The sequence below is a fragment of the Catharus ustulatus genome, chromosome 1 (assembly GCF_009819885.2).
Source record: "Catharus ustulatus isolate bCatUst1 chromosome 1, bCatUst1.pri.v2, whole genome shotgun sequence".
Lineage (NCBI taxonomy): Eukaryota > Metazoa > Chordata > Aves > Passeriformes > Turdidae > Catharus > Catharus ustulatus.
Genome location: NC_046221.1, coordinates 63,533,442 through 63,677,620, shown reverse-complemented (window position 1 = coordinate 63,677,620; position 144,179 = coordinate 63,533,442). Strand labels below are relative to the sequence as shown.

The following is a 144,179-nucleotide window of genomic DNA, read 5'->3' as shown; positions in this document are numbered from 1 at the left end:
TTATATGCATTTATATACATTTATATGTCAATGTAATTATACAGTGATCTACAGCTATACCTATAAATATTGATATCTATATTGGTACGTGTTTATATATGCATTGATATATACAAATATATCTATATATATATATAAATTGGCATATGTAGATGTATATTAAGAGCTCACAATAGGTATCACTACCAATGTGTATTCATAGATATTGATACCTATTGACACCAATATCTATTGTCAATATCAAGGCCTCAATACTTAACAATACCTGTATTAATGGGCACTGATATCTATCAGTATTTGTATCTATGATATTAATACCTATCATTAGTCACTGATAATATTAATGCCTCTCAATGGCACATTTTTCTGTCAGCAGCATTGATATCTACCAACATAGATCAATATGATAAGCCTCAATACCTATGGGTTTGGATCCTACTGGTGGGAATTGATATGAGTAGGTATTGACACAAATTGATATGTCCAGATATCCATACCTGTTGATAGGCATCAATACCTATTCAATTTGATATCCATCTATAGTGATGGGTATCTATGTCTATTGTTTTGGATATTGATTTGGATCTCAATATGCACTCTTAAATATCAAGAGCAATACCCTTTAATAATCTTTATCAGGAAGATTCAAAACAGTGATCAATTGAAGTTTATCAATATCAATAATGTCTATATTTGTAACCACTGGTACTCATTGATACCTTCTGGTATTGTAAACAATGATTAAGTATCAATATGCGAGTATTTGGATATCTATCAACAGGTAGCACCGTCAATGGGAAGGGCTACCTATTGACTTACTGTCAATATCAATAGTTGTTGATAGTTACCTATGCCAGCCATTATTGATAGTTTTTTCATCAATACCTACCTGTATTGGTAAGTATGATTTTCTAATACCTATAATTTTTGATATTGATTTTGATATCAATAAGCATCAATGCCTACCAATAATCAATATATTTTGATAACAATAGTCATCAACAGACAATCAACACCTATTAATTTTGATACCTGTCAATGATAGTTAGGGATAGATATCTACGGGTATTGACACCTATCCATAAAATGGGCATTGTTAGGCACCCATGCTTACTGGTTTTAATACTGATTTCAATATCTATATGTATCAGTAGCTATGAGTATTGATACCTATTGATTTTGGCATCTATTGGTAACCTAATGCATACATACCTATGAACAGGAGTAAAACTACTCTTCATTATACTGTAAAAGCTCCTTAAATTCTCTAAAATTCAAAATGTGTCTTTATTCATCCCATAGTAAGTTCTGTGCTCAATCAATTTTTCTGACAAAGAGAAACTCCACACTTAAAGAACTCCTTCTGAGAAGTTCTGTCTGGAAGGAAGCCCTAATTTGCACTAGGGTCAAAATATACTTTTTGGCAATGCTGTGCTGATAAGCCTTGGCACAACAAGGAGGCCAGGGAATAGTCTCAGTTGTCAACAAGAACAACTTCCATAGAGTATTTTGATAATGCAATAATGTGTTGGAATAAAATGGCCTGATGGCCTGGCTCATATAGTGAAGGATAAATTATTGATATGGACTACATTTCTAAGACATCTTCATATAAAGACTTACGTGACAAATGCCTCCATGGAGATAATCCATGCATAAGTAGCATGTATTTTCATTATTGATTTACTAAAAGGATATTATTGCTGCTGCAAATGCAGGAAAATCGTCTCTATGGGTCAAATTCCATTTTAATGTTACTGCAAAGAAGGTAACAAATACACCAGGGATTTTTTTAACCTTCTCATCCAGCCCATAAGAAGAGTTCTAGTTTAGGTGGTGGTTTAACTTTTCCAGAAGCATGCTGTAATATGTTGTGAGCTGCACTAAGTGTCTCAAGAAGAAAATAATAAACAGAAAAGAGCCTACTCCAAACAAATTAAGCCTTAACAAGCTGGTGAATCATGAATAATGTTAAACCTTTCTTTGCCAGTGAGAATTTTGATTAAAACAGAAGAGAAATACAGAAAGCAAACACCAGATGATGCATCACATGTAGGTGCTGAGCCGGTACTGCATGTGGAAAGTTAAATGCTCGTTGCAAATTTGGAAGCTCTCCAAATCTGATTGCAAGGGCCCAGGCCCACAGTCCTCCAGCAAAGGAGAGGGACAGACCCAGAAACAGCAGTCAGGTTCAACCAACAATCCAGGTCATGAGTTACCTCCCTGGAGATGGAGTGGCACATCAGCCCATGGCTGGGCCTCTGTCAATGGAACCTGTGGCCAGGCAAGGCTGTGGGGAGATGAAAACTGGTGTTGTTGCAGCACCATTTCGTCAGGGACTGATGGACCTAGAGGGCTGGCACAGGGTTCTGAGCCATGGACAGGGTGGGAACATTCTCAGAGGGCTGGGTAGAGACTGTCAACCCTGGGACCATGACAGCAAAGCAGCACTGCCAAAACTGCACTGGGCATATATCTGATATGTATCGCGCCAGGACTCCCCTACCAGACTGCAGCAGAGTGTTAATATATCACTTTGGAGAACACTTGAACACTTTTCTACCCATGCCTACAGAACCTAAGTAATACTAAAATAGTGTCAAAAGAAGACCTCTCCAGCATTTTGGATGCATGGTAAGACAAGTTAAGGGTGGGAATTCTGAAATCTTATCTGAGAAAGGATTATGTGCCAGCAGGAGCAGAGTCAGTGATGAGATTATACAAAATCCCCACAGTGGTACGCATGACACTGCTGGAAAGGAATCTGAGCTATACAGCTTGTTTCCTTTCAGATCATGAAGTTTTCCAGCCCTGGACAGGCTTGGTTTCTGAAATCCTAATTCTGGACCCATTGTGGTTAAAACAGAGTAGGATAATCCAAGATGATGCAAGATTTATAGAATGCATTCCAATTACAAAGTGACACAGACATGAAGGAAATTAATACCACCATATTTGAAATATATTTAAGCTCCCATCTGCAATATCTAAATCTAAACATATGATTTTGAAATCCAAACTATATAATCACATTTGAAAATTCTATGGTCAGTATAAAGTATTTATTAACTGCTCATTACCAAATAAAGCAAATCATTATTTTAAAGTGCTTAGCTATCTAAAATAATCCATCTAGATTTTGTTTCTGTTTTCATCCCAATGATAATATACTACAATATATTAAAAGGTTTAAGTAAAGCTTTAAGAAACATATTTTTCCATGTACCTAGACCAATAGTTTTCTACCTTTGGAGGGCCCACTTCTAAGGCTTAAGAAAAAGTAGCCAAGAAAAGACAACCTATTTCTAGAAGTTTTATATTTGCTATACAGAAGATGTACACTTTACAGAAATACAAAATCAGTAATATGGATGTTAGGGAGAGTGCTTGCCAATAAATTATACCACTATTCTCCAACTTTTCCATATAGGAACAGCTGCATTTTTCTCCTAGGAAAATTTCTGAGGAAATACAGGGACATTCTTGCTTCTGTTCAAGTGACCAGTTACTCTGTTCATGCTAGCTAACACTAGCATCACTCATCATCTCTCTCTTTGATTACCTTTATCAGATCTAAGCATTTCTGTGAGCAGATGCTCAGCACAACCAGTCTGAGTGTGTGCTGCTGTCGGTGAATCTGGATTTTGCACCAAGACCTCATGATCTGAGGCAAGCCAGGTGGAAGTGTAGGTCACCAAGGGGCAGGACTCCAGGGAGTCACAGGGCATTGGTATCGTGGTCTAGATGACACCTTCCTCTTCAAAGTCCATTTCTCTCTCTTTCTCATGGCAAGAGCAAGCGTGTTCTGCCAAAGCCAGGGCCACAGGGGATGTGAACTACCCAGAGCCGGGATGCCTTAACAGCAACATCTCTTGAGCAGCTGTGCCAATATCACTGAGAGTGCAGAGACAGACTTGAGTAGGTAATCCATACTTTCTCTACAAGGAAATGAGTACAGGCTAGTCAATAAATTGACTTTTTACTAGTAAGTGATTTACAACCATGGAGTGAAGGTTGGCACATTAACTCCTGCAGGAGTTTAAGCTACTACTACTACTGCTACTGCTACGAAAATTCTCCAGTCTAGGATTTTAAGGGATTTTTTCAGCAATTTTTGTATTAGAGAATGAAATAAAAATTAGAACTAATTATTATTAATAATAGTTCTAATTTTTATTTCATTCTCTAATTATTATTAATAATAATAATAATAATTTGTTATTATTTTATTAATTTGTGTAGCTGGCAGGTGCTCAATCCTTTGCTCTTGAAAATGCAAATGACTGAAGGGCAAATGATATTAGTGGAGGAAGAAGACAGCAGGCTATGCTGTCAAGGGGCAGACCCTCTGCTTCACTGAGGCAGGTTCAGGGGAATGCATGCCTTTCAACACACAGCTATAGCTGTGTGTTAGATATAGAAACACATATTCACACCTCATATGCTCTTGGGTTTTTCTCTTATTTTAAAATATTTTATTTCTAGTTGCCTTTTAAAATATTTTTTGTTGTTTTTTGTTGTTTTATTTGGGGTTTTTTTAGACAATAAATGAATATATTTCCTTGCCAACAATCAATACACTATGGAATAGAAAATTAAACTCTAAAGCCTCTTAGGTCTAGATTAATTCCAGCTAATTTTAGGTACATAAATGAGACACACTTTATGTACAATGTCAATATAGGTACCCTCTGTTGTCAAGACAGAGAGACAGGATACCTCCAGAGGACACTTAAGTATTAAAGTGGCTTGCGATCACCCTCAGAAAGTGTCTGTCTGTGTCAACTAGCAGTAGAAGGCAAGTGGACAAGCCATAATCTGAATTTAGGTGCCTTAATTAGATGCCTGGAGTTGGTTGAGTTGGCTGCAGATTTATTTCAGCAGGAAGATGAATAGAGAACTTGTGAATGAAAAGTACAGGGACAACAAATCAGTAGAACAGTCAGCTTTTCTTTCTAGTCTCCAAAGGTCAGTTCAAAGACACGGAGAGGCATAAATAAAAAAAAATATTTTAAAAGGTTGAAGAAAAATAATTTATAAAATTCCTTCAAACTTAGACATTTAACATAACAGAGAAAATCAGTTCTTGTTTCTTTGCTTCCTTGCTTTGTATGAATACTCAAAAGGACATCTGAAGTTTCAAAAATAATATTTTTTTTATATTAGGTGGATGATTAAAGACACTGCTAGTGGAATCAGAATTTTTCTCTTTCTAAAATAATGCAAATGTTTATTTTACAAGAATCACCTTTGACATGATGGAAATCTCACTGAAAGTAATGGTAATTGTTCAAGTTAGACCCTAATATTCCATGTATTTCCATAGCTTTTCATTTAATTATGCTTCTTTTGAAGCTCTGTTATTAAAGAAAATAAGTGCTACCTTTCAAACACAGCTGGAGTAGTGGCAAGGGACAGGGGTTCTCTGTAACATTAATTTTTAATGTATTTTCGCTCTTAAGATTGACCTTCCATTTATAAGATAAAAGTACATTTGAGACAAGGAGTCTCCCTGAGTTATTAATAGCTTATTTAATTATTCTTCTTTCCTTGGTAGTAATACTTCAGAAGGCATTCAGAGAAGCTGCATGAGCACACTGCACACTACTCAGAACATTCAGACTTTTGTTTTATTTGCCCGTTTCCCTTGATTTGCCAACCTGTTTTAAATGCAATTGCCAAACTCGATTGATGTCTTTCATTTTGTGGTATAGAGGTGAAAAGATTATCGTTATCCCCTGAGGCTGGCAGTGGCCCAGGGTCACATTTCCAAAGTGAAATTTAAAAGTAGCGGAGATCCTCTCTTGGAGCTACTTTCTCCTATTTGGGATGTTTTTGAGGCGCCCAGCACTTGTGCCAGAACAGCAGCACTCTGACTTCTCCTGCTGCCAAAGAAGGAGCTTGTGAGCACAGTCAGACCACAAGACCCAGCTTTCCAAGGATGTCTGGTCCAGTGCTGAGCAAGGCAGGGAGAAGGTGGTGGTGCCACCAGCAGAGCCCTGAGGCTGTTGTCAGCTCTGGGATAATAACAGCACATTCTCATGTTGCCAGTGATCATGAAAGCCAGTTGTACTGAACAGAGCCAGATCACTTCCTCCACAGCCTCAGGTAGAGGTTAGTTTGGTACAAAGAGAGGGGTGGACATAAAAAAAAGCTGTTCTGGGTACTGCTGTGGAAAGCAAATGCATTTGCCCTGTGATATTTTCATTTACCAAGAGAAACAGATGGGGGTGGGTGAACAAGCCAAAACCAGCTTTAATTATTACTCCTTTGAAAAGGAATGTGCTTAGGGACTCATGCTTCAGTAATTTGGAATCAAGCTGGCAGTAATACCTCTGTCTTTAAAAGATCCCCTAGTACTTGTTCCAACAGCGCAGTCTATTTTGCTTTTAAACTCCTTCACCTACAGCCCAACACAGTTCCATTTCACTCAGGCTCCTAAATCCATGGGAGGATTTTAGAGGCATACAGCTAAATATTTTGCAGACATTATCTGTGGGGACACTCAGGCAAAGAAGATTTAACACCGAAAATTGTTTTCAAGATTTCACAAAGACTTTGCTTGTATCTGGACAGACAGATGTGTTACCATTGTGGAAGGTCACTTTCAGAGCAGTGAAAAAGTTTCACAAGGATAGATCTGTGCATAACAGCAGATTATTATTTTCTCTAAATAAACTAGTTAAATCCAATGGAAAGAGAGGCCAAATTGGTTCAAATTAAACTTTGTCTGATAATGCTTCTACTTACTGTACAAACCTAATATTTTCTTGACTGCTGTTTAGGAGAGATATCACACTGTGGTACCTAATGAAGCTCAGATGCAAATTATTGAAATAACATAGAACAATCAGGTGGGAATTGAGAATTCAGATTCATTCTGTGTTTGCTGAGAAGTCATTATTAAAGAAAAAAAAAATCATTCATTTACACTGAGTTACTTGGAGACATTAAACACCACACGACAGAGATTATTCACATTTCACTAGCATCTAGAACAGCCAGCCTCTCTAGCAGGAAATAGCCTCCCTACGGATGTCTCTAAACAAAGGTGAACTTGAGGCACCTTGAGATGAGATGCCCTAACAAAGGACAAAAAAGCTGGAAAGTCATTAAACAAAAGCTGATTAACTCAAACTTTCTAAATTCCAGTCCAGTGCCCCAAATCACAAGATTGACTCTCCTCCATGCTATGACTAGAAACTCAGGCTGAATCACACAGATTATACAACCTTTCCTCTTAATGTCAAGCAGCAATTTCAACTTTCCTTATGTGTTTTTTTTTTTGTCCTTTGTAGTCTGTTGGGTGTGTGCATGGATTTGTTAGCCCTCTTCACCGAGGCTGCTTCCCCTTTCAGATGCTTAACTCCTGGCTGTTTTTTTAAAACATATGTTTTAACATTAACCTTGTGCTGGTTGCCTGCAGGCCTTGGTCCTAAGCACTGGGAAAGCCAGACTGGGAAGATCGCCCAAGGGAAGGCAGCATGGTCTCCTCTTCCAAGAAGCTGAGTAACATCTAGTTTCATAGCTTTCAGTGAAGGAGACCTTGCATATTCCCAAGCTGCTCCACCCCTGGCAGGATCAACCCATGTACAGTGTGCTGCTCCTGCTGCCTGAGGTCAAGGCTGGTAATCTATTATTTTGTTGAAATTTGAGCACAGGAGATGCAAGAAGCTAACAGTGGAGAGACTTGTAATTTATTTCCCACTCTCAACTCACTGCAATAAAAACAGGCCCACAGTGCAGAAGGGTTTTGAGACTTGAAAATGAAAACTGGGCACTGAGATTTATTTTTCTGTGGTGGTTTTAAGAGACAAAAAAGAGTCTGCAATAGGTGTAGGCCAAATACTGAGTCTGTATCTACTCAAGTTTTGATTGCAGTGAGAATGGGCTTGGATAAAAACCACAGGAGGACTTCAGGATCTGGCCCCATGTAGGGTGTTTAGGGGAGACTGGTTGTCAGCAATTGGGTCAAGCCAACAACTTCTGTCTACTTAAAATAAAGTCATTATTCTCAAACCCACAGCAGTGCCTGCTCCTGATGACTGCTGCAGTCACTGATTGAAACCAGAATTAGCCAAAGTCTTTCTTGGTCCCTGCTTCTAATTTAACTTCCCAGCCTTGTTATTTCTGGCTGTAAACGTTTTTTTTTTTTTACTCTAAGAGAGAGTTCAAAGTTTTTAACTGATTGTGCCTAAGTAAGTTTTCTAGCCAGGAGCCTGTACTGCTTCTTGAACTTGAAAATAATTGGTCCAGTCAGGGATTTTTTCATTATTGAGAAACACTGGATAAAATGCTCTGTAGGCATTTCAGGGGTAATCATAGGCTAACCTGTCCCAGGATACTTAATCTGTTAGATCATATTTAATATTTTTATCATGATAGCATCTGGAGGCCCCAGCAGGACCCCCAGTGAGATAGAAATTTTAGAAATGCAGATGTTTACATGGTCTCTTTCCTGAAAGCTAACAATTTAAAAGAAACCTATAAAAAGCATATTTAGAGAAAAACAATAAACCTGGTAAAGCCGTCACTGTAGTGAATAATCTTATTTGCTCGTATTAAACTTACTTTTCTCATCTGACCAGTAATACCCAGCTTGTGTCAAATCAACTAGCAAAGAATTGGATATTTCTGTGCACAACTCACAGGAAATCTTGCAACATCACTTTTTTGCTATACTTTTGGATAGCTGCAGTTATTCCCTGTTAAAATTATTAGTACTCTAAATGAATGAGATCACCTACTGAATAAAAGCACAGCCAAGCCACACTCATAACATGATCTCATGCAGGCTTGTCTTCAAGAATGCCCCCCTGAGAGTTTTCAACTATTGTTCATCCAATTGTTGTATGTAACCTCTGTTCAGAAAGGAAATGTGGCTGACAAAATCAACTAAAAAAAGAACTCACTGGTGCCAAAAAAAATATTAAAAAGTGTTTGTGCCTGGGTATTTTAATATATATTCTTTTCTCATCACCAAAAAATAATCCATTCATTTTAAACAAATCTACATAATGCTAATTTTTCACATACAAGGGCCATTCATTTATTTCAGAGGGGGCTCATGAGACTAGGTCTTAAACAAGTTATGCATGAGTGTCTCCATACCCTAGAGCCAAATATAGAAAAAAATTCTCTCGTCTTATGACATCCATATAGTGCAGCACTGTCTGCACAGCTCCAACACTATTAATGTTTTTGTCTCATCTACAAGGCAAGAAATCACTGTTTTTCAGAAAGAAATGGAGGCACCAGGAGAAGAAAACATCCACCAGTTGAAGAGCATTTTGGTTCTAAACAAGGCAGATGATTCCTTGTCAGATTTTTATAATTCATCATCCACTTGTGAAAAGTGTCCCATCTGCACACATGTTCTAAAATGCACAAGGTTATAAGGGACTTGTTGAGAGCAAGAATGTACTGGAGAGGGCACTTGAACCAGGTCACCAAATCCCCAGACTAGCCTCATAATCACGAGCTCATCCTTCTTCCCAAATCTCTGCCAAGGAGATCACCAGGAACTCAGACATTACACAACATTGACTTTCTGTCTCTTTGAAGAAGAACTTTGATCCTTGCAAGCAGACATTTTCTACCCAAGACAGCTCATTGCATTAGTCTGTCCCCTTGCCAGCTCTGTGCAGAGGCTAAAGAGAAACTTTGCTGCACAAGACAGAGTGAAACATGAAGACGTGGTTCAAATGGAAAGCATAAGTGGTCAGAAAAAAGAAAAGAAAATATGGGGAAAAGGGGAAAAGGAGAAAACAGAGGATGGATGAGAGCCAAGAAGAAAGAAACAGATACTGGTTTTGTGGCATGGATTTTGAAAGCTTTTCTTTGTGAGCTAAGTGTATGTATTACTGACATTTAGCACTGAGAAATGACACTACAGTTGGTAAGCACCTTTGGACAGCAGACAGACATGGTGCCATGCAAAATAACTCGTGGATTTTTAGCAAGTCTGCTGAATGATCTTTTATTGTCTGAGTCACAGATCCCACTGACAAACTGGTATGAACAGTCAGTACTAGTGTGAGCCACCAGCATGTTTGCACAAAATACCACCAAAGATACTGCACGTATCAAGCACAGAGATGAGTTTTTCATTCTGTTAGATGGTTTTCAAAAACAAAAACAAAAATAGTCTCCCTACACTCCCTCCAATTCGGATTTTCACGATATCACTGAAAAACAGGTTTTCTGTCACTGTCATTGGCATTTTGAAGATCATGTCAACCAAGTGTGCTCACACTTTTTTAATGTCTCTAGTTATAAGTTACCTGACAGCCATCCAGAGCATATGAACACCCCCAAAACTTAAGAACCATGTAAAGGGACAGGCACAAAACAGTGACACAGGAGGATCAAAGTGCTGCAAGTCTCCAGTGATGTTTGCTTGCCAGACACACATGGCAGAAGGGTAAATGGGTATGCTTGGTCTGCGAAACCAAGCAAGGTGATCTAACAGAGACAATGAACGAGGCCAGGTGCTTTTTATTCTCTGACAGATGGTATAAAAAACCTTCTTGTATGCAATTTCAGCATTTCTGTGCGTGCGAGAGAGAAGAGGTCTGAATTTATATTTAATGTCTCTTGAGCAGGACTGACTGCCATTTTCACTCCTTTTTCCTCACTGGAAAGCCTGGGCCTGATCCTCAGCTGATGTAATCTGGCACTGTGCCACCCAAAGCAATGAAAGTGCATGGGCACAGGGGAAAGACAACAGTTTGGCCAGGGACCCTTGTGAAAACTCTGCTTTTAAGTGCTACCACAGACTGACATCCATGCAAAGCAAACAGGATGTCCAATTTTAAATCTCAAACAAGCCACATCCTGTAAACTGCATTCTACTCAGCTGACCCAGGAGATAAAATGGTTGGGACTGATCCACAGCCATGATAAGGCTGGCTTGCTTAAAGTTACAGCTGAAAATCCCTCCTAAATGGAAATTTATTCTATTCCACCTGCCCCACACCCCACCTCAGGCGGGCAGCGAATGAAAACTGGAGATAAGAAGTGAGACTGTTGTCCCAGCACAGTTCAGATGTTCCTCGTGGTTGTATCCAAACATCACCAGCCCCAGAGTAATCATCACTCTTACCCTTCACTGAACCTGATCTTCAGACAGATAAAACATAAGTTTTCCTTCTGGGGTTTTCCTTCTGGGGAAAAAAAATTCGCTTAATTGCAAACGGATTTAAGAAGATCACAAAGACCTGCCAGCTCATAGCTGTTGAAAGAAGCAGTTTGTTGGTCTTTTACTGCTACTCCACTCTTCATTCACAGCACATCTGCTATTAAGAGACTTTTAAAACGCATCCGGGTTGTCTGAAGCAATCCTGGCTAACAAACACACCTAAAGCTATTTGGGAACATTTGTTGCTTTCAGGTTTATAAACCTGTATCAGTGATGCCATAGTACTCTGAGGACTGACTTTAGTCCTAATTTTCATTCGCCACAATATTCGCAAGTATGTCCATGTGAGAAGCTGCTAATCAGGGTTCACAAAGGCCAAATAATTTTGAGTCTATCCATGTGTGTGGCTGTGCCTTGTGGCCTAAAAGCCATATACTTTAATGCTATACGTTAATAGAAACTTTGCGTATTTTTTATATTAGGGGAAGAAAAGCTGGCATTATCCAAATGTGACTAAAACTGAACAAGATGCACTTCTTGGACTATTCTCCTAGTCTTAATTTTATCACAGCACTCTCAGCACATAATTTGTTGTTCATTTACTTGCAAGACTGGCAGTACAAGCTAAAGAGTTCTGCTGTATTCTAGTTTAGTCTGAAAGCCATCTACCCAGCAATGAGGAGGCTGGCAGAAAACTCCTGGTTTCTGACTGCCCTCCACTACTCCCATCAATGAAAGTACAGTCCTGCTGGAAATGATGGCAGAATAACCCAGCAGAGACTGCTGACATCTCATCCATGAGACAGGCATAAAAAGCAGGATAGGGAGGATGCAGGAACAGGTTGAATTTTGCTGAAGTCACATATTTGATCATAGTCAACCCAGGATCTCAGAGCAGATGCCAGTCCCCAAGACTGACTCCACAGCATTGCCTGTGAGTATATATTAATAGTACAGTGAATTGAGACTTATCTGGGGCAGGTAAAGCTGGCCTTAGACCAAAGTCCTGCTGCTGGATTGGTTCTGCACCAGTATGGATTTCAGCAGGTTGGCTGATGGTTCGTCATGCTGCATTACTTTGTGTACTGCTCTGTGAATTCATTTGTGGCAGACAGTGGGAGAAAATGCCTGTTCTTCCTAGGCCCTTGTGTGCAAGTGCTCTCAGTTTGCCAGCACAGTAAATTAAACTGCTGGTGGAAAGACACAGATCCTACTCTAGAAGATGAACTCTTCCAGCTGTTAATGTAAGTCAGATTTTGGGACAGGGAGCAAAAGGGAAAAAAAAAGAGGGAGATGAAGGGTATGAGACTTGGTGGAAGGAATTTTGGCAGTGGGTTTTGCCCTGACAAGCAGCAGGGTGCCTTGCTAAGGAGATCACGCAGGCTGCATACAGGCCTGGAGTCATGGAGACAGATGATGAGAATGTAGGCTTTGCCAGACAATAGCATTGTAGTGCACACACTGAGAAAAACCCATCAGATATGAGTAGAAAAGTAACTTTCTGGAGAATTCCCTCATGGAGTCATTACTGAGCCTTCCCACAGCATGCTAGCATACGTGCAGACACATGGACAGGGATTCCTCTTGCTATGAACAACGCCTCTGGGTAGCATATTCCAGAGTGTCCACCATAAAGTATCTCATGGACACCATAGCTCCTGAACTGCTCCAGCATTCCTACCTCTAAACTACTTGTTCAGTTATTCCCCAGGAACAGACTCTTAATCCTTAGTGAGGTTAATTACCATCGGAGCAATGGTACTCATGGGACGGTACTAGAAAAGGAGGAATAAGCAGAAGGCACAGGAGGAACTGAGCACAGCCCAGAGAGGGTGCCCAAATTCCATCAAAAAGCATTGATGAGAGGGGACTGTACATTACTCTCCATAGCTTTTAAGTACACACCATCAAAAGCAACCTAACCTGCTTTAGGAAAAGCTCAACATAGGTTGAGGGAGTAGATCCTTTCCCTCTGCCCAGCCCTGCTGAGATGTACTTGTGGTGCTAGTTCTAGTTCTAGGCTTGAGGAGAGGCCTGGTCATACTGGAGTGGGTCCAGCAAAAAATACAAAGATAATTAAGGGATTGAAGCATTTTACATAAACAAGAGGGGGCTGAGAGACCTGGAGAAAAGAAGGCTCAAGAGGGCATTTTACTGAAGTGTATAAATATCTGAAGGAGAGGTTAGCCAGTAAAGAAGATAGAACCAGACCCTCAGTAGTCCCCATTTATGGGACAAAGACAGTTGAACACTAGCTGAAATGCAAAGAAGTCCACCCAAATGTAAAATAAAACTTTATTTTCTGTAAGGATGGTCAAACACTGGAAGAGGTCCTGGAGAGTCTGGGGAGTCTTCATCCTTGGAGATATTCAAAGCCTGAGATGATGTGGCACTGAGCAACTTGCTGTATTTGACCTGCTGAGTGCAGAAAGGTCAGACTGGATGACATCCTGAGGTCTTTTTCTTCTGCAGCTATTCTGTGACATTCTGTCCTTTGAAATAAGGACAACGGTGCTAAGCCAGCTTGTCTTTCCACAAGACTATTGGAGTACAAGCAAAATTCCATAAGTGTATTTTTTCTTCATCACCTCTTGAAGTAGCAGTCAAAGGAAGTTGGTGTCCTATACTTGGATTTTAGCAAGACACATAACAGCTTGGCTATCTTTACCAACTATCCTTCAACGCTAAAGCCAGCATGCTTTATAGCCAATGATGTTAGCAAACCTATGCCTAGGAAAAAGAAACAATTGCAGAATATTTCCAGTCTCAGGCCAGAGGCAGGATGTCCAAGACCGAATCTGTCTGAAAAGTAATTTCCTTCTGATGTAAAAGACATTCTCTTTTTAATTCGTCCTCCTGCAAATACCATTGCTTTCTTATTTACTAAATGGGGCCAAATATCAACCAGCAGAAAGTGTCTAATGTGTCCCACAGTAAATATCAACTTCTATCCATTATGGAAAGCTTTAAGCAGGTCTATAGAAAATAAGTGGCTCTTGAATGAATGTTTTCTAGAAACAAAATAATTCTCTCAGCAATGTCTTAACATTTTCTATGGAGGGGAAAAACAAAAAAATCCATGTCTATAGTATCTCTGATGAAAGTGTGCAAAAGTCTCTGCTACAGTAGAGATTGCTCTCTCTCCTTGCTCCTTTCTTATATTTTCATATCTACCTATAGCATGGTAAGGCAGGTTGTTTATTTCTGCAAAGAAATTGCTGCTATATGATTGTGTAAAGTATCTGTTCCCTCATGTGGTGTCTTAGCTGACACTTTGATTAGGGGTGCCACTACCCTCACAGAACAGAAGAAGACTGGTTCAGGAGTATTTCTTACAGAAGGGGATCAGGCAAATCTGTCCCTTTATACTCTCTCTGCTCTCATAAATTGATGATCTATCCCAAAACATCCAACTGTGGATCTGCCAGCCAGACTGACTCGATAGAGTGCTTGGTACCTGGCCCTGTAATGGTTTCAGGTTGGCCTAAGTGCAGCCCAGCAATTCCTGGTTAAAATGCTTCTTCTTGAGCTATTTTGCTGTGTGAGCTGCTAGAATCACGCTTATGTCATGCCTGAGGATAGCACCACAGCCTAAAAATGAGGCAAAAATGAAGAGTCCTGTGCTCCTTGTGAGCCCTGAGTGCCCTTTTGGCTTCAAAATGATTTGACACAAGGGGCTCTGAGAAGCCTCCAGGCCTCCAGTAGGACTGGAAGTTGTGGTAATCACAGGGTCTGCACTTCTCTTTGTGCAGGCAGCGAAGAAGGAAGATACAAATGCAAATGAGGATGTCTTCTGTGACAAAGGAGAATAACAGCACCCAATGTCTGGTTTCTATAAGTAATTATTAGCACTTTTTTGTGCATTTCCAAATGCAGCATAGCTCCTGTTCATACAAATAAATGACAATAAGGTTTACTGCTTATTATTTATATCACTCATTTCAAATATTAACTATGGAATACAGGATATGGGGAAATACTATAAGAAATTTTGCAAGATTACCAGAAAAGCAGATGAATTTTTCTCATATAGGAATATAGAATAATAGCAACCCTAACGAGTTTGAAAAGCCCAGGTACTGTGCAAACAATAAAATGCTACAAAAGTAATAAATCCACAAGGTTATTAGTACGAGAACAATGATGCAAATGTTGTTAATTCTCATTTGGCTTTGAGCATTTTCTTCTAGGTCAGTGATTTGAATAAGAGGTAGGCAAACACTGCAGAAGATTTTGTGTAAATATTTGTTTAGTGTTTCTAATGAATTCACTTAGCTTGTGTTTATTTTCCACTAATATTGTAGTACAGTGGTTCCCAATCTGCTGCATATGGAAAGCCTGATGCCATAAAGGGGGAAGATGGATCAACCTCATCACCCTTGTCACAGTGAATGTCTTTTGTGGCAAATTCATGGATATGATTAATTTTAAACACATATTGACAAACTGGTCAAATAAATCCAATTCTGTATTTGTTCACACAAGAATTTGTACCACATGCTTTGGATACAGGGATAGGATGCATTTATTCTGTCCAGGAACAAGCTTGTACTGAATCATCACTAAGCCCGGGAATTAGTATTTCAACTTCAAAATAAGAATGTGATTCACAGATATCTGCTCTTACTGAAAATTAGTTGAAATAAATATAGGAACACTAATATTTTCACAAGCTATTAGTAAAAACAGAAATATGCAAAGTACATTTAACAACTGATGCACGATTGCTACCCAGACATTACATTACATTTTAGTTATTACTTTCAATACACTTGGTTCAAAAATGGGCCCTAATATGCAATGCCTGACAGCAATTCACAGGCATCTATGGAAAGAGCTTAGCTCAGCTTCAGCAGGAATAGGTTTGCAAAAACAGCACTGCAAACACAATCTGCACTGCCTGGCAATGATAGCAAAGAAGCCATGGGGAGGCAACAAATCTTGCTTAAATGTTTACTCCCCCCATTTCACGTGGCTGTTAGATTAGTGTTAAGTAGAACTTAGGAAGGCAGGGAGCATGAGTAGTGCAGTTGTAGCAGAGTGGCAATGCACCTCCTTTAAATATATTATGTTGCTCATAAGGCTGTTACCAGGCTAAGATATGATAAATTCTTCCCTTTTCCTAGGGCAGCACCATCCAATTCAGTTTGAGGTTTAGCAATGTCCAAGTTCATTATCCAGCTTCATCCCACCACCTGTCCCGTGGATTCTTGCCCAACAAATTTCCTTTTGGAATTCCATCTTTTCACCAACCAACATGGTTCAGCTTTTGCTGGAAAGTGGATGTTTCCAAGGCTGGAAATAAAATGGTAGTGAATGTCCTGCTAAAATAAATCTTGCTGAAGCCAAGGATACTGGAAAATGAACGACTAATGTCTAACCTACTATGTTGGCCACAATCCTGGGTAAAAGAGCTACAGGAATATCCAGAAAGCAATAACCTAGATGATACAATTCTAATCAGGATTTTGGATGCAGAAAGAGTAATAAAACTCACCCTTCCCATAATCACATGCAATTTATTAACCACAGTGGCAAAAGAAAGTCTTTTGTTTCTGTGTTGTTATAAGAACTGCTGTGGTATAAACATGTATTTTAAAAGGCCATTAGTTGCTGCTAAAACACTGATTTCTTTAATACAAGAATCCCTCTCTCAGTTTATGAAACTATAAGACTTTCCCAATTTTTAATAATATTTATACAGACTTATAAAAAATCTGATGATTGCCAAGAAAAGACAGTTCAGTCTATCTGGAGACTAGCGATTCAGAAACAGATGACAATATACGGAACTAAGTATAGTATCCATATAATGACAAACCCCCCGCTCTTTACAAAAAATCTTGTGTCCTGTAAATTATGTCCATCAAAAAAATTCCTGGACTTTACTTCATTCTGATGTAAATTCATGTAGAATTCCTACATGGATAAAAACCAGTATTATTTTGCTGAGGTATGGCACTGTGGAACTGATAAATGGCTTGAGGTGTATTTGGGCTGGTAACTAAGAACAAACACTTGTACACACATGTGCATACCTGCATAAAATCAACATTGAAGTACATCAGGCTGCAATTTGGGAAATGCCAGAGCCAAGCTGATCTTGGAAAATCTGGATTCAAATTTCCTGCCAGGTGAGCAGGTGAAACACCAGATGTCTACAGCATTTCAGATATTCTATTTTCTGGAAGGCAGTACATATATGTATACATACATACATTACCTCTCTCTGGGAAAAAAATAATGTAAGAAAGAAATGTTTGAAAGAAAAGGGTTGCATTTACTTCCAAACCTCAAGGGCTGTGAAGGAAAGAATGTTACAACATCACAGACCCTTCCAGACAGTCCTTTCCTCCTCTGGCTCCCAACAGTTCCTACCCAGATGTTAGAGTCCTACCCTCCCACAGGAGAGACCAGTCTTTCCTGCTCTCTCTCAGTCTTTGTAATGGTTTTCCCACACTCAGCTTTCTCTTCTCTGTTCCACTCCTCTGGACTTGGCCAAGACAATTGTCTGGTCTTCAGATATCCCAGTCTCATGGTCCTTGCTCACCAGATTGCTTTTCTTTCCTTTTAACCTCCCATTTTTGATACAATTTCTCAAGCCCTACAGGCTTATCCTTTTCAGTCCTAGGTCTACTCTTCTTCCTCTCAAAATTTATGCCTTTTTTGCCTTCTCCTCTCCCCAGTTTGCTTCTTTCAATACTTTTCATACCTCATATTGCAAGAGCCTTTCAGATCTTCTGCACTGCCTATCAGACACCTTTAGCCTCTGGATAACTGCCCATTTCTTCTCCCAGGAGACTGAAATCCCACAGATCCAAGCTGTAGTTGTTCTTGCTAGACCTTTCCCTTGCCACACCTCCCACCTTCTGCCCACTCCAGCATTTCTAGAACATTGTAACACTACGGTCATAAGATAAATGCCAGTCAGACACAGGTATTAATCACAGTAATTTCATGACTATAACGCGCACCCTTTTGACTAAAATTTTGGTCCATACCCGCAAGTGCGGCTTATAGTCCAATGCGCCTTATATAATGTACAAAGTTCGGAAATTTGCCAACCCGGAAGTGTGAGCCGTGAGCCGAACCACGAGGTGGGGCAGGACTGGGCAACCCCCGGCCAGCAGAAGCCACGTGGGGAGGGAGGGAGCGGGCGACTCTGCGCCGCCCCAAGCTGAGGGTGGCCCAAGCCGAGGGTGGCCCCGCCCCGCGCTGTCCCCAAGCTGAGGGCATCCCCGAACCGAGGGCGGCCCCATGCCGCGCTGCCCTAGAGCCGAGGGCAGCCCTGAGCTGAGGGTGGCCCTGCCCCACGCCACGGCCCCACGGGGCCGCAGTGCTGGGGCCAGCGGGGCCATAGCTGATAAGGGCAGGAGGGGCCACGGTGCTGGGGGCAGCGGGGCCGCAGCCGATAGGGGCAGGCGGGGCAGGCAGAACAAGAGGGGCCACGGCCAGCACGGGCAGGCGAGTCTGCGGCCGATAGGGGCAGGCGGGGCCGCGGTGCCCAGGCAGGCGGGGCCGCAGCCGATAGGGGCAGGCGGGGCTGCATTGCCACAGCTGGCAGGTGCAGGCAGGGCCTCGGCTCCAGGGCTGGCGGGGCCGCAGCCGATAGGGGCAGGTGGGGCTGCATTGCCACAGCTGGCAGGGGCAGGCGGGGCCATGGCCATCAACCATGTGGGGGGAGCCAGCAGTGGATCTTCACTGCAAAAAAAAAGTGTGCCTTATAGTCCAGCGCGCCTTATATGATGTACGAAGTTGTGAAATTTGCCGACTACTGGAAGTGCGATTTATAGTCCGGTGCGCTTTATGGTCGTGAAATTACTGTATTGGACTATAACTAATGTGGGGGGAAACTTCCACAGAATTAATTTACAGAAAGTACCCAGAAAAGCCTGTTTCACTTATAGCCACTGCATTTCTAAAGAGTTTCAGGATAGCCTTACATGGAGGTGTGGAAAGGCAGGTTAACTGAAATTTCTGCTCTATACCATAACAGTTGTTAAGAGGAGAACACAGGCAAAGCAGACAACACAATGGATTTTACCCTAGTCCTGTTCTAGGAAATGCCTTAGCATTCTGGTAGAACAAAAATCATAAGAAGTGATAATAATAGATTTTTGGATCCACTGAACATAGAACTTTTCAGGCCACAAAGTAAAAATTTGAAAATTAGTTACAATAAAATGACTGTTTTGCCATGAGGAGTGTTTGATATACCAGCTTGGACACTGATCATTGTTTGCAATGGAGTTTTAAAATTTATTTTTCCTACTTTACTTGATTTGTTGTGTTTCTTTTTATTATATATCACAGTGTTACTGGCAGCATGTTTAAAAGCTCCTCATATTCTAATGTTCTGACAAGGCTGTCATTCTTCAACTTGTAGGACATTGTCTGGGCCCCCTCAGACTCAATGAGGAACATGGGCACTTCCTGCTCTCAGTGAAGGCATCTTCTGCTGAGGCTCAAATAGAGCGGGAAACAGGTAGTCTTACTGGCATCAAAGAATGTGCTGCCTGCTACAGAGACTGAAGATTCTTCCTCCTGCATTAATTTGGTTTGCGTTGATGCTCTTCATGAGTCATTCTTGGATTCTAGAACATTCTACAACATATACACACTGCTGTGCACGGTACACGCACGGTCTGTAAACCCACAGATTACAGTAGTTTCACGAATACAAGCCGCACGGATTATAAGCCGCACTTCCGGTGCCTCGACAATGTTGCTGTCTTTGTCAATAGGTAAGCCGCACCCCGAATATTAGCCGCACTTTCGTTCGTCGCGAGAATCCGTGCGCAGCTTTCACAAATTGGCCAATTAGTAACAGGATCGCGGCATAGCGGGCTTTACTGGCTCGGGGCGGGGCCAGGAAGGCTCGGCCCGCTCATGGTTGCCGACGGGGCCGGGTAGCCCAGCTCAGCGCCACGGCTCGGCGGGGCTGGCCGGGTGGTGCTGCCGCCGCCGCCGGGCTCGCTGGCCCCCCTCTCCCGTCAGCACCGCCCCGCTGCCGCGTTCCCTAGCCCTGCCGGCGGGCCTGCCGCCGCCCGGCTCGCTGGCCCCCCTCTCCCGTCAGCACCGCCCCGCTGCCGCGTTCCCTAGCCCTGCCGGCGGCCTGCCGCCGCCCGGCTCGCTGGCCGCCGCCGCGTTCCCTAGCCCTGCCGGCGGCCTGCCGCCGCCCGGGTCGCTGGCCGCCGCCGCGTTCCCTAGCCCTGCCGGCCGCCCGCCGCCGCCGGGCTCGCTGGCCCCCCTCTCCCGTCAGCACCGCCCCGCTGCCGCGTTCCCTAGCCCTGCCGGCGGCCTGCCGCCGCCCGGCTCGCTGGCCCCCCTCTCCCGTCAGCACCGCCCCGCTGCCGCGTTCCCTAGCCCTGCCGGCGGCCTGCCGCCGCCCGGCTCGCTGGCCGCCGCCGCGTTCCCTAGCCCTGCCGGCGGCCTGCCGCCGCCCGGGTCGCTGGCCGCCGCCGCGTTCCCTAGCCCTGCCGGCCGCCTGCCGCCGCCCGGCTCGCTGGCCGCCGCCGCGTTCCCTAGCCCTGCCGGCGGCCTGCCGCCGCCCGGCTCGCTGGCCGCGCCGCGTTCCCTAGCCCTGCCGGCGGCCTGCCGCCGCCGCCGCTGGCAGGCATGCCGGCCGCCTCGCTGCTGCGTTCACGTACTCGCCCTGCCGGCGGGCCAGCCGCTGCCGCCCCTGCCAGGCTCGCTGGCCGCCCCCTCCCGTCTGCACCGCCGCCGCGTTTCCTCGCCCTGGCCGGCACTGCAGGCCCCCGCACCGCCGGGCTCCCCCACGCTGCTGGGCCCGATTCTGCTGGGCTTCCCCCGCTGCCAGGCAGCCCCACCCGCCAGCCTTCCTGCTTCTGCCATGCTCCCCTGCACTGCTAGCCCCAGTTCTCCCGGGCTCCCCCGCCCTGCTGGCCCGGGCTCTGCCGCCCCCCCTGCCCCGCCCTGCTGGCTCAGGCTCTGCCACCCGCCCCCACACTGCTGGCCCCGCCTCTGCCAGGCTTTCCCACCTCTGCCGGGTCCGGCCGGGCTCCAGCTTGGCTTGGGGCTGCCGCGGGCTCTCACTTCCGTGTTGGCAGCTTTTAGAATTTTGTTAATAGATTAGCCGCCCCGGAATATTAGCCGCACTTCCGGGTTTCCACCAAAATTTTGGTCAAATTGGTGCGGCTTGTATTCGTGAAATTACTGTACATTTCCTCTGCTCTGCCAAAGACCCACTTCCCCAACAAGATGATAAAACTGTAATTCTAGTGACTGATACAGAGAACTGTTTGAATTTTAGGCAAATCATGTGGATTTGTTGAGGGTCAACAACAATTTTGTGTAGACATGCTGTTTGATTAAGGAGCTGACTGTGATATCAATTATCAGCTATGACTGAGGCTCAATTCTACCATTTCAGATATAATGGCCAGCAGTCAGACCTGGCAGCTGTGGTGCATTCCTTTGCAGCAATATAGCTGTGTATAAAATAATGATATTTTGGATTGCCCAAGCAGCTGGACTACAACTCATAGCTGGAACTGAAGAACATAATATACATTTAATTTTGAGAAAATCTGGCATTTCAAAGTATACAAAGGCCTCAGCTTTATCAGAGGTAACCAACATTGTGTTCCAGCATCATTTCTTTTCCTCTTAAAGAAATAATTTCTGGGGTACTGAAGAATAGGTCATAACAACTTTATCAAATGTGTCTGGGACTTTGCAGCCAAAAGTCTTATTGAAAAAGCAACAAGGCTGATATTTGATCACCATAAGTGAAGCTTTCCTATGAGAAATTCTGTAAGTTTCCCAATCTCTATTTCTTCACAAACACAGCCAAATGATGTCTTCAATTTAAGAAACTTATAGATAGAATTGATTAGTCCCATGCTTGGCAGCTGTGGCTACATGGATCAATTTTCTTCTGCCTTTTTTTTCTTTTTCTTTTTCCTTTTTTTTGACATATGGAAATGTTAAGTATTGGAAATATTTTGGGCTACCCGCAACTGAAACATTAATTATGTTGAGGAATTCATTAGGTCATTTGAAAAGGATTTTTCTTTTTTATGGAATATTTGGCTTTCTAAAGAATATAATGATCTTAATAAAGCATGGTTGCAAAATGTTATTTCAGAATGTCATAATCAAATTAAATGATAAAGCCAAGTAGCTCCTGGAGATGTCTGCTTACATACATCAGTTGTATGTAACAGGCACAGTAACAGGGTCATTATAGAAAAAGGTCTCAAATCCATTTGCAGCTGCTTGGATTCAGCATTCCTGATGCAAAGCCAGTAGAGAGCCAGTTTTTCTCCAGTCATTTCACTGCAGTGCCTTTGGTAGGTGAGGAATGAAGCTATGCCACAGGCACAGCTGCTTCCTCTTGCCAGAGACCAAAGCATCTGCAGCCCCAGAGAAATAGAACCACAGGAGAGCAGATCCATCCCATCATTATTTAAGTCCCAGGAAGTATGGCAAAAGAGGCAAGAATAAAACATCCTAAAGAGAGAGAGAGAGAGAGAGAAAGAGCAACCTGCTTCATAACATTAGCTGAGTATTGGCAGGAAGCCATGCTGTCATGCCATGTGGAGAATTCCCATGGACGACGTGGGATGACAATTCTGTGTCTACAGCTCATTCATTCTGGCAGCACACAGGCATCTGTGCATTCCATGCACAGGAATTTTTGTAGTAGCAGTTGTAAGGAGGATTAAATAGGTGTCTGATTCGGAGGTACATAGGAAGGACATCAAACAATATAATGGTATAAAGTTAGGAGGGCAGCAATGAGAAAGGAATGAGAAAGGAATAGGGAAAATACCACATAGGTCTTCAGGTCCTCTTTCCCTCTGAACTTAAAAGAAATTGTTGTAAGCTGGAATCAGTGTCTGACAATGAAAATAAGAGAAACAAAAATTGCTTGGTCTGTGCAACGTCCATAGATACACAGATAAAAACTCAGCATTTCCACTTTCCCGTATGCTTCAGATGTTTTCACAGAGGTGAAATGCCATGATATCACAGAGGTGATATGTCATGTGTTTTCATCTGTGCTTTTCATATTGTATTTCAACATCATTAGAAACTGAATTAAGCTCAAATGGAATTAAAAGCAATAGAAATTCGTCTAGACAGGATTTAACTACATCTATTAACTCAATGGGACTTTCAGATAGCAAAATAACAGTTTGAAAGTTCCCACAAAGAAGCAGAAATGACACTTTTATTTGGGTTCAAAACTTTTCTGTTTCAATAAACACTGAACAGGCAGAACACCTTTGGAAATGAATATTTAGTCTAGTCAGAAAACATGAAGGTTGTCTTCTAATAATTAAAAAATTTATTCTAATTTACATATTTATATTTTTTGGCTGCAAATACCTACACATTTTATTTTCAGACAAGTGGAAGAACTTTCGAAAATGTCAACTGCTTCAGGCTCTGAAGGGAATGAAACAGCCACAAGAAGACAAGTGATTTTTCCTTTTTTCTCTAAAACAAGTTCGTGAAGTAGGTTTTCCCCTGGATTCAGCTAGAGCTGGACCTTGATATGACCTAATGGGATGAGTACACTCTCTACACCCAAGATTGAAAGCTTAGGTAGAATACATTTTCAATGTATCTCTGCACACCTCGTGGATTAGGGAAGACAAAGAGAAGCCACTGCCAAAATGCTTCTGGAAGCGCCAGTGCTTTGGAGCTTTCTGCTACAGTTGCAGGCAGAGGGGTTGCACTCACCTCTGTAAATCGGGATCACAGTCTGACTCCTCCAATCACTATCACTATCACTCATCAGCAGCACCTGATTGCTGGGCATGCTTTGTTCATATAGCTGTGATCACTTCCTTTTTTAAAACAGTGCTTCTAACTGAGTCTGCACACCTTTTATGAGTGACTCCACAGATTCATTTAGCATCTGCCCTTGACTTTCCTTCTCTCTGCTGCCCCAAGTAGCCCAAGTTGTGCTAAATCTTGTAAATCCTTTCTCTCTTTGTTATGCTTAATTACATAGTTGTCAATCTTAAAACACACAAAAGAAGGAAATTTGAAAACATTCTGGGATTTGTATTATACTGTTGAATGAACTGGTTTTTCTCCTATTGCATGGGAAAGACAGATTTAAATGAACTTTTCACAGACAAAAAGATGGGTGAGTCTTTAGCAAGAAAGAAAAGAACTGGCAGGTGTATAATTATTTTAATGCTTCTACTTTTGTTACTTTCCTTCTTTACTGTCAGTCTTCACCCTCTCCCCAGCCTGGTTAAAAATAATAGTAGTAGTAGTAGTAGTAATAATATTAATAATAATAATAATAATAATAATAATAATATTTCAACCTCCTTTTTTCTATGCTAACTTTGTGGGAAGAACTACAGCATCCACACATATATACAAAGAGATGCTTTCTCTGAACAAAGTTATCTGCTCCTAACCACACATCTCTGGACACTCGCACTGGAGTTGAGGACTCTGCCACGACTGAGCTATATCTCAGTTACAGCAGCTCAACAAAGTTTGATCAGCCAACAGACCTGGTAAAGTTCTCCAGCCCATACAGCTAATCTACCTCTGTTGCAAGGTAAAATGCATCAGCTTAAGTCATGATGACACAGGACCCATTACCATAGCACTGATGGCAAATGGTAACTGTTTATTCCACAGTAACTTGAGACATTTTCTCCAGTTAATCAAGGGGAAAGAACCTGTCAGGTATGCAACAACAGATCAGAAAAGAATAGCCTGCTGTTACTGCTGACGAAGAGACACACAACTGAAGAAAAAAAGAGAAAAATCTTATTTAGCCTGTGCTGCTGAAATCAGACCTGTGCAATATCTGGTTGCTTGGAGGCTTGGCTATGACCATGAAGAATACAGTCTGACAGGGAAAGAGCACATGAATAGAAATGTACACAGCAGGACCACAAAGAGACTAAACTAAAACCAGTCATGCCATCAGATCAACATTGCTGCTGCTCAGTGTGCAATGCCCACAACAAACAGTGTCATGTGGCGTTGAAAACAGAGGAAGTACCACAGGACAGAGGGACAGTATGGAGCCCTATGGCATCAGTGATTGTGGAGAAAACAGTAAAATGAGCAGGAACACAATTTCTAACATTTATGTTAGTATTGCCAATGTGGAAGATCTGACCCACGCAGAGACAAATATCGTATAAGAACATATTTCCCAAGTTCACTCAGGAAAGAATCAGTGGAAATAGTTTTAATCCCTTTATACACAAGTTTTCCTTTTCTGAATGTCAGTGATGTGAGGCACCTTAACATCGAATCATGTTCAAATGTACTGTCCTGTAGGCATCCTGAAGATACAGCACTTTGTGTTGAATTAATAAAATGTGCAGGAGGAAAGGTGCAAGTGGAAACCTCAACCTGTTGGATGAAAGCTACTGTCTTGTGGTCTTAGTTTGGACAGCTTTCCCTTCCCCCAAACTCATCTGCATGTGTGAAGGGAACTGAACATAAAACACAAGTGTTCAGGTCTTATGACCTTCACAATGATGTTGTGAGGTCTGAGAGTCCACAAAAACCAGGCCTTCATTTAGGAAAACATTTCATGTGATGATTTGGTGTTTCCCCTCAGCAAATCCTTTCTCTACTCATGGGACAGGCTTTAAGCTGCATCTTAACTTTCAAAAGGTTAAACTGCTTTCTGACAGCTGTTAATGTCTTCTTCAAGGAACTCCTTGAAAGCTTATTCTTAGGACATTGATTTGTTGCTTATGTTTGTTGTAGGGTAGGTAGTCTGTTTAAAACTATTCTCACTCTTGGGAGTGGTTGTAAATAAAACATAATTCTTGCAAGGGAGGTGTCATCCAGAAATCTTGCATTGAGCCTTTCCAGATGATAAAAAAAACATTTCTAAGACACGAAGGACAAAGATGACTTACAAGAAATACATACAGCCCTGAGAGTGACTCAGAGAAGGCAGAACCAGGGCCCAGACAGAGAGAGCACTGGCAGTATGTCGTACTTTGTGCCTCAGTCATGAAGAAACAACAGCTTTTCAGGCTTTATACCCCTCTTCTCCAGATATTCTGGCTTCTTTCAAGTAGACCAGAACTGACGTACAACCCCTCCTGGCCAAAGTGCCTAACCCAAACATTGGTCCTGGAAGTTATTCCATCCAATAATTGATAGCAGCAACATCATTATGGTTACCCGCTGCTTTCTGTTTGTAAGTTTACATCTGCAAAGATTTCTCAAGCTCGCTCTGAAGCCTATCCTCAGGCACCCTGAAACCACAGCTACCTAAGCAATAATAAAGCTCCCTTTTCTCCCCTTACAGGATGCTGTATTCACCACACCAGCAGTTTCATTAATCCACAAAACACCCCTTCTTAAATAAAACCCAGGCGATTTTGGAGCATAGTGCTCAACCACTCACCATGTGTCTGCTTTGGGAGAAAGACATGCCTCGCTCTCTCTTGCAGCACACTCAAATGGGTAGCTGTGATGGGACAACCGAACTCATTATCCAAGTCTGTCATGAGGTATTATTGTATCTCTCAGAGAGTTCCACAGGATTGTTCACATAAAGCAGTTTAGTTGAGGTTTATCTGATCTACCTTAGTACTTTTGTAAGGCACTGGGCCATGCATTGATGTCCTGTTATAGTTAACTTCTTGCAAGACAGAAACCACTCTAGAGTCCTGGCTTTGCTCAGTTGCCTCAATTAATACAGATACACATATACACATTTAATATAGCACAGTGTGTACATAAAGTATATATGCATACTATGTCTATATATCATCTTTCCTTACAGTTTACTGTTACAGACTCTTCGTTCTTCTGGTATCTCAGACAGATCAAGAGGGATTTTTTCCCCTTAAGAAAGGGGAATATCTGTGTATCTAATCATATTGCTGCTGCCCACTTCACTGAGTTATTACTTTTATCCTCTCAGCTCACAGAACTGCACTACCTAGCAAAAAACACAGCAAACACAGAATTGGGAAAAGAGGGGTGAGTAGTCCACTCATCTATATGGGAAATTAAAGTTCTGCCTACTAAATCATAGTGAATGTATGGACCAATTGCCAAAAGAGAGAAAAAATTCAGATATACAGTGCTTTGTGTTCTTCTAGTGGAAATACTGAGCTGATTGAACATGAGCTTCTTAAAATAAATTTGAGCAAATCTCACCAGTACTGTTACAGACAGACTCCAACTTCTGTAAAGAAACTGTTGGCTTTTCAGTCCCCCTATTTCATAATCTTTCTCCCAGTGGGTGGGAAAGTCTGTGCTTACAGTGATGCCTCCCGTGCTGTAGCAAAGCTGCCAGCTGTCTCAATGTATGCAAATGGAATTATGTGCTGAAGCTTACACTGCCCTTTCTGGGGGGGCTACTCTTTGGCTGTGAATGGCCTCTGACCTCTCCTGACACAGCAGGCAGAAAAACTTGCAAATTTGCCTGCAGCTCTACCCAGTCACTTTTAATCAGAGAATACACAGAGCTACCAAAACTTTACTCCTACCTGAAACCTGAAACATCTTTGCAGTGCACATAGGGCTACAATGTGGGAAACTCACCTTGCTTAAGGTAAATTCATCATTCAGCAGCACTTTGCCATGGAAATGAGGAGGTTTACTCTCATGTTAGTTACTGAGGTAGATTGGAGGCACAACTCTTGGACAGCACTAGCCAAGGGCCAACCTAAGTATGGCAAGGTGGCTGTCAAATGAAGTTATCCTGTACTTCTTATGCTAAGGCATACAGCCTAGGAAAGTTAAATGTACTTGTTTCTTTCCAAAGTCTTTCTTACTCTTTATCAATTCCATCCAGGAACACGGCATAAGTAGGTGTTCCCCGCATTTTATTTGTCCTCATGAATACTAGCCACAGCTCTGCCAAAAAAACAGCTTTATCTAAGTGAAAACCAGGTGTAATAGCAGAGAAACTTTTGAGAAGTTTTAAGAAGTATTACTGCCCAGATTAACAAGTCATCTTCAGTTTATAGATTTACCATTCTCATGTCCTTCTGCAAAAAATGGATTTGCTTGCTTATAAACAACACATTAGGCAGAATATTAATGTACTTACAAGATTAGGCATGCAGAAAATAGCTTCAAAATTAGATTTGTCAATAAATACTTGGAGAACAAGAATAGCATTTCGGCAATAAGTTGTTCTGGTGGATGTTGGTCACATTTCTATCCAGAGATGGAGGGTAATGAAGATCATTGTTGTAGACATTGATTCAAAATTAAGGACTTTTTCAAAGTCACAACCTGCAATGATACTGGAGGTGAGCCTTCAAGCAATCTCTCCTGCAGCCCAGTGGCACAGTTGTCACAAACCTGCTCTTGGTACCGCGAGCCCTTTTGAGGGCAGGCCAAGCTCTCGAGGAAAGACTCACCATGCTGCCATTCCTGGCTACATTTCAGAGTGTGCAGAAGCCCTTTTTCTAAACCCCAAGTGGAGAAAACACAAAAGAACCTCTCACCCGCAGCAGGTCTGGCAGGAGCTGAGGAAGGCTGTGCAAAGCCAGCTCCCCCAAAGCTGCCCACCAGGGCACCCTGGAGGGGGCCCAGGCTTGCTTTCATTTCAGTGCACCACCAAAGAGCACAGGCAAGGCAGCTGGTCAGCATTCACATTCAAGTCCCTCTCCTCCACACTGTCCAGAATGCTCTGCCACTGGTGATGCCGACTTCCACCTTTATGGCCCTAAACTAGATTCTGTGAGTTTTATGGTGCTCATTAAGTAGGATTGTGTCCCGGTGCTTTTGCACAGGCCCTCTAACAGCCACCGTGGATGTAAATCCAAGAGCACATATCCTATGACAAATCCATAGGCATACAATGCATGCATTAAAAACCAAACAAAACCCACTCAGACCTGAGAAACACACCTTTGAGAGCCTTTCTCCCTTGTACCTGTACCTCTTGATAAACATCCCTTTTTTTTCTTTCCCCCACCATTGACTAGCGATGACCTTCTCAATATTTGTCAGACCTTAGAATCAGATTTCAAATATATGCACTAAAATTGTCAGAAATGTTTGTGCTTGCTGCAGCATTGTCCATACACTGAGCATGGGTCTGATTAACAGATGGGATGGCTCTGCTCACACTAAGATGCCCTGCCTGTGCTTTTACCTCCTTCAGACTATAAAACTATGATCTTCACACCCCTGCTTTCTGTGCAAGTCTGAGGAGTTCCACTTTTCAAAATAGGCCTGTAATTTTAAATATTTGTTTTTGACTTAAAGCTAAATAAATCAAGTCATAAAGCAAGTAAAATGCAACAATTTGCCTCTCTTGTGTCAACAGAGTACATGGGAGCTAAAAGGCCTGTGCTCAAAGAGGAGGGTGGCATTTTAGTCCTTTTCCCCCAGTGACAGAGAAATGACTCTTTGTGTATTCTACCCTAGTAACACCTCATTTTAAATGATCTGGATTATGAAACTCAAATTGGCTGCCAAGGGAAGTGCAAAAGCTAGGATGATAAGTGAAGTCCTCAGACCTCCTGGGGAAAGCATCAAGTATTTGGAAAACAAAGTAAAAAAAAAGATACAGATTCACTCTAGACCCATGAGCAGGAATTACCACAGGCCTTTTATCCCACAGGATTTTTCCTTGGCATCAAACATGGAGACCTGATAGAAATTTTGCAAACCTTTCAGAAAACACTCAGAGGACTATGATGTTTGAAATGAGGGTTGCCCCACCCAATGCTTGGCCTCCTGTGCCATGATTTAGCACATGTACAGCCACAGCAATTGATGCCTGCAAGCAACAAAAATGCACATTTAACTCAGTGCAGGTCAGGTCCCCAGTAGTTAAATTTGGAGGGAAATGTCTGTCACTCATTGAGGCAATTATTTTAATGTAAGACAAAATCCTGAAGGGTTCACACGGTACTTTCTCAGATACATGTCTATCCTGAAATCACTAGAAATTTTAACCAAAATTATTTGACTTTTCAAATATGGCTGGCATGAAATCAAGCACCTCTTCAAGGCCTGATGAAGTACTTTTGCCTTCATTGAGTTCTGATTTTGTTTCCATCAAATCCACAAATCCTTATATTTTTCATACATTGCCTTTTAGAGTTCTAACAGATCTTGCCATTAGCAGGAAGGAGTTTAATTTAAAGCAATATAAACAGTGCTGCATATCTGAACTAAAAGAAGTGGCAATTAAATGCATCTGCTATGATGGAATGAACTTTAATAGAGATCTTAAGAATGATATTAGAAGTCATGCATGAAGTTTTATTTCTTATGCATGGAGTAACAGCAGAAATAATAAAAAAACCTTGGTGAAAATATGAAATATGGCATTTGTAAGCCTGATGGAACTATGGCATTGCAAAAATTTTATTGTAACAACAAGAAGAAAAATATCCCTCCTTGATAGCCTGTTTTTCACTTGAATCAATTTAGTTTAAATTTGCTTTTTCTTCTGTTGAAGGTCATTCTTTTGTAAAGTGATTTTTATAATTGTTGTCATTCTAGATCATTTATGTCAAATTTTGGCTAGATTAATCTTGAGAGGATCACTCTAATGGGTGATTAGCTAATAGATTCATATAACCATTCAGGCACAATACTCACTCAGGAGACTGTCTATAGCACAAAACAAAAAAATTAGGCAGAACTTCCTGCCTTTAGGTGTGCAGTTGTTTGTACTGATCTTTACTCCAAGGTCTTTGAATGAGTGCTGCCACCCTACTGAATTATTCTGTCCACAAATTATTCTCCACAGAGTTTTTACTTTGGCTGTGTGTATCAGAAACAAGGCATTCTTTGAATTGTTCTGGGAAGCAGGCAAGGACAAATGTTTCCACAAGGTTGAAATGGTCAGCCGGTCCTCTGAGTTGATTTCCTGTTTAAGTATTAAACCCACAACATAGCAAATAGGAGCTCCAGGAAGGAGCATCAAAAAGCCAAACAAAATTAAATCATTACACTCTGCCTGCCAGCTCTCTTCCTGACCTGTGTGTATTTGGCTGAGTCTACCAAGTACAGTAGCTGAGTGTTCAGTATGAGATGTGAAATTGTGGTATGACAAAATTCTCCCTGGATCTGAGAATGGCAGGTGCCACAATCCTATCCTCAGCTGTGCTACCAGCTCACTGGGATGGCCAGAAAGGCATTCAGACTTCCTGGGGCTCAATCTCTGATGCCATTTTTGACCGTGTGACCGTGCCTGGGCCTGGAGTTGTGTGTGCTAAGCCTTCAAAATCTCAGTTTCTGCAAGGTTTTGTATCCCCTCTGAAGATGAATCCCCTGCTCATAATTGGTCACCACCTGGCGACACTGCTTCAATTGCACTGCAGATGTGCATCCAAGGTGAATACAGTGGGAGGTATCTTAAAATTCTCTTTTGTATGTAAAACCTGAAAATTAAAACTACTCCACTTTAAACTGCACAGAGATGTTTTGCAACTTTTTACTTGATTTCAGAGACAAGCTCAGTGGAGCCAAGTAACTGGTATTTTTGTGGCAAGGTTTTGGTAGCGTGAGAGGTGCTACAGGGGTGGCTCCTTTAAGAAGCCACTGGAAGTTCCCCTTACCACCTTGTGGGGAAGTCACACTGGAGCCAGCTGTTCCAAAGGGATGGTGCCCTGTAGAAGGGACCCACACTGGAGAAGTTCATGAAAAACTGTAGCCTGAGGGACAGACTCATGATGGAGAAGTTTGTGGAGGACTGTTTCCTGTGGGAGGGACCCTATACTGGAGCAAGGGAGGAATGTGAGGAGTTCTGCCGTGAGAGTGAGCAGCAGAGACAACATGATGAACTGACTGCCAGAGGAGGTAGAAAATTTGAGGATGAAGTTGTGCTTGGTAAGAAGGAAGGGGTGTGGGAAAGGCATTTTCAGATTTGGTTTTAGTTACTTTAAGCCAACTCAGATTTGATTGGTAAGAAATTAAATTAATTTTCCCCAGGTCAAGTATGCTTTGCCTATGGTAGTAATTGGTGAGTGATCTCTCCCTGACCTTATTTTGACCCACAAGCTTTTAATTTTATTTTCTCTCTCCCCTGGCCAGTGAAGAGGGGAGTGACAATATGGTGATGCTGGGCACCTGCTGTCCAGCCAGGATCAACCCACCACAAATAGAAAGATTGAAATTAGGGTAGTAATTACTGGCATGTGGCGTCTTTGTGGTGGCCACGAATACAATACTTCTCACTGTACTCCATACCCTTACAGGGTGGATCAAGTGCTAGCTGAGGCAGTTTCATGCTCTAAAAAAACCAAAAACATTGTACAAGGACACTGATGACCCCATTTTGAGATTTTTACCATCAAACTGCATTGGGCACTGGATTAATCCTTAAGCAAGTTAAGAGCTCAGTTCAGCAATGACTTGAGCTGTAAATCAGCAAATAATCTCACTGAAGTGAACAACACTATTTTGTGCTCATGGCTACACACTAAGCCAGGCACTTAATTCCACCCCTATCAGAGCACACACTGACATGCCTGGCTTTATGTGCTGGGTCCAGGCTTCCCATCAGTAACACAGGATTGTCAATCAGTGCACCCTGATGGATGACTTCTTGCTAACCTTATGAGGTGACATTTTTATTTTTTCTACTTTAAATTCTGTTATTTTCTTCCACTCTGCCTTCTGGTTTTTGAACATTGTGAGAGCATTTTGCACATGTTTTTGACTTTGCCAGTAACCACAAGGGTTCAAATCATGCTATTTTTGGTTATAGTGGTGGTTAAGTGAAAGCTGGGGCTTCTATGCAGTTGCCCAGTTTCAAAGGCTGGGGTTTTTAAAAACAAAAAAACAAACAAACAAAAAAAATAAATGCCACAAAGCCTGTGTAGAGATAATGACATCTGACAATACAGAGTGTGATAGCTGTGAAAAAAGAGAATTATTCTCTGTCACACTGGTAGGAGATAAGATCCCAAAAATTTATTAGGGACAACATTTTTTTTTCTCAATATTTTGAACACAGCTACCACAAAATTTACCTCTATCAGGGGATGGGCTTTTTCTGACCCTTTGGGCAGCCATATTTTCTCATTTATTTTTCACTTCCCTTCCTTCCAGCACCTACTTAGTCTGTTTCCCACATTTACATTAAGAAGAGTGAAGAGTTATCAAAACTTCACTTTCCTGCCTGTCCATAACAGCATAAATTCATCTAACCCATAAATTCAAGGCAGCAGTGTGTACATCCTGTCTGAATGTAGAGAGCTTTCAGCTTTCTGGACATGTAGATTGAGTTCATTTTTTTTCCCCCCTGCTGGACTGAACGATGTTGAAATGCTGCCACCTTCTGATAGACACTTGAGCTGCCAGTGGGTTGCAGAAGCACATTCCCCCATTTCCTCCAGACTTGTAAGTTGATTTATACTGATCCTCAACTGCATTGCTGCAATATATAACATGACAAGTTAAACGCAGTGCCTGCCAAAAAATCTTGATAGGCTCAGCTTTTGTGCAGCGGCACTTGAAAAGACCATTACTGCTGCCATCCAACTAAAGTATGCTCAATATTTTTGACAGTGAATTATCTGAACAGCAGTTTATCTCAATGTTCACTTGGTGTTATAACAATTTAAAGATTAAAAAGATGGGAGATTTAAAAAAAAAAAAGAAATAAAAGGAAAACCTGCTTTTGTTCCAACTACAGAAAAGTGGAATTACTTTTGCTGTGAATTTTAGATCTATTCTGTACTTGCTCCCACATGCATTTTAGAGCACACAATATCAGGGGGATGATAATTAACATAGGTATAGATCACATTTAGTTTTTTTTATTTTCTGTCTAGATCTTAGATCTTTAAGAATCCACCTATGGCTGTATCTTCTCAGAGATAACTTGTGTGGGATCTTCGAGGCAGTGGCTTCAAAACTGAACCAGAATAGATCTGAGTTTCCCATCTGCCTCTCTGTAAGGCCTGTGTCCTGCTCTCTGAACCTCTTTAGAAGATATTAAATCAATAGCTGCATGACTACTGCAGTGCTACGATGCAGAGCCCCATCTCAAAAAAACATCATTCTCACTTACTCCTTGTTAGCAGCTTTATGCTCAGGAGAGCAGAATATATTTTCCACCACTCTATTTCTGTAGACCAGAAATCACCTTTGGTTACAATGCTAAGAACATTCTCAAATCTTAAAACCGACAAAAAGATCCTTCTGCTTATTTACGTGATCAATTACTTACAACTAAGTAAACTTTTCTAGCTGAAATGTATTATTTAGGAGAAAAGGATTTGAGATGTTTTGCAAACTCTTGTAAATTTCAGCAAATTAATCTGGCTTCATAATTAAAGTAATTGTTGAAATAATCGGAATATTTGGGGCATTTTCTAAACCTAAGGCTTTGATTTACCAATCCACAATTATTTCCTGAAATTAGTTTTCAAAGATTGTAAGAACCTCATAAAGTTGAAGGGTTTTTTTCAGTTAAACTGAAATCCCCATCTTATTTTTGTTTTCTGAAACCCCAGCTGGACCAAAAAACTGTATTGTTTCCTACTGAGCACTCAAAAGTACCTCAGCCAGGAGCTATCAGCAATTAGTGGCTTCAAGGTAAAACACCACCAAACCCAGAAAACTCCAAAGCAAGCAGCGTGATGGGAGCAACACCACAGTGTGCCCTCTCTGGCTGGTGTGACATGGCCAAGAATAAAGTCAGGAGCTGCCACGAGCAGCATGGTGCCTGAGAGCTGTGTGCTGTGGACAAGGGGCTGAACCAGAAACTGGTCTGTGGATTTGTAGTGCTCCTTAAGCAGCTGCTAAGAGGTTTGTCAAACCCAAAGAGGAGGGCAAGTCCCATGTTACTTGGCTTAAGTTACTTAGGCAGGATCTGCACCTCTATATTTAGGGACCCATAAATCAAAAGGAGTGGCAGATTGCTGGCCTGAGCTACCTATTATGATAGATGCCAATCACTTTGATATTTAAGACAAGAAAGTTCAGCTTCATTTCACGTTGGAAAGTGTTTCTGGTGGAGAAAAACATTTCATGTGAGTTAAACAAAGCTCACTACACCAAACTCTGCCAGAGTGTCTTTATGCATTCATACATGAATGCTTCACTCCTCCAGCAATCGAACACTTTCTTTCCTGTACCATAAACATTACTCAGTGATGTTATAATTCATTTCACTACTCTAGTGGATAAAACTGATCCTTTCTTCAAGCCACTTTTGGTTCATTTTCCTAAGTAGTGAGGTATTAATCATGAGCAAAATAAGACAACAAAATTTAATGTATTGGTTGTATTTCTGTGGCCACATTAAAAGTACATCAAAGTGACCAAAACGCCACACTTAATGGCAGTGCAACACAGAATGATTTTTCTATATCTGAATTATCTGAATCAGACTCCATATCCTAGCCTGGAGGAAAGCTTTCAGCAAGAACTGAGCAGGATACCTGACCGCAGCTACAGAGAAATAGAGAGGAAGAAAAATCCTCTGATGCATTCTAAGAGACATTGTGTCACTAGAAATGAAGGCACCTGTTTGAGTCCAAGAGAAAAAGATGAAAGAAAATAAGTAAGGCATATTTACTTGAACTTAAAAGAATTAGATCTTATCATGGTATGAGCACTGGAAAATGTAGGAACTTCTGTATCCTGATCCAAATCACTGTGTAATTATGTGTTCAAAATATAAGTCAGTGATTACTGTTTCACAGATATAAAAAACATCTTGACAGCAATGAGTAGGCATGATAAAGTAGGTCAAAATTTCTACTGCTTTCTGCAGGCTGTTGCAATTCCTTGGAGTCAGTGGAGAAGGGGAGACACTTTCTGTGTCAATACTAAGTAATTTCTGAACTACAATTCAATTGCACAAACTGCGCATTTTAGAAAAATGGTGGATATTCCACTGCAAATTGATTACATTTCAGAAATGTCATTTGACATGAGTCATTTTTTTTTAGAGCAAGTTCCTGCTTCTGCTAATGGCTGGGAGAATTTCCCACCCATGTCACTTAGTATTATCATATCAGGTCCACCTTCCAGACCCTTAGCCATCTTGAAACTTCTGGCAGTGATATATGCTGTTGTGACCTACAGAGCTGCTCCAAAACTAGTGTAAAAATTGTGCAAGAAATACCCCTGGGTTTTAGTGAAAAATTTTAATTAACTGCAGTCAAAAGGATCACAGTCTTTCTAAATCTAGCTGTGTTATAAATTAATCTCTACCTTACCAGTGATCAGTCTGAGTGAGTTAGAAACAGAGGTATCACCAGGATTTTATGATCATTTTGAGCTTGCATGCCAGCCTCTGACTGCCTCAGGGATGCTTTTTTGCCCATCACCCCTCAACAAGTCTCCACAGAAGAGTTCACATCCTTCAGGCAGTTCCTTTCTTCACAATGTGGACACACAAATATCTTCTCCTCTTCCCCTGGTAGTTCAGATCAATACCTTGTCAATTCATTATTCTGTTGCTACTTTAGCCTGTAGTGAATTTTCTGGGGTGGTTATGTTTTTTGTCCCTTTCTTTTTTATTTTTCTGGGCTTTTTTTAATTGGTATTTGTCGTTCATTCCTTCACCTTTCTTGCAGATCAGCCATTAGCTTCAGTATGGTGCTCCCCTAGCTCCATATATCACTTCATTAGCAGAGATTTCTTAGAAATCAACTTTAACACTCTGAATAAAAATACGGCCTGGCCTTTGATTTCTGGAAAGTGTTGTTCTATGGGATGTCAGAGTTCCACAACAATGAACTGCTGTGTGATCTGCAGCTGGCCTTTGCTCAGTGCCTTGAGCAATATTAGCTCTGTTTTCTGATTTCCCTTTTGGACCCACTTTGGGTGCTGCATTTCTCAAATGCTGGAACCTGTTGCTGGAGTGTAAGCATTATAATACCAAAATCAGCTGCTTCTCCATCTGTAACTATCATTTAAACATCCCATTCTCCCTATGCAAGACGAAGAAACACTGGCAGATTTGAGGGGCATCATTAGCAATGCACTGCTGATAAGAATGCCTTGCGTATTGCAGCCAGAGGTGGGGAAGCACTGCTCCGGTGAGAAGCCCCTTCCCACAACCATGGCTACTGCAGGTGTCAGCCCACAGAGTTATTTCAGCTCTGGTGTTTTGGGTTTTTTTTTTTTTTTTAGTTAGGATACACTGTGCTGAGAATTCATATCTAGGGAAAATGTAAATCAAAGTTACTGTGGCTTCTAGAAACTAGACGCATAGTGACCACCACTCTGCTTTGACCTCGATGGTTGCTGGACATGTGTGAACCTGGAGCTAGCATCACAGATTTGTGTGCAGGGGGACATGGTCTCATGAGCAAACTGTGAACCGGGTTGTTCCCAACCCTAACAGCCTCTTTTCAAAAATCAAGGTGATCAATAACCCCTTGCTCCGCAGTGCCTTTTCTGAACATGGAATGTATCAGTCCCCTACTACCCTCACTTTAGGACAGAAGTTGAAATCATTCAAATCACAGAAGCATGAGATGTTATGCTGAGAATAGCCATGAAGGTAGATGTTAACTTTCTAACAGAAAACAGATTAGAACTGCCAAAACCATACAAGCCAAAATGCTGTCCATATTGCCAGGAAAGAACTTTAGAAAAAAAAATGTTACAAAGAGTATTTTAAACATAATTTTTGTTTTAGGCATGTATGGGAAGAAAGATATTTTTCTTTCTCAGCTTGAAAAAATGTTGCATTAAAATATTATAAGAAGCTTTTACAGTATTTCCTGTCAAACCTTTTAACTCTTTGATTTGTGCAAATTTTACAAAATGGAAGACTATCCTGAAGCCTGTTCTGTGTTGTAAAACTTAGTATTACTTCTTTTTATTTACAAGTGGGTTATTAACTAAATACAACTGAGGAGGTTCTACCAAGTTTTATCTTGAACAAATAGAACTTTCACTAGAAAACTTGGGGAAAAAATACTTGAAAGAACATTTCATCTATGCCTTCACTCCATTCACACTAACAAGCAAGAGGATGCCAGTACAGAAACACAGGCACTTGGCTCTAATCTGAGTGAGACTAAGAGGACAAACAGTTTTTGTGAGGTGAAGACTGCCCATGAGATATTTTCATATTACTATGCATACCAGGATGAGCAGCAAGAATCTGGGCTGCTTATTTGAACAGTAGTAAGGTAAATACAAAAGCAATAAGACAAAATACTATTAGTTTTTCACTTCTTTGCCCCCTTCTCTTACTGAACTTCACTTTTCATTTTCTATTGAGGTCAACTGGGCAGGCTTTTCTGAAACTTCTATATGTTGAAATGTAAAAAAAATAAAACAAGCAGGAGGGACATGAAAAGAAATGACTGGTCTTAATGAGTGTAAGTTTATACTCTGTACTACAGACCCAACAGGAACATCCCACAGGCAGGGTCAGATACTGAGGGGGATGTTTACAGCTCCACAGACATCAGCTGAGGGCTCAGACTGGATGTTGAGCCTGGTTTCTAGCATGGTGCTGAACATCGGCACACTGCCTTTTGGCCGCTCTTTGGCATCTGCAGAGCAGAGATGCTACTGCACAGAGGTGGCTCCAAGGCTTTCCCTTCTCCACCCCTCCTGTGATGCAACACCCCAAAGGCTCAAGAGGAAAGGATGCCTGTGGCTGACCTCTCCCTGCATCAGGCAGGGAGAAGGAAGGGGGAGAAAGGAGGGGGAAAACCCTTCATCCCCATGCGTTTCTCTTTCTGCCAGCAGCTGATGGGGAGCTGCCACCAGCCTTCCCATTAGAAGTTTACAGAAAAGGTGAGCTCATCTCATTTGATTAGGACTGTCACCATCAGACAGTGTTTGCAATTAGTCCACGCCAACCTTATTCAGGCTTTGGATGCCTTTCAGCAGCGAAAAAGGGAACACTTGAGCTCCATTGAATTGGAGCGTGGCATCTGCCGCATGCTGGGGGGAGAGGTTGGGGGTCAGCGCTTGATTTTGATAAAGCGTGCCAGATTAATTGTCTTCAGTAATCCTGTTTGTCATGGTAGATGTGCAGAGAAGTCTTTGTGGCACAGCCTGACATATGGGCTGGCCGGCTGCTTGCCTATTCAGTCCCTCCCAGCACATGCTCTTCACAGTTGGCCTAGTTCCCAGCGCCTTGTTTTCCCGGGGAGCCAGCCTCCTGCGCCTATTCAGCTGGCCCCCCGCTCCACAAACAGGCTCCCTAATCTTCAGGCCTGTCTGGGCTATTCAAAGTGATTGCATTATTCAAAGAGATCAAGAAAGAGAACGGGGCGGGAGGGGTAGGAGAGAGAGGGGGAAAGAGAGCGGTGCAATTTGGAAAAGAAATAAGCAGCCATGTACTTCAGGCAGAGCTCTTCAGGAGGCTGATTATAGTCCCTCTCCAAATCTGAATCTATCGCAAAATTATACCCTGCCTCTTTTGTAAAATAAATGCTAATAAGAGGTAATTTGGACCCTGCTGATTATTAACTTCAATGGAGATAGTCTTTTTACCCCATGTTTTGTTATGAATTCTTGGATTTCTCCCCCCTGTTAGGATTCATGCTCCACAGCAAAAGAAGAAACAGGAGAGTTAAGGAGCAGGACAAATGTGGCGTAACAGAGAATAGGCAAGCATCTAGCTGGGCAGACCAGTCTGGAGTTACTGAGAGACCACAAGTGGATCAGTGTCCTGAGCATGGATCCAGCACACCTGTGTTCCCACAGCTTAAGTGCAGAGCCTATCCTGCAGCTGTACAGCCGCCTTACAACAACTTGCTTCTCCAGGGAAGGGGAGAAGGGTGATGGCTCTGTGTTGGAAAGAAGTAGCTGAAACTACCCTTAAGTTTCTTAAGTGCTAGTTGATTATACATTTAATTACACATTTATAAATTTTACTTTACAAGAGCTCCTAGGATACATAGTGTCTAGTTTTTAAAATGGCAGCAGCTTTGGGGAGATGCTGAGAATTCAGTTTGTCAGCCACGACATTGACTTCTACAGGCCCTAACCTAAGTTATTTCAAACCCCATCTTGACTTGACTAGAATCAAATTTTCTGCCAAAGAACAATCTTCTAAGTATATGTGTTGCACATAAATAGGATAAAGTTAAACCAAACCCAAATCCAACCAACCAACCCAGCAAAAAAAACCCCCAAACAACCCCATCCCTTTATTAAAAATAAAGCACACAATTTCCCTCACTACAATTTTTGCATTTTTATGATTTAGAGAAGAGGCAGAATGAAATGGATGCTGCTGAAATGTATGTCCTGTATGAACATGCAGAGAACATACTGTGCTCCATTCATACACTGCCCTGACCCAGAGTACACATGCACCAGTTATTTTCTGTACCAAGAATGTGGTGGCATTAGCCTGGTGTGATTTGCATGTGCTGTGTGGTCGTCTGACAGATCTTCAATGTCATCTGCTACATTTCAGCCAATGCTGAAGAATTCTCTAAACATTTGCCTGATGCACTATTAAAATTTGGCTCAAAATTTTTTTGCAAGAAAAAAACCAAACCATTGAAGAATTGCATGCATTACCTAGGACGGTTTAAAAAATCATCCTTTGATATTTTTTAAGCCAATTTTAGCTCTTTATGCTTCTCCCATAATGTCTTTAGCATCATTCTCTATCGTTGTCCAGAATTATCTGATTGACAGTTTGACACATCAGTTCCTGGTTTCTCCTGAGCCCCAGAACTTCCTCTCAGCAAGCTCATCAAAGTCACATGCTGTCTTCTGCAAAGGCTCAGCATCACCCAGATAAAATCAGTTTAACATTAAGGAGATCAGTGTTTGTTTGCCCCATTTCCTTGTGCTTACCTTTCAGAAGTTACCCATTCTTATATTAGTTGTCAAAATAATGTTTCCGTACTCTTTTCTCTGTCCCCAAGATCACATCTTAGACTGTGTTGTAAGTACAGTGTCCATAAGCTGTTGAAGAGGTAAGATTGCATGGGTTTGATATTAGGGAGCAGGAAGTCTAGCCCTATGTCATCTCAAGTAAAGACATTGTGCATATTTATTTGACTTTTGCCTCTGCTCTCACTGAACTTCATTTTGCCTACTTCCCTGCATATTGAAATAAATACTGTGTTGTAATTACATTTAAAGGAATGCAGGACAACCAATATCTCTTAAGTGCCCTCTTCCAGGTGGAGGTGTAGCCTTAATGAGAGTTGTACAACAGAATTACCATCTTCTGTTTAGGCCTGTGTTTTCTTACCGTTCTTGTTAGACAATTCATTTTTCAGACTAATAAAGTTAATTTCTGAAACTGCTGTTCTTCTAGTAGGGACGAGCATAGACAAATGATCTAGACAAACACAGCTAACTGAAATTGCCATGGGGCTGATGAGCCAAAAGCAGGCATATCTTCCTATGACATGAAGCCTTTGAGACCATTAGGCTTTTGCTGTGTGTGTGCTGAAGGAGAGGGGTGGCGTGCTCAAGTCAGCAATCTCATTTTCAACCACAGTTTTGTCATTGTAGCAGAAGGACAAGTCAATTTATTTTTACAACAGCGTCGGTATGTCTCTTAGAGATACACAAATCTTCATCTTTGAAGAGTGCCATTTTTGTGGTCAAATAAAAAAAGGGATTTTTTTGAATTTATTTGTTAATATATCTGCAACAATATCTGAACAAAGCTTTAGAAATTCTATTTCATGCAAACAGATCTAATGGAAAGAGGACAAGCATTTCAAGCATTAATATTCAAGGCAAGTATTTTCCAGTTCCCTGAGAAGTTGAAAGTTTCATCCATCCTTGGAAAAATATCCTGATCTAAGATATGTTTGTAAAGACAAATATCAGAAAAATTAGTAGAACCTCAAAATTTTGTTTTAATACTTCACACCAAGAAGTTCATTCAGGAGATAAAGTTTTACATGACTGTCAATTTTCTTCCATAATGTCTGAGAATAATGAGAAAAAAATATCAGTAAATAATCCTAATTGAATTGCTGTCATTCAGCGAATTTGAGTCAAGGTGAAGTGGTCACAGCACAGCACCAGCCTTCCAGAGTTCTAGAAACATTTGAATAATGTTCTCAGGCACTTGGTGTGATTTGTGGGGTGTTCTGGTGCAGGACTAGGAGAGTTTTTTTTCAATTATTTTTGTGGGTCCCTTCCAACTCAGGATAGTCTAGAGAAATTTAGCTGTTCAAATTTTTCCAGTTACATTTTAAATAGAAGCGAGTAGTTTAAGGAATGCCTTAAGGCTTTCTTAAGAAAGAAGGAGGACTCTTCTTTCCTCCGGCATCTCTGTAAGTTGGCCGTGGGCAGGTGCCAGCAACAAATAGGAGTTTCTAATATCACCTATCCCTGGTGCACTTACATCTCCCTCCTCCTCTTTTTTAAATCCACAAAGATTTATAAGGAATGAAACAACTTCTTGCTTTAGGGATAGTTGGAAGGATTCAGTATTTTTAGCAACCAAATGCGCAGTGAGAGATTCTTCAAAGATTAAAATAAAGTAAAAACTGGGTCTTTCTTTGTGAATTTAGTAAAATCCTTTAATGCATTTTGAGTAATGCTTGCCGTGTATTTTGATGGAAACCAAGGGCAAACTTCTGACTCAGTGTGTGACCTAGTACAGCTCACCAGAAAATAGCAGGGAAGGAAGGGAGTGAGTTCATCAGTGACCTCTAACTTGCAAGTTAAAGCCAAAAGTGCAACATTAACAGACGTGAAGGTGCTATATTAAGATATATTTCACAGCATTAAGCAACTCTTGGAAGAAGATTGTTGGTTTAGATGACGTCACCTCTTGAAAAAAAGTTGTTCTCAGTGGATAAATAGTGTGTTCGTGTCCCCATCATCTTCTTAATAATACTGTTCTTCTTCTGATACCTTTTGCAAAATTAATTTTTTATTTCTAAAAGGAATAAACTAAGTTCCAAATCCTTCCTGATTTCTTGGGCTTATTAGTTACCAAAACCATCACAAAACTGTAGTTGAACTAGGGAACACATGCATGTAATTATGTTGTATGACATAGTCACACTGGTAGTAAATTAAAAACTCTAACATGTATGCAGTGAAAGGTCACTGGCATAACAAGACCCTCATGTTACTGGAGACACAACTTTTATTTTTTGATTTTCTCAGTACATATCTACAATTCCATTTCTCTGGAGTCTTTGAAAAACCCAAAAGCAAAACCAGGAATTGAAATTAATCAAGTTACTACATTTAAGTTACCTCTTTTACTTTTTTACATTAATACTTAAGTACCACACCAAAGAAATAACAAATGATGTTCCAGCCTTGTGACAACGACATCCATTGCCTGAGATCAGTGAAGGTAAGAACTAGTCATTTGCATCATAAAGTCCCCAATGAAGACACAAATAACTCCCTGTATTATAAACAGATTATACCTTTTGTATCTTCATGAAAGTAACATAATGTTTTATGGTAGTTATATATTTTTTGTATTTTCACAAGAAGGAATAAATACGGACTGACCCAATTGTTCATTACTGTGAATCTATATCCACAAGTAACTCAGAGATGTGCTGCTATCCTGATTTAGGAGCATTCACTACATTCCTACTTTGAAGACTGAGTATATTTCTGCATCGTATTCTGCACCACACTCTCAAGATCTTGTATGGAGCTGGGTAATGAAATAAAGAAAGCTAAAGTAGGACAATCAGAGCACAAGAGAAGCTTTTGTTAAGCAGGGAATGTCCTTTCATTTGTAGCACTCACAAGATTACTGAGTTAGAGAGGAACAAATTAATCTCAGCACAGTTTTACATTCTTGTTCGTACTTCCATTTTAAGGTCATAAAGGTCCCAGTCATCTCACTGATCATGTCAGGAGTGACAGCAAGTCCAGGGCTGTGGGGACACACACCTTTAACAAGTAACACAGTTGCTCTGGCAGAGACTTCTACCTTTTCCTTTGGTCCGTGTGACAGCAGTGCCCCTCGATCAGTAACTTCAGGGCGAGTCTCATTGTTCCAACACTGGAAAGAAATACATCAGAAAGATTTACAAAACACACAGGAGAAAGTAAAGATCCAAAAAAATGATGACACACAGGGTAAATGTCAGAATAATGTTCTGCCATGCATTTTTTAAATAATCATGGGACAGAAGCATGTGTTTTGGGTTGGGATTCACTTCATTTAACTTCAATAACCTAAAAGTCAAGTGCCTAACTACAGTTCAGTTTTAGAGCACACAGAATATCCAAAAGGAGCCACCATCTTCTCCAGAGAGCAATTAGTCCTGTTCTAAGATGCCTGATCTCAGGTTTAACCTCTGGAATTATTAGACACAAGGGGAAAAATGGGTGGTGTAGTTCAGATGGATACATTTCAGTTCAATGAAAACCTGCTTTAGTGTTACTAGTGGAATTTTTTTCAGGCAAAAGACATTAGGATTTCATCTGACTGTTGCTATTACACAGTGCTGTAATACTGTGGGACCATAATGTTCTCCCTACTTGATAGAACAGAATATTATTCTGCCCAATAAGGACTTCATATATTCATGCATGCAGTTTTTACTTTAAAATAAGCTATCAAAGTAAATTTCCATGTACTTTTGTTATTTGCTAGAAAATAAAACTATTCTCCACAGAAATGGCATGATATTTTTAGTATGCTCTGATTTAATAAGACAGCTTGCACCATTCAAAGCAGTATTTCAGATAAACTGACCAGCCATTGCAAATGCTTTCCAAGAATAAGAAGTGAGAACAGAGGCCCCACAAGTCAGAAAGTACAGTAATTTCACGATTACAAGCCGCACTGACTATAAGCCACATCGCCGGGTGTTGGCAAACATTTCGTTGTTTGTCCATACACAAGCCGCACCTGAGTATAAGCCGCACCTGAGTATAAGCTGCTCTGTCATTCGCAGTGAGGACCCGCGTGCAACAAAGTTGCCAAATAGTAACAGAACCACAGCATGGTGGGGTTTACTGGCTCCGCTCGGGCTGTGAGGGCTCGGGGCTGCCGACGGGGCCAGGTGGCCCAGCTCAGCGCTGTTGCTTGGCAGGGCCGCTCGGGGCCGGCCGCCGCCACCGCTTCTGGGCTCGCTTGCCCTGGCCTGGCACTGTGCCGCGGTGGCAGGGGGGCACAGAGCCCACCGGCACCTGTGGCAGTGGTGGGAGGCGGTTATGGAGCCCCCCTGTTCCCATGGCAGAGGCACACCGGGACGGGAGCCCCCCCCTCCCCCCGGGCTGCGGGGCCAGCAGGAGAGAGCTGCCCCGCCTTCCCCACCCCCTGTGCTGCCTGCACAGAGCAGCTCCACCCACCGCGCAACACAGTAACCAATTTGTAACAATTGCATAAATGCAGGGTTTTACTGGCAGGTGCTCGACTTGACAGTTTGCACTGACTCGGTTTGCACTTCCGGGGTTGGAAATGTCAGAAAATTATTCACATATTGGCCACTCCTGAGTGTAAGCCGCATTTCTGGTGTGGGAGCAGAATTTTGGTCAAAACGATGCGGCTTGTAATCATGAAATTACTGTAATGCTAATTCCCCTGTGTCAGAAGGCTACTGAATCTGCATCACCATAAAATCTGAAGTGCAAATAATGTGTCTGAATCAGGAGACATATGCAATTGAATATTTTTTTCCTTACTGATACCCAACCTAGTGCTGGAGTAGGCAATACAGTCTTCAAAGAGTCAGAAGAAAAAGTTGCCCATTTATTGCCAAATTATGCAAAAAACCCCTTGGAATGCATAAAGGTTCTGTCAAGTTAAGAGGGGATCATATGTAGAACAAATCTTACCAGTGATCAAGAAATCTGAAAAGATGAATTTATCAGTCTTTTCTGGACAGGGTCTCTTTTAGCCCCCAATCCTTTTCTTTCTGATTTCTCTATTTGCCCTTCCCCCAGTCTCTTCAAAGCTTCCAACCACTGTCATCATTTCGTGTGCTTGCAAGTGGATAAGCAGAGAGTCCTGCTTCTCAGAAATCCCTGCAATCAGCTGGCTTACTCCATCTCCCCACCCCCAGCCCACTGCTCTCCCCCTCCACTGTGCACAATGTCCTGGTGACAGGTGGTTGCTGCTTTCTGTAATTCTGGATACAGCTCCAGTCAGACTCAGTGGCCTGTAAAAAAACCTAGAGCTTATGAAGAGAAAAAGCTCTGGCTCTGAAAGTGCTGAGACAGGCTGGTACGGAGACTCAGTACAAAAAGCATTCAGCACAAAAAGCCAAACCCAAATGAAAAGAGCTGCTGCCAGGATCATCACGAGGTCCTCTGCTGCACAGATGTCTACTGAACTAAGCTGAAACTGATGAGTCTTTTATCGGGGCCCCTACACCCCCTCCCCATAGATACCCACAGCAAGACTCAGCTGCCTGGCTCAATTATTATTATTCCAAGGGACACCAGTATATGTGATAGACATATGACACTCAGAGAATTAAGCTCAGATAGGACTGTCTGGTAGAATTCCTCTTTCTTTTTTTTTCTTTCCCTTTCCTTTCCTTTTTTTCCCTTTCCTTTCCTTTCCTTTCCTTTCCTTTCCTTTCCTTTCCTTTCCTTTCCTTTCCTTTCCTTTCCTTTCCTTTCCTTTCCTTTCCTTTCCTTTCCTTTCCTTTCCTTTCCTTTCCTTTCCTTTCCTTTCCTTTCCTTTCCTTTCCTTTCCTTTCCTTTCCTTTCCTTTCCTTTCCTTTCCTTTCCTTTCCTTTCCTTTCCTTTCCTTTCCTTTCCTTTCCTTTCCTTTCCTTTCCTTTCCTTTCCTTTCCTTTCCTTTCCTTTCCTTTCCTTTCCTTTCCTTTCCTTTCCTTTCCTTTCCTGTCCTTTCCTTTCCTTTCCTTCCCTTTCCTTTCCTTTCCTTTCCTTTCATTTCCTTTCCTTTCCTTTCCTTAATTTTTTTCTTCTTCTTCTTCTTTTTTTTTTTTCCCTAGTCAGCATAAAGCTGATTAGTTAGTTTACAGGAATGGAAAATATTTGGGTGCACTATGGTAGCAGTAGAAGCGGTGTTTTAACAAACAAATTGCATTACATATACTCCAGCAGAAGAGAGCTAACAAAGGTGGCCTCTGCAACTTGGTACTTACATGGGTGCTCTATGTTTTACTCCCTCCCTTGCAGCAATTTGCCATTCCAGTTAAACAGAAGCAGGACTGCTAACTGTGCTCAGTTCACATGCTCAGTCTGTGATCTATGCACATTTTACCCCTTTACCTTGTTCTATGCCTGCAAGTGTATTACACAGTTTCTTCCATGTACTATAAATTATGAGCCAGTTGCAAGCTTGTGATGGTCTATATCTCAGAAAGAATTCAGCACCTAAAAGCCCTTTGGTCTCCAAGGCTCAGCTGATGTTTACTTTTCAGTAAGTCTGAAGCACATGCTTATTTTCATTGTCTTGCTATCAAACATGGGACATAGACTTTGGTATGTCAGAGAGCCTGTCAAACACCTGTTAATTTCTCTGAAAACAGCAGGCATATAAAGCTAGCAAGGGCAATGGAAACTGGGCACTCAGCACCTTATGAACCTTGGCTATAGAGAAGTGAGTGAAAGAGAGCTGCCTCTGGTTACTGCAGGTGCCGCAGTTTGCTAAAGAACAATTTTCAAGAAATGTTGAACAGGCAAAACATAAAGATCCTATTGTTTATATATTAGAATGGACAACCTGTGGGGTTTTTACTTTAACCATCTGCCTTCCAACTTTTATATAAAAATTCTGCTCCCTAATAAATGTTTAACACATTAGGACACATATATTGCTGGAAAGAAACCAAACTAAACTCCTTCTACTTCACAAGGATAAATTAGCAAGTGAAAAGCAAGACTTTCCAAACCCTCTTTTGTATGAATACAATCATTTAACTTAGATCTTGGAAAGTTGAAGGTCTAGTCACTAATCTACTGACTCCATCACAGAAGGGTGAATTTAATTTAGGAATTTCTGGCTCCAGCACTGCATTTAGTTATACCAACTTTAAGAAATTTATGTGATAATCCTTTTTATTAGCATATCTATTCTGTTTTTTGAGCCAAACAGCAGATCAACCAAACAAAAGATGTGCTTTACTGGCTAAGAAGTTAGCTGGCTATCTTTTTTGGCTGGACTGTTCCCTGCTTTATCTTCAGTGGGTGATGAGACATATAAATCAGTGTCTACATGGAGAGGTGACATACTGTTTAGACAGCGGGCTTTTATTATCATAGCAATCACATATGGTAATAAATTAAACTGCATCAAGAAGCCAAAGATTTACCCTATTGGCACACGGTCTTTTCTCTTATAGTCTTACCAAGAGCCTGATAAAATATACAGATCTCTCCTGTAAACTGTACCAAAGTATTCAGGTTTGACAAAGTTAAACCTGGAAATGTAAAGTATTTCTCTGTTGCACTTTAACCAGCCTTGTTGGAAAGCTTAAATCTTGCATATAGCCCTGAGCTGGCCTCGTGCATCTGCATTCCCTTGCAAATACCTGCTACCTTTCCAGGCAGGAACAAGGACAGACTTTGTGACACTTTTGTCCAGCCAGCAAAGGCCTTGGGACATTATTGATAAGGGAGTGGGGATACATGAAAGCAGTTGGACAACAAGACCAATACACCTGCTCTAAAGGGGAGGGTAGGGCCAGTTTTTCACCACTGGTTTGCTCCAGAGATTGCCTGGGTGGTTGGTGCTGTTGATTTGGTGAGTCCCGAGCTTATGGATCATGAGGCATGATGCAAGTGTGGCTGCTGTGTCCTGTATCAGCTGCTGTTTGCAGTACCCTAGTTAGTCAGCAAGGAGATTAATGCAGACCTGGGAGCCTTTTCTCACAGACAGCTACTTGTCTCCTGCTTCCAATGCCATCACTGGTTTTGTTAGGCAAAATTCATAGAATCTCCCTCAAGAGAAGAAAAGTGTCCTTTTGCAGAGTATATTAAGAACTTTGTATTAAGGAAACAAAATATAAACACAGTGGAATTCAATAGTTCAGCAAATAAAAGCATGTAGCTATACTTTCACCTCAAATACAAATATTGGAAGGTTTTGGCCCATCTCTTTATTTTTTGGCCATTTCAACAGAAAGAACTCCAAAAAACATGGTGTTTTTCTGATTCAGCACAAGCGGTTTGCTGTTGTTAAGACTCCTGTGTGCAAACAATACTTGAAGTCATTGGGCCAAATTTATCCCTGAATTAAGTGCACTGACGTCAATGTAATTACAGTAGGAATTAATTTGCCTCACTGATATCATTTTCTGGATCCTATATCTACTTCCAAAATGCAATTAGAATCCAATTTCCTCCATCTTTTATTTTGGAGCTAGGCAGCTTGAGTTTCCCCACAAAGAGACTGGACTAACAACAAAAAGAGTATCTGGTCACCTACCTGATCACTGTTGTTGGTACCGGCACAAGGGAGAGCAGGCTCAGAGGTTTGGCATTGTTTAAATGGATGATAACTGCATCTTAGCATTGCAGCTTAAACCTAGCCCAGGAGATCCACAGTTCTGGTTTAACTCCCTTCATTTTCTTTTCACAGGTTTTAGTTCATTCACTCTGACAAAATACAACACAGAGATTGATTTTGCTGAGAGTTTACTGGGTGTCTGGACACCATGAATCTGTTGTATTGTAATGCCATTACTCAGGAAATATTGACTTGCTCTGTGCCATTACAAAGGATCACTGAATTGGACAATACTGAGCAAATGTTTATTATATTAGGCTTTAACAGTGACTTTATTAACCAGTTGTCTCACCACTTGCACCAGATCCAGGCACGTTAACTAAATATAAGCTTTTTAAAAAGTGTAGCTTGTTAAAAAGCTTCTGTATCAAACTCCGTAATTTGCTTGTACACAAAAAATGTACTGCTCTCATTAAGAAACCTACAAAATAATACCAAAAAAGGGTATTTAAAGTAATTATTGAGGAGACATTAAGGCAAGCTTGAATTTTCCACGTCTTACAGCAGTTGACAGGTCTGAATGTACTTTCAACTCAGATGGAGCCTATGCTGAACCACAACAAAATAAACCATCATTAATGTGAGGAGAAGCCCAATCTGAGGTTTTGATCACCACTTCATGGCAGCATTCTTATTTATTTGTCAGGAGGGAAAATATTAAACAAAATAAGCCTGTTCTTCTTCATGAAGGTGTTCTTTAACTCCTTGTTTCCGGCTGTCATGCACAAAAATGTAGCAATCCAAAGTGGAAATATTGCAAATAATAGAAAAAGTGTATGACATGCAGAAGGAAAAGACAGGAAAAGACAGTGTGGAGCAGGAGAAAAAATTAGATGAAAAATTTAACATTAGCATTTATTCCATTTTTATAATAACCCATTAACAGAGCTCACACCAGACTTGCCTGTTTCTGGGTAAACAACAGAAACAGATTATAGTCACTTCTAAAAGACCACATTTACTATACCCACAAGGAGAGGGCAACCATGCATGGGGCCATCCTGCTCTGTGATGCCCCAATTGGACCGGTTGGAGAAGGACCAGAACTCCCCAAAAAGAGGGGCTGCATAGGGCCAGTCACAGACGCTCAAGCAGAGATCAGTTGTACAAGGTCCAATTGTGCTTGTTGGTTGAAATCCCGTCATTAAATAGGTTAAAGAAATTCTGATGTGTATGTTAAAGAGAAATGCTAGCCCATGTTCAAAAAGCCCTTGGCATATTTAATATTTGTCAGTTTTAGCTGTCCTGTGGATTTGCCTTTCAGTTTTATCCTTGAGTCTTTTGTACATGGGGCACGGTTTCCTGTTCTAAGAAGCCAAAGAGAGTGCATATTTCCCAAATCTTTCTCAGATGTTTTTGTATCCTGACTCAGTGTTTCTCGAGATAAGGGGATAAGAAAGTAAAGCACTTTGGAGCAATCTAACTGAATGCAAGATTCTTTATATATAATATGCCTATTTTCCAGGCATCAAACCAGATTTTAGGGAAATCATCCTCCTTTCCTTCTCCAGATTTTACTCCAGCTGTAAACATGCTTCACATGGGGAAGCATGGCTGGCACCAGGCCTAAGCAGATCACAAAACAATTTATATAAAAGTTTGGACCTGAACAGTCTCATGGAGGGAACCTTACTTAATCATCACAGAGATCAGAACTGGAACAAAATTTCTTGGCCCACAGTTGTTGGAGGTTACTCTAGGTCTCTGGCTAAAAGTTAGTCATTAATTTGTTGAATGCATGGCCAGCATGCCAGGGAGAACTCCCTGGATAACAGCAGGTTTCAGCATGGAGGAGATTTTTCAGTGCCTGTTCTTGTAGCATAAGCTGAAAATGACACAAGAAAAGGAATATAGGATCATATCTGCTTTCTCTGACAAATGGGCTTTTAAGCCTTTGGGAATTGAGACCTCCACCCCACTACAATAAGAAAAAAAACCTCTATGAGCAGAAAGTTATGACCTTCTCCCTGTGTCCTCCTCCCTTCCCCTTTCTCTTTCTGAAGAGATTATAAAACAAAGAGAGATTTTCTGGAGTTGTCTCCAGCTCCTGCAGAGTTTCCATGGACACTGGTTGCCTAAATATCTTTTTGTGTCTTAAGGGAGAAAAACTATCTCCTTGTCTATCTAATTCAGGGGGGGGTCCATTCCTTTGAATGGCAGCCCTGTCCAGCCTCACAGAAAAGATTGCTGGAGCATACCAGAAAAGTAATAAAATTGAGAACTTGTTTACATGTCCCAAGAAGCAGAAGCAAACTGTTTAACAGCAAGACAGAAAGCTCCATGAAATCACTAGGGCAGTCTGAAATGTATTCATATATAAATTGATCTTGGGGTTTGAGTGGAATTTTTTTTATTGTTTGGTTGGTTTTGGTTTTAGTTTTGTTTGAGTTTTGTTGTTTGGGTTTTTTGTTTGTTTAGGGGATTTTTTGGCTTGGGTTTTTTGTTGTTTGTTTTGCTTTTTTGGGTTTTTTTGTGGTATTTTTGGCTTCTTTGGTCTTTTTTGTGGTGTTTTGCTTTACTTTGCTTTGTTTGTGTTATACACAATTAGTATGCTATATAAGGCACATATGTACTTTGCAACCACACCTCATTTTATGGCAGATTTTGGAACATTTTGCTGTTACCCATACCCTGCATGAACATGAGTAGGTTGTAGAGATGGCAACAAAATTAAGAGTTGAATGCACACAAAATCAACAGACTTCCTGGTCCGAGATAGCTCCCACTGTGGGTGAGAGGAGATGCTTTTACACATCTTAGTACCTAATTTGATCACCGATGTCTTACTGATCAAATTTTATTGATTATTACTCAATACTAATAATTTGCCAAACTCTATTGCTCAGAGGTGTGTAAATTGAGGTAGCTTTTGAACAAGCACATTAGAATTTGGCAATTTTTGCCAGCAATTACTCTGCCTCCAAATTAGATGCATGGATATGTTCCACTTTAACTGTATCTGACATCTGTTGAGTGCTTTGGGGATACTGGCGATGGGAAGAGAGGCATAAGGTTAGGGTCATTGCTTAAGGGCAGATCTAGTGCATGTTATTTCTTTGATCACATATTTATGCTGTGCGAGAACATAAAGGAGTCTATTCTCTGCTTGATAGACATATCAGAGTGTCATTGATGCTAGAGGACTCAGATTACCAGTTACAGCTTTGCACCACACTCCTTTTTGTATATTAATTAGCTTGAGCATTACATAAGGCTATTTTGATAGGGATCCTTAAAAAGTACAGTCTATATTACAACCAAACTCCTGTCTCCTTCCATGGGAGCCCAGCCTTCTGTCAACATTTTGCCTGAGGATGAACTGAAAGACTTTCTCCCTCCACCCCCCTACAGAGCCTCCGTCACCTCCACTTTATGTTTAAAAATCAACCAGACTCTTGGCAAAGTGAGACAAAAAGCCAGGCAAGGCAGACTAATGCAGAGTTTGTATTAGCATTTTGACTCAGTCTAGATTTTACAATGGTTCCTGATATGCTATATCAGAGAAAACACCACTGAGCTGTAAACAGAAAAACTGCACACAAGTCACAGGATTTGCTTTACAGACTTTTTTATCTGTTAAGTAAGCAGGAAATGATGGCATTAATGCAAGCAGAAAGGCAAGATTTATTCCCAGAACGGTGGGCTGTGGAAGTCTATTCATACTGAGTCTTTGCCTCTGGGGATCCCTGATCGATGCAATATTTTCACCCTCCACCACACTCAGGCAGAAATTGTCATGATGACTTCTATGCTGAGTGTATATTTTGACTTCTGAAGGCTTTTAAGATTGGTGATAAATACACAAACATCATACATACAAACAGAACATACATGTCAAATATCACAAGAGCATGAAATTTACCTATCTGGCCCCTGGGTTCATTTCAGCCCTTTTCGCTGCTGTTTGCCCTCTCGGTGCTATTTCCTGGCCCAGCTCAATTAAAGGACAAATTCATCCCTGCACGTGTCCTAAGGGCCCTAATGAAGTCAGCTGTCAAACTCCCATCATGCAGCTGCCTGGCTGCAGGATCTGATGGCCACTTGTCAGCTGCTTCGCCAAGTCAACCCCGGACAAAGGCCCCTTTGATGGGCTGCCTTTCTCCAATCAATCTACACCTTCTCGTCTTGGACTTCAGCATCTGCTTCTGTGTAATTTGATTTCATATTCAGTGCAGCCTAACCCTATTGATAAATTAAATCTATCTAAACCTGATATCCTCGTGCCACCACGGGGTAAATGACTTGCTTTAATTTTAGCTTTTGCCAGACGTGACATGGTATCAATACTGACTCATTTTTGTGTGTGTGTTTGGGTCATTATTTGAATAGTTCAGGCTCCTGTTCATGATTAGGGTGGGGGAAAAGAGGAGAGATCCTTTTTAGAAGTATGTACAGAAAAAGTAAATCAGAATAATTCCTTCTAGGATTTTAACATTGCTTTCCATAATTATGTTTGTTTCTTTCCTGATAATCTCATTTTAGTTCTCTGCCTTCCAAATGTACTTGATGCACACACAAAAAATCCAGCTTTAATAAACAAACAATCAAAGAAGTAACATTAATTTATAAAATCTCTAATGACTAGAATAGCTATTCACAAAAGTCTGTTTTCTATTAGATTAAAATAGAATAAATTTTCTCATATGCAGTTTCTATTTGTAAACAAATAAAACACACACACAAAAGCAACAAATGAGAAAAATCCTGAAACTGTTTACACCTTAGTTGATATCTTTGCAGTGCTTCAAAATTAAAATAAATACAATATTTTATCTCTCCAACATCCTATTTTATGGGTTAGAAATTGTGGAAGTCTACCTTCCTAGGCAACCCAGCACTTTTCCTTCAAACTACTGATGTTTTACAGTTATTTTTTTTTCCCTTTCGAAAAAGCATGAATACTCTGTGAGATCTCCTGCTTCCACGCATATCTGCCTCCTTCACCAAAGACTTGCTAATCCCATTTTCTCTTAATATGCTTCCTTCTTCTCTTTTCATAGACCCACCTACAATCATCACCCTGCTCAGTTCTAGGAAGAACAGTTCCAGGCCATTGGAAAAGCTTGTAGATAAATATGTGCACACAAAGCACTCTGAGGTATTTTGGTGAAGTGGAAAATTCTCTTTTCACTGTAATGGTCTGGGTAGGTTTTCAGTAAAGGACCTTACTATTCCTAATACTGTCCACCTATCCTTTGCCAGCTGTGTGTTGCCCTAGAGGCTACTGTTTGAGAAGAACTGATCCACACTGAGTTCTTCTGGAATGGGATCTGGAGAAGGAATGAACTGAAATTCTTAGCAAGCTGTTTTGCAATAAAAAACCCCCACCAACTCATTAACCGATCAACCAACCAACAGAAATAAATTAAAAAAAAAAAAAGAGAGAAGGCAGAAAAGGAAAAAAAATCTTCATACTACATTTGGAATGAGACCATCTGAGAGTAGGCACCAATTCATCACTACACAACAAACTCGGTTTTCCAGTCTTAAGCCATCAGCATCTCCTGTTATAAAACTCTGTTACCTGGCAACTTACAAATATTATAAAACCTTCCACAGGTAGAATGAAATTTTCCATGTGATGTTATCTGGTCTTAGGCTTCTCTTCCTTTTAAAAGCTGAAAAGTTCAAAAGTTTTAGAATTTGTTTTAAAAAACAGAGTGTTCCCTTATGCTCACCTCAATTTCCTCACCCAAGAAGGCAGAAATAACTTCTTTGCTTAACTAAACATCTCCTGCTTATAACCTGAGAAATCAGGGCATCCTGGTCCTACCATCACATGGAATCGCTGACCTACTTGTCCAGCTTGAATCTCATAATTTTTTTGAAAACAGAGCATGCCTTGCTGAGAGTGCTTTCTACAAGGGTGTTTTATAAGAGGTTTCTCCTTTGCTGTCTACCTGTGCCCGTAGCATGTTTGCAGACATGGCAGCTCTAGCCCCTGCCAGCTTTCTGGTCGGCTGCCTGACTCGGGCACCAAAGCCTCTGAGGAGTTCTTTCTAAAGTGATGACAGAGCTGCAGTTTTAAATTTCAACCTAAACCTAACAGTTTAGTTTGGGTTGTTTTTTATTTTTTACTTTGATAGCTGAGATGTAAACTTTTATCCAACTTAAGAGAAAATGTCAAAGTAATTGTGTATTCATGAAGAAAAACACCGTTCTTTATTTGTGTTTGAGATCTAATTACTCAAAGACTTTTCTCAGCTGCTGTGTGCTAGCCTGACAGTGCCCTGAGAGTGGTTTGAAGTTGGAGTTGCTTTCAAAGAAAGAAAAGAGTCTAGACTACAACCTTTTCCAATCACTGACATTGTTTAGGCCTTTGTAAAGGATTGAGGCCGCTACAAACAACAGAAAGCAATCAGTGACTTTTTCAGTAAGAATCACTGATAATCACTTTAATCAGTGATTATTTTATTTCAAAGAAATGCCTGTAGACATTTTTAAACCAGGGCACCAAACTTCCAAAATATGCACTTATTGTTATTCCAATTACATTTCATCCTTCCTTACAGTGGTGTAAAGTGGAATGAAGTGCACAGATGCACCACTCTAGAAGAAAATCCATGATCTTCCACCCTACTAAGTTTTGTCTGCCTCACCCCACGCTAAGAAACCCTAAACATTTCCAGCAGAGAAGTGCAGAGGGCAAAGCCAGGCCCCTATTTGCCATGTAAAATGGCCAAAGACCAACACTTCCATGGGGAATCAGCAGTGTTGGTTGAGAGGACAAGGGTGTATAACCACACATTAATGCCTCTGCACATAATCTGTGAAATTCCTTAAAAAAAGCTACTCAGCTTTAACCATGTCTAAAAAGAATGACCTTAAGATATGATAGTCAATGCTTATGGTTCTGTGTAAGTCCCAGTTGTGCATCTTGTCCTGTGTTTTAGGACGGTCCAACATTTGAGCACTCCCTAGGATTGTGCCCACCTATGAATGGGTTGTCTCACAGTGGCAGCCTCACTGCAGCCAGCCTTGAGGCTGGGTCCTGAGCACCATGGAAGATGTTTGCCCTGTCACTATTAGAGCTAGTTTCATTAGGTTATTATCATTATGCTTGTGTCTGTTTTTGTTTCTAAAAGCTATAGTTTGATTGGGTTTTTTTGTTTCAGAATGTGAAGAAAATTCAGCAAGCCAGTATAAACTGCTTTGGTTTTGGAAATGACAAGTTCCATCTTTTCATTCAAACCTTATCTTTGCTGTGTACTAATGTAACATCTTGTCAAGTCTGGAGTGTAAAAAGCTTCTCCACAGAAAAGAAGCCCCTCCACAGAAACCCTGAAACTCCAAGACTTGCCCTGAATGAGGACAAAAATACAGCCAACAGGTACAAACACATCTACCCACTTGGAGCAGCAAAAAAGTAAAAGCATGTCCAAGAGGCAGCACAGCTGTGCCACTTCCAGCTGCAGCTCCACTTCCAGCTGCAGCTGCACTTCCAGGGTAACTCTTAGAAATCCCATCCTTCCTGAACCTTTCTCATGCTCCCTAATTGGTTTGAGATTTTGGGAGGGACAGTAGCTGTTGCTTACAATATTCAGTTTAAATACATACATACACACACACACACACACACACACACACATATATATATATATAATGCACACAAAATTTATGTGAATAGAAATAACTTTATTTTTAAAGTTTAACTATTAATTCCATAAAAACACTGCAAGTGAGAAAATGCTTCATTTTGGGTGCAAATATAATTTGTGTAAAGCTGTTGCTGTTAAATAAATTTTGACAGCTGCCAGAACTGACAGTAGCCAGTGGTACTTCCTCTGTTGCCTCTATAAATCTATATGAGCTTTTAAAAATTGAAGTATCCTCTTCCAGCTGTCGTAGTTAGGAGGATAAAATTACAGCTTGTACATTGTTCAGCTCTTAGTTCTTCCATTTAAGCTGCATATTCATGGAGGGATTGCAATGCGGCAAAATTGCTTAGAAACTAATGATGTAGCGAATTACGTCCACCAGTAGTTACTGAAAGTTACTGACTTAATGCAAGGAAATTTCAAATTGACCTCAGTTCTTGCATTTAAAGGAAAAAGAAGCCCAGTTTTATAAAACTTCATATTCCAGCCCATAATCCCATTATTGACATGCATTGAAGAAAGGTTTGGATTGGAAAGGATCTTAAAGATCCAGTTCTAACAGTCCCTGCCACAGACAGGGACACTTCCCACCAGACCAGGTTGCTCAAAGGCTATCCAACCTGGCCTTGAACACTTCCAGGGATGGGGCATCCACAGCTTCTCAGGGAAGCATGTTCCAGTGCCTCACCACACTCACAGTAAAAAATTTCTTCCTCACACCTAACCTAAATCTAGCCTCTAGTTTAAAACAATTACCCCTTGTCCTATCCTATCACTACATGCCTTTGTCAAAAGTCCCTCTCCAGCTCTCTTGTAGGCTCACTTCAGGTACTGGCAGGTGCTATGAGATGTCCCTGGGACATTCTCGTCTCCAGGCTGAACAATCCTAATTCTCTTGGCCTGTCCTCATAGAGGACGTGCTCCAGTCCCCGGTCATCTTTGTAGACCTGCTCCAGGTATGGTCTCACAAGAGTGAAGTGGAAGGGAGAATCACCTCAATCACCACAAATCTCTTTTGCTTTTTAAACCTGGTGGCTATATTTCCCCTTCTTGCAGCTCATGGGAAACTTCTATCCTTGGTTTTGGCTGGCATAGAGTTAATTTTCTTCATACTATCTTGTCTGATGCTGTGTTCTGGATTTGGACTTTGTTGATAATATAGAGATGTTTTTGTTATTGCTGAGCAGTGCTTACACAGAGCCAAGGCCTTTTCTGCCCCTCACGCCACCTCACCAGCAAGTAGGCTGGAGGGCATGAGAAGTGGGGAGATGACGCAATCAGGACAGCTAATCCCATCTGACCAAAGGGATATTTCCTTGACATTGTGCTCAGAAATTAAAAACAAGGTGAAGAGGAAGGGAAGGACAGTTGGAATGATGGCGTTCTGACTTCCCTGGTAACCATTATTCATGATGTAATCCTGCTTTCCTGAAGGTGACTGAACATCTGCCCTCTGCCCATAGGGAGTGGTGAATCAATTCCTTGTTTAGCTCTGCTTCTCTGTGTGACTTCCACTTTCCTGATTTAACTGCCTTTATCTGAATCCATGAGTTTTATTGCCCTTACCCTTCCAGTCTTCTCCCTCACCATACCAAGGGAAAGTAAGAAATTAGTTGCATGGTACTCAGTTGTTTGGTGGATAAACCAAACTGTGGGTAAACTGTGACAGAACTATTTTTCAAATATGATGGAATGGCTTAGTAACTTCATCTGCCACTTCCCTCAGGAGCCTTGAGTTTATCTTGTCAGGTCTCATGGACTTAAGCACAGTAAGGTTCCTTATAAAACCAACCAACCAGAACTACTTCAATAACTCAGTGGTTGAGCGTAAGCAACTTAGAAGGAAATCAATGATAATCTCACTTCTGAAAGCCTGACCTTGCTCACTGAAGCATAGCTAAGTTGCATCAACCTCACCTAACCCAGTCATCCCTTTATATTTTACCATATCATTGGCATTAAGCAAATAGTTAAAGACAAAGATACACTTATTAGTCTTTCAATAAAGATGGTTATCTGCCCTTAGAGTAAAAAAGCCATTTTTTTAATACCTGCTGGTGCATATCCATGAACCCAGATGCTATACTGAGAACACATCTAAACTAGACTAGAAGTTGGCTGCTTGACATAGTAGTTCACAATACTTCTTTTGCATTAAAAAAGGGAAAAGGAACCACTAATTATTTTCAAGACATTGCAGAGGAACAGCAATGCCTTCATTGTGCTCTTACACTGGAAAAAAAAATCACGCATTCCCTTTATTGTTTCACTGAACAATACTGATTTTTACTGTTACCTCTCTTGTTGCTTCTGTTTTAGAAAGGCCAGTATTTCCAAGTATTTAATTTGGCAATGCAAATGTGAGTGTGGGGATGGGTGTCAAGGAGAGGTGTCCTCTAAAGTTCAGCTATTTCTGTATTTTGACAAGACATGTATTTTATGACTGCCTTCCCTTTGCCATACTAGCCCTCCTCACTCCACCCAAACATCCCTAAATTATGTCTCCTCCTTCTCCAATAAGACACAAGTTCAAAAATCAATATCTATTTAGTAACTAGCAGGTGAACAGTGTTGAGATTTAAATTACAGTAATTTCACGAATACAAGCCGCACCAATTTGACCAAAAGTTTGGTGGAAACCCGGAAGTGCGGCTAATATTCGACGGCGGCTAATACAATAACAAAATTCTAAAAACTGCCAACACGGAAGTGAAAGCCCGCGGCAGCCCCAAGCCAAGCTGAAGCCTGGCCAGCCCCGGCTGAGGTGGGAAAGCCTGGCAGAGGCGGGGCCAGCAGTGTGGGGGGCTGGCCTGAGCCAGCAGGGCGGGGGAGCCTGGGAGAACTGGGGCTAGCAGTGCAGGGGAGCATGGCAGAAGCAGGAAGCCCGGCGGGTAGGGCTGCCTGGCAGCAGGGGAAGCCCAGCAGAATCGGGGCCAGCAGCGTGGGGGAGCCCGGTGGTGCGGGGGCCTGCAGTGCCGGCCAGGGCGAGGAAACGCGGCGGCGGTGCAGATGGGAGGGGGTGGCCGGCGAGCCTGGCGGCGGCCACCCCGCCAGCAGAGCCTGGCAGCGGCGGCAGCCCTGCCGGCCGGGCGAGCAAACATGGCGCGGGGCGGCTGGCGTGCCTGGCAGCGGCGGCGGCGGCTGGCCCGCCGGCAGGACAAGGAAACGTGGCAGTGGGGCGGTGCTGACGGGAGAGGGGGGCCAGCGAGCCCGGCGGCGGCGGCAGTACCACCCGGCCGGCCCCATCAGCAACCATGAGCGGGCCGAGCCTTCCTGGCCCCGCCCCGAGCTAGTAAACCCCACTATGCCGCGATCCTGTTACTAATTGGCCAATTTGTGAAAGCTGCGCACGGATTCTCGCTACGAACGAAAGTGCGGCTAATATTCGGGGTGCGGCTTATCTATTGACAAAGACAGCAACATTGTCGAGGCACCGGAAGTGCGGCTTGTACTCCGTGAGGCTTGTATTCGTGAAACTACTGTAAGAGGTTTAAGATGAAGTATCATGTCTCAACAGGCTAGACAAGCTTGGACATACAATGACATAGAATTCTGATATGAAAAGTTTAAATAGCAACTAACTAATCCTCTGATTTTATTACATTCAGGTTTGTTGTTTTTCCTCACAGGTATTCTTCATTTGTAGTTATTTAGCCTGAGAGGTATTCTTTTTTATGATAATGTAGGTGTCCACTGGGATTTTTCATGGCTCGTTTATCTGATAAAGGCAACCAAACCCATGTGATCTGGAATCATTAATCAAACTACTCTTTAGCCAGCGAGAACTCCTACCAGAACTCATGCAACATCATGGTCATACAAGTACACCACATTTAAAAAGAGTAAAAAGTTGATCTCACTTTGACAGAGAAGCACTGTCTCACTGAACCTATTCCTAGCAACAATAAATGAGTATCTTAAATGGACATCAGCTAAGAAGCACACAGCAATAGTTGAGGCTTGAGTTTTTCATTCATTCTCTTCAGATAACTATTCACAGTACTCTGTGAGAGGTAAAAATAGATTTACTAGAGGGAAAGTATTTATGTAAGAAGCAAAAAAGGTATTTCATTAATGGATCAGTTCATTAATGCAGTCAAGCTAGTTTGTCACATCCAAAAACCCAGGGAATTGGGAAATCTTCCTTTTCTGTAGCTAGACGGGTTTCCCTGCTTAACAGGGATGTAATTTCTAGTAATGTGCACTTTACTTCTAATTGCAACAGAAGTTTTAAGTGCATTCAACAGACAAGGCAACTTACTCATCTCTTTTACTTTACCCTATATACTTTTATTTTAAAGGTTTATATATTACCAGTAGGTCAGGTAATTTTGCCACTCCTTTATTACACTTCTCTGTTTTGAAGTTTCCTACTAAAATTACTGAAGGTGTCTGTCACAATTTATTTGATAGCCTATAGATGTAGGAGTCACAATTACAGACCTGCAAACAAAATACGGGGTAGAAAATCAACCTCTTAAAGGAGAAAAGAAAGTCAATGCAAGTATGATATAGATCACTCTCCACACAAATTTATTTGCTATCTGTTTGACAATAATTTGTTCATTATGCAAAGTCATTCAGGGCTGCTTTTCCTGTAAACTGCTGCTAAGATTTGAACCGCTCATGGAGGTCATTTGTGTAACTGCCCCTTCATCATTAAAGGTTATTGACATGTAGTTATCATCCTACAAATATTCTAAAACTTCATTCCATAGCTTTTTGTTTCATCAAAAATTCCTGCTAGAAAAAAAACCCAGTTTTTTTCCCTTAAAATGAAAAAAAACCACCATAAAAGCAAAACGTTGCAAAGCTGAAATTTTCTGAGGGTTTTTATGTTTGGGTTTTTTGGGGTTTTTTTGGGGTTTTTTTGTTTTTTTTGTTTTTTTGGGTTTTTTTTTTTGGGGGGGGGGGGTGAGGTGGAGCTTTTTTGGTTTGGTTTGGTTTTTTGTTTTTTTCTCCTGGGGGGATTAGTACTCTGTAGCTAGTTTAAGTAGAAGGTTGCAACATGCATCCAACTCTACATGGGATATTCACTTTCTCATCCTATGAGCAACATTTCCATCCTTTTCTGATTTGTGGTCTTTTGAAACTTGTTCTACAGCAGTCATAGCATGCTATGAGCAAACTTGTTTTTACTAATTCTTTTCCAACAGCAAAACATTATACAACAGCAACTTAATGAGTGTTCTCTTATGCAAGTCAATGGAATATAACAGGCAAAAGAGTAGCTAGTGATGGCAAAAAGAATGACTGCTAGAATTTAAAAATCAACAACAGATATGAATGCTTCAAATTCATATAAAATATTTGTTTCACAGTCCTTCACTCCCCTAGATCAAGACCTTTGCTAGGGTAATTATAAGTGTTAAGAGCTAAACCAAGTCATCAGTTTCAATTTTTTTTTTTTTTTTAAATTAGCCGTATTATATTAGACGCCTGCAAAAGGCATTCCACTGGCCACCCCTGAATAGATCAGCAATGCTCAACTGCAATGTTATATATAAAGGGAAAAGAGGAGAGCAAGGGAGAGATGGTGGAAGCAGGTTGCCTGGGAGATGGCTTACCTCAAAACAGCCTGGAAAGAAGCACATGTCAGGGCTTGGGACCGGGGTGGAGGGGTGATGTCAGTCTTCATAGCCTCAGGCTTAGCTGATGTGTATTCATTTTGAAATTTAGCTGTTGCTGCTGTGCAGGTTCATGAAAAGTACAGTATACCAAGTTCATACTTGACTCTTAGGTTTCAGTTTTCTCTGCTCTGAGTTCCAATAGCATTTAAAACAAACCTTAGATCTGCTGCTGTATGAGCACAAGTCAACTGGAAGCATATTACATTTGGCTGGCCCCAGGAAACCTACCACAAGATGTGAGGTAAGCTTAGGAGTACTTGCTAAATCACCTGCTGTGATTTACATTAAAAACATGGACTGTTTTAATAAAACAACCAAGTAAACAACAGCTCAAGTTCAAGGGTCCCTCTGCCTTTATCTCTCTCTTCATTTTTGCAGTAGAATATTTATCAATGGAATTGATTCTGAACAAGATTGCATAGCACCTCTTTTCAGCCTAAACATTGCACTAGTTGAGTCCATTTATCTTTTTGCTCTCTTCACCCTAAAAGCTGCACCATCAAGATTTTAAGATTTTAAGATTTTAGTAAAACACAAGCTTCATTAATTTTTTTAAAGATAAATATTGTTCCTACAGGGATTTTCATCAGAGCTCCCAAAAGTCAGAAGATCTCAACAGTATATCATAAGATTAACAAAAGCAGAAGTAAATGCACCAACATATAGACAAGAGTATAGTGCAAAGTCATTATATGCACAGATAGAAATCCAAAGGCACGTCAGAAACACTGAATTTATGCATACTTTAACAGTCTGGAGTCCTACGCAGTTTGAACTCTAATAAAACTGGTTTCAAGGAGAGGGGAGTTCAACATCAACTTGGCTAAACAGTCTTGATGGAGAAGGCAAATCTTACTTGCAAATGCACCAAGTTAGGACTGTGTTTCCTACCAATAAATCTAATGGTAATATCCATAAAGGGAGTTGAAACATTTCTCTTTGACATTTAAAGCAAAATGTTTTGTGTGAGAAATATGACTTGTTTGCAAAAACTTTACAAGAGTAATTCATTTCACCAAGATATGTAGAAATTAAGCAAAAGATTACCAACAACTGAAAGAAAACAATTTTGTTTTAATTCAGGTTGAATTTTACCTAATGAAAACTTATGTTTTCATTTTGCTCAAAATTCTCTAAAAATTCTTGTTTTTTCTGACATTAAGTCAAATATTTTCTTGAACATTTTCTCTCTATTATTTGCCAAGTTTTATATGTAAAGATTTTGATTATGTATATTAACTGTGTACTATATTGTACTTGACAAAATTTATAAGAAGAGACATAGTACTTACTATTGGACTGATGGGGAAGCTGACATGAACCCAGGATTTTTCTCAGACCATGTTTCAGGCAGTATCTGGATCAGAAAGATCACCTATTTTTCCCCACCAAGTATGTAATCTGATTCAGTAACAGAGATTTTACTGCATAATAAACCCCTCTGTTTCAGATATTTTCTTATCTTTCTGCTTTTATTACACAAAAGTCTAGGACTATAAAAACCTGTTTTCAGGCTGAAGCTGAATTATGTAGTTTCTGCCCCTTACATTTAATTCCTTTGCTTTTGTACATAGCAGTTGTAGATGTCAAATACTTTGATACATTTTACAAAAAGATATTATAAAACTTTGTTCGATTTCCCTTCAGAAAGAACATTTGGGTTTTGGTTTTTTTTCATTGAATAAAAAAAAAGTCATAATGTTAACAATAGTAAAACAATTTTATTTCAAGGTCAACTGTTTGCCTCTGTACAATCTTAAAAGTAGTGGTCAATCATTTACACTTCCATTGATGTTAGAATTTGGAGGATGAGTGGTAATGTCTCAGCCAGGAAAACTTCTTATCTTCCATTAAATGGAGCAGTAGCACAGGACACTGTATAAAAAACTGGGAAATTCAGGGCTTTTTCCAGTATCCTCTCTTGCTGCCATCCCTCCTTCTGGTCATATCTTTGTTCATCCCAGCTCTTCCAAGATAGGCAGGTGGAGCCGTTGCGGAAAAATCTTCCACATTTCACATGAAAACATGAGAAGTTATGCTGGCATGTTAAATAGCACACACTCTTAAAAAAAGAAAAGGCAAGATGAAGACTAATTTATTTGTGCTACTGAGATGTAACTTAATGGGACACATGCAAAATGTTATTTTAAAACAAGATACATCAAATTCCAAAACTGTGAGTACATATGTTTTCCACTTCACATGCCAGTATTGCATTCTTGAGGACAATGAATATATTATTTAAAACAATTTTTTTCCCCGTGAGAGTATTTTGTATATATTTCTGTGCTGTACATATATTCTTATGCTCTCTTCTACAGGGCCAAAAATTCATACTGACAAAATCAGTCAGCAACAGTCATAAAGGAAAAAAAACAAAGAAAAAAATGGTATAGGATTGCTTTTGCCTTAAAACTAATTGCAAGTGTAAAAAGAGTAACCACACTTAGAGATGCAAACGTTCTGCTGTGTGGCTGAGTCAATGGGGTGCTTGCAATCAGAAAACAGAAATCAGAAATCTTTGTGTGTCAGCTGGTTTTTCACAGGCAGAGGGAATCATCTGCAATTGTTCTGCAGCAGTGACAATCTGTGAGGCCTTGGGGTCCTACACAGCACTGCCAGGGAGGAAGGCAAAACCTGCTGTCATGTCTTTGGTGTTTCAGAGTAGTACAGGAAAGTGAATAATGAACTGGGAACTTCTCTCTTGCTGCCATCCCTTCTCCTGGTTATGTCTTTGTTCATACCCAGATAACTCCAAAAAACAAGAGAAAAGAAAAAAAAAGGCCCCAAATCCCACTTATCCAATCTATGCTTGCATTCAACATTTTATAAAACTCTGCTATCCACATGGCTCAGTATCTGATTGAGCTTGTGTTTCAGATGGTGCCTCCTATTGTTTCAGATATCTTACTCCAAAAGGGGCTTAATTGCTTCTTCTGTTTATTTGAACAAAAAAGTACCATCCCATCTGCATACCAGATGCAACAGGACTGAACCCAACTTTTCAACAGTATTTTAAATGAAGTGCTTGTTTGCTGGTAGCTGACAGGCTGTAGCAGCAGACTCAGATTCAGGGAAGATAAATGAAATAACTCAATTGCCCCCTGCCAATTACCCTCTGCAAAAGGGCACACAAAAAGGAAACTAGCCCAATCCATCCTTAAACTTCATGCACATTCAAGATCTAATTAAATGCATCAGTTTCCTGGTGTGGGTGTTTCCTTCATGTTCTTAGCTTGATTCTAAGCTAAACAACATTTCTAAATAGTCATTGCAACTCCATTGGTTTGTTTATGCAGTAGATCGTTTTGGAATAACTATTCTTAGGAAAGTTGTCTGCCTTTTCTTCTATATTTGTGTGCAAAGATTGTATCATTACATAGACTGGCCAGTCTTTTGGGAGTGAATCTGAGGAAAATATCTCCCTCCTGCAGCTTGATCATAAAGAAGTATTCATTTTCTAATGCATTATCAATATAAACTAACAGTTTATAATCAAAATCAAACACATTAGTGAAATGTACCTAGTCACCTTGGCACATGAGGCTTTTCCCTGTGAAAAATTCAAATCTAAAACCAGGATTCTAGTGGAGCAACTGACTCTCATCTGGCAGAAAAAAAATCCAGAGCTTTTCAGATTAAAAATATAATAAACCCCAGGAGGTTATGATGCCATTTTCAAACACAGACAGTTGTTTTCTAGGGAAGATTTCATCTTAACACTTTCTGTTTGGAGTTTCATAGCTCTTACAGCTCAAACTACAAGGTTACTTGCTATAAAACTGAACTGACAATATATACTCAGAAATGTGTGCGGAGGGGGTGTTCCATGAATCTATTAACTTTGATGGCTATAAATAAATAAGAGTATTAGGAGCTGACCTGTTCTTTCAAAACAAGAAAAGAAAAAAATAACCACCCTAACTGTCCCAATAGATAGACTTGTGTATTATTTAAAATACTATTTCAGGACTCAATTACAATAAATAACATTAGTAAATGCTTTGTTAAGCAATTTCTGCTTTAATAAGATAACCAGACCAGCCTCTCCTAAGAGGCATGAAAGTCAAGGTTTTGAGTAGTCCAGGCTAGTAAATGGAAACACACATTGAAATCTTTTTATGCTTTGAGAACAAAAAAGAATTCAAAAGAAAAGGAAATATAAATAAAGCCTCATCTCAAACACATGACAACTACAGTAAGCCAAAATCACATTAGTCCTGCCTAATGAATAAAATCTATCCCAGTCCTACATTAGTGCTGCTAGGTAGACTCTGCAGGGTTTGTACATACCTCCTAAATGCAAGTCCTGCTACTCAGGTGGCAGGAATGCTGTTAACCAAATTTAACTCTCTCATTAGAATGTGGAGAAGAGACCATTTTTTGAGGAAGAATTCTGCCGCATTCATGCAAACACCCCCACTTTTCATAAAATTCTGCCTTTTTTACATTTCTAACATTTCTGGTTACAATTCCCTTGCACATAGGAATTCTTCAAACCAAGAAAGTCTGGAGTTCTTTAGACAGAAGTTGTAGTGAGAACAGAATCTATTCCAATCCATGACTTTTGATTTAAATTGCTTTCCTAAAAATGCTTTAACTCCTGTAATGCTGGATCAATCAGCCTTAAGGATTGACAGGATTCCTCAGCTTAGCATGCAATTCTGCTGCTGGAGATAATGCACCCTTTCTGACAGAGCTCCTTCTCCATGAAAATACCAGACTATTTTGATTGTGGTGTGGTGTGAAAGAAAGAAAAGAAGCTGCTATTAATAAACTTTCAACTTCATAGAGAAAAAAGGAGAAAGTCAGAGGAAGATGTACACAACTCAGTTTGGGGGCAGAAGATCACAAGTCCCCATCTCCCAACTCCCTTATAATAACATGGAAGAGATCTATCCTCTAATCCGTAGCTCCAGAACCCACAGCCTCACGCAAGGTACACTTTAGCTCATGTTACATGCCTGCAGTTCAAGGCTGCAAATATCCACAGCACTGTCCCTGGAGTTTCAGCCCAGACTTTTCAGCCCTGCTTTCCCAAATGCTGAACACCATAACCATTGCGGCATTTACTATTCTAACAGCACAAAAGAAAATAAAAATAAGCAGGAATTTCTCATCCTAGTAAGAAGTCAGCTTCCTGTCTACATTTTACTTATTTTCCAGCTTCAGGTTTGATGCTTTTGAGTAACAGAGACACATGGGAAAACTGTGTTGTCTGAAATACTAGGGATTCTCTGAATCTTGGTTTTGAGCCAGTATCTTAATTGCCTTTACAAAATTTGGTATCTAATTGCAAAATTATGGACTTGTTTATCTCCATAGCATACATCAGCATTTTTGTTTCAATTTCATGGAAGCAAATTTCCTCTACTCTCACCCAAAGGATACTAAAAGCAGCAGAGAGGTAGGTTGTTCAGTCTAGCAGTGACTCTTTGAAGTCAGACACATACTCTTAAAGAAGTGCTCACAGCAATGAGAAAGGGCTACATGAGAAGTTCCTAATCACTGCTTCTGGACACCATGTTCTTTCTCCGCTTCCCACTCCAATTAAGACTCCTGTCCAAAGAGCAGGTACTCAGGCCCATTTCTGGTTTTAAAATGTGAATGCTTCCAAGGCCACAGAGGTGTGAAACATTTGGAAAAGCAGGCAAATAGAGATTAGATTTACACCTGTATGTAAATTAAGGAACAGGCTTGCAACATGAAGCAACATCTGCTGGGTGAAGTATTTATTTTTGCTGTGTAACAGCATTAGATCTGTCTGTACAAGCACAGAACCTCTCTCCTCACTGTGATCAGATTGCACTGTGATTGTACCCAAACCAGAAAAACAACTGTTAATTAAAGAGAACACAAGAAGTCAGAGTATGTGGTGCACTCACTCATCGTGCAGACTCCGGACAAAGGCTCCAAACTGTTACAAAACTTGTTGCAAACCACTGATGAACTCTCACGTCAGGACCTTGGGAGATGTTTTCTGAGCACCTGATCCTGAGGCAGCAGCAATCATCTGTTGGTGCTTTGAATCCTGTCCTGAGCCTTCCTTGGAAGGCCTATTAAAATTTTATTTCTAAAATAAAGAATACTTCATTATTATTTATTTCTTCTTTTTTTGGTTTTCTTTTAGACAAACCATAAATCTACACACAGCAGTATGGGTTTGCCTGCAGTGTTCAGCAGGGCTCTGCAAGTTTAATTATGTGTTTTGAACAGTTATATTTTGCTATCCGATTGCATGTTCTGAATAAGTAATGGCTACAAAGTAATTTTTCACTGAAATGCTAGATTCATCAAGAACTCAATCACCAGCTAGATGGGATGTCTTATGCACATAGAGAAGATAATACAGATTTGCAATTTAATTTAAGAAGTGTTAACAGAGAAACTATGAAAAAAATAGTGACCCTTATGCTCGCAGTAATTAGTCAGTAAAAAAATACCGGGGACATAGAAGACATTCTATTTCCATATGACTTTATCACCTTGTAAATCTCACGTCGCAGTGCCAGGACAGAGGGAGCTTGTAGCTTGCTTTTGTACAACAGCTCCAATACTTATTTGTTAAGGTTTCATCATTTTGAATACAATTATAGAAGAAGAGAAGCAGACCTAGCAGCTCCACTAATTCTTCTCCCACTTCTCTGAGCTCAGAAGTAATTTGACTTTTATGCACCTTCCCCTCCTAAATGTTGGCCTCAAAGACAACCCCCACAAACCTTCGTGGTGGGGAAAAGAAAAAAAGTGGTGGTTTTATTCCTTTAACTGATACAAGTGCCCCAAACATAGCACCTGGATTAGAATAAAATCATGAATCAAATAGAATCAAATACAATGGTAAATGGTATCTAGATACTGCCTGTTATTATTAATAATAAAAATTAGCAAGTTCTTCTGAAGATACAAGGTAAATGGATATGGAATAAGGAAAAATAAGACTTCACCCAGTATCTTCAACATATTTACAAAATCTAACAGGATTTAGCTAAATAACCTCATAATATATTGTACTTAACACAATCAACAAAAAGACAGCAACTAGATATGGTTTTAAAAGTAGTAAATATTACACAATAGTAAAATATTAGTATTTTAAAAATAAAACAATTTTACAATAATACAAAAAAAATACTCTGATTTCATAACCATCAAGTTAATTCTGAAGAAAGCTCCAATCCACAGTCTCATGTTTGGGTTACTAACAGGACTTTCTAAAATGCATGAAGGTGCCAAAGTTTATTTAAACTTCTCTGTGTGTAAATATTTTAAAATTTCAGGTTATGTTATTACACCTTTTTTTTTACAGCCCAAAATAATTCTACTAATTTACAGAAGAACTTCTAAATCCAAATGAATAAACATATGTGCATTGCACCATTAAAGTACACTCCATCACATAATAACATAATGCAGTTTTTGAAATAGATCTGTAGAAAGGATTCATTAAGATAAAGTCCCAGCATTCCACCTGAGGCCAATAAAAATTCTGTGCAAACCTCTTCAAATTAAATTTTCTTCTTGAACATATCCTGTCTAATTATGTTTAGTATTATCCTCCTTTAGGAATTCTGATTCATCAGTGCTATTAAGGGAGGGAAAAGGAAAACCAGATGCTGTGGACCGGATAGCCAGCTGGTAAGAAATCACTATAGTTTCACAGAAGCCAAAAGAGCTACAGTGATTTATATCAGCTATGGGTTTGGTGTATACATAGGAACACACATATGGACAGATGTACAGAGAATTATATTTATAGCTGAAGTTACACCAGCAGAAAGTAAGTCTGTGGAGTTGCACTACCAGAGAATTTGACCCAGAAGCTCTAATAAGCTGAAGTTTATAAAAGAACCACAGCTGTGTTGAGATTTCTTCTCTTTCACTCTCTAGAACTGAAAATAAATGTAAGAAACAGAAGTGCTCTAATTAGACATTTGGCTTTAAAAATCAGGAAGATAGCCAGCTAATGTCTAAGCACTTTTTTGTTATGGGGAGTTAGACTAACAAAGATATCATAATTACAATCATACTACATACAAATGAAGTGCACAGAATATATTGGTAAACCAAGTTGATGGACTGAATTAGATTCCAGCTAAGTTGTTTCAGTTTTAGTCTTTAATGAATACCATTTTTGTTGTTCTTGTAGTCCATACAGTAAGCACAAATTTAGAGTGAGATTTCCAAGCACATCTAACCATGCTGCAACCAGAAAAAAACAAAATTTCTGGGTACCACCTGTGTTCTTCTATTCCACTGACATTTCTACATTGTTATCACCCATCTGCAGCCCCAGACCTGACTGCACCATGGACCAAAAAGATACTGCTTGAGGACACTTAGCGTCTGCCTCAGTTTCCATGAGCCACACAAGTCATCCTGCAAGCTCTTGCTATGCCTTTGGCTTTCCTCACCCTGATATTTGCACCCTAAACACCCCTGCACCCCCCATTTGTGAGACCCTTTTGGCTTAAAGACTGGAAGAGAAGAAGTACCCACTCTTTTGCCTTTACCAAATAACATTATATATGAAAGACTAGCATAAAATTTACTCTACACCTACTCTTCCCAGCACCTGCTTGGTGTTTGAAGAGGACTTCATCCTTTCCCAGACTTTTAATCTGGGACTGCAGTCAGCCTTTGAAACCTGAACAGATAATCTTCAAGGAGTAATTCCTAAACATCATAGACTGAGCTCTACTCTGTTAGACAGAGGGCACCTTAAAAGTAAACTGAGTCAGAACAAGGTTGTTTCCTATTTCAGTTTTCCAATATTTTATCCAGCAGCCCCAGTGCTGGATGACACACACATGGGAGACAGCAAACCCAGGCTGCATTTCCATTCCTTGGAGGGAAAGCAATTAGCTGTCCCACTGCTGGCAACTGTGTGCTGCCTCTGTGCTGCTGACTGTGACTCCATTGCACAGAGCACCTCAAGGCTTTCTAGTGAGAGGAGAAACAGCCCCAAGCCAGCACAACCACTTTACCAGGAGGTACATGCCTGCACTTCCATTCCTCTGTCAGGGAGTGTTTTCCTTACAGGAATCAACCCTTGAGTGAAAGAGCTAATTAAGCCTCAGGACAAGGACCTCAGGCTGCTCAAATCTTTCACACTTAGAAGAACATAACAGCAGGAATAGAGAGCCTCTCTATTTCACTGAACTTTTTATCCAATAATTGGGCCATTTATTAAAAGAGATACAGATTTGACCTTCTGGTGCACAAGTGCCAAACCTCCACTTCCCATGGTCTGGACATGTGCCCTAAATACTGTTTTTTCAGATAGGCAGAGAATGCAGCAATAGCAGCTCCTCTACATCAGGGCCTGAAAACAAGACAGACAGATATCAAGACTCTGACTGAGAGCTCACTATACTGGAAGCATCCAGAAAAAATTAATTACACTGAACTGGTCTCACAAAACAGCCCATTTTGTGGATTCCTGCAGTGCTTAATGTTGAATTATATTTATGCCTACCAAAAGCAGGCAACTTCTTTTTTTCAGAAAGAGAATATAATATAGAGTAATTTCATGATTATAAACCGCACCTGATTATAAACCGCATGTCCGGGCGTTGACAGCTGTCTTGGGTTACAATACAGAGTGTGATAAAAGGTATCAATTCTATCACCATCTGTTGAGGGTGGGGGCAGTGATCCTTATCTCCATGGGAGACATTCTGCTAATGGGCCATCCATTGAAACCAGGTGGGGCATTGTTCTTTATCTTTTCACAACCCATCCTTCCTTCAGGGGAGTCATTTTCTGCTAATGGCCCATTGAGTCCCACTGTGTGACTGATAAAATTACTGCATCCCATTAAAAGTTGCTCCAGCCAGGGGGAAGAACCCAACATTTCTTACCAAGATAAAACAGAGGTTTTGGGCCACTAAGGTAGCCCCTTTCTCCACTGGACTCCAGAGGAAAATCGGATTTCTCCACATCACCACTGTGATGAGAGGGAAACTTCCCACCTCTGGACCTCCAGAGGGAAACTGCACCTTCTACAGGAGCACTGCTTCAACTGAATCACATCTGTCACTGCAGGAGGATGCAACCACCATTTAAACAAGCTGCTACCAATACCCTGCCTGATGGGGTGTCAGGTTGTACTCTGATTTTGTCAGGATTTGGAGTTTGTTTCTTTGTAGTACTGTATTTCTATTTTAATTTCCCTAGTAAAGAACTGTTATTCCTAATTCCCATATTTTTACCTGAAAGCCCCTTGATTTCAAAATTATAATAATAATTTGGAGGGAGGGGGTTTACATTCTCCATTTCAAAGAGAAGTTCCTGCCTTTCTCAGCAGACACCTGTCCTCCAAACTAAAACAGCAACTTTTCGTTCTTTGTCCGTATATAAGCTGCACCTGACTATAAGGCGCACTTTGGTTTTGGACCAAAATTTTAGTCAAAATGGTGCAGCTTATAATAGTGAAATTACCTCAAATTTCTGTTGACACAATCTTCCTACTGATCTACGTCATTGTAGAGTTGAATGTCAGGTGAGAAAATTTTGAGGTTTCAACTTCAGATGCCTAATCCCTCCTCATTCCACCTGTTTTCACATCCTATGCAGCACCTTCACATGTACTGTTACTTTCTTGGTGTATTTCATATGTGCAATAGAATTTTGAACCTATAAACAACTTCACATCCAGATCCAGCTTTTCGTCAAGAGCTTCTAATTGCTCTGCAGATAGCTTTTAACTTCCCATGTACTTATTATTATGAAAATGAAAACAGATTGTAGAGAAAGGCTAAGGCTCACTTTCCAAGAAACATAATTTTACTTGGAGGTAGGAATTGGAATGATTTGATAAGTGCATTAAAACATAACTATAATTCTTATCCTTGGCTCTGACATACAGTAAATTCACGAATTCAAGCCGCACGGAGTACAAGTCGCATATCCGGTGTGCTGGCAACATTGATGTCTTTGTCAATAAATAAGCCGCACCTGGAATATTAGCCGCACTTTAGTTCGCCGCGAACTTTCACAAAGTCGTCATTTAGTAACACAATCGCGGGATCGCCAGGGTTTACTGGCTTACTGCCGACCTCGGAAACATTGTTTCCAAGTGAAAAAAGACACACCCTTTATTTACAAGCTGAAAAAGACAGGAACAATAGTGTGGTCATTTTGCGGGCATTCCCAATGGATCCGCGTTGCCTTTAAACAGCCGCTCAGCCGTGCGGGCAGGCAGCTGAGCTCCGAGCAGAGCCACATCTCCGTGCTGGCACAGGAGCGGCTGCTGTAGCCCTCGCAGCCCCGCGGGGCGAGCGGCCGCTGTAGCCCTCGCAGCCCCGCGGGCCGAGTGGCCACTCTGGCCCTCTCCCTGCGGGCTGAGTGGCTCCCCCAGCCCTCTCCCTGCGAGCCCAGCCAGCCCCGCAGCCGCACAAGACTGAAAACACTTTAAAAAGTACAGAGAAATATCACACACTTTTATCGAACTGCCGAGGTAACTCGCCGAGGTAACTCACCCCGATAACAACCCCCGCCCCTCAGTAACGCCGCCATCCACAGGCAGGCAATAAGCTGTTCTCTGATTGGTTCATCGTCGGAACAACGGGAAACCATGGATTTCAATCTGTTTCGGCTCGGGACTGGACTGGTATGATACTAGGTAAGGGCAGATATCACATTTTTGTTCATAGATTAGCCGCACCCAAATATTAGCCGCACTTCCGGGTTTCCACCAAAATTTTTTTCTAATTGCTGCGGCTTGTATTTGTGAAATTACTGTACTCCCATAGCTACTACTAAAGCTTTATTGGCAGGTCTCAGTCAGCATCTTTATAGATCTCATAGGAGTTACTCTTCAAGGATAATTTATGCTTCCTTTCTGGTGGCAAAAGCATTTCATTGCATGGTAGGATGTGTCATTTCCTGTTTAAGTCCACTACACTAATATTCAAGAAATATGTCTCCAAATACAGGTGTAATTTGCTGTACAATGTCTAGAGGGACGATGTGTGCCATACCTTGTTCCATACCTTATCATAAATCACATTGATTGAGGTACAAAAACATATTAGGTCTCTTTCAGCTGTTCATTCATCCTTAAAATAAGTCCATCCACAACTATGTCCCTGGATCATGCTGAAAACACAGGATATCTCTGAAGGATAATAGCAGCAGTCTTAATGGACATTAAAGTGGAGATGTTTCTGGGGTATTTTGGAGGGAGATAATACTGCAGTGCCTTTAAAGGGAAAGCATACAGCAGGAGCTCCAGAGAACCAAATGCAAATGCTTAGGACCAAAAGCAATTCTTCCACCTCTACGTTTTCCTCATGTGTTTCCTCACCCGACTGGAAAACCATCCCCAACTGCACCTATCATTTTCTCTAACACCCTGGAGTGATAACCTTGAGCAATTAAAGGTTTTTGGATCAGATGGTCTTTTCTCAGCCCTGCCCCCATAGCCATGGGATGCCTGAAATGGAACACTCATGGCAGGACCCATGCAACTGATGCCTCACATGCCCCTGGCAGAGAAGATTTCATTTAAGGGTTTTTTTCCAGAACAGCTTGTACAACAAATAGCTTTTAGCATATACAATTTGCAAAGTTGCCAGTTTATCATGAATAGAGCTATTTGTAGTCTAGTCATATCATAAAATCTTGTTAAAAGAAACAACACAAAGAGACTGCTCACTTTTCAGTTATGGCGCTTTTGAATTAATTTGAATCCAGATTGCCTCATGAGTATTGTTTGTTCCAATATGAAACAGTTTATGGTGATAAATTGCAGCAGCATCACTTGAGAGCTGCCTGGTACAGTGTACTGCAGCACAAGTTGAGTCAGCTTTCACACTGAATTTACACTGCAGCTACAGCACACCCAGATTTTGTGGTTTGGAGAAAACCTAACTGAGAAAGTCAGGAAAACCAGAGTATTTTGTGGCATGTGTAGGTATTGGGCAAGGTCAGGGGTTGTGTGGGCATAACCAACCAAAGCAAGTAGTGAAAAATCTAGTAATTTATGTCCCATCTGAGCTGTCCTCTCCCACTCAACCAGGTATGAACTCAGCACTCAGAAGTAACACCCAAAGAAACTGACACTGGGCTTTTTTTGGCCATCCTTTCAGTACTAAGCCATTTAATGCATATGAATTTTTCATCTCACTCTAAATTTACTATTACAGCAGATGTTAGTGTCAAATCTCATTAGCTAAGATTTCAGTAATCTGCAGAGTAATGACAAAACATTTCTGCATCCTCTCAGTTATAACCTTAATTAAGACTAAGCAGGGTGTGTTGTGTGACATATTGCCCTCTGAACACACACTCTCACGTAAGCCATCATGGGCCTGATTCAGAGAGGGAGCAAGTATTTGTCCTGCCCAGTAAAATCATCAGGGATTCAAGAAGTCTGTGCTCCTCCATTGGACCAGTTCCTTACTACTGTGGTATCTTAAAGACTATCTGTAGCCACTGAGAGGAAGAGACAGCAGCTCCCTAACTCAGCCAAACATACTGATATCTATAGCCTTTATACTGATATCTATGGCCTTATGACAAGTATTTAAGGTCTTGCCCAGTGCTGCTAGATCCCGTCATAGGGCAGAAGAGTCACAGCTGTCACCTCACACTTAAAATATTTTTTCACATTTAATGAAATTAATGAATTTGATGAGGCAGCATGCCAAATTAATCTCTAGTGCCCTTCCATCACATGCAACTGAGTTAAAGAGGGATTAATTGAAGCCCATGCAATTACCTCTTAATTAACCCTGAAGGGTTGGGATTAACCCTGCTGTTCAGGGTTAGATATGAATGCGTTTGTCATGGGAACTCCTATACCATGGGTATCACAAAATTAACAACATTGACCAAAATGCCTGTGCCAAAACACATTTGGGGAATGAAGCAGATTGCTCTTGCTCTCCTGCCCTCAGCATGTTGCAGGATTCTGGGGGCTGCTCCTACTAGAAGGAAGAATCAAGTGTGCAATCAGTTCCTCCAAACTCATCTATTAACATAAAGGCCTGAATATGTGCACAGCAGGAAGGCAGACAGCAGGAAATAGTCCCTTTCTTTCCACTTTCAAACTTTTTTCCAATCACTGTCCTACTCAGAATCTTGCTGTAGGCTTTTCTTTAAAATTTCAAGAATGTTTTTTACTCCTGGGCTTGGTTTCCTAGCTGCGTTTTCTCTCTGTTATTTTGAGTATGCCTACATTGCAATCTGGAGTGGGGAGCAGAAGTGCTGGAATTAGCAAAGATATTCAGCAGAAGCAGCATTCAGCAGACCCTTACCTACATTTCCTCCTGCCTACAGGAGTCACTATTTGCAAAGATCAAAACTGATCAACTGCTGCCATGCAATTTAGTGCCATGCCAGTCTTGGAGATCTGCAGGGACTCCAAGACACGTGCACATTTCTAGTACTTTTCCCCCCTCCTGCATACATAAAGAAATTGTTCATTCACCCCTTTGATATGTATTCAGGGACTCAAGAAAAAAGCCTGCAGCCTTACTAGGCCATTCCTGTGTTACACACAGTCAGATCTTCAAGTACTGCCTTTCCCTTGGCCTGCTGATCATCAAACTGGAAGGCATGTGCCTATCATTTGATCTGAATGAAAAGAGCTCTTGCAGCAAAGAGTTTTAGTAAAGCAACAGGACCGGCCAATATCCAGCATATTCCTGTCCAGAGATTGCAACAGGATGCTGTATATGTCATTACTACATGCTTCATACTAATTATGACTACAGTAGTGGTTTACAAGCAACATTTAATGAAATAGAAGTTTAAACCAAGACTGCTGCACTAAACAAGTATACATCATGGCTATCCTGCAATTGGTACTGTAAAGCTCTGCAAATGAAAAAAAACCCAAAAAACCCGTTTTGTCCACATGAAGAAGAAACAGAAGAAAATTTAACCTCTCACCCTTCTCTTTTGTGGAGATCTCATCTTTTGATTAGCATTTTGAAACAAGTAGAAAAGCAGACTCTGGAGTACAAATGCATCTTCCTAGAGATCCCAGACTGAGAAGTCAAAATCAAATGAGCAGCCCTACAAAAGCTGATCCAGCAATCAGTTCTTTAATCAAGCACCATTCCCTTTCAAACCATCAATCCAGGCTAAAACAGTCTGGTTTATTTATGTGAGAACACCTGGTGGGACCAGTGGCATAGTGGAGCCAGAGGACCATATCTCCCTGACATAGAACTGTTGGTTTGCACTTGTCTTTAAGTCATGAAGATACTCAGAAAAATGGAATTTGTGTTAAATTCTGATAAAACAGACCAAGAAAACTCTTGGTAAGGATTTGACTCAACAGACAAGTGGAAGGAAGCGGGAGACAAAGCAGTCCTTTTAGACTGCCCTGTCTCTATTTTGACTTTTAAAGTTATAGCAATATCAAATTAACATATTCCCATCTTTTCCTAGGACAAAGACAAGTAGTTACAGCATGGCTCTTATTAAATTACAACATTCAACACACAAGAGCACAGTTTAACTCAAAGGTTTGCTACAGCATCCTGCAACAGTTGGTGAAATTGCTCAATTTAGAGTTGACAACCCAAATTCAATACTAATTTAAGAGCAACAATTTGAACTCTCGTTGCCAAATATATTAACACCTATAGAAAATGAACACAACTTGACAAAATGCTTTGATGCAGCTGAACTGTTATCAGCATGTAAAGGATATCAAGAATATATTATCATAGTGACTCTGGGTCATGCCAGACTCATTTCAGACTTCAATAGAAATAGTTTGTGTGATACAAAGGCACTGCAATATGATTAAAATGCACTGCACATCTCACTGTCTTAGAGATCGATGCGTACACGAAGTCTGAAATATGCTAAGGAGGTTTTTCCTCAACATTTTTAATCATCCATAGTAACTACTGATATGTGGTAATTCCAAATCATAGTGACAAACGTTTAAAAAACCCTTTACTTATAATGAATGCAAAGCATCACACAGGAAAAATAAAGTGCATTATGCATTTGCTTGCAGAAGCAACTTATAAACCATATTCATATGAGCAGTAAATAAATATCCTATTTTGCCAACACAAATTTTGTACCTTCCACCCACAATTCAGTTGGCAGAATTTTTGCTGATGAAACCAGTAAAAACTATACACCCAATAGCAGGGAGTTGAAAATTTTCAGTGTCTTTTGGCAATATTTTACTAGCTTCCATGTCTTATACTGCAGAAGTGTTGATAATAAAGCTGCTATATTTTCTATTTTAGACTAAGAAAAAGCATGAAAAAAGTAAGGGATTTTTTTCCCTGAAAATGGCAGGGCTGGGGGACAAAAGACATATACATATACATATATATATATATATATACACATATGCATACACAACACACACATATCCTTCATATCCTTCATTCAGTGTAGAGACCTACGGCTTATTTTCTGAAACTTTTTTTAGGAAGGAAGGAAGGAATTGATTCACCTCATGAAGAATTTAAAGATGTAGGTGAACACCAATGGTCCTTGTACCCTTGAAACAGTTTATTAGGTTTTCTAATGCTCTTTAAGTGCTAATATATACTTTTTTTTTCAAAGTAAAACCCAAACACCTTATCCCAGCAAACATGAATTATACAGACCACAGATTAAACATCTTTTTACTGCTCCTAGCCTTCCTTTGGCAATAAAGCCTCAGCCATTTCTAAGCCCTCAACTTAGCTCTGCACACCTCTGCCAAAGCATTCATTCCTTCTGGCAAAAAATGCTGAAGAACAATGAAACGTTAAAAACAAAGTGCAAATAAATAATCACTATATGTAATTTCCTGTAGTCACACCTACCCATTTCCCTCCATGAATGCCATTTCTAAGACAGTTCCACAAAGGAGCTCATGAGGCACTCAAACTTTAGACCTAGATCTTATCAGCTTCCTTCACTGGTGAAAGGAAACATAGGGACTGTCTTACTCAAGAAAGAGCAAAAGCTTTAAAATAATGCAGACCATTTGCTTCTTAGAATTACCAAGCTACACTGGAAAGTGAGGAAAGCTTGATCAGTGTCATGGTTTGACACTGGTCCAACACAAGGCACTCATGAGAGTCACTCGCTCATCCTCCCCTGCCACAGCTGGGCAGAGGAGGGAAAAGGAAAAAAAAAAGTTAATGAAGGCTTTATGAGTGAGATAAGGACTGGGAGAAATATTTCAAGGGTAAAACAGGCTCAGCTCTAGATGCAAAGTGAATTTATTACTAACAGAATCAGAGGAGGATAATGAGAAGTAAAATAAGCCATTTCCATCCCCAGTCCCTCCCTCCTTCCCACCAACAGCCCAGGGAGACAGGGCAGGGGGGTTTTGGTCAGCTCATCACTGAGATTTTCTTCCACGGCTCTGGAAGAGGGGTCCTTCCCCTGTGAGACCACAGAGTCCCTCCCATGGGAGGCATGAACTACCCTGGCATGGCTCCAGTCTCATGAGCAGCAGCCAAACCACACCTGCTGTGGTGTGAGCTCCCACCATGGGCACACAGTCCTCCCAAAACTGCTGTGACATGGGTCTCTCTCTGTCCATGGGGTGCAGTTCTCCAAGGACAGGCTGCTCCAGCCTGGAAGCAGGGCTCCTCTCACCACTGGGTCTCCCACTGTACCACAGCCTCCTCCAGGCATCCACCTGCTCCAGCATGGGCACCTCCCCATGGGCTGTGGGTGGATCTCTGCATCTCCCTGGATTCCCATGGGCTGTGTGTGAATCTCTGCATCCCCCATGGATCCCCAGGGGCTGCAGAGGCACAGCTGTTTCACCATGGTCATCACCATGGCTGCAGAGGAATCTCAGCTCTGGCACCTGGAGCACCTCCTGCCCCTCCTTCTGCACTGACCTTGGTGTGTCCATGTTGTTTCCCTCACATGTTCTCACCTTCTCCTCTCTGGCTAGGAAAAACTGTGTGCCCTTTGCTTTGATTTTCTTCTTAAATATGTTATTATAGAGGTGTTATCAGCCTCCCTCACTGGCCCGGTTTTGGCCAGCAGCATGTCCATCCTCAGAGCCGTCAGGGATTGGCTCTGCTGGACATGGTGGAAGCTTCCAGCAGCTTCCTTCAGGAGCTACCTCTGTGTGCTCCCCACTACCAAAAACCAGACTGTGCAAAACCAATGCAATCAGAAACACCTAAGTGTTGTTTACATATTGTAATTGAAATAAGGAAGGAAAAATCCCACAAACCCAGAAGGACAAACCCAAGTAATTAAACTGTTATGCTCTATCAATCCATCAGTCTATCTGGTTTGGGAAACCACCCTTCCCAGGTTGTATTGGTCAAGAAGAGTGCTCTGTCAGAAAACAGCAGATGCTTACACAGTTAAAAAAGTGATATTGATATATAGACAAACACAAAATAATAACTTAGGGGCTAGTGTTATGTAGTCTTATAAAATGGAAAGAATTAGACCAGAACAGGTATATTAGAATGAAAAAAAAAACATTATAAACCAAAATCAGGTTTTAAAATTATTTTCTCTGCCTTGAGCCAGCACTGTTACCCTATTCACCATTCAGCCAACACTGTCGATTGAGTAGTAGTGTCTAGAGCAGGACTATGAATGCAGAAATTAATACTGAGTAGTGGACCATGCTGCCTAAGTAGATGTCATGGTCCTAGCACCAGTCAAAGCAGAGGCCTTGGGACCAACCTTCCACTCAACCTTCACCAATCCAGGTAGAGATTGAGACAAGAAATGCTTAGGTTACACTATGTACAGTAATTTCACGACTAAAAGGCGCATCAGATTATAAGGTGCACCTCCGGGAGTCGGCAAATTTCACAACTTTGTACATTATATAAGGCGCACCGGACTATAAGGCGCACTTTTTTTTGCAGCGAAGATCCATGCCACACTCAACAAAGTAACGAATTAGTAACGGAATCCCGCAATTGTGGAGTTTATTGGCAGGTGCTCAATTTGCAAACATTTTTCACAGATTGGTGTAGCCTTTAAAAGCAGTCCCAAGCGTCCTCCCCATGCGCAGGCCCCGGCACTCCCACTCGCCCCCAGCTGGCGAGGTGGGGCTCGGGGTGTCTGCGGCTCGCGGCTGCTGCGGTTCAGGGCAACTCAGGACTGCCCATGGCTCAGGGTGGCGCAGGGTTGCCTGCTCCCTCCCACCCTGCGCGGTTCCTGCTGGCCGGGGGCTGCCTGGGGCTGCCCAGTCCTGCCCACCCCGCGCAGCTCCTGCTGGCCGCAGCCGCCCACTTCCGCCCTCCCTCATGGCTCGGCTCACGGCTCGCACTTCTGGGTTGGCAAATTTTGCAACTTTGTACATTATATAAGGCGCACCGGACTATAAGGCGCACTTCCGGGTTTGGACCAAAATTTTAGTCAAAAGATGCGCCTTATAGTCGTGAAATTACTGTACTTCCCAGCACAACTGTTAGAGAGACACAGCCTTGGATGAAAAGCTGACTTTGTTTTCTTGCCCCCAAGCCATTTACAATCACTTTCTTCTAAACTGTTCTTTGCTCAAAACCATCCTTTTGATTTTTAGTTACCCTACCATTCTGTTCACCCACAATATCCACATAATTAACAGCATCCAAATCATCATCATGCTGTAACATGGACACTCCATTAGAGTTGCATACAATACTAATACATAAATGAGGAAGAAATTCAGACTAAATAGGTAGGGGGAAGAAAGGGAAGGGAGAAGCTAGCAGCTCTGATGTAAGAAACAAATTTAGTCATATAAATCTCATATTCATTTATTAAGTTTCTCATTTGAGTCCTGTGGCAAAAGCATATAGCTATCATCACTCAAATTAAAATGCACAAATTATATTACTCTGAAATAACAAAAATAATAAAGCAAGAGTCATAAACTGCCATATCCAGGGGCTTTGGATTACATTTTATTGCAATTGTTACTAAGCACAACCCATTTGAAAAATGATTGAACAATTCTTGTACTCAAACCTTTAGCAAGTGCCTAGACCACAAGAGAGGATAGTAGCTTTTAAAAACCTTACCCTATGCTTTCAGGCAAAAAATTTTGCAACAGAACTTGAAATGTTTTGTATGGTCCTTGTAAACCAGGTGTCCAGATTGAGGGTCAGTCAGGAAAGCATCCATGCAGGCTCATCATCCTGAAACTTTCCCTACAGCTTTGCTGCTACAAAAGCAAACAAGGTGCCTAAAGCTGTACTGTTAAAAACTACAGTTTGAAAGCGAGTAGTGGTCCCAAGTACATTTCCAAGTCACTTGGTTCTCTCACTGCATGTTGGGTAACTTTGGGAAAGATCTGCTTGATTGACAAACACATCCAAGAAGACACAGGCAGAGAAATCACTTAGGCTTCACCCTTCATGAGTCTCACTGTGAGGGCACTGAACAGCTTAGTCCTGGTCTGGACTGAGGTAATTCACTGCCTTTGGAGAGGCACAGCTCCATGCTTTAGGCATGCCTCTGTAAATCAAAAGGAAATAAGTCAATGGTACCGACACAAGAGAGCAGTAGCTAAGTAGGAGCTGTCAGAAACATTGTGTTGGGATTCAGATGGTGAGAAGTGCTTCTCAGAGGAAAAAATCACATTGAAAAGCACATGCATAATCAAACTACTAAGAAAATCCTCTACTTCTGCATTTGGTCAAGGTAGCAGCAGTAGATTTCCCTGTGCCAGACCAGGTATACCTGCTATGCCCCGGAGACAGAAAACAAGTCTGACTCCAGCTTTACCAGTTAATGAATTACAGCACTTCTGCTGTTTCCCTTTGCTGTGTGCTAACAAACTTGGAACAAGTGTCCCAACTCCACAGTCACATGCTGAGGAGCCATGTAAAATCACAGTAAAATCTGATCCTTTCAAAAGGTGGGCCATACTAATTGAATCAAAAGAAACGACAATTAAGGAAAACAAAGTCCTGTGTGATAAATGTTGGTCCTTTGATCCTCTAGTTTCTGTAAAGGATGAAAATTAGAGTGGGCTGTTTAGCTGTATTTCAGCTAAACACATTAAAGGATCTGTTAAATCTTTCCATTACTGCCTAAGAATATCCTCACAGGCCTACTGGGTCTATCAAGTGTAAGTGGAAAAGATTGGCTGTGCATGCATTTAATGCCTCTCTTGAGCTGCTTTAGGCTGGTGGTAACTGTGTGGGAAATCACAGAAGAGAAAGCAGGAAGACAGAAAAGGTATCAGACACTTAGGGCTATGGAGGAACAAGGAGGGAGAAGCTACATTAAAAGTACATCCTGTGTAATTAAAAATATATTGTTAATGTTGTATATGCATCTCCTCATGTATTTCAAAACACCAACAGGTTTGTGAAGGAAGCTGAAAGGGAGGTAAATATTACGTTCCTTTGCAAACAGTTATCAGGGAACAGCAAAAGCCAACACAGACACAGACTGGCCAAAGTACTATGATTTTTGAAGTGGCAAGGGAGGAGCTTGGACTGTTCATGAGTCTTTCCTTTCTAAATTGAAAAACAGAGATGATGGGGAAAAGGCAGAACAATAGAATAGCAGCTATTTTATTCTCACTGTCTGATTTTACTGTTTTAAAGTCAGACCGGGCAAATAAAGTCCATCTAAAAATAATCAGTGACATTTCTTGATGCTAAGCCCAGTTATGTCCCTCCCATAGCCCCAGGAGGAAAACAACCTGTTTGCACTTGAAGTTCTCCAATAGCCAAGTCTTTCAGTGTACTTGTAGCTCATCAACATCATACCACCTTTCTAATGTCCTTCACGATTAAACAATAAACCCACCTCTCATTCTGGCATCTGCATGACAAACCAGAGGCTGCAGTGCCTCCTGCCCCCACTGCTCTGGGCTACTCCCCCTCTCCCCTCCTCCATCTGAGGCAGATCCTGTGCAGTCATTCAATTCCAGCCTTATCTGTTCCCAATTACACATGGATTAAGCTCAATGTAGCAGGTTTATTACATGTGCAAATCCACTGCTGTTTAATCTTGCCAGTGCTGTGTTTGGTTTTGATATATTCTGACTGGCTTGCCTCTCAGCAGCAGGCTGAAGAATATTAAACAGTTCGATGCACAGTTACTCACACACACTTTCATGTGTGTTATTTATTTGTGCTGTGTGACTTCTATTAAATCAATCATTTCCAAATCACACAGCATGGGCAAAACCACAGCAAGGTGCTTCAAGGAAGGCAAGCAAAATGCTTCAGAAATATGAGGTGATTCAGGTTTGCAGCACTGGGAGACATCAGCCCAAGGAGATGTTAGACCACAGGAAAACAAGCAAGAAAACCTCCAGGCTGTCACCTTCCAAGCTGTTTGCTCAAACACTTCTACAACTCTCAGCAGTGCTACCCACTGACATCCAAGCATGGATGCAGTGCATGCAACAAAGCAGAACAATGACAGGAGAAACCCAGAGGTTCTTTGTAGCACTGTTATGCCATGGGGGTTGCAATCCCATGTAATTCGCTACTCATTAAAGAGCACCTTGCTAACATCCTCTGTCTGCCCACAATCAGAGGATAAACCAACTCTTCTGCCTTACAGCAGGGGTGAGGGTCTAAATTTGTGCTCACATGCTGGACTAGAACTACAGCCCTTATAGTTCCTGTAGCTTTTGTCAGGTCAATACCAAATTCAACAGATCACGGCTCTTCCCTTCTGCCAGAGGAGAGTCTCAAGTACTCCATGGAAACTTCTGCTAAGTGCAGAAGGGGGGTCTTTTCTTCAGCCAGTCTCACCTCCACTGCAAGAGAAAAGTCATCATAGGAGTCAACATTATTTCCTCCTTTAAAATACGTGACAAAATCTGATATAAAATTTGGTCTTTCACCTTTCTCATTTCCCTGAAAAAGAGTCCTCCTGCTGATATCAGGCTCTGATTCTCCAAACATACAGTAAATTCACGAATACAAGCCGCACTGAGTATAAGCCGCATCTCTGGGTGTTGGCAAATATTTCGTTCTTTGTCCATAAATAAGCCGCACCTGAATATAAGCCGCTCTGTCATTTGCAGCAAGGACCCGCGTGCAACAAAGTTGCCAAATACTAACAGAACCGCGGCATGGCGGGGGGTTTACTGGTTCAACTAAGGCTGTGCAGGCTTGGCCCGCTAGGGGCTGCTGACGGGGCCAGGTGGCCCAACCCGGCGCTGCCACTCGGGGCTGGCCGCCGCCTCTGGGTTCGCTCACCCCGGCCCCGCTCCCGCCGCGGCGCCGGCCAGGCATGGAGAGCGCGCCCCGCTCCCGCCGCGGCGCCGGTCGGGCATGGAGCACCCCCTGCTCCCGCCACGGTGGCGGAGGGCGGGGGCAGAGCCCCGCCCCCCTCCCCGAGCCTTGGTAATGGCGATGCGGGCTCCCCCCCTCCTCCCCGAGCCGCGGCAATGGTGGCGCCGGGCCCCCGCCGCCTCCCCGGGCCACGGCAATGGTGGCGCGGGGTCCCCCCCGTCTCTCCCCCGGGCTGCAGCAGAGGAGGGAAGAGAGCTCTCCCGCCTCTCTCCCCGCCCCCCGTGCTGCCTGCAGGGAGCCAGGGCAACACAGTAACACTGTAACAATCGCGGAATGCCGGTTTTTACTGGCAGGTGCTTGGCTCGGCGTCCTGGCTGGCACGTCTGGGGTTGTAAATGTCAGAAAATTATTCACATATTAGCCGTCCCCGAGTATTAGCCGCACTTCTGGGTTTCCACCAAAATTTTTGTCAAATTGCTGCGGCTTGTATTCATGAAATTACTGTATATTCTGCACAAACAGAGTGCTGCTGGCATTTCTGGTTTTACCTAGAGGCATGCACCAGAATAAATACAAACAACAGGCAGAGGCCATTGGGTAATACTAGAAAGATAAAGTGTCTACTGAAAAATATCTCTTCTTTAAGATAAGTAGAACACGCTAGTGGTCTTTTGCCTGTACTTGTTTCTTATAGTTCTTGCGTTAGAACATTGTTTTAAACATTTTTTAATAGTTAACGGTGGGGGAACAGCTGATGTTTATGCTTTCAAGACCTATGCAGATTCCTACTTCACAGTAAAACCTACAAAAACACCTTTGCCGGCCTCCAGCCGCTGCCTAAGGTGCTGAATGTGCTCATTTCTTCACATTTAACAGAGGGACATGCAAAAGTAAACACATTTATCATTGTTTGTAATTAGTATGTAACCTTTTCGAGGCAAAGACTCCGTTTTGCTCTGGGCTGGTCCATAACCAAACATAAGATGACTATAGGAAACACAAAGGTTAGATTTTGGCATCAAATAAGTATAAAAAATGAGGTACAGTAGTTTCACGAATACAAGCCGCACGGAGTATAAGCCGCACTTCCGGTGCCTCGACAATGTTGCTGTCTTTGTCAATAGATAAGCCGCACCCCGAATATTAGCCGCACTTTCGTTCGTAGCGAGAATCCGTGCGCAGCTTTCACAAATTGGCCAATTAGTAACAGGATCACGGCATAGCGGGCTTTACTGGCTCGGGGCGGGGCCAGGAAGGCTCAGCCCGCTCATGGTTGCTGACGGGGCCGGTCGGGTGGTGCTGCAGCCGCCGCCGGGCTCACTGGCCCCCCTGTCCCATCAGCACTGCCCCACCGCTGAGTTTACTCGCCCTGCCGGCGGGCCAGCCGCTGCCACCACTGCCAGGCACGCTGGCCGCCTCGCCGCTGCGTTTACTCGCCCTGCTGGCGGGCCAGCCGCTGCCGCCGCTGCGAGGCATGCCGGCCACCCCGCCGCTGCGTTTACTCGCCCTGCCGGTGGGCCAGCCGCTGCCGCCGCTGCCAGGCACACCGGTCGCCCCGCCGCTGCGTTTACTCGCCCTGCCGGCGGGCCAGCCGCCGCCGCCGCAAGGCTCGCCAGCCGCCCCCTCCCTTCTGCACCGCCGCCGCGTTTGCTCGCCCGGCCGGCACTGCAGGCCCCCGCACCGCCGGGCTCTCCCACGTTGCTGGCCCCGATTCTGCTGGGCTTCCCCCGCTGCCAGGCAGCCCCACCCACTGGCCTTCCTGCTTCTGCCATGCTCCCCTGCACTGCTAGCCCCAGTTCTCCCGGGCTCCCCCGCCCCGCTGGCCTGGGCTCTGCCGCCCCCCCTGCCCCGCCCTGCTGGCTCAGGCTCAGCCACCCGTCCCCCGCACTGCAGGCCCCACCTCTGCCAGGCTTTCCCACCTCAGCCGGGGCCGGCCGGGCTCCAGCTTGGCTTGGGGCTGCCACGGGCTCTCACTTCCGTGTTGGCAGATTTTAGAATTTTGTTCATGTATTAGCCGCCCTCGAATATTAGCCGCACTTCCGGGTTTCCACCAAAATTTTGGTCAAATTGGTGCGGCTTGTATTCGTGAAATTACTGTAATTGAAAAAATAATAAACCTAGGAGAATATGCTTCTATGACTTATAAAACCACAAGAACAACTTCATGATAAAGTTGGTTAAGTTTTCTGAAACTACCTATTCTTAGTTTGCTAAGGTTTCCCCCAAAACTATTAGCTTCCCTGTGAGCTGGATAACTGTCATTTGCAGATCTACCCATCCTCTCTGAGTTGTCTCATATCTGTTAACATCCCACTGAGAATTTTTTCTTTCCTCAGTATCACATATATATGATATATATAGCATATATATTTGTGTGTATGCTATATATGTATATATTCAAAACACATGTACAACCCTTCAGAATCCCAAATGGGCAAGGGAACTGGAAAGGACCACCCAGTCACTCATTCAACTCCTTGCAACTACATAATAAACACATTTCTCAGGAAAACCCACAAAACATGCACTTCACACATGCCTTCATATAAAGCAAGCTGGACCCAGTTCAAGAATTCCAGGACCTCTGTCACCTTCCCTGTTCCAGGGCTCTTGCCTAGGACGCTGCGGCCACACAGTCATGCAGACCACTAAGGAAAACACTTGCCATCAACAGCTCTGTTTTCTCCGCACCACACCTAAGCATCAGCTTGCCTGCTGATTTCTCTTTGCTCACTAGATCTCATTTACAGAGTTGAGGCGTTAAGACAGTCTTTAATCTCTCTGGCTTCAGCTTCTAGTGCTTTATCCAAGTTTTCATCCCTATTCAGAGAAATCAGCTGGTGAATCCCTCAGCTCCTTTTCCCAGCAACAGCTGGGGGGTAAAACACCTCTGTCATTCCCTCAGTCCTTCCACGGGACCTCCCTCAGCCCTCCCAGCAGGTTCTCCAGCTGCCTCTTCCTTCATTGCTTTCATATGCTGTCCTACCCTCTTAATTTCAGCTGGGAAAAGTTGAACTTTCCTCACCTGGTGCTCCCAGAACCACATACACAATTCCATACACATACCAACACATTTTCTGCCAGGCTTGTGTGTTTACTTTTCCATAGCTTCACAGGTGGTGTCAGTACAGCAAGGGAGGGCCTATGTTCAGATGTCTGTGAACCAAATCAGACCTACAAATGTTACAAGTCTGGAAAAAACTTATGAGGGAAAAAAAGCAGTGATGAGAATCTCATTGTAACAGCACAAAATTACTTCTGTTTGCTATATCTGTTCCAGTTTTTTGGTTTTTTTTAAACATTTGTTTATTCTATATTACTATTCTTGCATTCATTGGTTACCTAGTTTTTCCATGTAAAACCCTTCATAATCAGTGGTCCAGGTTCTCAAGTGGCATTGCTGCTCCTCAGCTTTCTGGAACTGTAACCGTGTACATAAGCTGACTAACTGGTGATTCATCTCCCAGAGCTGTTTTTAAGACCATAAACATGTGTCCTTACTGGACTGCTCAGAAATACAGTTGTTGTTGTAGCAAAGCCTAAACTCTCTCTTCTGAGATGTGAGTTTATTAACAACAAGGGAGAAGCAGGAAGACAAAAGACTAGCTCAAATCTTTCCAGGTTTTATTACTTATAAAATTTCTTCTTTCTTTCTTCAAGTTTTCTTGCTCTTCATCCTTAGACAGTTTCTCCTACCACACTTACAATTATTTGGATACTGAGTCCCCTGTATTAATGTATCTACAGAACCTCCACAGTGCTTCCCTGGAATAACTGATATCTGCCCACAGGATGGAAAGATCCATTATTGCCTTTAAAATAGAGTTTCTGTTTCTCCCAGAAACTCTGTATTATGAATTACTGAAGACAACCTGTTATCTGAGAATGATCTGTGGAAGTGACTGACTCCTTAATTAAAATGCTGGAAGGAAAAGAAAATGCTTCTCAGACCCACACTGACCTTCTCTTTCCAAGGAAGGTGTGAGTGAGACTGTTCCAATAAAACCATGAGGACCAGGTGGCCTAGATAGGGTACTGCAACCACACTGTTTTCCCTTTGCCTTGACATCACCTAGAAATACTTGGCCAAAAATTGCTGCATTCTGCACAGAAGAATCACATTCCAGCTGTTGGGTACACTAATTGTTAACCTATAGCAGAATTTGAACCTGGGCTAAGATATTCATCATTAGCAGGCTATGGGCCAATTTGCCCGTGTGCGGAAAATAATTTTTTAAAAGCCCACACACAATGTAGTTTTGGCTGCTGGAGAGAATTCCATAGTTTGGTGGGTTTTTTTCCTGGACTTTCTTTCACTCATTGTTGCATTTCTTATTAAATGTATCAAAAGTTCCAGAGGACGTTTGAACAATAAAAGAGCTTTGCAAACTAAGCTTCATTTCAACATTGATCAGGCCAAGGACATAACCTGGCATAAGTATGAAATCTTGGCCTTAGAGGAATTCAATGGGAGCTTTGAAGTGGATTTTTTTCTGTAGTATTTCATTTCACCTTGAATTCCCCTAATACCCTTTTAGAAGTTTGTTACTGAAGAAACCATTGCATTTCCTTCCCTTGTAGGTCTACATTGAGAGGTCTTTGCATGGCATCCACACAAACAGCTAAAGACAGATCTGTCACAGAAAAAGGAAAAAAAAAAACCACCCAAGGTAATTCTTTCATTTTTAAGAGGGAGGAAAGTTGAATAAAAAAGAAAACGCTTACATCCACAGTGCACTAAAAGATGCCTGGAGATTTTAATTACTTTTCTAAAGAACTGCCTTGAAAATATGAAATGTTGATTTAGCATGAACCAGTTTTAATTAAAAGGGGCTGATTTTCCTTATTATAGTCCACCAATTTTAAATATTGAATAGAACTAAAATACCCAAATAGACTAACTGAATATTTTCTGTGATATGGAAGATCAGATAATACTTTATGGTGTTTCAGTACAGTGGAGTGTTGAAATATTACTTTGGCCTTTCTCTCAGCATGATTTCATTTGGTTTTGTTTGAAATTGATTTTGAATTGGAACAAGAACCTGAAGGTCTGATGTAACTTAAGCTGACCTTTGTTCCATCTCACTGTTTTCATCATGCAATTCTGAAACAATATTCGCTTTTTCTTTAATAGCTTTAATTTGCATATATCTTCACTTCTATATAGTACTTTTTTTTGAAGTATGTTTTGCAAGCTAACAGCACTCATAGCATACATTTCAAGGTGAATTCTCTAGAGCAATTTTGTTATAAAGAAAATGAAGGCATATGGACTTCTCTTTGTCTTTCCATTAAAAATTATCATAATATTTGAATTGTCACCCTCTTTGAACTATGGTTTTCATATTTAAGAAATTTCAATTTAGTTTGCACTAAGACTGGTACCCACTGTTCTGTGGTGGGCCCTTGCCTTTGCACTATGATGGATTCTTATAGCCCTCAGAGAGAGAGGACTGTTTCTCCTAAATTCAAGAATCTGTCTTCATGCCAGTGTTAATTGGCTAGCCTCTGTAGACAACAACTACAGAGAAATAGTCTTCTCTGAATAGTACTTCAGAGTAGAAGCTTAACCTGAGGGGAAAAAAGCTGTCTTTAAGGAGCCTTTCCCACTCAGTATCGATTATAACATGAACATAAAAACAATTTACCTCACAACTAAGGTTTATAAATTGCATGCCTGTACCTGGCACATCCTCTCCACCTCCCAGAAGATATATGAATATATAAATATACTGTAGGGTTTGCAAGTGAAATTTGAGTTAATTTTAAACAAGGTATTGCTGTTACAAACTGGATAAAAACTGGATGAGGCTTTAATGATAGCTCAGGTAGGTCAACATCTATGAGGGAAAATAAACAGGTACTAAATCAAAAGCATTTATAGCCATAAAAAGTATACTGTTAAAACTACAACACTTGAAATTTAAGGGGCATTTTAATGTTTTCCACCAACATCTAGAGCTGAGGAAATAACATCTTGGCAAAAATTAGCCAGCTGCTGAAGGTAGGAGACACAACAGCTCCATGGCCTAAAGAGACCTTGAAGGGAATGGTTATCACTGAACCAGTGGGAAGGTGGCACCTCTGAACCGCCTGCAAGACATGAAGGGCCGCACTCAAATCCAGTACTTGGCTATGTGGCATCTAATTTTAACATGTCCTTTAGCAACTTCCTTCATTTCATGTTAAAGAAGGAGAGCAGAATCCACCACATAAAATATTATAAAAGAGTTTCCCAGACTCTTCAAATTCCCCCTTTAATCATAATTATTTTTGTTTGTTTGTTTGTTTGTTTGTTTTGTTCCTCTTACACCAGTGTAAAGTGAGGAACGCATCACAGCCTCCTGTCTCAAGTCTGATCTTTGCCTTCTAAAGTGACTTCCCTGCCTTAAATCTGGTCCTCACCTTCTAAACTGTCCTCAGTCACATCATTCTTAATCGCCACTGTGATAAGCTGTGTCAGGGATCTTGATGGCCCTCTAATTCATGGCCTAATTTATCTGCTTCTAGCACAGAATATTTCCAATAAAGAGGAAGAGTTGAGTGAGGCACTGGTTTCTTTGCCCCTGATTTCAAAGAAGAAATCTCTGTATTTACACAGAACAAGTGTTTAGAGATGTAAAAGAGGATCTTTTTCTTAATAAAATCACAAGTCAAACAATCTGTTTTGAACAACAACCTATTGTTTATTAATCTGAAGAAAATAAGTCAGAGAAAATGGTTTATCAAACCACACAGAGCTCTTACATAAGTGAATTCACATCAGGGCTATTACTCTGAGCAAAAACTCTGCCTGGTCTAATATTACAGAGATGATTAATTGAATAATGAATTCAGTCACATCAATATGTGTCAATATAGTAAATGGACAGTATTCAATCAGCTCCAGTAAACACCGGTTAAAATACTCTGGGAAATGAAGAACTCTCTGCCAGAATGCTATTTAACAGAAAATTATTCACAGACAATTTGACTAGCCCCATACAGATGAATTCTTTCATACTCAACTAGGAATTAGAGGGAAAAAAAATTACTGGACAGTATAAGACTCTGTACTCCTTGGTAATCTAAATCAGAAATTATATTCTAAATCACAACAATAATTGGGACATTCTACTGAAAGTCAAAAAATATTGGAAGATATTTATTATAAATACACGCATGTGATTGAAAATGGCATACCATTTTGCACATCCTCACATTCTTCTTCATTCTGACCATTAGCATGCAAATAAAGAATCCTTAAGTGCATTCTAATTTCTACATTACCTTCAAAAATAAAGAATTTTAAAGACATATTTATTATTCTGTAGGAAAGGTATATGAACCAAATAATTACTCTGTTTGAATAGTGATAAGGTGTATTTGTAAGAAAATCCTCTTATAAATATAAAGAAGGAACACCAAACACTATGGAGTTTGACAAGCAAAATAACAGAAAATGTCATCAAGGAAAGGTTCATTCATAGGTGAAAGGCTTTCAGTACATTACTTTTCAATATATCTCTACTACTAATGTCAAAGTAACAGGTCAAGGCATACCCAGCATATGTCATGTTTATCAGGCAGAAATAAAATGTAGATTGAAAAAAAAAGAGTAGTCAGAAGTGTCTAAATTTCTTGCACTTTGGAGGATTTTCTTATGAAAGCAGTTTTTTTAAAGCTACTGCACCAATGTTATAATTTAGCAAAGATAAATATAATTTCCTGTGTGTGACCTTGAATTTTAAGTCTTAGCCCAGAGGGAATATTTGCAACTTGTAAACAGTCTCTGATAATGGAAATTCTGACAAATCTCATCATTATAATGCTAGTTACATTTATCCTCCATTTTTATTCTTTTCTTTCACCCTTTCTAAAACATAAATATCCACAGTTGACTAAAATCCTTGTCTTAGGTATCTATCAGAACATGTCAGACCTTTGTAGCATAAAATCCACAGGATCACTTCTCATTTACTTTGACTTGGATGTGCCTTAATGTACATAAAGTCAGTTTGCATTCAGGCCTGTATTCCATTTTGGAACCTTTCACAAAGTAACTCATGTTGGCAAAATTCAAACACGTGATTTTCTTCATTTTCACAAAGAGTTTTTTTTGTATGTGTTCTGACTGGCTTTCCTGTCTCCTACTGCCGCCGTAAAGCAGGAGATTTCTCTCCCACAGCCTTTCAGAGCCCATCTATCCCCTGCCTAGTGCAACACTGACAACGTAGGCAATATAGGCACTTTTTGGAGACAAAAAGAGGTGTATCTGGGTTCTTATGAACCCATGTTGTGAGTGCCCACAAGCAGTGCTGCTCTCAGGTTACACAAAGTCCCTTCATTGTTTTGTGCAGAGAGTGAGGTGGTGAGTGAGATGATTTTCACACTGCAGCAGGGTTTTGCTCTGCTCAACAGGGCCCATGGAGACATCCTCACCAGCAATGATTTCCAAGAGGGGACTTGCATATGCCCTAAAACGTCCATGTGCTATTCAGATACTCTCTCTCTGTATCATGAGTGTTCTGTCTCTAGCCTGACAGTCTAAGTCTTTTGCTCCAGTCCTTCCCATCTTCATGTGGCACACACCAGGTACAAATCCTGATCAGGTCATGCAAACCAGACATGCTTTGACCATATACGCTGCTCCATGGGCCTTATTCCAGTGGTAAATTTGGTTTTGTTATCGATAAGCAGTGGTCACACAAGTCCTTTTCTGCTCCTCACGCTGCCCCACCTGTGAGTAGGCAGAGAGCGCACAAGAAGTTGGGAGGGGCCATGGCCAGGACAGCTGACCCCAGCTGACCAAAGAGAGTCAGTTCAATATTCAGTTGCCAGATTTGTTTACAGCAGTAAACATATGGAAGGGACCAAGCAAGCAGCTGTGTGGCTCTTAGCTGCCAGGTGTGTTTTGGGGACTGGGCTTTATAAAGCTGGACGTATAAACTGTCCCTTGCTGATAATCTTAATTCTCATGCTAAGAACATCATTAGCCTGTGATTGTTCTTAGTTATTGTACAGTTTGTTTTCAGCATGGCTGCAACTTGTCTTCAGAGAAAAGGGTATCTAGATCTTAAATTCTTCTCAACCATCCCTCCCAGTGGGCAGAAGAATATTTTACTATGCCAGTACTGTTCACATGTTGTAGTGTTCTTTGGGTTTTAAGATTCAGAGTTATTAATGTCTATTAATGTTATTTCAGTATCTGGGGAATGGAAGAAGGAAATAAAATCTTCTCTAGAATCTATCTCCTGGAAAGATATTAATTAAATGGGAGGTCTGTGAGAGACCTTGGTGTCAGCTGTCTTGTTGATTTGGAACTATACCACTACAGGTTGCAACAATTGTCTTTGTAAAAGTTCTCTCCTATGTGGCTTCACAAACTGGTTATTCCTCCTTACACTCTGGAAAAGAAGTTCATTAAGTTAATTCGGAGAAACCAGTCAGCAATGTGCTAACTGAAATTCCTGCCTTATTGCATCAGATAGATCTAAGGAGAGGACAGACCTTCCAGCAAGTGAAACACTGTGTTGTATGCCTTTCAAAATCAGGAGGAAATATTTGTCCTTTGTTCCAGAAGAAAATAGTAAATGTTCTCAAAACAAGCCAAAACCTCCAGCACCACAATAATTTTATCTTTTGATCTGTACCTCTCCCTTACATATGTTATCTTACAATAACATGCTATAGAACTACGATGCATTGCATCCCCCTTTTTTTTTTTTCTTCCTAAAGATGCAATTCTGCTAGGAACATTGCGATTTAAACTGCTTTTCGAACTCCAGAATCACACTGAAAAAGTGAAATTCAGTGCACCTATTTGTGCGGATACGTTCAGTAATACGTTCAGTAACTGTGATGGAAAAAAGAAAATTACCCCAAAGCAGAAACCAGCTGTATCCAAGCATGTAAAGCAGCATGTATAATTTTCCATAGCCTTGGGCAAGAAATCTATGCATAGAAAAATTCCTAAGGTGTCAGAGAAACCAGAAATGCACTAACAAGTAGATAATTAGGGGCTGATTATGAAGACTTACCAGATGGATATAAAATTAAAGTTTGGGTTGTGAGTGGGGGGGTGTTTGTTTGTTTGTTTGTTTGTTTGTTTGTTTGTTTGTTTGTTTGTGGGGGTTTTTTGTTTGGGTTTTTTTTAATTTGTTTGTTTGGGGGTTTTTTGGTTTTGGTTTTTTTTTTTTTTTTTTTTGAGTTTTTGCATATTACCTGAGTAACCTGCATTTAGCTGCAACCCACAGTTTTATTCTCCCCATTATCCAATATAGCCAAGAAGTTATTTAACAGTTGTTGCTGGAATTTCATTCACACGTTCTTCCTAACTTGACTCAAAGGTTTAATCTGGTACCCAGTTCATGCCTTTTTTGTTTTTTTAACTAGGCTGTCAAAAGGTTAAAAATAACCAGTAAATAAGCAGAAGTATTTTTCATTTTGAAGCAGCTGTAGAAGGAATTGCCTTTTCAGTAATATTTACATTACAAGCAGCTAGTTTTCTTTCAGACAGCACTTTCTTGAGAAAAAGAAATGGGTATCCTATATGTTGTCTAACATCCATAAAAATGATGTCACTGAGGTACTGTGTTTAGGAGTCTAAGTATATAAATGCCAAAAGTTCACTGTCCAAGCTTCGTAGCTATTTTGATCTAGTTTACACACAGTGAAAACTTCTTTCATGGCTGTATACAGCAAACAAAGCCCATACCAAAATACTTGCACTACTTGTGACATCTGATAATTTCAAACTAAATTGATTAGACTAGCAAGTGAGAAGGAAAAGCCAAAGTTGCTATCAACATGTAGACTGAAAATGTCTAAGTTTTATCACAAGATGACAGGTTCATCATTAATCAAATGTAAAGCATACAGTGATAAAGTTTTCTATTAACAAAGTAAGTGATTGTAAGTAGGTAAGTAAAATAGAAGCAGTGCAAATTTTCCAGAATGTCCTTTTGCTGTGTCACGAACCGCTGCTGTCAGGGCAGCTCTTGAAAACTATACTGTCAGTTCATTGCTGCCACACTGAGATTGCAAGTGAGAGTGACAATAGAAGCTTAAAAAAACCCAAAAAGCCTCACTACTAAAAAATGAGTTCATTTAATATAATTTTCTAAACAGCTGCCAAATGGTAACAGCTTTTGTTTATTACTACTAGAGTCAAATCATTGCTCTGGGTTTGAAATCTCTGGGTTTGAATTATCAATTCCCCAGCCTCTTCAATCCCTCCAATTGTCCATTCACATGTCAGCTCCTGCTTTATGAGTGGTAAATACATGCATTATGCAAAAAAAATATTTACCACCAAAAAAATCTCTGCATGAGTACACCCTAAACTCACAGCAGTGCTCTGAATATCATCTTGGTGATGCCACCAGATTTTATGCCTTGGGAATGCAGAGATCCCTGATAGCTCTCCTAAGTCTGTCCTCACCCTGCATCCCCAAAACACAGAGGACTTGATACATGAACAAAGAGAAGGAGACAGAGACAAAAATTTTTGTGTGCTCTCGCTAAATAAGTTGTCTGACAGGGAACAAGGAGAGTTGTACTGTGCATATGTACTACTGTGGGAAAACCTATTTGGGTCTATTACAATAAAGAAACAGATGAAGAACAGTCCATCTGTGCACAAATATGACCCCTGTGATGCTGCCAACATCAGAGTGATCTGCCAAATGATACCATCTGCACAAATGGAAATTCTTCCATGGGCAGATTGAGCTCACGTGCAGATTTAGTAAAACTCTTAAAGGAGCACTGCATCCAAGGGGACTGTCCACTTTGGAGGTGGAGGAAGCTTGCTATCTACTAAGGCTTGTCTGCTGCATGGCACACAGAGGTCTTTTCCAGAAGTGGGGAGGAGGGGTTAGAGAGAAGGGCAATGCAATTCTCCATCTCCTGGGATCCTTGAGCAGGAGAAGTGCACCTTGTTTTCCAGTCAGAAAGACCTAGCTCCTTCCCTTGCACTCCTCTAGGAGGATTCCTCCTTGTCACATCAGTGAGAGCAACTGGAAGACCATTGTTCAGGGCTGCATTATCACTTCATTGCAAGGACTTTATGGCACAATGGTTTGGGATTCCTGATTTGATATGACTCCTGTGGAGCACATCTAACAGAACTCCTAACCTGCAGAGAAGGAATTTAACCCACTAGCACAGCACCTCAAGTGATTTCCAATTGTGATTCCATTTCTGTGTGACCTGTCATCCCAAAGAGTGGCATAGGTGGTTGAATCCATATGGACCTTTAACATTTCCTTGAGAGCACCTTAGGAAGAGGACATCTGTACCCTGAAGCACAGTGAAGTTGCCTATTTTCACTGACACTTTCGCTGTTCCCCTTATCTGAGGCAAATTGCCAAAAAAGCCACCAGAATCACCTGGCAGGGAGAGAAGCTGTCTGCTCTGGAAATAGATTGGGTCCCATGGCTTGAGGAAGTGTGTGGTTGAGGTCATGTAAATATTCATGCATAGGCGCAATTGTCTTTGAAAGGGATTGTGTAGGAAATTAAGACAGTGAGGCAAGGATCTGCCCACAGATGCCATCAAGTTGAAAAAGTCTGATAAGAAACAGAAAGTTAAAAGCAGTTAGGAAGTTTTCCATGTTGCTAAGTCCCCTTGACAATTTATCTGGGTTTACAATCACATTTTAAAATCCTCATGTGTCATCTGTTGCTTTTTGAAAGACCAGTACATAAATGGATAGATCAGGAAACTGACTTTGTAGTGAAAACAATCTGACCATGCACAAAGCACTGCCAAGAGACAATTATGAAATTAGAAAGAACAAAAATATATATTTTCTTTAATCTTATTTCTGGAAAACATTGTACATGCCATTGATAACAACAATAATAAATCAGAAATAACTTATGTTAATGATCTGAAAAAATACACAGAATATGAACTTCACTCATGATGGACCTTATGCTACTTTTAGTCAGTACTATTTCTGCCAATGAAAGTTTGGCTTTTTAGCAAGAAATGTATTATCTTTACATTTCTTTCTTCTGCATGTCTTTCTAACATAGGGAAATATCTTAATTTTTCTTATCCAGAAGCATAAAACTTCTAACCAGTATTTTCTGGTCCTGATCTCAGATACAGGCCTTGTATCCACAAGTACTGATTAACCAAAGTCCAAAACTGGCCTTAGTCTGCAATGATGAGCACTGAAGCAATGAAGCTCTGGAACAGAAATTGTGTTGCTGTGACAACTACCTGGGGAATCTCCCCTGGGCATCCCAGTGCAGCAGGACCACTGTGGGCAGGCACAGGTGTGAAACACTCTGCTTTGCCAGCTGCTCCCATCCCATACAGTGCACACTAAAGACATCCTGTTCTCTCCATAGTCTTCCTTCCCAGAAAAAAAGATTAACAACTTGCTTTTTTCCTCCTTTGAAGAGCACAGCTACTGTAGGACACGGCCTCACCCTTTTACATAAATAAATCACCTTTCAAAAATGCAGAAGAGTCACTTTCACTGTATTCCTCAGCCTAAAGGAATTCACAGGTACACCTCTCCCAAGGGCATTTTAAAGCTACCAACTGTGCTGGAAAGAAGGTACTCTCCAAAAAAGAAGATAGTAAAAGTGCCTTGACAAATAGGTACCATGTAGAGAGGTCAACCACCAATGGTTTTCCACATGAAACTGCAGGAGCCTGTGGAGCACAGAACTTCTTCATCTCCTGCAAGCACCCTGATTGCAAATTTATGACCTAAATCAGTTGCAATTTAAAAAAAAATTATAAAAAAACAGTTGTTCTGTTTAATGAGAGATGCCACCCCTTCAAAATGTCCATGCTGAATTTAGTCTATTTTTTTTTCTTTTTCAGGGAATGCATTAAACTATTCAAACATGTTAAAAAAAAAAAAAAGAACCTATATACTTGTGAGAGACGACTGATTGATACATGCTGTCAATGGACCAGTTTCCAAGCTGATGGTGACAGCTCTTCCAATACTGCTTTAGAATTAGGTTTTGAGGGTGCAGGGAAATATGTATAAATATAGGTATAACAGAATGCCTTCTGTTCAAAATTATTTTTCTCCTTCCAAGAAATGTTTTAAATGTTGACAACCAAGCTGCATCAGAAAACTAATCAGCACATCGACACCTCAGAGTCAAAACGAAATGCAGACTCCACTTAACTTGAATGGCAGTTGCATAGTGACACTTGTCTTCTGTGAAAATTATTATGGAACAGAACCAAGACCTGAAACATTTGGGTTCTTTGTTTTGCCAGTCTTCCTCTGAGATACTAACCAAGATATGAGACTTATTTTTGTGTGTGTGTGTGTTTTGTGGGTTTTTGTTATTTTTTAATTATGCATTAGCTTACTCTTCAGTTTTGTAACGAGTTTAGTTTAGAGAGTGATAAAAAAATTTTGAATGAATAACACCAACCTGCTGCCTACATTTTGCAATGATACTAATCACTCAGGAACACATCTGAGGTTAGGCACTAAAGAAAGGGAAGTATACCTACAGGGAAGGTCCGTTGTTTTCTTCTTCAAGAGCAAAAAGTCATCGAAATAAAAAAATCTTCTTCAGGTGATATCTGTTCACATAATTTCAACATGAGTTTTTTTTGCTTCCAGTTTGCTTCATCATTTTATTATAACAGAATTCAAACAACTGTGGTCAATCTTGGATCAATATTCTTAATTTTTCTCTTGAACAACTTAACTTTTTAAAAATAAAAATCTATATACAATCATGTAATAATATATTACTGTAAGAATACTAGACATGCAAACCACTTAGTATATTATGATTTAATTTTTTTCTTGTCAACATAGGATATCTTATTTCATCCATCTTCACTCTGCATTAAGCACTTAGAAAAGAAAAATAGGGCAGGTTCTTACAAAAACCTGATGCATTAGAACAGAGCAATGTATATCAAAGGGAAAATATTAAAAATGAGACTAATATTAATGAAGTTAATTTTTTACCTAATTTTAGAATTCCTACTGATAATAAATATCTAGATGCAATTCTTTTTCAAGAAAAACAAAACAAATAGCAAAAAGTAGGAGGAATCATTTGCTTTATGCAAGATGATAATCTAACTAGGAATTTTCTATTTTGTTCCAGCTGAGAAGGCTTTCAATTAAAACTGAGTAGGTTGTGCTATCAGCAAGATACTGCCTTTCTCTGAGTATTTTGCACACTGGGGAATATCCCAAGGACAACTCTTGTACCTCTCCTGTCAAGATATGCTATAAACTGTCAGGTGGCTATTTATTCCACCCAGCTCAAGGTCTGTCTTGAAGGATATTTGATTAGGTTCATCTGATCAAGACAGAAATCTTACATTACCAGAAAGATGGTAATTTCTATTGCTAAGTTAAATGTTCAGAGGTACCTGCATTTGACATAGTTTTGTCTCCTATTTCAGATGCATTGTAGATTAAATTTTTTCCCCAGTAAGATATAGATCTTATTGCAAGTTCAAGACTGCACCAATCTCATCTGACAGCGCTCTCTTTTATGCCATTTTACAAGATTAATTTACTCAGTTTCATAAACAATAAGCTCTGTTCTAAAACTTTGCTATTTCATTGACTTAAAAATCATTACGGGTAAAAGGATTTAAAACTGTGTGGCCTCAAATCATGAAGAAGCAATGGTCATGAGCTGACTTCACTGACCTCAAACAGTTATTCCCTTTAGATTTTGAAGAACCACATTCTATATAGTTTAGATAATTTAATAGATTTTTTTTAATAGAAAAGGAAATGCTTGTGCAGGTATTATCAAAATCTCTCTACCAGGGTACCAGCATACAAAATTTGAAAGAATAATCGACCTCCAGGAAAGAGATGGATGACCATTGATTACCATGCACAAATGTCCGAGATAATAGATGAGTGCTGTTGGACCATTGATCTTTGTGAATGAGCCTGCCTTTGGTCAACTTATCACTCGTCTTTGGGAATCCTTCCATTAGCAGCTAACCTTAAGTAAAGAAAAACAAACAAAAACCAACAGATCCCACTGTATTCTAAGCCACAACTTTGAGCACAATCTCATCAATACAGCCATAGCTCATAATAGTGTTGGAGCTGTTCTGCAAAAAGAAAAGAGATTATTTCTTTTTTTCACATTTCTGTAAAAATATCCACAATATTTTTTGTGCTTTTCTGCTAGGACCCGCATTCAATCTCTTGCTCAGGTAATCTCAGGTAATTTTTCTTGTTAAAGTTTACATTTACATTGAAAATGTAAGAAACCATTCTGTAAAGAAAGAAATGTTTATCAAAGCTTTCCCCTGGGTCTCATTCTGATCTCGTACTTGTATACTTGCACAGCGTCAGATGAGTTTTAAACAAATGTTTCTGCCATTCAACAGTAGAAGCAAGATCCAGAGCAGCCTATTAAAAATAGATGTGAATGTTCTGCTGACCTTTGCTGTGCTATGGAAGATCTGGGCGGAATAGCCAAGTGTTTCCTTTATAACATCTGTTGGAGGATTTTGGGCAATCTAAATTCTACCATTACAGGAGACAAAGGAGATGAAATAGATAAATTTTTGATCCTATTCCCTATTCTTTTTCTGAGATTTCACTCTGATCAGCTGTAATTGCTACATGCAGCACCAAATTCAAAATCTGATCTGTGTATGTATACACAACATATTTTAAAATTAAACAGCTATATGAGGAAATTAAACGTGCCTATTTTGCCACCAGCTGTGCACAGGCTTCTTGGAACACAGCTATTGATCATGTTTAGGCTTGTCATTATTCACAGCAAGATCCTCAGCTTCAATTTTCAGAGTTCACTGGCGTTGTATACAAACTCCCAAATAACAAATTATTTTCAAGCTTGATGAGAACTTCCAAGAACGACCATGACTTTATGCTGTTATTGATGCCAAGGGAACTTAGTCTGGGAACACACTGGCCTCATGCCCAGTAAAGATTATAGAAACTGCTGACCAGGTTTCTAAGGATATGTATTCCTGACAACCCAGGAAACATTTCAGCATGTGTACTGCCTGAGATTTGAATGCTGATAATTAAGAGAGAAAATTCTAATAGGTGGGAAAAATTCTCATTAAACCATAATTTATTCCAGGATTCCTTCCTTGCCCCCAGAGGAGGTCTGGTCTGACAGCCAAGGAAGAAATCACTCTAGGAAAGGGATGGAAACCAAGAAAAGTAAAGAGTGGATTAATTTCATGTTGTACTCTGGATAAGTATCTAAATGCACTTGTCTTAGCAGCAGGTAAGTAGGACTATATGCAAACCTTACTCTTAATGTTAAATAAATCATGATCTGAGGTCTAAAAACTATACTTTATTGACAACTGTGCTTCACAACTCCTAATAAGCAAGGTCAAACAGGTTTATGCAGGGGAAAAAAGCTAAAGGTGTTAATGTTACATATGGTCATTGCAGGTCAGGATTAAAAAAATTATTTATTTTACCATACTCAAGGTATAAGTGAGAAAGAAAAAATATTTGGCATATTTCATGAAGTTTGTGAATCATTAAAATCCATTCAGTGCCTAAACTGATTACAGAACAGTGTTGGCCAAAATCAGTTTTCATCGCATGGATAATTCAAATATTTCAGTGTTTGTTTGCATCCAGAATTAAAATGAAAAATCCACGCTTTCAAATTATTCATGAAAGGGTTCAGTTTCATAGAAATGCCTCAGAAATGTCAAAATGAAATTTGACATTGCCAAGCGAGTCAAAATATTTTGTCATTTGCAAACTTCTCTCATTTCACTTAACAGCAAGAGAACTTTTGGGAGGGATGAGGATATGTTCAGCACATCCATTTTCCCCAACAGTACTGGAGAGCTCTGCAAACCATAGCCTACACTGCCAGGTCCATGCATTCCTTGGTGGATGGGATCCTATCCTGACAACTGGTGTAAGGATGCTCTGTGCTCATCTGACTTAAAAGATGTCCCTTGAGTTCAATCAAGTAAGCAAACTTCATATAATTTTCTGATTCATTTGGGGAAAATTTACGTTTTATGAATATTGCGTCTGTCATAATAAACCAATCAAATACTAAAGTTCACTAAGAGTTTTTTAAAAATTTGCTTAAGTTCCCTTATGCTAGTGTTGGAAGAACAGCAGGGCTCAAATTATAGGGTGCTTAAGCACCTTTTCTAATACAATTGTAGAACAAGTTGCTCTAAGACCAACCAGCTCCCTGTGATTGATCTCTTGTACTGAAACCAAACTAAAATATTCCATTTCTTTTCTTTCCTCTATGTAGCTGCTCTCACTTTAGTCTGCTACCAGATGCTTATTTTCTGTCAGACTGTCATATTCTTTTAGGAAGCATTTTGCTCGCTTTAAAAGTGTTTCCACTTAATCATTTTACTTGACTAAGGTGACTTTTTAACATTAATTCATTCTGACTAAACTTGTGAAGTTCTAATCAATGCAAGTTCAGAGCCTGTTTTTCATCCAAATCCCTTCTGTTTTCACTGATCTCTTGCTGAGAGAGCAATTTAACTTCCTTTGGTTATCCTTTATATATCATATATAAAGGTTGTAGTACAAATATTTTTCTGTGCCTTCCACACCACCATCTTTCTAGTTATCAAGAGAAGACTGCTGTATTAAACAATGGTTTTTTCATGCTTTTGGGGTCTTTTGGTTGGATTTTGTTTGGGATTTTTTTGTATGGTTTTAGGTGGGTTTTCTTGTTGTTGTTATTGGGGTTTTTTAGCAGCATCTATGAACCTGTGCCATCCATGTTCATTATTACAGGATAAATAAGTTGGAATGAGGACACCCAACCCTACCCTTTGCTCCAAGACTGCACAATTTCTGTGACCTTGCTTGACTACGCTCATGGGGAGTCTGACCCTCTCTCATTTCAGATTGTTCCCATTGTCCCTTGTGCTCCTGAGCTGCCATTAACATTGTGAATTTTAAGGAAGTTCTCTTGTTCCTTTTAACTTCTGTACCAGGTTGGAGGTCACTCCAGATCTGTACTGCACAAGCTCTGTGCAGAGCATGCTCAGGATACCCGTGTTGGCTCAGGTGTCTCCAGCTGTCACTGTTAGTGTTAGCAAGGGCATCTCATTTTGGGTGCTGGAGGTGTATTTAGCCCAGAACTCCATCCCAGAAGGAAGTGACAAAATCCTGATCTATTCCTCTGCAGGAACACTGAGGGTTGTGTTAATTTTGAAAATGTTGCTCTTTAGTTAAAGTTTATTGCTGTAAGCCATGTAAGGTACACTACACCAAGGTAGCCCCTTTCTCCACTGCACTGCAGAGGAAAACCTGATTTCTCCACATCACCACTGGACCTCCAGAGGGAAACTGCACCTTCTACATGAGCACTGCTTCCACTGAATCACATCTGTCACTGCAGGAGGATGCAGCCACCATTTAATGGGACTGCTACCAACACCCTGCCTGACGGGGTGTCAGGTTGTACTCTGACTTTGTCAAGGCTTGGAGTTTGTTTCTTTGTGGTACTGTATTTCTATTTTAATTTCCCTAGAAAATAATTCCCATATCTTTGCCTGAAAGCCCCTTGATTTCAAAATTTTAATAATTTGGAGGGAGGGGGTTTACATTTTCCATTTCAAAGAGAAGCTCCTGCCTTTCTCAGCAGACACCTGTCCTCCAAACTAAAACAGCAACTTTTCATTCTTTGTCCGTATATAAACCGCACCTGATTATAAGCCGCACTTTGGGTTCGGACCAAAATTTTAGTCAAAATGGTGTGGCTTATAATAGTGAAATTACTGTACTAATTTTAAAGAACAAAGCCCACTGAAGTGAAAGCTACACTGTTTCTGAAGCAACTGCAAGGAGTATCCATTATAGGAATGAAAAATAGGAAAAATTTTTAGTAGTAGAGAGGTAATATATGTAGTATCTTTGAATCATCCTGTATATTTATATACCCGTCTTGTATATTTATATACCCATCCTGTGTATTTACATACCTATATCTTCCCATAGTCATTTCACTACCACTGTTCTTCTCTGAATCAGTCTGGCATCATTCCAGAGGATTCAATCCTCCCAACCTCTTCTGCTTGCCAGTGACACTGCTTCTCTTCAAACCACAGTGGAGTTACTTGCTTTTCTGCCTGTCGGGAATACTCCCACAAACACTGAAAGCACACCTAATAAACACTCAGAATAGTAAGCTACAAAACTATATTGCAACAGCATTGCTTTTTTTCATAATAATTTTCATAATCTCTCACTGTCATCCTCCAAATACACTCTAAATCCAATACAACCTTCCATGCTTTTATCATACCCAGTAAAAGTAGTGACACTTTTTCTTAGTTTTGGTTGTAAGTCAGAATTGAATACTCTGAGTACCTCCTCTCAACCTGTCAGTCCAAGAATCTATGATACATGTGGAAAAATATCCTAATGAAATATACGTGTGTTTACCAGTTAAAACTTCAGAAGTAATCCTTAATTTTGTTTGAAGAGGAAGTCTGCTGCAACTGAGTTTCCACAGCACAGTCCTCGTGTTACTCCAAACTCCTCTTATGAATGACATGATCTATGGTTACTTTGAAACCCATTTGTAACTTGGACAAATAAAAACCAAATTCAAGGCATACTATATCCTTATTTTGTATGCATAACTTCTTTGACCTAATCACATGTTGCACTGCAATTAAACCAGACAGCCATACAGTAATATGTCCCTTTGAGTCAAAACATGTGAATGGTTCTTAAATTCTCCTAATTAATCAGAAAAGCAGGTTAAGCACCTTGAACATCTCACAGTATTTCACACCGTGGCATATATACCCATGAGTTGTCAGCATTAGGCACTTAGGTTTGAAGTTAGAGGTGTTAAGTATGCACTCAGGTCTCTGCTTTGCCTTTATCTTTACTCGAATCATATGACCATTTATGTGCCACCTCCCCTCCCCCCCACTTCTGCTAGGAAGTAGATTTTCATTGTCTGAACTTGTTCCACATTTTCAAGCTGTTCAATGGAATAATCATTATTTTCTGCACCTGTTTCCTCAGCTATATTATCCCCTGTGTATCATTATTAAAGTTTTGTGCAAAGAGAATTTTCTGAATTTATCCTAAATTTGTGAATAGTTTTGGTCATATACAGTTTACTCTTCAGACAATTGGTTTTTTATGTAGAATATTATCATTCCTCTAATTAAAACAACACCATCACCTCCAGTTTTATAAGACCTAACTTCTGTGACGTTTTGTGCCAAAATATTTCTAGAAGGTAAGTTTAAGGAGTGACTGCCCCAGATGTCAGCATGAAAGCAGTTCTTGAAGCCATAAGAAGTGCTTTGACAATTCCAGATGAAAGATGTAGGTAAGATCTAAGGGAATTCTCTGTATTTTCTGGAGGATTTATTCTCTGTATTTAATTTGCTGGAGGATTTAACTTCTGCATCCTCTAAGTTTCTTCAGCAAGTGCAAGCATTTCCTTTTATTCTTCTCTGTAAACTCATAAGAATGAAAACTTTGGGCACTCCCTTTCCTATGGCCATATATTATGTTCATTCTTCTGAATTTTTATAGGATAACACATTTTTTTTGCATTTTCATCTTCTTTCAGATTTTTATTTTTAAAATATATTTGTGGTACATGCTATAGATAGAAGTAATTATGGTTGAAAATAGGGCATGTTGGCTGGAGACTTTTTTAACCCACCTAGGCATATTTGGAAAAATTCCCATTAATATTATGTCTGTGAAGAAAAAAAAAGAGAGGAAGGGCAGGGAATTTTAATCCTTTTTGTTCAACACAGGAATATTTTATAGAACATTTTCCTTCCAACTAAACAGGAAAAGAAGACAAGAAAATGAAAAAATTTCTTTCAGGACCCCTCAGGGTTTCTCAGCCTGGTTAATTCCCCTACTGTGAGCTTTTTTGGTTTACAAGACTGTGGTCCATCCAGAGAGACACAGCTTTATTAAAGACCTTGTCAAAGAGCAAGAGCATGAAGCATTGAAACAACTGTTTCTTGGCCCTTGGCCACATCTTGGAGTATGTTTATCATCTCAGTCCTGTATAAGATCTCTGGGTATTGCTGAAGTCAAAACAGTTTTAAATGAAAATGAGCATATTCAGATTGTAGCAGCCATATACTGTCCTGGACATTTGATGGAGTTGAAATGGTAAGTTATGATTCCTTTGAGATGACTGACATGTTGAGAAGTAGAACTCCAATAGTGTTCTGTACTTGCTGTGTAGAAAAAAGTAATTATTATTCTGACATTATTGTGATCATAATCAGAAGAAAAGCTTGGCCAAGACAATCAGAGGTGGCTTGATGACCTGTTTGATGTGTGCTGATAATTATTCATTACACCAGAAATGAATCTGCTAAGGTGTTTCACGTAGGTATGTAGCCATATTTTTTTTAAAACAAGATGCTGCCTGAAATGTATTTACATGTTTTTCCCTCAGTCAGATCTACTGAAAACAAAAATTAAAATTACAAGGTTAGCACAATTTTAAATATATCTCCACACATCCAAAGAAATAACAACCTAATTTTTGTCCCATCTTCTTTAATATGATCCAAAAGTAGTCCATCTTTGAATGCACTGGCTATGAAGAGGGCATATCCTGACTGGTGTGCATTGACTAAAACGTGTGTGTCTAAACCTTGAGAGAAGGGGTACATCTGTTAAGTATGAAAAATAAGTCTATTTACCAGCCATGCACATTGTTACAACCTGTTTTATATGCTAGGATTGTACAGTCTTCTGCCACAAGTGAGGTTATTTTACTTTCTAAAAATAAAGAAACAAATCTATTCTCTTTCATATAACAGAGCTGTTAGCCTTTTCAGCATCTGTTGGGTATGGTTTGCAGAGGGCCTGACCAGAACACAGCTTCAGCACTGCCAAGGCTCCACATGGAGATACAGTGCTACCCTTCACTGGAGAAATTACAGTCCAGCTTGTGTTTTATTGGGGCAAAAGAAAAGCCCTATACTGCTCGTCTCTCCTGCTTCATATTTTCTAAAAGGTAGTGGGTGTTGCTCCGCCAACAATAGCTGCACTGCTGAGTCCCTGAGAGTCATTAAAGCAGAGGAGAGACAGGAGCACCATTCCTCAGCTCCATGGAGAGCAGTTTACAAAAAGTCTTGTCCAAAACCTCCAGAACTGGGTTTCCTCCTTCCTGCTTCATGAGGTGCCACCCTTGATTATGCCTCTCTTTGTTAATCATTAGTGATGGTAATGTCTTCTTATGGAACAAACTTTTTGTTAAGCTTCCGTAAATTCCTCTTTATTTAGCCTGAAAACGAAAAAAGACAACCTACTCTACTCCTGTGAGAGAAACTGCTGAAGCAAAGGGCCTGTTACCCTGCAGAAATAACTGTGTGAAACATCTTTCAGCGCCTGACTGCAAAGCAGGTTCATGTGGAAAGGTGAGCATAAACAGCCCTTTGTACCCTGACAGGCAAGGACTCCCAGGAGCCCAGAGCAGTTGCCTCTCCTCCCTACACACACAGGAAGGCTAATGAGTCCCTGCTGCCTCCCAGTGCTGGCCATTAGCACGGGTGATGGCTAACAAAGCCTTGCTGCAGCTTGGCTCCTTTCCTCCTGGGTTCTGCTCTAGCCTGGGGAGATGCCCGTGTGGAGTTGGAAAGAGCAGTGTATTCCATCATGGCTGGGGGGAACTTGGGCTGCTTCAAATGAGTTCTGAGGTACCCCAAACACAAACCTGCCTGAGGAGATGTTGTGCACGGAGTCTGAGTTAAACTCATGCCTGTGTGAACAGCATGGAGAAAAGAAATATAGAGTTATGAAAGGAAAGGCATTTAAACCTAGCAAGTGATATCCCTTGTCCAAAACTTTCCACTGTCCTTGTCCTGGTCTCAGTAGCAATGAATCTGTTTTGCTCACATACCTTAAACTGCTCTAAGGTTTTGTAACACTTTACAAATATGTGTTCTTAAATCTCATAGAGCTGAATAAAAAAATTCTTGTCCCATACTTTATTTTCAGACATATATTTGGTAAACCGTTGATTAATTGGTTTCCTCATCACATCCAGAACTGTATTTGTTAATATCACCACAGTTCAGTATAAAAAAATTATTATTCTGATTCCCCAAATCTGTTGCAACAGTATCATTCTCCAGGCTTTGTCTTTTTTTTTTCATTTTTTTCCCCTTAGCTCATTCTACTACCACAAACAAGAAGTAGCCAGAAGGATGAGAATTGCAGACAGAAGTCTGCAAGCCCTGGGTTCTGTAGGGGACTCTCCTGAGGGTACTGGAGATGAATTATATCACCATGGGTTTTAGAAGGACCCCAAATTAGAGTTGTTCTCTACAGAAAGAGGAATAAAAAACTGAGCAGCCATGAACTGAAAAACCCTCTCAATGATCATCCATTTCCTCAAGACACAAACCAAGGACTGGCCAACCTTCTTCTTGGAGCATAAGTTTATGCTCTGGATCAGCAGCCAGCCTGGAAGAGCATTACTGACTCCCTTCCACTCCCTCCAAATGCTCTTGATAGCAGACCTGGGGCAAGATGCCTGTATTTTGTTTTTTCTGGGAAAGAAGAGACAGATGGCTTCTGCATGGCTAAGAGCCTCATAAATTCAGAGACCTCTTGGTCGGAAGAATTAAATGTGAATTTTCTTCCTGTGGGTGAACCCTGAAAACAATAACAATACCCAGGACAAACAAAACAGATTGTAGCACCTTTAATTATGTTTTTCTCACCCTTCTTAATCACCAGGCAAGGCAGAGCTCTTCATATGCATGATTAATGTGATAATTTAACAAGTGATTTATAGCAAAGGCACAGCAAGTAAAGTGGAGGCTTAGTTTGTTGGTAAGCAAACATCCATCTGCCTACCAACAAACAGCACACCCTGATCTACAGGGAGATGGCCTGATATGGACACTTGCTCTGACCTGATCTTTTGAAATATTTATATATGTACTGTAGCCCTTTATGGACCTCAGCAATAGTCAGTTGGAGGCACTTAGTCCTTCTGCTGCTCTTTCACAGTGGTAAATATTTAATCACAGAGGGAAGTGTGCCTTTGCAAGAGGAAGCATCAGTCACGGGCTCTTACAAACAGCACAAAGGGCACTATTACCTAGAAGTATTTTATTCTGTAGTCTAGGAATCAAGAAAGGTCCATCTAATTATCTCTGCAGTGAAACAGCAGTCTCTCCCTGTGAATTTGGTATTTATCCCTTTTTCTCTGGAAAAAAAAAATGAATACAGAATTATAGCCTTTTCTGGCTAGTTTATGGCTAGATTTTGTTGCAGGATGAATAGTCTTTGATTAAGGGGCCAGCAGTATTTAATTTGGTTTCTAAAACTGAGGTGCAGGCAGTACAGGTCCTGGGACTACCAAAAAGGTCTCATGCTGGGTCATGCTTATACTGCCATCTAAAGCTGCCTCTGTCAGGACAGAGTATTTAGTAATTCTTCAGTAAGTATGTCCGTGTGCTGGACATAATTCAAAATCTGGTTTAACTGACTTTAACTGATAAAGAATTAATGATAGAAAGATGTCTATTTTTAAGAGTTTGACAAATTTGCAGTAATCCTTGAAGGATTGTTAGGATAGTTAGGATCCATGCAAAAATCAATTGTTATCGGAGTAATAGATAAATGCACCTTGGTATATACAGCAAATAAAGTGATGATCTGAGAAGCTATAAGGAGTCATAACTCGCAAAACAAATGAAAAGCAACAGGATAAGAAAAATGGAGCAGAATGCGATTATTTTGGACTCTGACAAAGTTTAGTGGGTCATAATAAACTCTTTCTGCTCTGACTCTGTTCTGCTAGAGAACTGGATTGTTACATAAATTTAATTCTTAATGTTTGGCAGACAAATATTACCTGTAATGTAAAAAATAAAATTAAAAATGTTTTTGTTAGAATCTTAATATTTTTATTTAGGGTTTTTTCTAACTGGGATACAAAGTAAGGTAAGACAATGAAAGGGTACTAGTATTAAATCACTACTTCTTTTGATACTGAATTATATTCCAATTCATTAGTCAGAAACTATCTAAAGTATATTCTCTAGTTTAAATTTTCAGACTGTGGCTTCCATTGGAGTTGATGACATAAGTTTTTCTTAATTATACTGGAATAAATCAAAAGTAATAATGCAGCAATCTGTGGAATTGCTCTGGGCATACAACAACTTAATTGGAAACAGAATCTGAATCACTAATTCAATGTTTTTGTTGGGTTTTTTAACTGCTTTGTGTGTGCATGTGTTGCACTACATTAATTTTATATGAGGAATATTCTAGAAATACAAACTCACCTATAACTATTATTTTTTATTTTGCCTGACAGACATCTGTATTTGTTGCAATTTAGATCATTTAGGTAAAAATAATTTCTGGGAAAGTTACACGAGGGATAAAGTAATTTCAGGATGATATTACAATAAAAATGATGTAAAGATTTCTGATCTACCTAAGGGCATCTTTTTTAAAAACCATTTTTGCTGGTGAAATAAATCTGGATCCTAAAGCCAAGACTGAGGAGCAGGCAGCACATAAGGATTCTAAAAAAACATTGACAGAGAGAACAGCAGACATAAAAATGTCAATAGGGTAGGGTTTTTTCAGTAAAACAGGTCTCTAGAAAATGTCCAGGAGATGAAGTTCAGGCAAATCCATGCTCACAAGTTAATATTCCTCAAGTAGTAAAACTGCCAATACCACACACAAGCTTCCCTTTTATTTAAAACAGTGTTTTGCAGTTGGTTTGTAATGAAAACCTAATCAAAAAAAGCAGCTCCATAAAGAGGAAATTGATGAATAAGAGATAGACCACACACAGGCACATACAATTTCCATTTTCTGGTAGTGGTGAGATGCAGTTTGTGGTCTTCACTGACAAAAGACTGAAGTTTCACTTAATCTGTTATATGCTTAAAGCACTGGACCAAATGAATTGGGAAGATTATTATCAGACATCTGGCAAGGAGTCTGTATTGTAATTTGGCCATGTATATTATTTTGATATTTCAGATTTATCACTTCCACTACTGACTGTCGGAGTGTGTGAAATCTGACAGATGGAGGTCAACAGCTGGGTGATGGATACTTTGAAGATGGAATTCCACTTCTTTCTCTGTGTCTGTCATCCAGGAAATGAGAAACTGCAAACAAAAATTTTGCTGTGAGAAATTTTTTTTTACAAAATTGTGTATTTTCCTCAGAAAAAAAATCCTGTCAGTGGAAATTTTCCAACTCCAGACAGCTCAAGATACTCCTATGAACGTATCTTTCATGACTGCCTGAGAAACCTTCTTCACCAATAATTTTCTATGGGCTGTCTCCAGCTACCAATTCCAAGCTTGGTGAGGTGAGACTCTTAGAATTTGTTGCAAGGCACAGACATCCTGATTAGGCTGATGATGAGGTCTAGGGGTGGGGTCATATATCAAAGTTTATTCTTATAATGTTCTCTATGCCAAGGTAGCATCAAAAAGCAAGGCATTTTGTATGTTTTTTAACCAATGTAATAAATAAATATGTATAAACCAAGGATTTTAAAGTGATTCCAAGGCCCATAGACAAAAAATTTGAACACCTGTCAAAACTGTTTTCGATATACCAGAACAAGTCCCATGAACCATAAGCCTACACCTTAGGTTTGAGATCTCATCAGAGTATGCAATTAAGGAATCCTGAGATTCTCTAGAGCTGATGCTGTGAGTTCAGAGCCCACAGGGGAGCAGGGGACAGACACATAATCCTGCCAAATCAGACTACATCAAAAAGAATCTTAGGACACAATTACGACTTCCCTTGCAAAAAACTTGTGTAGCTATGGCAAAGGAGGAGCAGCCCCACAAGCCTAGATGGGGACATCAGGCACCTCACAGACTGTGTGTACTTCCAGATATCCCTCCAGCCTGCCAGGGTAGGGTTGGTTATCTTACATAGGCTTCCCTTTAGAAATGCTGCATTCTCCATGCACAGCAATAGATAGTTACTTGTAGTCTAAAATATCGCCCTTTCATGCCTAGGCTTGAAAAGACAGCCACAGTAGAATCATCTCTCAACCAGAGCAGAGGTTCGTGAGTGTGTGTTTTTACACCCAGACACCAAAGTGCTGACTGATTTTTAGGGTGAAGATGTCAGTTGGGAATTTTCCTCACAATGACCTTTCAGCGGTACACCTGGCCAAAGAAGCCAAACAGAAACGCACTCCAGAGTAAGATCAAGAGCACCAAGCAAACTCTGAGCTCATACTATCCCTAGGTGGTGGCTAGAGCCAATGAAGGCACACCCCATTAAAACTCTCACACAGATTGCTTCCCAGATATGTCAAGCTTGTCTCCAGCATTTAGTAGTTCTTATACATATCATTCCCAAAGGAGTCATCTCATATCTGAAAGCCCCTTGGACCTATCATCCTTAACAATAAAGCCACATTAAAAAGTGAGATTAAAAGCCATAATCAATCTATAATTATAAGGTAAAAAGCCAAGAAGTTGTTAAAATTGAAGGTACCTCTTTTTCTTTTCTTTTATTTTTTTTTTTTTTTTTTTTTTTTTTTTTTTTCTTTTACATGACAGCATAATAGCAATGGACCAGCACTGTTAGTTTGAATGGCTGTCCCAGCTCAGAATAAGAAAGTAAATCTTTGTGCACATTTTAATACTAATGAAACAATTAAACAGTTCTCTCTCAAAAGAATATTTCTCTCATAATCTCTGTGTGTACTTTAGCCGAACAGTGGCATCTCACATTTGAAAATCATTGCCCAAGACATAAAACCAAATTGTTTGGTTTCGGGTACCTGTGATTGAATATGCTTATTCAGTCTAGATTCAGATGTTTCAGAAAGGCATATGGGGAATGATATCCTGAAAAGAAGGCATGTTTTTTGCAGGCATGTGGAAGTTTTGAAGCCCTTGGTTGAAACCTCGAGAAAGAACTTTTTTTGATGATTTCTCAGAGGAACAAAGCACCGACTTGTTCATTTTGGTTCAATTGTTAAGAAATTACTAGATAATAATAAGATTTCATCTCTTTGACAAAGATCCATTTTCAGATAGACTATTAGTTGAAAAGTTGAAAATGTGCTATGTATTACTTTCTGTAATCAATGCATTGTTTTAATGTAGTATTACATTAGAATGACTACAAAATAGTAATATATAAGATACTTCAATACAGTAATATATATATAACTTTTATATACAACTAGTAATATAAAATATAAAAAGAAATTAAATTAATCTTTTTTTAGCAAATTGCAGTGAAAGCTAACAAAGAGACCTTCCCAAGAATTGAAATTAAGGTGGCTTCTGGTGAGAGATGACTCTTTAGAAGAACTTTGTTTTTCTGGATAGTTGTCAAATAGTGTTTTACAGACCTGAAAGTAACCCGTGTACTGCTCCTTAAAAGTTGCTGTGAACTCCCCAGAGCATATCCTACCTATTTTAGTTGAAATTCTCAGCTACAACAAGGGGTAGAAGGGGAAAGGAAAAAGAATATGACAGCTGTTAATATATACAGTAATTTCATGACCATAAGGCGCACCAGACTATAAGGTGCACCTCCGGGATTCGGCAAATTTCGCGACTTTGTACATTATATAAGGCACACCAGACTATTAGGCGCACTTTTTTTTGCCGTGAAGATCCATGCCGCATGCAACAAAGTAACTAATTAGTAACGGAATCCTGCGATCGTGGAGTTTACTGGCAGGTGCTCAATTTGCAAACATTTTTCACAGATTGGTGTAGCCTTTAAAAGCAGCCCCAAGCACCCTCCCCATGGGTGGGGCCCGGCACCCCCGCCCACCCCCGGCTGGCGAGGCGGGGCTCGGGGCAGCCATGGCTCGGGACCGTCTGCAGCTTGGGGCGGCACGGCGCCGCCCGCTCCCTCTCTCCCCATGCAGTTGCTGCTGGCCGGGGGCTGCCTGGTCCCACCTCCCCGCTCAGCTCAGCTCACGGCTCACACTTTCTTTTTGAGAAGGAGCTGCACCACTTGCAACAAAGTAATGAATTACTGGCAGGTGCTCAATTTGCAAACATTTTTCACAGATTGGTGTAGCCTTTAAACGCAGCCCCAGGTGCCCTTCCTGTGCTGCAGACCCTGGCACTCCTGCCCGCCCCCGGCACTGGCTGGCACGGCTCGCAGCTCCTGGCTACCACTGCGTGGCCGTGGGTCCCAGCTTCCCCCGCCCGGCGGCAGTAGCTGCTGCGGGCCCAGGCACTCCCGCTCAGTGCTGGCTGGTGCAGCTCAGCCTCTTCTTCCCCCCTGTCCCGGGGCCGGGGCCAGCGGCAGCTCCCTCCCTCCCCGCGCAGCTCCTGGGGCTGCAGCCGCCCGGTCCCACCCCCCGTCACGACTCAGCGCTCCCACGGCACCACCTCCCCATTGCGGCTCACACTTCTGGGTTGGCAAATTTCGCAAGTTTGTCCATTATATAAGGCACACCGGACTATAAGGCGCACTTCTGGGTTCCGGGGAAAATTTTAGTCAAAATGGTGCGCCTCATAGTCGTGAAATTACTGTAGTCTGCAAAGCCATGAAATTAGGAGTCAGATTAGAAGGCAGAAGGAGTGGAAATTAGAATTATAAAAGCAAGAGAAAAGCAGAAAGAAATTCTGTCTGAAGACTGTTTGAGAGGGAGACTGCCAAAAAAAAAAGGTTTCACAATTAAGATAATAGGTGCACCATGTCCCAGCCAGCGTCCTGCTAAATTCATGCAGTGCATCAGTTCTCCTCCATTATAGAGAAGGGTCACTAAATCCTAGAGGAATTATTTTAACTTTAATCACTATTGGAAACTAGGTAAAAAATCAGCAAGTTCAATTTTTTTCCCAGATCTCTGAATCAATATTTTCGCCTACTTGCCCACATATCATGCAGTCAATACATTTTTAAAAAACCACCGATATTAGTGTAGTATTGTTGAGCCCTTTCCAAAGTCAGGGAAGTTTTTTTGACAAAGAAGATCTTGAGGAACATAGACAGGGACAGAAACAGAGGTTATATTTAGGCAAAAAGCTTTGGTCGTTTTTATTTCTTGACTATATTTGATTCAATACCCTATTTCACTGAATGCTGCCAAGCTTTGCACACTCAAAATGGGACTTTCCTATTTTGGTTAATTTTAGGGATAAATAGTTAAATATTCTGAGTTCCTTATTATTTCTTGCTTCTGCTGTTATCAGGAAGCTCACAGCCAAGTAAATCGAAGTATCCAGATGGAGGAGAAAAACAATTCACTCAAGAAATGGATTTAAGCTTCAGTTTTCCCAAGCAGTTTTTATAAACACTAAGGCACAGAATGTTTATGAAAAATGTCTCGTCAGTGTCCTTTTAAATGTGCCACACATATGGAGCATATACAAAAACTTTAGAAAGGAGATTAAGTTCCTGTAGATACTCCATGTCATTTGGGCATTTAGAAGCCACCCATGCCCCAGCTTCAGAGTATATTCAGCAATACCTATAAGCCCAGAAAGGAACCATTAAAATAAAGGTTTCTATTTGCCATATATGGGAGAGAAGTGCATTGAGTGGAATATGTTTGGTTTGGGAAATCTGCTTCTGCCTGTAAAGCAGAGCTCTCCTTACACATTAATAGAAAGATGAACCTAATGTTCATTGCCTCATGTGGTTTTGTGTGTCCCAGGAATACTACTACTACAGTCTACAGCTATAAGGCTCCATCTGGCTGCTCAATTAGAGCCCAATGTGACAACTGATTGTTATGCAAAAGCAATTTATTAGATTTTTATGTCCCTCAACAAGCTGATTCAATTACAATGAGTATAATTTTTCTTCTATTTTTTTTATTTTCTTTTTGCTTCATAGCTTATAGTTTATTTTATTGTTTTCCAGTTCTGGCATTGAAGTCTGTGGACTATCAAATGCCCTTGACAAGAGGAAGCCACACGACTCTGGGAGCTTGATGTGCTGTGAAGGACTTCTGGGAGGCTTGGCAGCAACTTTGCCAAAATACAGTTGATCATGCAGCATTCAGACAGAATTTTTGAATAGTCTTGCTAACTGCCTCTCCAAAACAATTGGGAGATGAATATTAAAAAGGAATTTGAGTTACTAACTGTTCATCTGCTCAGATCTTCTTATTTGATGTGCTCTTCCATTTTTAAAGCTCTGCTCATGAGACAAGGTGAGCCAAAGCAAGCCTCAGCAGTACTGGTCTTGCCCATTTTGCACAGGCCAGAAACAGGGTCCAGGGAAAAAAGGCCAGCAGAAGCTGTGAACTTAGCAGACATATCACACTCTTCTTCTGGAAGAATTGTTTTCCAGCAAAGTTCTTTACATTTCTATTGATGGTCTGAGAAGAGAACTAGGGCCTCAGAGCTGGATTTTTTCCCCAACATTATACTGTTGAGCTAAAGCTCCTTCTCTTCTGCATATACTGTATGTGGGGATGACATCCTTGTCTCTACAGAGATTTGAGACCTCTATACTTATTTTCTCAATGTGTATATACAAAAACTTCATCAAAGTGCACTTTATCTGCTCAGGTCATTAAAGCACCTCCTAAATATGGAATGAGGAATCAAAAAGAAACAAAAAAGACTGTATTTACTTGTGAGCTGCTGGAGTTACTGCATTTTTCTTAAAACTGGAAATTTGTCTCAGATCCAAAACTCATCCTGAATAAATCAAGGGGTTTTTTTAATTCAAATCTACTAACTCTAAAAAGCAGTAAAGTATTGTAGAGTTCTGTTCTCCTTTATGTCCTCTTTCATTCCTTCCAAATGTACATCGTCCCTATTTTAAAAGAATTTATGAAAATGGTTTTTTTAGGCAGAAATATGGTAACACCATTTCTCCCCACATTAGAAAGCAAATACCTTCCTTTCTTGTAGCTGAATAATGCCATTTGAAGACTTCTGAAGAAAACCAGCATTTTGGTACCAGTCTTATGTCCATGATGTCCACACAATCCAACAGCAGAAGGAATACCTCCCAGCACACTGAGCCAGTGACATAACACTCTGCTGCTTCCTCACTTGATGCCCTGTGTAAGTCAGGGGCTCCAGACATCAGCCATTGCCACGGGGAAAAGGTGAGAAGATAGCTGGTTCTCCCCACTCTGAACTTCGTTTTTATTGCTCCAGATGCTGCTTTTGAATCCTCCTCTTAGGAGGATTTCCTAATCATGGTTTCACTAATTCTTCTTTTCATAAAGAAAGAAAGAGCCAGAATGCTCCGAAAGCATCTGGGAGAGGAAGAAATTGAAATATTTTCATATTCAATGACAAATTATTTTTCTCAATTAGCTGTTAATATGAAAACTAAGCAAGATAATATGAGTTTCTCAAACACAAAAAATCCATTTAAATAGATTTTTTAGAATTGCATTATAAGTTCCTTCAAGGGAAAGTAGAAACAGAGGACCTGAAGTCAGAGGTAATTTTGCAGGAGACTAGACCCCACTCAAAATTTACCTCTTCACCTGTGAATGAGACTTGTGTAACCAGGATACTATAGAGAGAATCACAGCATCTGGAAGTTTTATACTGACAAACGTACCCTAATCTGAGCTAAAAGCTAGAAAATTCTTAAAAAGTCAGCTCTCTAAAGAGCTTAACTCTCTGAAATTCTTTGAAAGCACATCATTCTTACAACAGATTGGAATAAATACTGTTTTATGCCTGCCTTAGGCAGTAGCACAAAGATGCTAAATATCAGTACATTTTGATTCTAATAAAGCACAGTTTCTTCTTGCTGTTGTAGGTGAGGCTGGTATACCAAACCCCAAAGTCTATCCTGCCCAGGCAGTGTTATTAGACTTGCTCCACTGGGAGGGACTCCCAAAGGTTTCAGTGTAACATAAAATTATTCAAGCTGTGCCCTTTTTTTTTTTTTTTTGGCAAGTAACCTTTAATTCTGAGTCATATTGCCAGGTCTTATTAGCAACATCAGTCTTGCTGGCCCATAGCCCCTAAACACCTCCCAGTTGAAGGAGTTGTGGGCTGGCTTCCCTACTTCTGCAGTCCCCGGAGCTTTAAAGCAGATCTAAACAAACTATTTAGATTTTTTTAAAAAAACAACAAAAACAAAAAAAAAACCAAAATTAAACCAAAAACATACAAACAAACAAACAAACAAAAAACAAGAAAAACCAAACCGAACCAAAATATGAGCAGGAGATAAGCATTTAATGTGAGCATTTAAAACTTGTGTGAAGAAGAACTCAGACTTGGGAGCACCAGTCCAGGGGAATTTTCTATGGCAAGTGCCTGTGAACTGGAGATGTGTAACTTAGCAACAATTAAATGGGCTCAGGCCTTACTTTGGAAAGCCAGCACGGGATGATTGTTATTTGGAAGGGCAAATATTCAGTGTAGAATATACCAACAGTATATACCATTCAATGTTCCCAGCAGCAATGCTCTTCAGCTCCAGCTATACTGCCAAAGAACCAATTTCACCAAAGGTTGCAGGGGTAACAGCACCAGCATCACAACCTTTGGGAAATAGTAACGCCCTTCAAAGCTGAGCGTTTTGCTGCACAACACATTCTAAATTTAATTTCTCCACCATATGAAAAATTGAAATACTTAAGTAATAACATTCAGCAACATCATCTGCCATCTGATAGTGCACAGAAACTGGGCAATTATGTTTCGCCTCGGGTGGCTAATAGGCCCATTTCAAATTTCAGGCATTATCAGATAATAACACTGCCTGCATCTGAGTATGTTATTATAATTATTAACCGTAAAGAAAGGAGGGGGGGAACTCCACACAGAGAGGGAGAAGGATTGTTTTTAATTATTTAATTTTGAAGTTACATAAGATAAGTTCATTGTTCCCCATGAGTTAACAGTCAGAGACTGAGTGCTGGCACAACCGCAGATATAACTCAGTTCAAACAGACTTGTTTTCAGATTCATAAATCCTTATCACTGCTATTTGGAATAAGTAGAGTTCAGAGCAGTGAGACTTGCCTAGAAATATTACATGCCAATGAAAATGGCAATGACAACAGAAATTCTGAGTAATCTTCCACTAAAAGCCACTTTATTGTTGATATCATGCTAAAAACCTGCAATCAGTGTTTTAGATCCCTTATTCTATTTTAATTGTTTTGCTTTCAAACTCTTCTTAGGGTGTGGATATTCATGAACAGAATGAAGGAAACAGAACCTAGATGAAATACCATTCATACATTCATGCATGCCAGAATTCAGGGTGGAAAATATGTACATGTTTGGAAAGTGGAGAAATGGCCTTTGGGAGTAGGGACCCCTAGTTAAGGAGACACTGAAGGCCAGTTTTTGTTTTCATGACCTGGGTAAAAAAAAAAATATATATATATATATATAAAGGCAATATATAGCTATTTTTATGAATTTCACATCTTCCATTTCTGTATCCATAGCAAAAGTTACATAGTACCAAGGTGAGATACAGCTTTAGGCTTTTTAGATTTATAGCTGCTTTAGTTCTTGGGAAGAATGTCAAATATATACCTTTCTACAGGAAGGAATAAAAAGTTCATTACACGTAGCAAATTTAGGAAATAAAATTATGTAATGCATAAATTGATGTTCTTCACATCTCTCAATTTGGATTGATTTTGTGATATTGGTATTCAAAGATTAAGGCTCAGAGACAACATGCAAAGTGCTTTTAATAATTGTTTTACTTTTAAAGTAATTTTCTAGCATTCTGTAGGAAATATTTCAGAAATAGTGAGGTGAATTTATAATCTTTGGCAAAAACACAAGATAGCCTAAAAAAAGCTAACTAATTTCTTTAACTCTTTTCATTATTTCATGTGAGACTGCTCTTTCCAGCTCTTAAAGGTCATTCAGTACACACCAGGACCATAATGCATAAGAGTTGAGTGCTGTGGAAAAGACATATTCAACAGAGCTGCATTGAAAAACAGAGAATAAGAAGTAAAGGCAGTTAAAAGAAAGTATTTGTCTAATCACCTGGAGGCAAAAATTCTCCATTGAACAGACGCTATGAGTCACTTCAAGCTACCTGCAGCACGCCTGCTCCAATCCCATGGGCTTTCTAGCTGCATTACAAGCCAACTTTACATCTATCTGTGTTTGTGGATGTGCTACAAATAAAAATTATAGACTTAAGAATTCAGTTTTCATGGGTGTCCTTTCCTCTGTGCATATTGAAGTTTTCTCATGAACTATGTTTTACAACTAGAAAAGCAGGAAAAACCTGCTTTCCTCTGCAGTGCTAGAGAGTAGCTGCGATGAAAGATGCAGTTCAGGAAACTCACAGTACTGGACAGGCAGACACTTCTCCTCCAGATCCCTCCAAAACAAAGCTGTTCCACCTCCCTAAAGGGAAGCTTTGGCTAAAACACAGCACTTCACGTTTTTCCATTAACTAATCTTAAATACACATGTGGAGTTAGTTTTAAGGGATAAGGCAAATACAACTGCAAGAAGGTCTCTGCCTTTGCAGCAGTGGATTTGATGAAGAACAGGTCTCCCTTCTGAACCTTTGTGAGCTTTCACAAAACAGCCTCGCCAGCGCTCATGTAGCTGGTGCCAGCATTTGCAGCTACTCTGGTCCAGCACTCCAGGAAACCAGTGGTTGTCTCCAGTGCTTTGCTCCTCAGCTGCCTGCAAGATTTCATGACATGGCCAGCCCAACCTGTGCAGCCAGATCATGCATAACACAGAGAAACTCAGGAAAGCAGAGGGTTGATTCTCCCACATGGCAGTAGGGAACTAAGCAGCAAATATATACCTTGGTTAAGCTTACACGAACTGAGGCCACCAGTAACAATCAGAGCTAAGCTGAAAACTGCACTGGATTGTGATCTCCAGCACAAGGATGCTGAGATGTAAGCACTGGGAGGCAATGGCAGGCTGGTTTCCCTGGGCCTGCATGGGACTGGTTCATGCACAGCAGTCATGATCCTGGCACAGCACCTAGGAGTTGAAATATGAGTGATATGTTTTATGGTTAGGGGCTGACTTTACCACTTTTTAACTAGTAAGGGAATTATTTGGAAAATTAGTTTTTCAGGGCCTCACTCTGAGTTTTTCAATATGATGTATGCAGTTATTTAATGTTTTAGCCTTTCAGTGCCACACAAGAGGTAAGTGGACAAGACATGGAAATTTTCCATTACTGCAGAGCATTGCAGCCCAGCAATTTTTTTTTTCAAAGTTCATTATTGATAGGCTATTTAGCAAATTCTGAATGGCAGATTACTTGCTAGTTTGCAAACACTGAATATCTCAGTTATTAAGATATTCAGCTCTCATTGCTCACTAATAGAAGTTGATCACACCACACATTTAAAACAAACAAACAAACAAACAAACACATCCAAAAGCAGAAATAAAACTGCTTAATCTAGTGAAACAAATCTCTAAGCTGTGGAAATCTTCCTCCCTCTCTCTCTCTCTCTCCTCCCCCCCCATGTTTTGAAATGGCAGTGGCCCAACATAAAGTAATCCAGTTTGCTTAGTGACCAAACACTCTCACGCCTGGAGGATCAACTCGAGATGCTGCACAGCAAGAATCAATTCGTGAGGATGACATATGAGCACCCTCTGAAGGCTGCAGTACCTGGGGTGCCTGAAATGCCATTATTCTCCCTGTAAGTGGCGAATATCAAGAGGTGGAATCACTTTTTCCCTGGCCTGTTTTCAATGGCAACATGTCAGGTTTTAATTGCTTAAAAGGGTCTTAAATTTAAAATGCTTTTTCCCAGGTTCTTGGATAATTTAAATCCTTGACTAGTTCATTAAAAGGCCATTTGCGACGAGGCAGGCTGACGCATCTCTCACTTAGCATGCTCAGTTGAGCTAGGAATAGAAGCAAATAAACAGCAACTGCACTGCCTGAAACGGAGCATGAGTGTTCGAGGTCACCCAGAGCAGAGGCAGAGGGGTAGAGCAGATATATTGTGATTAAAGGGCTCAATTCTTCCTTGAACAAATATATACGGTGAAATCCTGGATGTGGTGAAGTCAGCAGCAAAATTCCTTGAGGTTTCAGTGGGACCAGATTTTTCTGTCAATTACTCTCAGGGTTCCTACAGGGTGTAGCTTTTGAAGTGCAATGTGAAAAGGTTGCTGCTCCATCATGGTCCAGTGTAGCTCATTGGAAAACAGAAACCAAATAGGGCTACAACATGCAGTAGATTCTTGCCTCAGCTCACCACCTTCCTCAGTGTTTTGCACTTTCATTCTGTGTTCTGGTGGTGTCTGTGTATTACTTCAAAGCGATAAAATATTAGATTAGACCCAGTAGTGGAAATCTGACTTAGAGGAGCATTCAGGTCATCAGTAAAAGTTAGTTTTCTGATGAATGGAAATAGCCCTATAATAAAAATGGAAAATATGTATTCTTAAGGCATTTCAAGCTGACTTTAGGAGAGAGGTGGGAATAGCCCCTTGTACAGGTTCTGCTTTATATGCAAGGTTAGTATAAGCACCTATTATTTTTAAATTTGGAAAATACTCATATTTTCCAAAGTTTGGAAAAATAAAAATGTAGTGAGGAATGTATCATTAAAAAATCTCAGAAGATGTTTAATGTATGGACATGTATAGTGACACAGCTGTCACTATTCATATATGCATGAACAACAATAATTTTATATACATATACATATTTATATGTACACAGAAATAATGAGACTTATAATGCAGCCACCCATATTGTTCTTATCCGAATGTACATATATTGTGCACGCTCACCTCTCGAATTTTACAGACCTCGACCACAGATATTTCACCAGCCAGGACTGCTTGCAAAATTCCAGTTCTTAATGTCAGCCACTTTATTAATAATTTTACTCGGCACTCACATAACCACTTTAGGGTAAATGATACCTTCTGTGTGCTGAGAGATTTTCCCTTACAAAAAAACCATGTGTTTGTGGTATCACAGTTTCTCTCCACAAGCTTGGCACTATACAGAGTTGAAAAGTTTTGCTCTGCAGTGCTGCCTAGTCTGTGCTATACAAAAATTAAATGATGTTGACATCTCTGATGAATTTTTCAGGTATTTGAATTTTGGTTCTTAAGTATCTAGAAAAGGAAATCTGGGAGCAAATAGCAGCTTATCAAAAGAGTTCAGTGGCAAAGCACACTTGCTCATTTCTAAATGCCTAGGTATTTTTATTTTCCTGATGTAGTTCTTTCCATCACAATTTAAATTAAGCAGCTTGTTTAACTTCTTTTCACACATTTCCCAAGGAGACCAAAATAGGAAGTGTATCTTTAAACTCTACTATTTTTTTTAGATCTATCTGCTTCTTTTCCTCTCCCTTTGAAAATTTTCTTTTCCTTGGAAAGCATGTTCAACAAAAGCAATCTTTTTCTTTTTTCTTTTTTTCCTTTTTTCCTGTGACAGGTTATATTTTCCCAGTTTTCCTTTTTTGCATCTCACTGTCACTTTGCTGTAAAACAAAACAGTGAGAAAATGATCCATCTCTGTAAAGGTTGCTTGCTATTAAACTTAATGCCTCTTTGAACTGTTGCCTCTTTTTTCTTGAAGGCCTGTATTTGTCTTTAATTAAAAAGAAAGGATGTGGATGATACATAGCTAGCTCCCTCTGATCTTTAGTATTTGATCCCATCCACTCTAATATAAATGTTCTTTCTTGCTCATTCAGACATTAAATCAATGCAACAAATCCAAAGGTCTACTGCAGTGTTCACTTGTTTGTGGGATTCTTGTTTTCTTCTCTTTAATAAATGTGTTGAAGGAAAGATATTACAATAGTTGAACCTCAAGAATTCAATATTTAAAACACAGAGCATGGCAAGGTGAGATCTGTTAGGCAATTCAGTATATTTTGCAGCATAATGCAAACATCTACATTAGGAAAGCGTCAGACTCAAAGAGTTAAATACCAAGAGTGGGATTACTTGAAGCTGACCCTACCTTCCCCCAAGGGAAGGCAATGCTAATACACCCAGAGGATTAGCAGCCTTAACACAGGTTAAGTGTCTGTCTAGTCCTCCTTCACACTATGGTTCAGTCCATACTCCCAATCAGTTCAATTTACCATTGCATTCTTTTTACAGGCGTGAGCAGCACCACTACTTACCGCCTTCTCTCTCCCCCAGATAATTGTAATCCTCCTGGAAACAATGTCTTTTCTGCTTTGGTTTTAAAATATTCCAGTTATATTTGTAATACAAGATGAAATTACATTTCCATATCTCCTTCTAGCTAACTCTCCCAGCTTTCCTGCTCTGCAGCTTTACATGCTCAATTCACAGGGTTTCTTTTTAAGCTGGGTCTTGCTAATCTCTTCCATTCAGCCCTGTCATGTCAGGCACCTCAGGGTGGATCACACTGGAATAGGGAAGACTAAGGATCTGGTGTGTCATGGACAGAAGATATTTTGCTTGTTTATCCACTTTCTCTTTTGAAAAATATTTACTTCAGATAGCTTAATGTCTTCTTCATATTGCAAGTGTCTTTCATGTCAGAGCCATTTATGAAATCCCTGCTGTAGAATTCTATTTTAAAAATTAGGCAGCTGGGGACTGGGATAGTTAGAAAATAATATCATTACAATGCAGTAATGTGTTAATAGTGCTGTTGCAGCTTTGTAATTCCTACTGTTCTCATATCCCTGGCCTGCTATATGCTGATTTTTTTCTTGCACTAAAGGAATTGCTATAGCAACATACCTTCAAATATGTATGATTAATACTTTATATGCCCATGACTGACTAGATATTTGTTCTAGACATAGCATATTGAAAAACAAGATGGAATGCCTGCCATGAATCCATAGAACAGAAACTGATTTATACCAGGAGAAAAATAAATCATAAATTGAATAAGAACAAGAGAAAATACAATTTCATAGATTCAGAATACAGGCAAGTTGATAAAATATACTGCAATGCTTTGATCTCTCTGGTATATCTAAATAACACAGAATATCATAAGCTATTGTAGTGTTATATTAAAAAAAAATGTTAGTTTTTCCACATAGGAAAACAACTTTATCACTTTTCTTTACCTGCAGACAGATTTTCCAACCCAGCAGCCAGATTCTTAGACCTCAGGGAAGAGGAAGATGTTTCAGTCTGGGAAGACAATAACTGGTCACATTTTGCAAATTCGAACTCACATACACCTACAGTGGCCTATAGTGAAGACAATGTAAATATTCATGCTTCCTGTTAACTACAGCTCCACCTGACATCATTCAGGATCCTGCATAACTGACTAAAGCTGTTGTTCCTGGTCAGAATGAGCAATTTCAACATATGCTTTCTTAAAATCTAATTATACAAAATTTGCCATTAACCACATGGGATGATAGTTATAGAGGCCGATTAAACTAATTTTCAGAAGTCACCCAGTTTGCATGATGCATCTAATGGCAGAATTTCCTCCTCTTCTAAAGCAAAATGCACAAGGGTGCTGCCAGTGTAGTTACAAATTTGATCTTTAAAAATACTGAAAAAAGAATATAGCTGAGGCATGCACAGAATGGGGCAGTTGTCAAGTGCAAATCTGCCTTGCTATGAACAAAAGTAGCAATGCCTGGCAGATTCAGGAAGAGGCCCCCACACTACTAATACTAATTTTAAGAATTTAAAGCAGAGCTTTGTGTGCACGCCCTTGCCAAGGGTGACTCCCACAATATGGATGGACAGTGCAGGTCATGGTGAAAAGCGAGTGCACCACTCAGGTCTGTGGAGCTCTTGCATCCCTTTACCAGCCCAGGTCCTCCAGTCTATTTCTGTCAAATTCCTTCAAAATGAGCTTTGTGCATGTGCAGAATGTGGTTTGCATGATGCAGGAGTCAGAGAGTTTGTCATGCAAAATGTAGAAGATGAGTTAGGGGGACAAAGAGTGACCAGAGTTCCAAAGGGAATCATCACAGAATGTGAAAATGCCAAATGTCTCAGGAAAATTGGTGAAATCTGATACTATGAATAATAGGTTACAGGGAACATCACTAGTATTTCAGAGGCTTTTTAACATTTCCAGAGCTGGGATTAAATTTCTGGTTCCAATTTCTGGATGTTGCATGTGGCACTCACATACTGTATTACCTGACAGGGTGTGTGCACAGTTCTTCTCAGTCTGTGATAAATACACCTTCAAACCCCTGGCAAAGAGAAACATCTCAGGCAATATGTCTTAAATGACACTAAAAGAGTCACTTGTGTTGCCTGCTTTCCTAAAAGACCAGGATTTTTTTAAGCGTTGTCGTCTCACTGGCAGTTGCAGGGCCTGAGAGTCAAGGTACGTTTGCACCCCAGACACACATGCCTTCTCAATTAATAGGGATATGAATATCTAGACACCCTAGGTACCTCTGACCAATTAAATAGGTCGGTAGCTGTGTGGGTGAGTTTGATTTCTGACTGCTTGTACACAGCTGCTTGTCTTTTCATCTGAACGTCAACTTCTCATGCCCAAGTTCTCAGATCATTCAACAAAATTTCAGTTTGCTCTGTTCTATCACTTTTTGGGCTCACAGCCTTTTGTAGGCTTCCAGTTTTGACACATCATTAAGTAAGGGCAAAAAAATGTCCCTAGCCTCTCTTTTTAAGTCAAATTTTTTGAACTCTGTGGCAACATTCAAGATTCAAACAGCCTTTCGAAATCATATTGCCACATACTTTGTGCCTCTGGTTTTTTTCTGGCAGTTCTGAGCCACGTTTCCACATACCTGCTTATGGTCATGCACAACCTCTATCATTCCATGCTTGATTCTGAGCATTTCCTCAAACAACTCTTCTCCAGTCATTTATCCAAGACCTCTGCATCCTTGCTGCAGAATCCTAGAGGCAGAAGAAATGACAGCTTTATCCTTACGTTTCAAGGTTTCAAGTCTTAACCATGGTCATGAAGGATCTGTTTTTCTTTGACCCCAAAAATGAGAAGTGCCAAGGGGGGCAGAGCTATAGTAAATTGCTAATCAGAGAAACCAAAAGATCATGGATATAATGCAACTTTTCCATTTTTCCACACACTGAGACAGCCCAAGTTTCACTTACCTGGATCAAGAGACAAAAAACTGCAGAAAAGGAAAATAACACTTTATTTCTCACTCAGGGATGAATATATTCCACTGCAAATGCAAAGGAAAATCATCTTTTCTACACTGAAATGAGACTTCAGATCAATGAACAGTCATATGATGGTGGAAGGTCCATGGGGCTGCATCTGCCAGAGAGCAGTGCAAATATGAGCATGCCAAATTTTGAAAAACTGGAGGAAAAGTCACATATCCTGCATTGTCACACTTGCTCTTTCAGTCTCAAGAAAATGGAAACAAGCCAGTGAACAGTATATGGAATCTAATTTGATCTCCAAATATTTGAAAACTGTGGGAGAGAGCAACTCGGGTAGATTACACAGAAATGTGTAGACTTAGAATATGGCACTTACTAAATATGCTCTCTGAAGCTTTAAAAAACTTTCCATTGTGGGAAAGCCATCTGGCAGGTCATCCATAGCTGTTCAGTGAGAAATTCTTTGTAAAAGTGAAAGTTAAGGGCTGCCCTGAGCCTGACTGATTAAGAACCAAGAGATATGTCTCCTGGCAGGGCCAAGTCCCAGAACTTTATCAGTTTCAATTTAGAAAAAAAAATGCTGGGAGAACAGTCAGACACCCCAGAAAGTTCCTGACAGACTTCAAAAAGCCAGTGAGCAGTGAGGAAATGCTGTGTCAGGGACAGTCTTCTCAGACTCTAAGCATGGGTGACATTTCCACACACACCCTGTGTTTATGCTATAAAATTCAAGAACTGTCTTGGGAACAAGATGAGAGGATGCCTTTGTATGTAATAAAAAGTGCTCAAAACTTTATGTTTGGTTATAAGACAGCAACAGAGAGGGGTGGACTGCATAAGAAATTGCATTTGTTTGCACAAATGCTCTAGTAAATTTTGTTTAAAATTTCTTGAGGATATTCAAAACACAATTTAATGTTTCAGTTTACAGTATTTTCTGTGTACATTAAACATTTGCTTCATTAAGGAACTGCATGTATTTTTAAAATCCTCTGGTAACTATTAACACCTGTTTTCCTGAGTTACATCTTCAACACCTTGAGGTGTGAAGCTTTGACAACATCCTGAGGAGTCAGGGCTATAAACAGCACATCAGCAAAGAGTTAAAAGTGAGTGATAGGAAGAGGGGAATTTAAGGACTCATGCAAAACATTGCCTACACCAATATGTTAACATAGCTTAATTTGCCAAAAGCAAACATATTTAAACAGGAAATACCTCAAATATGCTAGTCTACATCTCACTTGGTGTCCTTAATTCTTCTTGGTGTTCTTAATTCTTCTGCTGCACCAGCCCAAATTCAGCATTACTGCAAAAATCTCCTGATTTCTCTTCCCAGCCTTCCTTAGGTCACTTTCTATCATCACTAAAGAAACCATCATTACCACTGGCCTGCTGTTGCTTCCTCTGCCTGCAGGACATCTATAATTCAAGCTTCCTGCTGAAGAAGGTCTAGGCTTTGCCTTGATAAAGGCTCTCATCTAGGATCTGCCTTGATAAAAGTTGTTAATATTTTCTGCTCCTTCAGAGCAGAAATTCTCATTACCCATCTTGAATATTGCAGTGTTCCTTCCCTTGCCCTTAGCAAAGCCATCTCACCTCCATAGAAAGTGGCTGTCCCTTCTCCTAGCTTACGAGGTTGACTGCATCAAACATTTCTTCACATTCTTCTGGTGGCTTCCTTCTCTCCATGATACCCTTGGTTAAACTTCCTAGATGCCCCACAGTTCATCCCCTCCTTGATATCATCTTTTCTGATACATTTAATCTCAGATGCCAGTTTTTCTATTTTGTATTTTGTATTTGAGTTTTCTCCATGAGCTGCTGAATAAATATTCTCAAAGACGCCTTGGTGTCTTCCTTCATATCTGTTTTCCTGTTGTCTCAACTTTACCAGCAGCTCAGGACCCTGTTTGGTAGTTGTGTATGCCTTTGTGAGTTTTGCTGCAAGAATGAACAGGAGCAAGAAAAAACCTCTGTTATGAGATGCTGGGATAATGTAATAAACCTTAGCTGATGTGGTTGCCATGTCATCAGTGCATTTGCTTGCATATTGTTTCTATTTCTGCTAATTGAAAAATAAATGAGTAAAAGCTGTTTTGAATGAGAGTGGATTTTGTGTTAAAATATGTGTGATTCATTTTTAAGAAGGACTGGAAGTAGTTCATTGGAATCTAGTCTGAATCATAACCTTAAAACTGAGTACATCTTGTCCTTGAAATTCAAGGTTGAAGGGAAAGTTCAATCTTTGAACCTCCTTGGGTTTTAATTCTGAGCTTCATTCAAAACCGGAAGGGACTAATGCTCCAAATGAAATTTGATGTGGCCTTGTATATGAAAAATCTCACAGAAATATCTGGGAAGAGATATTTGAGAGAAAGAACATGAAAGTATTGTTTCTTGATAATGCACAGCATTATAAAGTTAATGTATTTTTTTTCTACAATAATTTCCAGTCTGACATTAAAACTGAGAGCCATTAGTCCAGAAGAATAGCAGAGCAACTTTGAATAATTCTTTGCATCCCAATTATATGTGGTTATTTTTATTTGTAAGAAAATAAAAGTACCTGCTGCGTAAAGCTAATGATACCAAATACCATCAAAAGGACAGTGGAATTTAGGGAAAAAGATGTGAGCTTGGCCACGTTTTGTGGTCTGTTCTTCTCATACTCCCCAAGCATCCTGAAAGATGGTTTTAAAGATGTTCCAGGACATATTCATGTCTACTTCACTCCAGTCTTAGTGCAGATCTTCTGCCCATTAATTTCTCTAATTCTTTTCCAAACCTAATCCACTGCTTCAAGTGGCAAAACCTCACAATGCCCTTTCACCTATTTAAAACCAATCTCCTATCAGCTTCAAATGCTTTCAAGTCCAGTCATTGAAGAGTGTGGCAGAGAGAAGTTTTGCATCTGACTTATCCACTGACTTTCAGGATTTCATAAACCTTGATTATACCCGCCCAACCCAGCTGTCTTTTCAAGCTGGACAGTCCCAAAGTTTTTACTGTGTTGTGGTAAAGTAGCTGCAAATCCTTGAACATTTTGTTGTCCCCCCCACACCATCTGCACAATATCCTTCTAGAGTTGTGGAGATCAGAAGTACACACCATGAAGACGTGAGCCCATCAAGCTTTTATATAATTCCCTCCTTCTTCCTTCCTGACAATGCCCAGCTTTTTTTTTTTTTTGACTGCTGCTGCATGCTGAGCTGATGACTTCAGCAACAAGTAAAAACTCTTTCCTGAACCATCACTGCCATCTCTGAGTTTAACCCCATGCAGTGGACACATCTAGATTGTTTTATTTTCAGATGCAATTGTGAAGTTCCTTACCATTGGGACGACATGTGGCAGGCTGAGAGAACTTAATGCCAGCTGCAGCCTTGGAGATTGCAGGGTGAACTCCCACCACTACATCACTGAGGAAGGTCCTGAGTAAAATTGGGTTTAGCACCAATGCTGAGAGAACAAACTACTGATTCATCCATGTAGAAAAGTCATCTGTTTTCTGTCCTTTTACCAGGTTTCACTCAATAAATGATCTTTTCTTCCAAAAGGTCCCATAATAACTTCCTTATGAACCTTAAGGAATTTTAGAAACTCCATGTAATGTCCCCAGGGAAATTCTTTATCTGTGCGCTCATTGACAAGATCACTGACACCCTCCAAGAGCTTGATCAGGCTACTGAAACAGGATTTCCCTTTGAAGAAGCCATTCACCTATTCTAAAAGACCATGTTCTCAATGCCTTCACTAATATTTTATGGACCATATGATCTGAACTGACTTAACAGCCTGTAGTTATATCCAAAGACTTTCCAACCAGACTGTTACATTAAACAATGATACCTAATCTCCATAAAGCTTGTTCTTAATGTTTTATTCATATCCTGGAGATGGGTAAATGATGCAAGTTTCCCAAAGCTGTGGCTCTTGCTGAAAATTATTTTTGTGTGCTAAGTAAGCCAGACAAAGGAGAAGCCACATCCAACAAGTGATCACACCCACTTAATTTCATTGCTAAGTGAAGAAAACAAAACTAAAATAAACCCCAGGTGTGTTACAGCCTTACAGTTATAATGCAATTAGCAGCATGATATGAACTCTGCATTTCAGCCAGGTTTCTCAGCTTGTATATACAGCCCTCTGGATTTCTATAAGATGTAGTCTTTTTATTTTTCTAAGTCCTAATTAAGTTATGTTTGCTCTCCATTCTCACTCCTTCACTCCTTCAGGTGTTTTTCCTTCACCCATCAGTTTTTCCCTGTCTTCCACATCTCTTAGCTTCTCTAATTTTCCCACAAAAAAGCAGAAAATTTGCTAAATTTTAACATGCAATAAAGTATTTGCCTTTACTAGAATAAATCCATCCTCCACATTAATTTGGAAATTAAAGTGCTGAGAAAAACTGGTCAAATTATTGAGAAAAAATTACCCTTTCAATGCCATTCTAAAAACAATCTTAGCAATACAGGAAAAAAATCCTTACAATTTGAAGTTTTTAAAAATGCACCCAATTTAAGGAAAGAAAAGTGTGTTTTTTCTGATTTTTTTAAAAGAAATAGATCTAACATTGGACAAGCACACATACACACATACTTACATAAGTTGTAGTGAATTTGTAGGAACCGATTCTCTGAGGGTTTGCCAAACTGCTCTGGCTGGCAAAAATAATGATGCAGTATCCAAGCCTGTCTTTCAGGGGTTCACCTCATGGTATTTATCAGTCTTGACATTTCACCCCCACCATGCTGTAGAAAGGTTACTAAGAGCACAGCACAAATAGCCTGTATTCCCAAGAGCATATTTTAATCAGAAAGAAAAACAGTAACTGCAGACTCTGATAAGAAAGGGGCTCTGTGTGAGGGAAATATCAGAAATTACATGGAAGAGTTTTGCTCCTGCCTATGTCCAGGCACACCCTGTGGTGCAAAAAGGAATGGGCCATTACCTGCCACCAGCTGGAGCTGCTCTCTGGAGTCATGCATGGAGGTGCAGAGGAGACACATCCCATTCTCCCTTAGCTCCCATCACCTGTCTTTCCTATGGTTTAAAAATAGCCCAAATAAACAAAAAGTTCTTTTTCTTTTCAGCTATGAGGGGGGAAAAAATCTATGGTACGATCTTATTCCCTTAATTTTTTTGTAAACACTACTGGAAATGTACCTCCCATTCCTGTTCCTCCTCTGATGTACATTTAAAACTTCCTTCTAGTTTATTTTGTAAGAGTCAGCATTCTTCCATACTATTTTATTGCTCCCAAGAAAAAATAACCAGTATGTGACCACCCACTTCTGCTGACTCCCACCATGCTCAGGTGATATGACTGAGCTGGAGTCACATCCCAGTCACTCCTGACTCCTTCAGTGGCATCCCTGCCCAGCAGCTGTCTCTAGCTGCCTGTCCCTTGTTCCTGCTGCTCAGCAGTCAGACACCCACTCAAATTGGCTGGGGTAAGACTGTGACTCCCTACCTGAAGGATTTTTTTCCCACATATTTGACAACTGCTAAGGATTTCCCAGCATAGCTAACTGGAAAGAACAAGTTCTGTGTGTCTGCAGTTTTGCTACTCTATTGAATTTTTCCACTTGTGTGACTTCTTGGTATTTTGCAGCTGGGAAAGATCCTTACTTATTGTCGTTGAAAATCTCGCATTTCTAAGCACACCTCAACAGCAGAGACGATCTGCCCCAGTACTTCTGACAATGACATGGCAATGTCTCCTCATGATGCAGCCCACATCATCCTGTAAGCAGACACATGCTTCCTGGTACTGGAATTCCCAAAACATCTCTCTGCTGTTGCTTCAGCTGCAGTCTCACAGCTCTGGATGCTGTGCAATATATACCAACAGAGCTGGCAGCTGCCAAAAGCTGCATGTTACCAGGCAGCAGCACAAAACCTATAAAAAATGTGCTTATGAAGTAGCATTGTCACTACTCACTGCTTGAATGGACATTACAATGAGATTGCTTGAGCTTAAGCCTAATTAGCGTTCAGTAAAAATGAAAAATAATGTAATAAATCAGCTTGAACTCCACTCCCCAGGTATTCAGTGGCATTATGATGAATTTCTCCTTTCCTGTGCAGTCTGCTTCTCTCTTTGACAAAGTTTCTCCACCTGATTTTCAAGTCCAAAGTCATGATGACCACCATTGATAAATTTAACGGGATGTTTAAGATAACCTGGAGATATTATATGGAAGTAGTAGCCGCACATTAAAATCAAAGCATTGCCTAGAGTGTCTAGAGGTCAATCATTACTCAAGTAGAAGACTCAGTACAGAGTTGAGTGGTTTTCTACCTTTGCCTGACGTAACTTTTTAACAACCCTAAAATAAGTTCTTTACATAACCCAAAAAATTACATCATGCATTGTTTACATCTGACTGAAATACAGCAACATTGAAACTTGGAGAAAAGCTACACTTCTAAGTCTTCCATGGCACCTTATAGCAAAATGTTCTTTGTTGGGACATTTTGCCCATGTACTATATGAAAAATGTAAAATGTGAATGTGTAGTATAAATATTTATACCACATTCATTTAACCTCAATCCATCATATATATTCAGCTTTAACTGTGGAAGTTTGGGGAGAGAATTAAAGCCTACAGGATAACTTGTCAATAGCCCATGCCTATTAAAGGATGAGTTTTCCTTCCTTCTTCCTCTGTACCAGGGAAGGAACAAAGTGGTCAAGCACAGAATTTATCATTCCAAAGCATAATTTATTAATAAAAGACTAATTTGATGATGATTGCATGCTATTCTTTCCTAAGCTACAGACAAATACCACAAGGCATTATCCAAACTCTGCTGGAAGTATTCCCTGGGGTTTTTATCTCTTCAGTAGGTTTTGATGGTATCTTTGGCTACACTCTGGCTGATCCCCTTACATATTGATTACTGCCCTCCAGATTAGATCATTTTTTATTGTTGAGATTTTCAATTAGTTAAATTAACCTTAAATATCTTTATTCTTGAGCCTTCATTAAACAAATGGATAGAACTCCTTTCCAGTCAGTCTTAGAGTCTTTCTTACATAGGCAGGGGTGGATGCTTTTATACTACTCCTGTATTTCAGACTGTCCAGCCTTTGCCCTGCATCCTCTCTCACTAACAATGATCATGCACCATGTCTATGAAGGACTAGATGAATGAACCAGCAATTTTTTTATTTAGCTAGTTGAAAATCATTTCTGTCCAATCAATGAAATAGACTAGCAAAGACATCTGCTTTTTAAAAATTACACTACATGGATCACACTTAGTTACTTGATATGCTAAATTATGTCTTATGCTGCAAGTATTTTTGATATAAAATTCCCATATACACAGCATTTCTTGCAAACAATTAGAAATTATATCTGAGCCCCACAAAAAAACCCCAACTTTCCAAGTCTTTTGTTAATTTTAACTTTAAAATATCCAATTCATTGCAGAATGTTTATTCTTCAATTTCTTTCCAAAAGTCACATTTCAATGTACAAATAGAGAGCTGAAAAAACACAGTTATTCAATATTATACCTATGAAAGCAAATGTTTAGCTGAGTTCAATATGGGATGGGTGCAAATGCACTCATGACATAAACAATTTAATTTTCCTCTTTCAGAATGACCTTGCAGAACTAGCTTTATTACAAGAAGTAATAACTGACTCATCATATTGACTAGTTCAAAATTAAAAGTGCCTCTGACTTTCCACACCACCCAAGCAAGGGAGGTAATAGACTCTATATTGGTAAGAAGTCAGCCAGTTCCTCTCAAGGTCACCCAGTCAGGCACTGCTATTTTTGGTAGCTAAGCAAGGCCAAACCACTGCAATTTTCAAAGAAAGGAGACCTATTAAATTTGAGAGGTAAGGACGGGGAAGGAAAGCCAAGTTACCCTATTGTGGAGAAGGAAGGTGAACACAGTGCAGCCATCTGGGGCTTAGAGCAAACCTGCTTCAGCTGGTCAGTGTCATGAAAACTAAAAAAGAAGGATGGATTATAAAAATGTAATAAAACTGTTTAGGGATTGATCCTTATTTCAGTTGTATTGAATGGCTTTACTTTCCAAGAGAAGGCATCATGCAGAGGATATTTTAAAATACTGCAACTGCAGTACACAGCACAAGATCTGAGTGTAAGGGGATTTTTCTTGGAGGGTGTGCCATTGCAGGATTGTGACCTGTCACTGAGGGATTGTGCTGTACACCCTCTGGGTTTCCTGAGTGCATGTGGTTCTCTCTGGCCACCTTGCAAAGCAGGGTCATTGCCCAGCCTCCCAGGAGCTGGATGGAATGCAGCTTCCTGTGGTGACCTTGCTCGGGTATGGTAGGGCTAAGTCCTGCCAGCCTGGCTCGGCCTCTGCTCCTGCTCTGCTCCTCCTATCCCTCCTATTCTGCTTGTCCTTGCCACTGCCTGACAGAAGAATCTTACAGCAGAGAAATGCTCAAGAAAAGATAGCATTTATTTTACATACACTCTTTGTGGACTTAGGCCATTCAGACTTGGCAGAGAGCAGGTTAAGAAGGCTGTTTGCAGTCCCATCACAAACATCCAAAGTGTATGCCATTATTCTTCACAACACTGAAGAACAAGAGCAGTAAGAAATAAGCACTGCAGCATGGTAGCATGATAAGGAAAAGATAAAACTGTATTCAGGCTGAACAGGGAAACTGCTTTCTGAAGCCTGAGGGTTTCAGCTACAAAGCCAATGTTAAGATTATGTTGATCAGATGTTTTTTCTACACAGAGAAGAGAAGAGGACAATCAAGCAAATTAGCAGAGGGAGGAGACAGTGCATGCCTGGAACATGTGCAGTAAACCACAGAATTCATTATGAATTGTATCTGTGTGCACATTTGCTAAGCCAGGTGTGTATAAAATTTTAGATATGCTTTAGGATTGTTTTGCACCAATAACTCTTTAAAGAGTACAGTAATTTCACGACCATAAGGTGCACCGGACTATAAGGCGCACCCCCCCGGAGTCGGTAAAATTCGCAACTTTGTGGATCAGATAAGGCGCACCGGACTATAAGGCGCACTTTTTTTTTGCAGCGAGGCTTCCCCTGCGCGGTTGCTGGCCGAGGCCCTGCCTCAACCCAGCAGCCATTGGCGGCCGGGCCCGCCTCCACGTGGCAGGGGCGGTGCTGCGAGCCACCGGGCCAGCCTTCACCCCGCAGCCATGGGCTCCTGGGACTGCCTGGACCCAAGAGGGGCGGTGCCACAGGCCCTCTGGCCCGCCTTCACCCGGCAGGGGCGGTGCCACGGGCCTCCGGGCCCGTCCCCAGCCGGCTGCCATGGCACTTCCAGCTCCCCCCACGGCTCACAGCTCACACTTCCGGTTTGGCAAATTTCGCAACTTTGTACATCAGATAAGGCGCACCAGACTATAAGGTGCACTTCCGGGTTTGAGGGAAAATTTTAGTCAAAAGGGTGCACCTTATAGTCGTGAAATTACTGTATTCTGCTTTTACGTTGAAAGTCTGTCCCTTCAATGTAGAGAAGGTCACCATTTCTTTGACAAAGCCATATTAAGTACATAACCCACTGTTTTGATGCATTTGTTTTAAGGAGAATGAAAACAGCATTCTTCCAGTGAATGTTGCAATGAATTCAATTTTTGAGCAGTTACAGCAAGCTATTATTTCTGCAGTCACATCTACATGCACATCTCCAATTAGTGTTGATGTTGGTGTTATGTGCATGCAATGTGGATATACAGCTACCTTGCTATCTGTTGTGTCTAGGTGTAGATAGATGCTGTTGTAGATGGGGATCTTCACCTCCTAACAGATAGATACACAGATATGTAACTAGCTGTCCCTATACACATATCTGTGTTTGTCTATCTAGGTAGATAAAGTCATCAGGATAAAGACTGTCCATGAGCAGCAACCTACTGCATCTGCTGCAATGTGAACTCCCCCCACGGGCACACAGTCCTCCCAAAACTGCTGCAGTGTGGGTCACTCTTCCATGGGTGCAGCCCTCCAAGAACAGGCTGCTCCAGCCTGGAAGCAGGGACCCCTTTTCTCCACTGGGTCTCCCACAGCGGAGGATCCACAGAGGATCACAGCCTCCTCCAGGTATCCACCTGCTCCAGTGTGGGCAACTCCCTGTGGGCTGTGGGGTGGATCTCTGCATCCCCTATGGATCCCCATGGGCTGTGGGTGGATTGCTGCATCCCCCATGGTTCTACATGGGCTGTGGGTGGATTTCTGCATCCCCTGTGGATCCCCATGGGCTGTGGGTGCATCTCTGCATCCCCCATGGATCCCATGGGCTGCAGGGGCACAGCTGCTTCACCATGGTCATCACCACAGCCTGCAGAGGAATCTCAGCTCTGGCACCTGGAGCACCTCCTGCCCCTCCTTCTGCACTGACCTCGGTGTGTCCATGTTGTTTCCCTCACATGTTCTCATCTCCTCCTCTTCTCTGGATAGGAAAACACTGGTGCCTCCACTTTGTTTTGATTTTCTTCTTGAATATTTATCACAGAGGCATTACCATCATCTCCAATTGGCCCAGCCCTGGCCAGCACCATGTCCATCTTCAGAGCCATCAGGGATTGGCTCTGCTGGTGGAAGCTTCCACCAGTCTCTCACAGAAGCCACCTTTGTGCTCCCCACTACCAAAAACCAGGCTGTGCAAAACAAATACCTTGGTCAGACCCAATTCTCTATCTATCTATCTATCTATCTAATCCCTAGATCTACATGATTACCTATCTAGAGCTGCAAATATCTGCCTAGACAGATGTCTAGATGGATCCAGACAGATAAATATCTCTAACTGTATAGATCTGTGTCTACATCTGTGTAAGTCTATTTGCTCCCAACCAGAAGAGTGTAGATCCTGGATATGGATCAAGACATAAAATTCAAATACTTGCTGGTTGTTAATGGAGCAGCAGCCCAACCCAGGAATGTTCTTCCCAAGCTACCAGTATGACAGAAAGAAGCAATATTGCTCACCACCCACCATTTGACAAAGCTGTATTCTTAAAACAACAGGAATCTGACTGGATTTCATCACAAGTCTCTCTGACTCTTCATTTTCTCGAAGACATTTAATTTAGATTACTGTTAAAGTAAATTAAATTAGTATTAACCTTGTCTGTGAAAATGATGCTTCAGAAAGATAGATGTATTTCTCTTGGTGTGCATGAAAATGAAATTATAAGTTGTTAAAATCTCAATACAGATGGACTCTTTTTAATGAGTTATCACCAGTGTGTAAGTTCTATTGATTACATCTGTAGGTTGTCAAGTAGGATCAGAGAAATCAGTCTTTGATTATGTTCAGAGATGAGACTGTAATACCACTCTGGTTCTAAATTATGCCTGGGTAGAAAAAAATATGGAATGTCCCCACGTTAGATGGGCAGAGGTCTGAGCAAAACTGACAAGTTGAGATGTGGTTTCTCAGACTGGCTTTGCAGATAGTGGCTAAACTTTGTTACCAATTATATCTAGTCTAGATGATTAACTGAGCAGAAATAAATGAGACAGAAAAACACTTAATAAAAAACTAATTTAGTGGTAGCTATTAGACTGAGGTTATCCTCCTAAATCCTTGCTCTTTTTTAGCAAATGGATAGGGAAAAAATGGCTCCCATTGCCATTGTTTGCCTAATTTTGTTGATGTTTATCATTTTATAGGGGTTGAAAATTGTCTGTTAGTCTCAAGAATATCTCTATTACAGCCATGGTTAAGATGTACCCTATCTGACTTAATTTTCATGAGTACTATCTGAACACCTGGATTTTAATGTTCAAAATAATTTAAAATAAAGTCTTATTTTGCAGTGAACATGAGCCATCATCTGCCTGCCACATACTTGTTTACTACCTCCAGCTCCATTTCATAATTATTCCTAAATAGATCAATATATCTATCTGTGGTAAAATTTCTATCACTGTGGCTCAGTCCTAAGGAAAGATGACAAAATCTGTAGTTGTATGTAAGTTGTACGATTACCTAAGTGCCCAATACGTTCTTAGAAGAGGGACATGACAAGCACATACTTTACTCATCACTAGTTCAAAACATGTTTGAATTTCTAAATGGGATGGAACTAAAAGATGAGTTTCACTGGACAAAGGCCAGTTTAATCATTGTGAATCATGGTAGTTAAGGTAACATTTTCCTAAAAGGAGCACCAAAGACTGTCTTTACATTCTCAGCCTGCTCCTTTAGGCATGCTGATGAGCATTTTGTACAAATTCTGGTTCTCTTCAGAGGAGATTGTGTGGCAAATATAGATCAAGACATGTTTGTCATGCTCAAATTCTGATTTCTTTCTATAATTACATGTTATATGTCGCTATCACAGTTGTCTAATTCTCATGGTATATTTTAATAGTGTATTGTAGAGTCCTGCATTTCTGAAAATTGCTGGGGTTTCTGAAGGGCAAAAGCAAAACGAGAATGTAAAATAAAAATGAGAATTGTACAGCTTTTGGTCACTTCTCTCCCACAAAGCTACACAAGCCATTTATTTTTATTGTGAAGAAAGACTTCGATCCATGTCTTTGAAGCACTGTACACTTTCCTTCACAGACTGTTGCTTGACTGTTTTCAAACAATATTCTTTTTGAGTTCTCCTTGTTTCAGAAAGTCTGTTTCCACTGACACTTCTGCTATGCTGATGGAGATAATATCAGTGAATTGTACCATATATTTTCCTCATGTTCTTATAGGATAAAATGGTATAACATATCAATTGGTTTCATTTGGGTCATAACCATGTCTTGTATGGTAGGTCTGAATTTTCTAAAAGGGCAGGAAACTACCTACCTTGCCAGACACATATCAAAATTTTATTATAACATCGGAAATCTGAGTTTAATTTGCCCTGGAAAGATTTGTCCCAGCATTTCAAAGTGTAGAAGGCCAGAAACTGCCAATATTTGCTTTTCACCAAATAAGAGGAACTAGTTTTCATTCATTCTCTTCTCTCCTCTTCTGTCCCACACTCTTTCTCTCCATATGTGCAATCAGTCTTTGAACCATATTGGGTCTGATCCTTTCAGACTGAGTGCTGGGATAGTGAGAGGGAATGAAATGGAACAGGCATAAGGAATCCAACAGTGTAAGAGAGGATAAAGGAAAAGGAAGAGCATGGAGTCTGCAATGCCTTGCCCTTCTCATTACACATCACAGTGCAGCACATCACGGCCTGGGTTACACTGTGCCATCATACGAGACATGCCACAAACTTGTGGCACAACTCCACTGAGAACTCAGCTTATCCTCTGCAAACAAACATCTTCTCTTAAAAATCAACCAGACACACAACAAAATCTCTGGGCTGACTTGAAGCCAGTGTTTAAAACCTGGATGGTGTTTTTTGAAAGAGGCCTAATACATTTTCTAAAATGGAGGGGGATAGCAACAAACATTAGCAGATCCTGTAGAAGAGACAGATATTCCAGATATTCAGTGAACAGTCAGGATGAATACTTGGTGGATTTTGACTGAAGTATTTGAACTCTTTAATCTCTGGTTCAGATATTCTCATAAGTTGTTTCATGATGAGCAATCAAAATGTCTGTTACCTAGAGCACCATTGGGTAAAAAAGCCCTAATCTTCCCATTCTCCCCAAACAAAACCCTTTCTGCAAAGTCACCCTTAATTTTTAAGATGTAGATTCAGTCTATCAAGAACACATTTTTCCTTTGGCTAGCTTCTAAGAAAATTCTATATATAGGAGGGTAATATTATGTATTTTATGGCTACATTATCCATGTTTTGCTTCATCTTTTTGGGACTCATCCATTCTTTTGTTGCCATTGGACCCTGCATCCTTCATAGTTTATCAGAATAATTGGATGAAACAATAATTCACATTTACTGGAGCTCTTAGAGCTCATTCAATTTGTTCCCAAAGAGTCTTGGAAATTGAACAAGATCATATTTTGCTTTTTTTCTTTCCCACCAAGGCATGTGTGAATTGTCTGGCAAACTCATGGTGCTGCACTAAACTGCTGCTTGGCACAAAGGGGTTTGATAGCTGAGAACAATTTCCCTTCCTCTACACACCAGTGAGAGTGGGAGAGCTCAGGCACTCCTCTGCTTCTCCAGATTACCAAAATCCACTGGGTTTCACAGTGCAGAGAGCCAAATTTAGTCTGCCTGGTCGAAAACAGCACTGTGCACGGGGGTGACTGGGTATGAAATTAAAGGGAGATGTAGTGAGGGGGTGATAATGGTCTAACCATGCAGAGGACCCTCTGGAGAGAAGAAGAAAGGAAAAGACATGATTTTCCAGCTGGTGATACAAGTTCAGTTCCAGCATTGGCACAGAGAGCACAGGATCTCTGCTGAGCCCTGTGCACTGCGCTCTACTGGCTCCACCACCACTGTGAGCAGCCTGACAAGACTGTGACTTTTGCCACCCTCATGGGGTGGGCACCGACTCCTGGAATACAGACAAGGCATCTGACACTGCCTTAAACTCTTCAGAAAAATGTCTGGGTGTCTGTGCCAAGGAACACACTGCTGCACTTCTGTTTTCATAACGATTGTGTTTGACTCCCACGTGCTCTAAAGCAAACATACTCACCTTCGGTTACTACTACTGGTGGAAGGCTTACAATATGGGAAGAAAATGCTGACTTCCTTGAAGGGTTATAAGAAGGCCATGCTGCTTCTTTGTAGTTCTCTGCACCATACAAGAGCGGAATCCTCTTGAAGGCCACCTACACCTTTTTTATTTTCTGTGGGTTTTCTTAAGGCACTTAGATACCAGATCTGAAATGTTGAGGCTGAACAGTCAGTTTAAGACTTACATAAAGCAGATCTCTGGCAAGGCTGCACATCTCTTCAGCATGACTTCTCTTGGGAAATGGAGTTTTTTAAAAAAATGTCTTGAAACTTGAGAAATGTAAAATAAAGAAAGATTACTGTCAAATAACTGGTTCATGGAAAACATCAGTTGTATCTGAGATGATCTATAATGAGTTGTGTGCTGATTAAAATAAAATGGTACATCTGAACTACTCAATGCATATTTTATCATCTGTGTCTTAATATATCACCAGTTAAATATGCTTAGTGACTCTGAGACGATCAGCTGCATAGGTCCTGTGTCCCAGCTCTCCAAAAAGAAAGCCACATCACTTCATTTCCAGCACGCTGCAAACAGCCCATTCATCACTGCCTTTGGGACTGTAGTTACCTGACATTTTCCTGCTAGGGAGGGCAGGGGATTTTGCCAAGAGCTATTTACTTGTTCACTGCTGCCATGGAGCATTGTTTTTCTCCTTTGGTTTGGATTCTGTGCTCAGTACATAATAATCTGAGCACGGGGCACATGAAAGCAGAAGCTGGAAAGATATCAAGACGTAAATGGAAATCTGTACCAGCAATAAACAAAAAAATAGCCAGGTGAGTTCAGCCAGATTTAAAAAAA

General features: G+C 40.6%; 1 long non-coding RNA gene across 2 annotated transcripts; it reads right to left on the bottom strand.

The window, feature by feature from the left end:
• Nucleotides 1–43,255: 43,255 nt before the first annotated feature.
• Nucleotides 43,256–128,522, bottom strand: LOC117001046. Of its 2 annotated transcripts, XR_004418905.1 has the most exons (4): nucleotides 128,420–128,522; nucleotides 126,752–126,818; nucleotides 49,350–49,519; nucleotides 43,256–44,000 (listed from the first exon to the last, which is right to left on the bottom strand). It is a non-coding gene; the product is annotated as an uncharacterized LOC117001046 (long non-coding RNA). The 2 variants fall into 2 exon arrangements; XR_004418906.1 differs by lacking the exons at nucleotides 126,752–126,818; nucleotides 128,420–128,522 and adding an exon at nucleotides 53,293–53,356.
• Nucleotides 128,523–144,179: the final 15,657 nt, after the last annotated feature.